Source organism: Varroa jacobsoni, unplaced genomic scaffold (assembly GCF_002532875.2).
Source record: "Varroa jacobsoni isolate VJ856 unplaced genomic scaffold, vjacob_1.0 contig00046, whole genome shotgun sequence".
In the NCBI taxonomy this organism is placed as follows: domain Eukaryota; kingdom Metazoa; phylum Arthropoda; class Arachnida; order Mesostigmata; family Varroidae; genus Varroa; species Varroa jacobsoni.
Window position 1 is genome coordinate 5,506 of NW_019214400.1, and position 103,821 is coordinate 109,326.

Genomic DNA, 103,821 nt, shown 5'->3' on the forward strand with positions numbered 1-103,821 from the left:
CTTGTATATTTGTTCATACCGTACTGTTGCTCGGTTATAAATCGTATTACTGCATATCGTGCCCATACACAAGTTGGCCTATTTGGTGCGCGATGTGTCCCGCCTGGTCTTTGTCTATTTTTCAGCTTGCCTGCCTAGCCGTCCTTTCCTCTCAATGGAAGTGTTGGTGCTGATGTTGCTGCTAGCGATGGCAGTTGTAGTTTTTGGGCTTTCGCTCCGCCCTCCCCCGACCTCCACCGGGTTCTCTTTCTCTATGTTTACGTTGAGTTCGTTGCCCACCCCCACACTGCTCGTGATGCTAGTTCTGCCGCTGCAACTCCTCAGCTATTGCTGCTGTGTACCCACTCTGATACGGTTTCCTCTTCTCCTTCCATGTAGCGTTCTCTCTCGCCTTCTCTGCCAATACGTTGCTGTCTATATGTTAATTCGAAGCGGTTTCAAGAGAGAGAAGAAGTGTGGATGAAGGGGTAATGCCGAGGGGTTAGGGGGTTATGGAGTTGTGTTTGGCTCAGCGGGAAATGCATTGGAGGAAAGCGAGCTCTTCGAGGAGAAGGGAGCATACCAACGGCAGGGTGGCTGCAGCCAGCAGCCTCTCTGTTCAGCGAGTTTCCACTGAGGTTCTGCTCCTGCCGCCCCTGCCGCTATTCCTACTGCTACCAGTGGTGCTTGCCACTCCGCTGTCGTCGGCGGTATTCAGCGCTTTGTCTGATGTGTTGTTACGCCCGTGGCCGCGCCACTCGCTGATGTCTCCTCGACTGGTCCCTCTGTTGAGGGGTTGTAGATAGTGCAATGGGGCTACACGGATGCCAAACGCTGTCCCGCCCGTTAGATGTTTGCTGTTAGAATTCATATATACCCACACACGTACGAATATGCGAAGGTTAGTGTGAGTTTTAGGACGAAATCTTTTCAGCGCGTACTACTACAGTTTTAGGTTCTGCAGTTGTTATGGAGAACTAAGAAGACCTACAAATACAGTCCATGAATGCAGAACGACGATTGCCAATATTTAATAGACTGTCTTTTCCTGGAGAAAGAACCCGAGTTAATAAAGGCGAAGAACGAGGTAAGCTTCAGCCTATAGGAACAATTGAGGTTACTGATGTGCTGCGCGTAGGGATGCTGAATTGAACGTGTGACAGCACCAACAATGAGACGCCTACGTTGTAGCGGCGAGAGACGAAATCAGTGACAAGTGCCTATAGTTTTAAATGCTTGCGGTTGACGTGATAGTCATTTATTTGATGGAACTGACGCATTACACGAAGTCGAAATGACTCTAGAAACTAAAACCGAACCCTATGGTGCTATAAAGTGTCTATATGTTTCGATATATCTCTGTACGTGCGTAGTCGTCCTCTCGTTCGCAATGCTTTAGGCTCGTTTGTGATACCCGTCGATGTGTGGGCGTGTGCGTATCGGTGACTCTATGATTGAAAAAAAGACGATACAGTATTAATCAAAATAATAACAAGACGTGAAAAGAAATATGCTTCGAAGCAAGACTATATTTGTTACATACGCACAAATGGGTTATGGGTAATAGCAATAGAATATGATGTCATGGTCAATTATTTATAGTCGGACCAAGTATAAAATTCGCAAGAACTAACCGTTATAGCAGACAAAACTCTGATTGATTTTTATCGTAGAACAGTACGAGATTGAGCATTAGTTTATCTTTAGCGTGACTAATTCACTTTTTTCTTTCAGATTTCGAACACAAACATCCTGTAGACATACTTCTGCAAGGCTTGTCAGCAGCGGTTCATTAGAAGTCCTTAGACTGCATCACACAGCTTGAATAAAATATACGTTGTTTTTAAAATAAATGTAATTAAACCAACCAGCTTAGGGGTTATTGTTAACATAGCATATTTGTCCCTGCAATGGTCCTTGCATGATTTTCGCGTATATTTGCTTGTGCTGGTGAGAGGCTGTATCGACCTGAAATACTAATTAGATGAGCTACCCACAACAATCATTTGACGTAAGCGTTGCTTTTGTCTTTCCAGCTGCTGCGGAGTTTATGTTATTCACAGAAGGAATTCTTAATGGGTTGCACGGAACTCCTTTTGAAGAAGCTCTCGAGCAGGAGACCAGTGGACAAAGCACGCAGCGTAGAGTAACCCATAAAAACATTAAATACCTCCTCGATGGCAATCATGTCTGTTGTTTGTGTGGTTATAAATCGGTAAACTCATCAAATGTCGTGTATCACGTCAGGTACGATATTGCTTGAACTGTAAATCTCACAGTATGTTTTCTATGATCGTTTTTTGATGTCAATGAGTATATAATGTCCGGTAGATTTTCTTCTACGTATTGCTTGAGATAAAAAAACGGATGCGTTTTATGTGAAACACTAGTTTCAAGGATTATATCAATAGAAATAAGTTCCAACTTTTTTACTTTGTCCTAACAGTTAGGAAAGTGAAAATCTATGTTCATCGTTATAGTCCCCGTTGCCCTCATTTTGACTGTCTAAATTTAAAATTAGTTCATATTTTATTACCATCGTTACTATTTCAGGTCTAGGCATACAGGCCATCGTCCTTACGGCTGTCCCCGTTGCGACTTTCGCAGTTTTAGGCGCGGACGCGTCAAGGAGCACATGGTTCGCTTGCATGGGCTAGAAGAGAGTCTCTGCAACAGCAGCGTTCGCGTTTACCCTGATCCCTAGCCAATCCAACACACACCTCACAACGCCTCATCTGCGGCTTGAAATGAGGCGTAATTATAAAACAACCGATCGCCGACGCCCCGCCACCTGGACAGAGCCTGTTTCGACGAGTGCGCAATGGTATCCACAAGGCAAACAAGGCATAAGCCGAACTCCTTCGAAATGACTTTAAATTAACGTGTTAGCAACGAGAACGTGGTTCAATGGTCCAGTGTAACTCGCTGTTTTTTTATCAGCACAATTGCTAATTTAGTAAGCAATGAGAGGAGTCTGCATAGAGATATTTGTACGTATTGAGGACTTTTCTGCCACTGATTAGAAATTAAAGGTGAAGCTTTGGCAAGTGATGCACTTGTAATGGTAATGATGACACAGTTCGGCATTTTAATGCTCGGCCGGCAGCGAACCCAACTTAAATCTACCCTAATGTACAGATAACGCGCAACAATGTACATACAGAATAGTTTTTATTCATTTTTATTCTTCTCTAGATATGACCCGCCAGTATTTGTCCGCGTCTGACCACGAGAGTCTGATCTGTGCGAGTGTTGCTGTGTCGTTTTGAGCACATCCGTGCTACCTCACAGACATCGTTGCGTTTTGTCCATTTGTCTTATGTATACAAAAAAAAACTTAATGCGATCTACTTACAAATTACAAGTTTGCCGACATTTCTCTTTCTGTATATACTATTTGAATCCAACTCATATCATTTATAGCAACACACGCATTTAAGTTTAACGCTTAATACGCTCAAATTATAATGTTTTTTATAATTCACTTCATTGAAGACTCAATCCTAAATACGACATACGGATAAACATCAGTAGGACCATTAGACTGAATCAAAACAAGCATTTCAGCAGCCAAAAGTCGTAGATGTTACACACAAAGTCACAATTGGGGTAAAAGGAAGACCATGTATTTTTACCAGCTTTACTCAAAATCGCTTCATACCTTTGACTTAGTGGCAGCACCCAAATAACGGTATGTTCCCAAATAACTGGTCCATATTTTTGGTGGCTTCCTTTATCCCCTTTGTTCTCATTCGAATTCAGTATCATTAAACAATGTATCTACAAATACCTATCGATACCAATACATGAGCATGTCGAATATATAGACAGAGTAAACGATCCTATTAATTAGTCTTTTCCCATAGACTGCACGCCTTATGAACGCTCCCATGAGAATGCCTTGAGCCATCGACTGATGCACCAGAACGGGTTTTCAGCACCAGGCGATTCGTCGATGAGATCACTGTGCGAGATCAAGTGAAGTGCGATGTTACACAGCAGAACGAGGCAAATGTGATGTGTGTGTACATGTATCGTATCGAATTAAGAGTTTTTTGATAAAGCGATATGCTATGTCGCTCTGGTTTGTGGTTTATTATGAGATTTATTTACACGTCTGCGTACGATAGTGAATCTCACACGACGGCGATGATGATAAGGGTGGCAAAAGCGCGGGGGAACGAATTCTCGTTGGATATTTTTGCTAGTCACTCACACTCTTTCCGTCTGTATGATTTGTATGCTGTTGTACATAATATGAAACACATAGGAATTATAAACAATATTATATACGAAGAGAGACGGAGAACGATGAATAAAGAGGGGGTTTGGAGATGTACGAAAAACATATGAACACACACAAGTATTCATAATAAGATAAATATATAAGAACGGCGATAGAAAAAGAGTCATATACATAGGCGTATTAAATATGATAAATATTGCTATTATTCTTATTATTATTATCCCTCTAAAAGTCCCCAGTTGGTGTACTACGAAAAAAAGATGTGGTCACAAAAATGTAATGAAATAAATCGGGGAGAATTTATACTTCTCACCGATCATTGTAGTCGAATCAAATTATTGACAATGAAGCAAAAATACTGATGAAATGAAATGCTAGAAAGATTAATTTAAATACAAGAACAACAGCCCCAAAAGGCCTCTGTTGTAGAGAACAAATGCGCTTAACAATCAGAAATCGGTGTTTGCCGATCACCGTAATTTATGTAATATTATTTCACAAGTTATCATTCAAATATCGCATAATGTGAGAATTGTTAACAATGAGTACGTACATAAAACAAACACATAAATAAGTTTTATCCCGATTAACTGCAATATAAGCGGTATAGGCTAATAAAACGTATTGTGCGGCATAAAGGCGAACATGAATAGCTTCACCGCAATACGCATCTACGTTATTACAGCGATGTCTACAAATTTCTATCAGAAAAACGAATAAATCTCCTTCAGATCTGCTGGTCGGAACAACTGAGGAGAAGGCTCAAGTTGTCGAACAGCAACGACCGGTATTGATATACGATTAAGTTTCTTAGCAAAATACTGAATCATTTACCGTTTTGATTTTCTCCAGTATAAAATCAAGTATTGTAACATCCCTTAACAGTGTTAAGTGGAAACCAACTGACATGAATAGAACATTTGGACTGACTGCGTACTTCGGTGGGTTTTTTTTTGTCAATAATTAAACTATGCCACCGATAACGCCGAGCCGGGCGTCTACTATACCGAGACATAAAGAAGTTAGACCGGTGCCATAGCGAGTATGTGCAATCCCGTCTTGTTATTATAATGTGACGCGTTGACAGTATCCGTTATGACGATCAATAAAAGAACGAAAATGGATATGAGATTCGTAATAAAGGATAAGAAGAAAAAGGGATAGTACTAAATAGATAAATGTGTGCTATTTTCTTATTTTTAATTATTATGTCTGTATAAATATAGAAACGTTAGCAGTGTCAGTGGTGTGGTCGGTTAATGTGGTAACGTAGTGGGGTATTCTGGGTCACGGTTTCCTTCTATGTATATTACAGAGATATCTTAATAATAAAATAATTTCGATTCATTGTAACTTTCGTGAGCAAAATATGTTTGCTAGTACAAATACATCTGCATGAAAATATCGCATTTATTTTTTTCAATCTTTAACAAACTTTTAAGAACTTTAACAAACATTTTTCTTTATATATATTTATATCTATATTTACAGTAACTGTAAAAATGCTTCAACTTTTATTAGTAGTAGTTCAGAATTTATTTGATATTTAATTTCAATTAGCTTTTGTCAACAATCTGAGAATATGCATTATTTGATACTTTGAATAGCTGATTTGTGTTTCTATAAAAGAAAACCTCTTTTAAGATCTAAAAAATATGCCGACTCCATGTTATTGAATCTCCAAGAACTACCTTGTTTGGTATTCAAAAATGCATGTCTCAGAGCTAGATTAGTCTGTTCCGTAAGATAGTGTCCTTGCTAACGCATATTTTTTTTCTATTAGAGGCAGAAAAATTGCTCCCTAGGCAACAATATTACAACAATGTAATTCACACTCCATCAACACATATGAGTGTTGCATGACAGGAGCAAGCAGGCACACCTCACGGTTCCCGTAGCAGAGCCCAGAAATATTCAGGTTATGTAGTACTCCGACCCAGTATTTGGCTACAAAAAATATATATAAACGCTGCTTATTTTTCCACAAAAGCTCTTCCATTATTTAAAACAGGGGGTTCCTCGTTTCATATTTGGCGCGTAAAACGCCACCTGGTGAGCACCACATGAACTAAATACATTATCACCACAACGGTTATACAAACAATATTTACAACACTGGATTCATTGGAAGAGGTGCTATAGCTCGTTTCGGTGTGCGACATTCGACTATTATTTGCATTTAGCTACCTTTTTGTGTAAAAAAAGGGCGTGATTTAAAATTTTTTTTGCTTAACAGGCACCGAATTCGTCGGCCAAGATGTATGAGCCTGAGGAAGGTTAGTTAGCACGTTATCAATGTGTTTTCACAGTGTTTTGAGGATATCGTCGATTAGATACGGTGATGTCGCTGGCGCTTTCTATAACGTTCTGTCGGTATGAGAGCGTTAAGAAAGTACAGAGCTGAATAAATGTGACCATATTGAAATTCGACTTGATTTTGAAAATGTCGCGGCTCATACCTGACATTATTTGAAAAGTGTGCACACAAGAAGGTTAACTTCATAAGTTTTTCATAGAAGAAGAACACATCGACTAAAAAAAAACACATCCTAAATATGATGTTTACGTTGTTAGTTTTAGTTAAATGAAAAATATTGTATCGAAAACATTCAGTTGTGTGTTAACTAAGGTATAGGAAATTTTATTCTATAAATTCACAACTACATGTGAATTGCTTTTCCGTTTACCGTGCAGTATTTGTTTCTTTGCCAGGTTATTATGAGCTCACACACAACTAGAATTTTGCAGAGAATACCTTAGTTCAAATAGATATTAAAGAAATCTTTATAGTACTTTGTATGAAATGCGCAATACCAGTGGATACAAAGAAACGCTTAGGCTGGGAATTTGCTCATCATTTGTGGAACAATTGTAGTTCTATAAAGTCAAAAAAGTTCGAAATAAAGTTAAAGTCAGAATTATAACCTAATGGTCAACTTACCACTTCTGCCTATTTTGTTTAAGTCTTGTTTCACTGAAAACAAAAAATGTCATATGATTTATCAGAAACGTGTGTTGACCAACCCGTAGCAAGCCTTACTAATATCGCATATATAATCAAATGAATATTTCAACCCGCACTATGGTTGCTGGCTAGAAAATAATATGAAGCTCTCTTAGACTAGGATCTATATAGTCTCATTGTAGTCACATTGGAACGTACCCTGTGTCGTGAAAAAGAGCGCTGACATGTAGACGACAGTTTAGTTGCTAGTACTGGTGCTTTATGATGCAGACTGTGTTGTTGACAGTTTCATCTGTTATTATGTGATTGTCTCTATTCAAATAGAAATGGAGGAGGAGGATCCTGATGAAATAACCGCAGATCTCTGGCAGGAAGCTTGCTGGATTGTTATTTCCGCTTACTTTGATGAAAAGGGTTTGGTTCGACAGCAACTGGACTCGTTTGACGAGTTCATCCAGATGAGCGTGCAGAAGATCGTCGAAGACACTCCACCCATTGACCTACAAGCAGAAGCTACTCACTCATCAGGTGAAATCGAAACTCCAGTACGTATGCGGAACGATCCCGACAATCTTTTCAAAATTGAACAGCTTGAGAAAACAAAAAATGACAATTGTGATGGATTCAGCAGAAACTTATTGTTTAATATGATACTTGTATAAATTACTGAAGCTCGTGGTAATTTTTTCTTGTGTAGCCCCGTTACCTGGTCAAATTCGAACAGATTTATCTGTCAAAGCCGACTCACTGGGAAAAAGATGGTGCGCCAACGCCTATGATGCCTAACGAGGCGCGACTCAGGAACCTTACGTAAGTTTACTTATCTTTAAATTTGATAATTTAAACATAGGCAACATAAACTGTATTGTATAGAATTGTATGCAAAGGCCTTACACAGATTGGAAACGTAGATATTAACAGGCACCGCTTAGCGACAAATTTCAATAAATAATAAGCAACGAGTGAGCTATGATATAGCGATTTGCCCAAACAGACATTAAGTTTCAATTTCGAGAATTACCCTTTAGCACGTAATAATTTGTCCAAAAACGTGCGGTGGGATACTTTTGAGTGGAGGTTACTATATATTATTTGCGCATTTTATTCAAATATGTGTACGAACTCAAAATAATTAAACACTTTAGTGGAGCGCATAAGATCTTATTTAGCCTATCAAGTCTCACGTGCAATAGCTCGACTGTACAAGTGGCGTAATAAGACGAAAGCCGCTCACAGAGATAAACATTTCCATCATTATCATAATAATGATTCACCTCCTTGTTCTTCTTGGTCAGTTCAGGGTTACTGTTATTGTTTATATCATTATCATTGCGGACGACAGGAATAAAGAACGGCAGTCGCCTCTTACCCTTTCTATGTGGCACCTTTGTGGTACGAGAGTGGTTGGCGCCAAAAGGCGCCTTTTAACGCGATCGCCAGATCGCTTGCGCGCCATAAGCGGCTGCAGATTGACGTGGGCCATTTAAGTTTTGCGGACTTTTAATAGTCCGGTCCAAATTAAACCAAAACCGCAGCTGAGGCTTTGCGTTTTGCATAATAAATCATTAAACAGTTACTGCTGAGTGTAAAAATGTCTGGTTTTGACAATGCCGGTGTATTCTACTCCGACAATTTTGGCTCAGAGAGTACGCCCAATGAACAGCAGGTCAACTACCAGGCCATCAAAGGGCGATTTCGTGAGTTTCTTCGCCAGTTTCACGAAGACAATTTTAACTACCGTTATCGTGATCAGCTAAAGCAACACTATAATTTGGGTCAGTTCTGGATCGAAGTGCAGATTGAGGATATTGCAAGCTTCGATGAAGTTCTTGCCGACAAGTTGGCCAAGCAGCCGGCCGATCATATTGCTTTGTTTGAGGAGGCGGCGACCGAGGTCGCCGATGAATTGACCCGGCCACGACCAGAGGGCGAAGAAGAGGTTCGTGACGTGCAGGTGATGGTTGTAAGCGGAGCCAACCCGGTACAGATGCGCGACCTCAAATCCGACGAGGTGGCTACTCTGGTCAAGATTCCGGGTATAGTCGTCGCGGCCAGTGGCGTGCGCGCTAAAGCAACTAAAGTGACGCTTCGATGCCGAAGTTGTCAACAGACCGTGCCAAACATTCCTCTCAAGGCTGGACTGGACGGTCTCCAACTGCCCAGACGGTGTTCATCTGCTGAGCAGGCTGCTGCCACCGGCGCGCAGCGTTGCCCCCTTGATCCCTACTATATCGTACCTGACAAATGCAAGTGCGTCGACTTCCAACTGATCAAGCTGCAAGAGGCACCAGAGCAGGTGCCCTATGGAGAGATGCCTCGTCACCTGCAACTGTATGCGGACCGGTCCTTGTGCGAACGTGTAGTACCCGGAAATCGCATCACAGCTATTGGCATCTACAGTTTGCGAAGTGGTTCGGGCGCTAAGCGAGAGGGAGGCAACGAGAAGAATGTTGGCCTTCGTTTTCCCTATCTGCGTGTCGTCGGTTTGCTCATTGACTCGGAGGAAATGAGTGGCGCTCAGTCGCGCACCTACACACCTGCGGAAGAAGAGAAGTTCCGAAACATGGCGGCTTCAGACAATATCTACGACCGTTTGGCCAAAAGTATTGCGCCTTCGATCTTTGGAAGCGACGATGTCAAAAAGGCTATTGCATGTTTGCTTTTTGGAGGCAGTCGTAAAAGGCTTCCTGACGGTCTGACCCGCAGGGGAGACATTAACGTGCTGCTTCTCGGTGATCCTGGAACGGCAAAGTCGCAACTGCTTAAATTTGCTGAGAGAGTAGCCCCAGTTGCGGTGTACACGTCCGGTAAGGGTTCATCAGCCGCTGGCCTCACTGCATCGGTAATTCGCGACCCTCAAACAAGGAACTTTGTCATGGAAGGTGGAGCTATGGTACTTGCTGATGGAGGTGTTGTCTGTATTGACGAGTTTGACAAAATGCGCGAAGACGACCGTGTCGCTATACACGAGGCAATGGAGCAGCAGACTATATCTATTGCGAAGGCTGGTATTACGACGACGTTGAATACACGCTGTGCGGTACTGGCAGCAGCTAATTCGGTGTTTGGCCGTTGGGATGACCTAAAGGCCGACGAAAATATTAACTTCATGCCCACGATTCTGTCGCGTTTCGATACTATTTTCATTGTTAAGGATTTACACGACTCGGCTAAGGATAAGACTTTGGCTCGACACGTTATGGATATCCATTTGAACTCGACGTCAGCGCAACCCACTAAGCCCAAAGACGGAGAACTGGACCTTCATACACTCAAGCGTTATATCGCATATTGCCGTGAAAAATGTGGACCCCGGCTAAGTGCCGAGGCGGCGGAAAAACTTAAACACCGTTACGTAATCATGCGCAATGGGGCCAAAGAACACGAACGCGAAACGGAAAAGAGGTCATCTATTCCGATCACAGTTCGGCAGCTTGAAGCCATTATTCGAATTAGCGAGGCGTTGGCGAAGATGCAGCTATTGCCATTTGCTACCGAACGTCAGGTCGATGAAGCACTACGGCTCTTCCAGGTGTCCACCCTCGATGCTGCTAATTCTGGTGAGCTTCAGGGCGCTGAGGGCTTTACAACTGACGAAGAATACCAGATACTTAGTCGTATCGAGCAGCAGATCAAGAAGCGATTTGCTATTGGAAGTCAGGTGTCGGAGCAGACCATTATTCAGGATTTCACGCGACAAAAGTTCCCAGAACGGTCAATCTACAAGGTGCTGGCATTAATGATCCGACGAGGGGAAGTTCAGCACCGCATGCAAAGAAAGATGTTGTACCGGCTGAAGTAGAAGGATTATAAGATAACATTTATGTTATTATTATTGTTATTATCATTTTGGCCAATCATGTATTAGGTAGCCGGTCAAAAATCACCTCCAAGCTTAGGGGTGATATCGGCTAATATGTAGAGTAAGGTGGACTATTATTTTATTTCGGCCATGAAGTGCTGTGCTATATTATATATGTAAATGTGTGCTGTATAAATAAATGTGATATCATGTATTGAAATTCATTGGCGCGGTCTTTTGGACGATTAAATCTTGTGTTGAAAGAGGCTAAAGATCTCTGCTCTAAGTCCCGCCGATGACAAAACTTGCATGAACGGAAAAAAAAGTTATTTTACATTAGAATTTCTTACGTTTTGAACATATAGAAATTTGTTTTTGAGGAGTAAACTCTGATTAACACTAAAAGGCCATTAAAAAACTGATACTTTTGTTTGTGTTTAGCATGGCTTGTATCCTCCTTCGTGACATTCGCCTTGGTGGAATGAAAATGATATTGAACAGTAATGTGCTCTCATTATCAATGAGATATTCGTAATGGCAATATAGATATTAAACGTTCAGATCTAACAGGCTGTGCATTATGGAATAAGATGCCCACGTTGAAACGTTTAGACCGAAAACGTTTGAAAGTAAACGTTTTATCCCGTCTTGTTTAGACTATATAGCGACAAGAATAGTTTAACAATAAATACCAGGTGGAATATAGCGTTACTTTCGTTGTATGGGTTACGGTGAGATGTTACAGTTTAGATATTGAACCATCTAGGATTGTAGAGCATTATAAATGCGTAATTTTCGAAGAAGTCAATCAGAGTAGATTCGCTGAGGTCGAACAAAACGACATTGTCGTTATATCGACCCACGTTTCATACAATGTATTTTATGCGATGTTTAATAAAGTTACTAGAATCGGGCACAGACTACAACAACTATAGTTGTTCATTGTGGGTGTTTTCCATAAAAATTTTCTACCACAATGCAACAAGGTTAGGTTATTTACGATGCTATGGAAGTATGTATGTGGATCAACTATGCTTGCTTATTGTGTATCTCACACAACTATGTGCAAAATGGTAAAATTCTTATAGTTTCGGTTGAAATTACATTTTATAGTCTTTATGCTAGAAGGGCAGCTTGACACGAGTTACATTGCCTCTTAGTAAACAGTGCTTCGACGATAACAAAGCTACATAAGCTGAGATGTCGCCGTTAAGTACTGCACTAAAATTATATATCCTTTTTGTATACTGTCATGACTTTCCTACCTATTTTCGCGTATATTCTATTATCAACCATGTAACATGTTTTTACTCTTACATCCTGATTCACAGTTACTCAGCTCCCCTGTACGTGGACATAACAAAGACTGTAATCCGCGAACGTGAGGATCCCATCGAAACGCAACACCAGAAGACGTTCATTGGCAAAATTCCTATCATGCTTCGATCGACGTATTGTCTTTTGTACTCGTTAACTGATCGAGATCTGTCCGAGCTGAACGAGTGCCCTCTGGATCCCGGCGGGTACTTCATTATCAACGGCTCAGAAAAAGTACGCTATTATGGCTGTTGCTAATTCTGCAAAGGGGTCGTTTACCACTTATGTGCCTATACGCGATAAGAGGTGATGTGTTGATTAAAGAATAGGCAGATTTACTTTTCATTTGATTTACACTTTAGTCGAAGTTTTTTTTATTAACTGAACAGGGTGCTTCGCCTTTTACCACATTACCGACCAGATGAAGACAATATATGAACGCGTCTTGTTGCTTAATAAGGCTAATTATAAATTTTGTTATTTGTTAATGATCATCAGGTATTGATAGCCCAGGAGAAGATGGCCACGAATACAGTCTATGTGTTCCAGATGAAGGACGGCAAATACGCCTTCAAAGCAGAGTGTCGATCGTGTATTGAGCACTCGTCTAGGCCGACGTCCACATTATGGGTTAATATGATGGCTAGAGGAGGGTCAGGTGTTAAGAAAGCTGCCATCGGCCAGCGTATCATTGCTATTCTGCCTTACATCAAGCAGGAAATCCCAATAATGATCGTTTTCCGAGCTCTTGGCTTCGTTGCTGATAGAGATATTCTCGAACATATCATCTATGACTTTGAGGACCCTGAAATGATGGAAATGGTTAAGCCGTCACTGGACGAAGCATTCGTCATTCAAGAGCAGAACGTGGCTTTAAATTTCATTGGTGCCCGAGGTGCTCGTCCAGGCGTTACAAAAGAGAAACGTATCAAGTATGCAAGGGAAATTCTACAAAAGGAAATGTTACCCCATGTGGGAGTCTCGGATTTCTGTGAGACGAAGAAAGCTTACTATTTGGGCTACATGGTACACAGATTGCTGTTAGCGGCTTTGGGTCGACGAGAACTGGATGACCGTGATCACTATGGTAACAAACGGCTGGATTTGGCTGGCCCTTTAATGGCGTTTCTCTTCCGAGGTTTGTTTAAAAATCTAACGAAGGAAGTGAGAATGTTTGCACAAAAGTTTATTGACAAGGGCAAAGATTTCAACCTAGAGCTGGCTATCAAAACAAGGATTATTAGCGATGGTTTAAAGTACTCGCTGGCTACTGGCAACTGGGGTGATCAGAAGAAGGCTCACCAGGCCCGTCCTGGTGTGTCGCAAGTGTTGAATCGGCTAACGTACGCCTCAACGTTGTCCCATCTTCGACGTGTCAATTCACCTATCGGTCGTGATGGAAAATTGGCGAAACCGCGCCAGTTACATAATACCCTATGGGGAATGATTTGTCCAGCCGAGACGCCTGAAGGACATGCTGTAGGTCTCGTAAAAAATTTGGCCCTGATGTCTTACATTTCTGTAGGATCGCAACCGTCGCCAATCCTAGAGTTCTTGGAGGAATGGAGTATGGAAAATCTCGAGGAGATTGCTCCATCGGCAATCGCCGAAGCAACCAAAATCTTCGTCAATGGTTGCTGGGTGGGCATTCATCGTGATCCTGAGCAACTGATGTTGACACTGCAGAAACTACGAAGACAGATGGACATTATCGTATCTGAGGTGTCAATGGTTCGGGATATCCGCGATCGTGAGATCCGGATATATACGGATGCAGGCCGTATCTGTAGACCTTTGCTCATTGTGGAGAACCAGAAACTTCTTCTAAAACGGAAGCATATCGATCAGCTGAAGGAACGGGAGTACACGAATTATTCATGGCAAGATCTTGTCGCATCAGGTGTCGTAGAGTACATCGATACACTTGAGGAGGAAACAGTCATGCTTGCCATGACACCCGATGATCTGCATCAAGATAAAGGACTTGCTTATTGTAGTACCTACACACATTGTGAGATTCATCCGTCAATGATTCTTGGTAAGTGGATAATAACTGCAACTTGTTTTTTGGATGGTACTGTGGCCTACCATATTCAATTAATAACAAATTTTACGCTGTTCACTACAAGTCCAGAAGTCAAGTGCAAGAAGAAGAAAAGAGAGAGTTGGTCAGTAACAACCGATATGTTTTATACTGACTCTTATCTTTATTTTTGAATCAACCACAGGTGTATGTGCGTCTATCATTCCGTTCCCCGATCACAATCAATCACCTCGTAACACTTACCAGTCCGCTATGGGCAAGCAAGCTATGGGCGTATATATCACCAACTTCCATGTGCGAATGGATACACTCGCACACGTACTTTATTATCCTCATAAGCCTTTAACGACAACGCGTTCTATGGAGTACCTGCGTTTTCGAGAGCTACCCGCTGGTATCAATGCGATCGTGGCTATTATGTCGTATACAGGCTACAACCAAGAAGATTCTGTTATCCTGAACGCTAGCGCTGTTGATCGTGGCTTTTTTCGATCCGTCTTCTATCGCTCGTATAAGGACTCGGAGAGCAAACGTATGGGCGATCAGGAAGAGACGTTCGAGAAGCCTCATCGCGACAGTTGCCAGGGTATGCGAAACGCCATTTATGACAAGCTCGACGATGACGGAATCATCGCTCCGGGTACTCGTGTATCTGGCGATGACGTTATCATTGGTAAAACAATTACTTTGCCAGAGAATGATGATGACCTGGAATCGACAAACAAGCGATACTCAAAAAGAGACGCGTCAACATTCCTGAGAAACTCGGAAACAGGTATTGTCGATCAGGTGATGCTGACTATCAATAGTGATGGCTATAAGTTCTGCAAGATCCGAGTCCGGTCAGTGAGAGTTCCACAAATTGGTGATAAATTCGCTTCACGCCATGGGCAGAAAGGAACATGTGGAGTTACCTACAGACAAGAGGTATTGTTTTTTCTTAAATTGCAAAGTTTCATCCATTTAATGAGTAAAAACTATATTGCTATGTATGTGTGTGTCGAATATCCAAAGATCGCTTCGAATTTTATACGCACACGGGTCCGGTCAGTCAATCTGTAGTCCAGCCTATTATCCAGTTTTACTGTTAATAGAATATTTTTGTGTTACATTCGTGATTAGAGAAAAGAAGCAGTACTTGCAGTTTTAATGTTAACGCTAATATAATATAGCGCATAAAAACAGTTAAGCAGCTGCCTGCGCAGACACATTATCTAGATAAAATTTACTTAAATATCGTCTTCAAATCGCCTATTAAAATTTATTCCAATTTTTACTGCGATTCCCTTGGCCCTTCCAGGACATGCCCTTCACTGTAGAAGGTCTTACTCCAGATATCATCATCAATCCGCACGCCATTCCATCGCGTATGACAATCGGTCATCTTATTGAGTGCCTTCAAGGCAAGGTAGCTTCGAACAAAGGCGAAATCGGCGATGCAACACCATTTAATGATGCAGTCAACGTACAAAAGATCTCTAACATTCTTATGGAGTACGGGTATCACTTGCGAGGCAATGAAGTCATGTACAATGGACATACGGGTCGGAAGGTTAACGCCCAAATTTTTCTCGGGCCAACCTATTATCAGCGACTGAAGCATATGGTGGACGATAAAATCCACTCGAGGTATGATATCATTGCTGGGGCCATACAACAACCTGTTCGTAGTTCTATTAATGTGGTTGCGCTTCCGCTTATTGATCTCTGTTAATTATTACCACCTTTGTTACGTACATATATTTATTTATGTAGCCCGTCTTCAGTAGTCTTGAGTTTGTTGTGTCCTTGGATAGCTCTTGTTGTCTATTGATGTGACGTTGTTTGACATATGCGCTTTGCAGAGCCCGTGGCCCAGTTCAGATTTTGGTTCGCCAACCTATGGAGGGCCGTGCACGTGACGGAGGTCTGCGTTTCGGCGAAATGGAGCGTGATTGTCAGATATCTCACGGCGCTGCGCAGTTTTTACGAGAAAGGCTGTTCTTTGCCTCCGATCCATACCGCACGCACATCTGCAACATTTGTGGGCTAATCGCTATTGCCAACCTTCGTAACAATATCTTCGAGTGTAAGGGCTGTCGAAACAAGACGCAAATCTCACAAATCACATTGCCGTATGCTTGTAAATTACTCTTCCAAGAACTTATGTCAATGAATATTGCTCCTCGAATGATGGTACTACCAACGAAGAAATGATTTGAACCAAACTGATATTAAATATTTTGAATATAAAAATTTAACCGAGTCGTAGGTGAGGTTGGGAATAAGCGAAAGGTATATTTGAAGAAAGATGACATCATTGACGAAATTCGATATAGAGTGAGTGGAGCGCTTATTGTGATTTTTGGTGACCTTGGTAGAGCATGGATAGGAAGAACTCTACGATCATTTCTTATCGACGAGGCGCATGGAACGTTGTGTGGACCTTAATCCGCGAAGAGCTGACAAACCTTAATACGAATTTCATAATTATTATTTAGGCAAACTCATGCACAGAAAACTAATTTAGAGTATGGAATTTACCTGAAATTTAATAATAGTGATAGAGGTGTGAATATCTTCGTTCAACCGTTTTTGGTAATGATGTGTGTGTATATAGCTACATTTTGTTTTTTAACGTTACCTAATGCTGGTAGAATCACAACTTTCCGAAAAGAGTTATCACATTCTTTACACATCATTATCACATGAATATTACTGTAATATTTAATATTTTATATGTTATTATATATAATAATAATAAATAAACAAGTAAATAAAATATCGCATGTGATTATATTTTTTAGATATATATTATATAGAATTTTCGAGTATATAAATGAAGATATTAGGATGATGCAACTAAGCAGAAGTGGCTGTCCTTATGACAACAACGATGCCGTTATGCATATCGATTACGATAACTTCCTAACTTAAATAGCTAAATAACGATAACGCTAGCTGAGTTGTTATTTATGTCCGTGCATAGGCGAGTCTAGGTCATTCATTTTTATAGGTTCCTCAACCCTGACTATCTAACAGATTTCTTTATTTCAAATAAGAGTTCATATTCCAGCCCTACACGGGCGCAAGGTAAGCTTTTCTCAATAAATGATGTAACAAAAATTAGTGTATTTATCTGGAATACACGAAAGTATGGGTGTGTCGTTCTTTCTTGCAAGCTATGTGCACGGCCCTTCTGTTCGACATACGCTTCTGTCACGTTGCTTCCTTAATTCGGACAGGTTCTGCAATATCCTCGCACAATAACATTTGTTCTAACAGTCAATAATTTGGCATATACATGGTGGATTCCGCTGTCTTTAAGAAAATTTCATCTTTCAATTAACTTTTATGACCCTAGAGTCGTTTTAAAAGCTCTTATGAACACCAACAATCAGAAAATGCATTTAATTTAACGAAACAATTAATCCGTTTGCGGTATGGGAGACAAACTGCATGAATGTATAGATTACATTAGATATGTTTTGTTATTTAATGACTTTCTACTAAAGCAGGTTATTTAATTTCTAATGTACTTTGTGGTAAAAACTTAAGCGTACAATTACAGGTCTGTTACATTACGTATCGCTTTGTTGTTATGATGAGTTAATGGGTGCTATTTATTGTACATATGCTGTGGTTGCAGTACAATCGAGGCGTAAGCTATACACGAGGCTCTGATAGTAGTTTTCTTCAAACAATTTTTGACCCCAGTTTTAGTGCGAGAGGTATCCAAGACGCAAAAGTGGGTTTATTGCTGCTTTAAAATTAGTTGTGTCGACTTAAATGATATTACACCGGCAGATCCTCGGCTGCTCTCGCGATCGCCTTCAGTGGCATTTCTTCCTTTACATTCACTAAAAACTTTTGTTGCCCCTTCCTTAACAGCCGCGGAGCAGAAAGTGCTATACTTAAAGCTCCTATAGGTGCAGTAATTATGATGGCCAGGATACTAACTGTGAGCACCTGCAAATAAAGGTAAGTAAAGCCTATTGATGTTGAAGTCGCAGTATTATTATCTGTCGCTATAAAGTATTATTATTTACAGTCTGCCTAAACGGTTTAATCGTATGAGTATCGAAAAAACAAACGAAGAGTTTGTGCCTCCCCTGATCAGATAATTCTTCGATATGTTAAGCTGGTGAAGAATATAGTGATTTGTTTGCCATGAATATATGGTTTAATCAAATAGGTATTTCTCTGGTTATATTTTTTTAAATCTAGGTTTATTTATCTGTTGTATATTATTTTAAAACCCTTTTTAAGTTTTAATTAATAAAGTAAAGACATTCACATAAACATACATCATATTGCGATAGTAATCTAAGTGATTCATGAATTTTTCTTTACTATTGAATGATTACTTACGGTTTCACCGTAAACAAGTGCACTTTCCTCAACAGGCTGTCCTTCATTTTTTAGGGAGCGTACCATATCCAAGGCAGTTGGCGCCAGAGCAGCTTGAACAGTCGCTTTGGGCAACCATGCTATACTCACGAATAGTCTTTCTTTTGGGGTGAGTGAGCTGCAACTGACGGCCAGGTACGTCACTCCGATACGGACCGATAGGCATATAATCAATGTGAGGCAACCAAGTAATATCACGTTTGGATCCAACGATGAAACGCGAAATTCAAGGCCAATCATTGCAAACAGTACCGGCTGAAAATTACGATCAACACAATTAACAACGAAATGTATAAAATTAGTTGTTTATTTCTTGTAAAGTGTGGTATCTCAAATTTTATTTATTCATTTTTTACTGGGGGTAGTCAAAAACTTTATATATACGGGTCAACAACATACTTCCAATATCACAGATAGCTGAAAGAACTATATGAAATTGTTTAAAACATGCGTCATACGGTTTACGCGAGTCATGGTGAATTCGTAAAACTAATTTAATATATGTACCAAATATATTAAAATATCATATATAGAAAAAGTATTATATATATAAAGATTTGACACAACTTCCCCCTTATCTGGAGCACCTACATGCGTCGTCGGGCTTATGGAAACCTGGTTTCCCTCAGAATCTGTAATCGATCAATGTACGGCGAAGCAAGTGACAATATGTGTGTTAACTCGGCTTTTGTCTTTCAATTCGTTGTTCCGCATCGCATCTGGTATAAGGAAATCCCCACCAATGTCTGCGATTTTTTGCTCCCATTGCTTAAGGTTGATCTTAAAGGTTTCCGTTCGTGGGGGCTTAAAGCGATAGCATAGGTCCTTGAGCGAGTTAACTAGAAGACGTGCGAAGCGCTTTTGGGTCAGAATATTTAGCCCTAATGCTCTTTTTAACAAGGAGGCTTTGACGAAATTTAAATAACATCCTTTGCTGTAAGATATTTCCAAATGACGGGGATCTTATACGTTGCAACCAGAACTTGTCGCACGTATTCAATTCGTATCATTACATCGACTGCATACAGACTGACTTCGACTGATTTCCTTGGCTTTCTTGTTAGATCAATTATAGCGAGAAGGTTGAGCACATTTACAGGGATACCCGCCTAGGCCAGCGTGGGCATAAGCCTGTTCCTAGGCACCGAGTCCAAGGCTACTTTGAAATCGAAGAATATCGCGTGAAGTGGATTGCGCGGCGTAGCTGATGCTTTCTTGATGTTGACCATCAGGATGATACATGCACTTCCTGTGGAAAGTTTCCTCTAGAACTTATGCTACTCCGTTAGGATGATGATATGTAACTGTCTACTTGCTCAGTCACTAAATCCGAAATAAGTCCCTAGTTATAGCAAATACGTTTCATTGTTATTTCGCTTCGCGATAACGCGGTTGGGTCCCTCTTTGTTTTAGAAATTACTAATACGGTAGTATATATCCTTCGGACATGAAACATATTAGTATGTAAACATTTTACTAAATGGTGCTGTTCAGCACACAATATTGTTGTTTATGTCATGTATATGTTTTTCGACAGATCGTCTTAAAAACGGAAACTAAAGGACAAAGTTCAGGTTTTACTAGACTGTAAATCTGAAGGCCATTTAAGCTCTCCGTGTAAGGCTTCAGGTATAATATAACCACGGCCTATGCTTCCGGGGTGACTGTAAACCAGTGAATTTCAACCCGATGTTGTTTATAAGTTTTGGCATTAATTACGCTGAGTACAGAAGAAACACTGCGACGTCTAAGCGTCGCGACAGAGCTTGACGTTCGGCAGTCTGCACAGATGCGACTTCGACAGTGAGTTTTATGGCCATGTGCACCATCTGAGAGAAAAGAATTTTCACACTGAAACTTTATTCTATCTCTAATTACGTTCGTTACAAATATAGGTAAACTAACTTCCTGCGTATTCTAGAAAAATCGGTGTCGAGGTGGGATTAAGTACCCAGCAATCAAAATCCGCGAGCTTGTGCGGAAGGGCCATAGTGCGGCTGCAGCAGATTAATGAGCTTTTCCACCAATAAGTGCGTTGATTCCAAATCAATCGACCGAATAGGGGCTACTATGAGACTTAGTCGCTGGACTTCAGGCAGTGGCGTTATTCTTTAGTAGGTACAGCATGAGGTCGCTTATCTTATGATTGTAGTACAGGGGTATGCCTCTACAAGGGCGGTCTAGTCCGCTGCTCTTCATTGCAGGAAAATGAACGAGGTAAAAACCCGGTAAGTTAAAAGGGCTAGTTATCTAGGTCTGCGTTAGTACGAGGATGTGCATTCACAGCTCCTAAAGAAGAGAGCCCGAATTGCAACTCCTTCAGAATTCCATGTGTAATTTTTAGCGTTTTCTCAAGGTTTGCCCTTACTGCATACTCCGTGATCATTTTCGCGAGCGGCTGTGCTGATTCGAGGTGTTGCATGCTGAAGGCGGCCTTCCGGTCATCGACTTTGCCAGAACGTGCTTCACGAAGTCCTTGACTATTAAAGAGGGTACGAACAGTAGACTTTAGTCCAACTGTTCGGCTTTGTGTTCCCTATCCTATTGTCGATTTTTTAACCGTGGTCTCGCTTAGCTGGGATTAATGTTCTCGAAGGTGACTCGGCTGTTGGAACGTTCAGGCTTAGGGAGTCCTGTTGAACCGGCTGGACTTGCTGTCCAAGCCTCTTGCGCTGATGTCACCAGTAGCGCTTGGATATCCATCTTCTGACTTTAGAACATGTAGACTATGGTATATAACAATATTTACAATTATTTTCCCTTATTAGTCACTATGTAAAGTAATGAAGTTAAATTAAGTTTAATGGCATTTATTTTTTTTATTAAAGCTAAGTTCTGACGGCTTCCGTTTGGGGGTCAATTCAATTGGGTCGGAGTTAACAAATGGCACTTCTATTTGCCAAGGTAGGGTTAACATATATTTAGTTATGCTTTACTAAACGAAACACGCAGGGAATCGTTTTATTATTTGTGAGAAAAGGCTAAACTGATTTGTAGTAAACAAGGTTTTTCTTGTTCTTCAAGAGCATCAGCAGTAAATTTTTTACTAAGTATAAGTACTTACCTCAGACATGATCCAGAGGTACTTTAAGACGAGTGAACAAGACACGATCTGCACCACATCATTGGCGTCGCATAAAATACTCGCTTGTCTCTTCCATATGACCGCTGCTGTGGCTGAGGACGCGATGGCTACTAGAGGTCCTACACCTCCAAGACCAAAACGATTACTGATCAAGATACCAGCTATACCGCTGAGTACGATGTACAAAGCACATAAAAGGTCGAACTGAAATGCATAATCATCAGCTACATTAAATATTCAATTAAGTCTTTACTATATGCATCAACGCACTGCCGTAAGCGAAACCACGCTTAGTATTTGACTTATAGTTAGCATTCGATGTTTGTTAGTGCCTGGGGTTAATAAATGTTTAAAGTTTTATGGCCTCTGCTACTGCCATAGTTCAGCATTGCTTAAGACGGCTGGCCTTTTTCAGCATGAAACACACTGTAGCCACAGCCGGTTTCGAACCTAGACCATTTGACATGATCTTTGGTTTAATAGATAATCACGCTAACACTTCACTTTTACGAAGTCTAATGTTTGGAGTTCATTGAGTTCTCGAAGAGATTTCCCAGGTTCTAACTACATATGGCTATAAATAATCTTACAGATCACATCGAGTTAGCAGAATGTGTGGAAATAGTGTTTTCGATTTGATTCGACATAAGCATGCAACAGACTATAGGTAACGCTAAATATGTCGATTTTTGATGCTGACCATTTTACTCTCAATATTTCTGTTTGCCGGAAGGCCGTATGCGATAACGAAGCCCAAGAGTACACCGCAGATGAGCCCTAATATTGCTTCGGAAGGCACGGATAGCAGGGTCCACAAGACGGAGTCTTCAACCATCGCCTGAAAGAGCATTCCAGAAACAACTCCGAATCCGGTGATCGCCGCCACGTCGTCAAACGATGCTGCCGCCATGATTAAAGTTGGAATGCCCTTGTCTGTGCCTAATCGCTGTTGATTGAGTTCGATCATGGCCGGAACAATTACTGCTGGCGATACGGCTGCGAGCACAAAACTATCACCAATCAAGAATAGGACAAACGACCAAAAAGCATTTCGATAATCGGTAACAAAATCGTTACAATTTTTAAACTAAATTTTTGCTTTATAAATGTGGATTTAAGATTAAAAAGATTTTTCAGATACATATCACATTTACAAGCAGCTCGATAGTAGTAATTCTAGCATAGAGCGTATATCTAAAAATGTCAAGAAGTAATAATAATGCTGGGATTCTAGCATTCATTGTTAACTCCAACTCACCCAAGCAGCAGAGCCCAGAGAAATGGAAGGTCGAGAAGATAGTGGCCGACGAACATAACCATAAAGGCCTCGGCAAAGCAGGGAATGAATGTCAATCGTATGCAAGCCATACTTAGCTTCTGGAGTATTGTCAGATCTAATCCTATCCCAGCTGTAAATGTATACAATAGTTAGTGCATGTATGTGTGTGTTTATAGGAAAAGAAGTAATTTGCAATGAACCGGCTGCTTGTGCTGCAAGGCATAATCATTTTGCCCGGCTCTTTAACATACTGGGACTAATTCATTCATTTAAAACCCATTACGCTCGTTATATTACTTTTACCTTACGGACCTCTCAACAGAATGATGGCAAGTGCCACTGAACGAAGTTTTCCGGGTATTTCAGACGGGATGGCAACTAAGTCGAAATTTGCGAGCACAGCTCCTGCTCCCATCATTCCCAGTAGTGGCGGTACACGTGGCAATAACGCGGTAGCACAGCCAGCAATGTATGCGATCGTCACGGTGACAACAAGTTGGACAGAGAGTAAAAATTGTGCGCTTGGCAGAGCACCCCAAAGGGCTCCGAGCAGTGGCAGTGTGATAAAAATCCACCGCAAACGTTCCAAATAATTCGGACGCGCTGAAATGAACGAGCGTTGAGGTAGTACTATAAAATTTGGATGTTAACCGTCTAATTATTAGATTCCGAGGTCAGGCAGACTGCAGCATTTTACTTAGCAACGCAAGAAGAATTCCTTGCAAAGACATCAGGTACAAGCAGGGTATGCTTTGCCTTCACCTAAAAAAATTCTTAACCTTCAACGTCACCCAAAACCGTTTTAAATTCGATACCCCAGATCTCAGTCTGACCTTACTAGGATTGAGAGTTATCTGAAGCAATACTTGTGGTAATACAGTACTCTACGTAAAATCCGTGACAAAGGAAAAAGGTTGACTCGTCATAAATGTAGTAGTCATCCGTTAATGTTAATTGTCACGTCTCATTCACAAAGCTTCATATTAGAATTGCTTGAAAACGGTTATTCTTATTGTCGCTACAAAACTTCATTTCAGGATATTACAAATCCGCTTACTCCATATATCATCCTAGGACTAACGGTTCCAGAACTTGTTTTCCTTAAAAAAGTCGGAGAAACCAAGAGGTGCACTGAAGGGTGTGTTTGGACATGGGTTAGTTTGATCCGTTGCATATCAAATAATATTAAATTCAGTTTCGATTTAGCAAAGAGCGGTCGCGGTCAACCTAGGTTCCCGAAAGTCGATGGAGTTTGAGCTGTTAGTATCTCTTGATCTCAGTGCCAAAAAATGGTAACTTAATGATGCAGTGGGGACAGAGGGCAAAGCTATCATTTTTTGTTAGTATTTTCTGTGTTTGCCGCTGCGGTAGGCAGGTAAACGGACAGTCTGAACTAGGTAATAATCCTAACGCGAGATACGGTCGGACAAATCTACATTTTGCTATATACCAGCACTGCACAGAAGGATCAAGGCAATCAAAGGTATCATTCTCATATAATCTTCTCTTTATCCTGTAGTATCGCAGCCTAGAGGCCTTTAATAAGCGGCTCCTATTTTAAATCGTAACGGTCTGCCAAACTAATTACGTGGTGTGCCAGGCCACAGTGAATAATTTCGACAGCGGCGAACGTACGAGCTTGGGCGCACACTTTGTAGTACAAATGACCCTACTACCTATACCGCTATTCGTCACTAATGGTCCTGTTGGACAGGTTAACGCCTGAAAAGAATGTTTTCCCGAGTCTCGCGACACCCGGATGGAAAGGGGGTACAGCCGGGGATCCGAACCCTGTCGAGCATAGAACGAATATGGATGTCTCTGTAAAAGAGGAGGTAAAGAGAGAAGCCGGTCATCTAGAACGTACGATCATCAAAATGTGGGTCAAGATTTCGTGCGTAAAAAGAAGAGGGCTGTCCCCACATTGTTGAGGTCGGTCACAGGAATGGTCAAATTAGCTGAGAAACTCGATGTTTATTTAAGCGAAAAAGACAAAGGTGGTTCTTGGCTACACAAACACATACACGGCAAAATGAAAAAAAATGGCGTACAAAATAGGAAAGATGGGCCGGGACAACGAACTTTTTGACAAGGTGACGTTGGAAAAACCGATAAAGTAACGTGTATACTCGAAAAAATGCAAATTTGGGTGTCTAATGTCATCAGGGTCCTGAGAGACACAGGTAGGTTTGGGATGAGGGATTGCAGCTCTGATGAGAAGCATTAGCTTTTGCTAGATTGAAAGCGGCCTAAACAAGGCTACAGGGCTCCGAAGTTATCGTAACGTGATACGCATAATCTGGTCTGGGTAAACATGACCACCCAGTTCAATGGGCTGAAGGGACACTCGGTCGGACTCACCTTTAGTTTGTACCATACAGGAAGTGGATAAGGTTGAGATTATCATATCTAGGACGGCAGTAGCTCCAATCCGCCTAGGACAAAAAAGACTACATACCATCTCAGTGAAATCACCGTTTTGAGTTTTACATCGGGCATCGATGTTACGCATCCCATCAGACGACTGGCTCCCAGTACGAAACGAAGTATGTTTATGCCCGGATTCAAAACTAGACTACAAGACTATAAGGTTTTTTGCGAAATCCTTAGCTTAGCAGACTGCCTAGCTAAACGTATACCCGAAAATCTGTTACTATGCGTTATGAGTTAAAGTACGGGAAACCACGGGCTTCTCAGGAGAATTGCAGTTGGTGCGACTTACAAAATGCATCTGCACCAGACGATCACAAATAACAACAATAAAGGGACACCTAACACTGTTTCGAGTTTTATGATACCGAGAAATGTTAACGAGGACACACCCTTTGCAAACGTCTTGAAGCTTCAGCGGGATGTGGATCTACTGAAACACAAGATTAAGCTTACAGGAACTAAAATTCTAGAATAAATAGAATGAATGTAAAGGAAGGGTGTGTGGCAGTATCTCAAGCTTTTATTAAAAAAAGAAGATTATTAAAAAAAAAAGATCGATCGTCGTTAGCCAACCTTTACCTTCCACGAGCGCCTATTAATAAGAGCCTTGCAAAGGGAACCTCTGCTGAAGCAGTTTCTAGGCCCATCGTCGACAGACACTGGGGTCTACAATGACCATCTCTTTGTCAGTAAACCAATGAAGGGCACTACGAGCTGTTGGTAGACCATAATTTGGTTTACAAATTCTGCAGTAGAAAGCAGAATAATAGCACAAGGCAAATTGTGTATAAGATAGACTACGTGACCGAACGAGTTACGGCGCCGTATTGTCCATGGTGTTAAAGAATGCTAAATCACTTACTAGTAAAATCTCGGCATCGACGAATAACAAGTTTGAGTTGTCTGCAATGTCTGTTTCCTCAAGACAAGCTGCGAAAAGCGATACCTTCGATACAGCAATGAACTCCAAATACCAAAAACAGCAGTGGAAACGGCACAATAGCTTTTTCTCAGCGAGAATAGCGAAAGAAAAAGGCAAATGGACAATGATTGGAATCGTCCAGGTAAACTGAAACAGAAGTGTAGCTTGTCACAGTCTGGGGGGTTACTTTTGCGAGCCTGACACTGGTTTAAGAACCAATCGGCAAATGACATGCAGTTCCGATGGCACAACGTGCATGAAAGTTAGAGTAAGATCGCAGCAAGTAATGAAACAAGGGAAGGGTCCTTCTAAGTACAGAACGTAAGTCTAGATCGCATTGACTCTTGTTATTCAAATTTTAATAAGACTGTAGAAAAATTCGAACCAAATTTTCACGGCGTATTGAAGTCGATTACTTAAGTTGCTCTAGCAGCTATTGTTGAATACTGACGCGACGACTGAGGTATAAGGAGCTTGTAGGTCAGATAAGAGATCTCGGCAGATGCTGGATCCAGAAGTGACCACGCAAGACCTAGCAAGACTACGGCGTGCCGACTTTTCGAAGCGACGCGGGTTCCTAGTTTGTAGATCTTGCGGGATGTGAAGTGGATCAGGTGACCCATCTTCATGTCTAGAAGGTGCTCAAAAGATGGAAGTACTGCGGTATTGAGTTTTCTGTGCATCTAAGGCGAACAAGCGGCGGTCCTTCTGAGGGAACGTCGCTGGTGGACCTAAGAAAAGAAAGAAAAAGGGAAGCTATAAAACGGTAGGTGCAGAAATATGAAGACTCGTAGAGTAAGATAGATCCACGATGACTCTGGGTGGAAATCTGCAGAGTAGGAGGATATTGTAAGATGAGTGAAAAATGGTGTTCTACGAGTGGCGAGAGCTGACCAGCACGTAACCGACACAAAAGGGAGTTTGAAGAAGTTGGACTTGGCAACAATCTGGACGCAGTCCAAGAGGCTATTAAGGACTGTAGGAAGAAAAAAAACAACGGAACTTAAAATAAACGTCAAGGATAGCAAAAAAGACTAGTGGAGAAGCTTTCTAGTAGACTAGTAGAGAAAATTTCTCCAGTTATTCGGTTGCAGACACAAAAAGATTTGTAGCGTCGCTTTTATAAATTCGTATGAGAGGAAGCGAGTACCGTGAAGAAGAGTATTTAACCAAAATAAGAGAACTAAGATTCCACCCGCTACGAGCGCAAAAAGAATGTATCACAACTTGCGTATTAAAAGGGGTAATGCGCCGGGCACCAATAGAATACCGGCCGTGGTTACAAGGACTCTTTAAAAGGACTTCCCTAACATGATCGCTGTAGTTGCCACGTAGATTCTCAGCTCCAGAAGAGAATCAAAAAAAGTAAAGTCGTACTTATCCTCAAAGGTTAGAGTTTCTACAGGACACTGGCGAAAGTTATCGAGGAGGTTAGTAGGACAAAAGAGCATAGTCGAAGAAGGAGAACTTCTGTCAGACAATCTGTATAACTATCAGAAACATAGATCAGTGTTGACAGCAACTGATAGGATAAAGCGAGGAAAAGCTCAAATAAAGCAGGAAGATTTTTTCTTGCGATCCTTCTTTGAAATGCATTTAATAACCTGTCATAGCAAACAGCGCTCACATGTTTGAAGAAAGAACTTCTCCAGTGCCTAGTTCCTTTGATCACATATTACCTATAGAACAGTTTGCTGGTTAATGACGAAATAATTTTTTATATGGCTGCCGCAATTCTTCAAGGCTCTACCCTGGGCCCTCTCCAGCGAATCCTGGCATATGATGAAATGTTAAGATTAAGCAATCTTTCTTTTAGTTGGAAATAATTGCTTATGCAAATGGCTTGACTGCTACAGCTAAAGCCCGGAGGAGTACCAAAGAAAACATTAAAATAGATCTTAATATGTATAGGAAAGCACAGGCTATTTCAAGCCGGTCCTAAGTCAGTAACTACTGTATTAATCGGCAAGAAAAAAGTACCAGCTTCTCACACTCGCTTTGGATACAAGTGAATAATTTCCGGAAAAATGGTGGAATACGTGGGCATACAAATGAATTATAAAATGAAAAAAGTGTACCACATTAAGCAAGCTGTCACAAAAGCAACTTAACCCTTTATGGAAATTGTCAGAACACTGCTAAACATGTATAGACCATGGGAAAAGAAGAAAGGGCTTCTTACAGCAGTAGCAGAGTCGATTGCACTTTTCAGCGTATTTATCTAGACATTGTCCGAACTTATGGAGGTTAAGGTCAAGAATCGATTGAAAAGTGTTCAACTTACCCTTACACTCACTAAAGGTTATCCGAGCCTACTACAAGTTTAGGACAAACACGACTTGGCAAATATTATTCCCTGAGATATGGGAGTTCTAGAAAGGCACATGCTTTAGTACGATACGATAGATGTTGCGGAAGGCAAAGTCTTGAAAATGTGGCAAGAACGGTAAGAGGCAATTCATAATTTTGCTTCGGAAACAGCATTAAGGGACACCATTTTTAACTTACAGGCCTGGCTTGTATGTCCCGGTTGAGAACTTAGTTACTATTTTACACAGATTCCATTAGGCCACCGAGTGTTTCGAAGTAATCCTCATCAAATAAGTTGAGCCCAATTAGGTCTTTGTATCCTGTGCACTGCTGGCATGGAAAATACGGCATACCACATGCTGGCGACGTGTACGGCGCTCGTTTACATTAGAGAAAAGCACATGGCAGGAGAAATGGGATTATCTGTAGGAAACAACATTAAGATCTTCGTAGTCTTCATCATTCAACCACTAGAGTGTTTTGGGGCGGGTGAAATTCCGGAAAAAAATTTGAAAAAAACGTCTTGCGGTGTTATGGCTAAGCAACACGGCGGACGATGCTTTGTCAGGTTCATAGCCCAGGGGGGGCTAATTCGACTAGTAAGTTGGAGCGCGTAGCAGGAATGACCTCGACCTAATGACCCGGTAGTGCTAGCTACTTTCTCCTAACAGCTGGGTTGATTGGGAGTGAACCTCGATAGAGAAATTGAGAATCAGTGAGCAATAGTCTTGACGGGAGTAAACCCAACTGGCAAAGGTAAGCCTCACATTCATCCCACATACGATGGTGCTGGTCTACCATAAGCTATAAAAAATAAAGTAATACCAGGATTTGCTGCTCAAACTAAAGGGCATCCTTCATGAGGCTTTGACGACTGTTCTATAATAACCTCATTGGCAGTCTTTATAAGCATTTAGAAATCTGTTTATTGAATAATCTCCTATACAGAATTACGAGTTTGGAGAGATGGGATACTTGAACGTTAGCTGTGAATAACACATCGGCTTTATATCATAGTCCGAACTCTGTTCAAATACAAAACCATTCCGTTCGTTTTACTGGAAATCCTTCGACCATCGAAACCGCTGGATTTACCATTGTAAAACAGATACGGCCCTCAGCTTATATGTTTTTAGTTATTATAGGCAAATTTATCTGTAAAGGCTGCAACAAAGACTTTCTCGATGTAGGGGAGATTCCGGAAAGAGGCGGCTGGTGTCATAGTAGACGGACGACCGAAAAGAGAATACTGGTGACTTTAAAAATGAAGTTGGAATTGACTCACTGAGCCGAGCAGACATTTATATCATCTGAACTGGAGTCTTTGTCACACCTATGTTCTACGTAAAAATTTTTATATTAAGATTCAAAGTAAGAGTTCGATTGTTTAGTAAATAAATCACTCGGCTTAATTATTTACTACAAAAAACAGTTGCGTTATTTAAGAACTGAAAAGGATCCGATCATTAGACTAGCGTAATTGACAAAAAGACGATAAAGTCGTATTAGTTCTACTGTCCGACATTTTTTTTTTGTACAAGCAGCGTCTTTTCCGTTATTTGTATTCAAAGTATGAAGAGTTCAACTCGGCGAACTTTGATAATACTAATCACTATAATAAGAGGAGATCTTCGAGGTTTCAACTAACTAGAGACAACATATATACGTGACAAATGAGAATAGCAACACCGTAATGGAATAAACAAATAACAAACAGTTTTAACAGAGTTCTGAACAGAGTTCTGAGTTCTTTTTCATACCTTCAGAAAAAGCCTTCGGTAAACGTCGGGGAGATTTTCGAACAAAATCTGCTTTTTGTTTCACAGTTGAGTCTTCGGCAAGCAATCCTCCAATCTCTGCAGGAGAAATCAGCGTAATTGATTCTGTCTCCAATTTTGTTGTAGTGCTAAATCTTGACGAAACTGATTCCTCCACTTGTCCTTTCTGTTGAGACTCCGTCGGAACAGTTGCTGTGGCCGACGAAGAAGTCTCAGACGATGCGTCCAACCATGTTGTTGACGGGCTGACCTGTTTAGCCGCATTATCGCGTGACAGTATAATCTTCGGTGGGGCTTCTTCTGTAACATTTAACTTAGGAGCAAACTTCGTCCGTACAATAAATGGGGCTGTGATTGCTGACTTTAGAAAGACGCTCTTCATCGTGCGCGCAACATGTCGACCCACTAACTGAAAGCACAACATGACAAGCCCACGATAGGGAATATTTTGGCAATATTGCTAATTGCCCAGGCTACTGCTTTCATTCTGATCGGGTTGAAAAGCGGAGAATATCGACCGCAAAAGGGCTACAAATGTCATGAATGCTAGTTGAGGATGAGATGATGCTCCACGACCAATTTGGTACTTCCCCACCATCAAAACAAGATCTGACGTTTTGAATAATATTGCTTCTATAGTAACAGGTTAACTTCCGTGGAGCAATTATGGAAATTAGTTGATAAGCTTAGTTAGCACACGTACATTTATTATCCACGAACGAATCTACAAAAAAGCTCCCACCATTGTTGACAGAACCGAAGTCAACAATAGAACTGTAGCACGATACCTTTTCATACGAAAAACTTTCGTTTGTTTATTACACCTCTTTCAAATGCGTAGAAGAGCAAATGATGCCTTTTTGGTATAAAGATGACTTCTGGCGGTTAATGAATAATTCACGGGTCGTAGGCATTACTAATGTCATCACCTACGGAATGAATCTACCGTTACTTAAGGTAGTACAAAGAACTTTAAAACTCGTGTGCCAGCATGTGGAAAGGATGCTCATTTTCCATTTGAGATTTTAGAAATACGATAAAATCGAACACATTCGACAAGCGGCAAAACAGAGGAACACACAAAGATATGAGTTTTTCACTAACGTGGCATCGTTCATCAAAATTATGGTTCTGTTAAAACTTTTAGACAAAATTAAACAGCTAAATATAATAGAAGCCACCTTTTGATTACACATATGTGTAGCCAAGACACGAATACTTATCACAAACACATGCTTCGACAATTATGGCGTTAAGACGTAAAGTTAGTTCTAATAACAATATCGGCATTGTAATGGTAATAACAATATTGATCAATTTGAAAGCGATCAACGAGGAATAACGAAGCACACAATGACATTGATGCTATTAACAGTACGAAGAGCCTGTAACTGTTGCACCTTTCAGGTTTAAAGGGGCTGTAAATAATAGGTTAATAAACCGTTAGGATTGTTTAGGTTTAAAACTCCTTAAGCACCGTTGTTTATCGCTGTGGTCAAAAGCCAAGCGAGCGCACAACGGATGCGTACAATTCTGTTAAAGAAATATATCGCCCACATTGGACCTTTGTCTTGCCTCAGAACAGGTAGTCGCAACAGAACGTCTTTGAAGCGTATCGAGCGTCATTATGTTTACATAATAGCATTGTGGCCTAGCATAATGTATGCCCTGAAATCAAAAGCAATGAGTAGCAATGTTTAGTTATCACTCTTAAAACAGCGTGTTTTATTATGTGGACGTGTCAAAAAACATCTCACTTGTCTTAGAGTCCGCTTATCTCTGTCAGCTATTTTTGTCGGACACTCGTCGCCTGTAACCATAAGTGGTGTTTTTCGCTTAATACATCTAGCTATCAATGATCCAATAACGAAAAGTATATTTTAGATAAAAGAAAAACCCTCATTTTATTATTTGGTAATTACATATGGAGATCACATGAGAGGACGGATAAGTATAAATTTGATGCTTAAAAAAATCAGCTATAAGAACAGTCAACGAAACAAGAAAAACTTTTTCCCTCAATTCCTTATCTTTTTTCGGAATTTCTAAAAAGTCGGAGCTCATCTGTCGATCATCTGAAAATCGGATTCCACATAGTTTTCATTACACTTTATTCGTAACAAAGTAATCGATCTCTTGATTATAGTATCTTGTAGTAAACCACATCTTTTATACAATTTATATATGGACGGCGAAAGCAAACTGATAATTGAACGTGATATTTCACCTAACGTTTCAAAAATACTATAGTGGTATAACACACTAATGCTCGTAAGATGATTATATCTTTCCCGGCATCATTCTGCAGTTATTCTGTCTGGAAACGTTTTGATGGAATTAACCATGAGCGACAAGCCGGTGATAAATCAGGGCAATTCTACCAAGTGTACAATAAATTAAAACGTATCCTATAAATATATCTTTTTTTGGTGCAAGTATAATCATTTGATTAACGCCTTCTTTTTAAATTTACTGCGTTTTTTGAACAGCTCTTTAAATATATGAATTACTTGACTATTACTGGGTTCTATAAGTAAAACCAGTTCTATATAGTTCACGCGATCAACACTACGATCAATAATTTTTGCTTATAAATCTACAATAATTAGATATAGCGCGATGGGGCTCAAAAGACTCACATATATCAGCTTTATGCATTTGGAAGGTGTTAAAGAAATCGCGCGGAGTTGTACGTGGGTCATTATTCTGTAGTATCTGTAATAGTCAACGGAATAGTTATGTTGTGCACCCAGAACTGCAACGCAGTAAGATATATTAGAGAGAAATTAAGATTCGTGCGCAAAAAAGGGAACCTGCGCTGGAAAATCAATAAAGCTTGATATAATTAAGCAACTAATACGTTATCAGTCCGTTCGAAACCCTAAAAAAGTAGTAATGAATCAAAAATGAAAAGTTTACGGCTCTATTGAATGGGTCAAAATAACTAAACATCAAAAGCTCGTAGATTTCCTGAACAGTATCTAGCGGTCAATATCTATTTCCATTTATCAGTTGTAAGGACTTTGCGTTAAAATCGCGTTTGGCGAAACTGCAGGGCGGAAGAGCTACGGTCACCGGCAGAACTGTCGCCATTTCGTGTTAATAAATGTAAAGCTGACTGAAGTATGACGCCAATCACAAAACGCGAATCATGTTAAATCTTGGACGCCACACAGTTATGCCCGCAAAAGCACGGTCGCTAGATTCACGTACCTCGCTCGATGCTAGACAACTAGACAGACTATTTTTTTAGAAACCCGTTATTTTACTTTTTTTTAGCTGCGACCGCTGTACCTTAACTAAGCCACTCACAATTTATTGAAAATATTCCCATGATGTGAATCCAGTCTATTTTTTTTCGGAATATGAAAGAAGCTGATATTTAGTGGTTCAGTAAAAGACTGATGCCAATTAATTTGATCCGTATCTAAACTTTATACTGTACTACTCTTACGACTGCAAAATAATTATATTGTTTATATGTATAAGCATTACAGGATGTACATTTATATAATCTTTGTTTATTATTATATGCTCCCCGCATATTCTACGACATAAAGGGTCTTCGATTCCACAAATTTCGCTTGTTTTTTTAGAGAAAATCTCCACAGCTTCGAATGAAACAGGTAAGATACTATCACACATTCAATATTTTCAATGGTCGACAGACATGCGATGTATGAAACACATATTAATACAGCGTATAGGTAATGAGGATTACAGTTATATACGAAAAGAAAAGCAATGCGGATGTCGCCTAACTATGCAGAGCGTTTAACGAACTATTCGATTTACTGTTTAATTTTCATAACGCGCTGAAGTTGAGACTCTAGCTAGAAAATTGAGTAAATTTTTGTTTCCTAATAAATTCTCAACGCTAAAATTAGTTAAATGTTTTACAAGAATACTCCATGTTGCTCTAAGGGTTTATATTAATAACCATTTCATATAGGTTTGCGTATTCATTAGTTAGTTTCAACAGAGTTTAGCTTGAAGCAATTTCAGTTAAGAAACTTCGATCAACCCAAACATAAGGCAGACAGAAAATTTTCTAAACCACAGAGAAACACAAATGAAATTGTGTCAGGCAGATCGACCTGTACTGTTATCTCACGTAAGTCCACGTGCGCAAAAAGAAGCCGAGGTAAAGAATATGACGGAGCGCATCAAAAATGAACGCCTCTTGAAGATTCACTCAATCGATTACATCGATCCTAACATCTGCTAGCTACCCGTTCACGTGACACAGCACACGTAAATCTATCTAGCCATGAAAGTTAGCATATCTCGATAATCAAAAGAAATTCTGTGATTTAATTTATATAGCCAAACTTAACTTACCAGCGGCGTCATTTGGTTCTGAAATTGATTCCTCCATTTTGTAGTGAACTACGAAAACGACATGATAAAAGTGTCTTCAAAAACCTGATAAATCATTGTAGCATTAGCAAGCATGATCCGTGGAACAGTTTAAAATTCTGGATGCTCTCTGAGCCTCTGCATCTTTGAGCGGTTAGGCGGGTATCGCTATCTTTAATCCAGTGTAGGTGCGCACGAAGCCAAGCATATGGTTCACTCTAATGCTAGCGTACTCGCTCAGACGATTTACACAAACAACGATAAGGCGTGCGACGATATTTTTCGTGTCATAGCGCGTCTGATGCAGCCTTTTTAATAAGAGAGAGTTAGTGTCAGGCACTGAATGTTCCTGTAGTCATTCACTTATCTGTAATCAGCAGCAAATATACGATGAGGCAATAAAGCAGTTTTAAGGTCTGTCTACCCAAACATTTCTTGGTCATCTTTTGACGCATAAGTTTCATAACACCCATGCTACACTACCTGCTTCCAAATATTAGACAGATTAGTATAACCATAACTACACCAATATGTACTTTTACATGCTACGGTCCATCAGTCGACTAATGTGGCTATAGTATAGTTACTTCGCTCTGAGTGTACGAAAAAAATCACATACTCATTAGAGCAGATACGAAATATATAGTAGATTCAGCTCCTTATGTGACCGGACGCAAAAACAGAAATCAGCTGATCGGGAAGCGAAAGGGAGGAACAAGGAAGGGTTCGGGCTGCAAGACGATTGTTAATCATCGCTCGTTTCCGATTGTCAGTAAGCTACTATCGGAAACAGAATACAAATCTGCGCCATATGAAAGTGCCATGTTTTAAATTGCTTGCCTTTATTGTGTATCATAAGCGGTAATTCAGCGACGCGTCGGTACAAATGGTTCGAAATATTAACTATGGTCTTTCATTCAGCTGTGATTTGAAGCTTCAACTGACCGCTTTCTGACTGTTCGATAAAAGTACATCTATTTAAGAAATTATCAACGGTAGCTATTATATTGATAACAATCAGAGGCCTCCAACGTAATTAGTAATATGAATTTTTAATTCACATTGAAATATATCGTCCGAAAAAGCTTGTCCTAAGCTAAAAATATTTCTTATAAAAAAATAGCGACCTGAGATGCAATAGCCCGCTAATATAAGTAATCCTTATGAGCGCGATCGTCCAAGCCGGCAAATGTACATTTTCGGCGTATATAGACATTTTATATTTAAAATTATTGTCAAGTCTTTGGCATGAATATCTCAATCCATTTACCTGAGAATTGTAAATCTTAGCAATTATTGCTAAATTAGAACTATCTAAATCGATAATACATCTTCTACTGGCAGAAGGTTGCTGGAACGAAAGAAATATTACTGTTACTCTTAGAGGTTAAACCTGGACTCACTTTAAATATCTAGTACAGTCGGTCATTGCACAGGGTAGTAGCAAAAACATAAGCTCATTTCTAAGCAGAATAAAGATTAATCTCTTTTTTATATTTACCAAGAGATACCAAATGCGAAATCTGTATTCTGATGTATTCTGAATCATTTTGATAACTTGATGGTTAGATATCTAAATATCATAGTCAATGCCAAGATTATTACTTGCGCAGTCAAAGCAATAAGTAATATTCGTTAAATACAAACAATTCCACTTAATCCATTTAGAGCGAGTGTGGCTTACCCTGTAATAGACGAGGACATATTCATTTGGCTTAGTTGTCTTTCATTTCTAGACATTTCAGTCTAGTCGGGGGTCACCGATTTTAATTTCGTGCGCAATTTGGCAAAAAATCATTATCATTTATGGACACTTATCGAATCCACGCCTGTCTATGGATGCTATAATTAGTAATAACTCTAAAAGTTTGTCGCCTTAGTTCGTGAAATAGGATGGGTTGGAGCATCCGTGTATTTCCACTCGACGTCCAACATAAAAGAGCTGCTATACCGCTTTCGATCTCTGTAGAAAGGCGAGGTGAGAAACGACCATGTTGTCAGAACGTGACAACTTAACTAGCCAGATTAACTAGAGTATAGAATGTGCACATAGGGCGCAAATCTTGCCGTATACTAATTAAAAAAAACGCATTCGTGTCTTGGAATATAGTGAACGAGCTGCTTTCGAACACGACATGCTCTGCGATAGCATTAAGTGTATGGTATAGTTGTAATACAATGAAATGAAAATCATGAAAATCTTTGTAATGAAGCTAGTAGTGAAGTGTCGAGTCGCTTCTCTGTGATGATATTTTAGATGATAGTAATATTACTATTTCAAGTCAAGTAAAATAGCGGGACGTATTTGGGCAGCCGACAAGACGTGAAATGTACGATGACACTTAAACTGTGCTAACCCTATTATCATACTTCTAATACAGAAAATACAGACAATGTGTGAGAAAAAGGTAAAAGTAAGTTAGACTCGACCGCCTCCACTTTCGCATTCTTCTATTTTACAAATGAGATGGTCGCTTATTGTAACCTATTCCCTCAATTTGGATACTTCCAGCGTTTTTATACATACGACGAGCTTCTATGTAATTTTTCGAGTTCGACTCTTAATTTGTCATTTTATCTATTGTTCTATAACTTTGTATGTCCAACATTGTTTTGTTGATTGATTAGAATTTATATATGCAACTTAGTTTTTCCAATAAGGACGGATTCTTGTCAATTTATTTTGCTCCATGTTTGGAACAAATTGAACACAGGCAACATGATGATATTATGAAACATTTTCACGGAATTTCCGCGTTGCGATGAACTCTGACGGAATCAAACATTTTTAAGAGTGTAGGCATTCTCAGCTGTACCAAGTTGTGTAGGTCCTTACAGAAAAATCCTGTTAACACTTAAGCTTGCGGGAAGTCAGTTACAAATAAATGGTTAACATGAACCATTCATACTCCTATAGTCTACTTCTATAACCCTATCGACCCCAAACGCTCTTAGTGTTAGAGCAAAAAGGTATAAGCACCAATAAAGACGCTAAGCAAAGTTGCTCCCTAGATGTCGCAAGTGCTTATTTTTTTTTAAGGATTTTTTGAATACGGCCATCGACGAAAACGGAAGCAACAAAAACGCAACAACGATACTCACGGCCATGGAGGTGCACTTGCATTAGAAAGCGCCTCGATATTACATATGTACATTTATAAAGCTGTTATAAACTTGTTTACGTCTAGCTACGCCAAGGCAGCCTTTATACGATGTGTTGACGTGATACAAAGCTAATCACCTCTTTTTAACCCACCATGTCAGCAAAGCAGGGCCAAATCCAGTCAGTTCTTTAAAAATACCTGCATATACGTTCGAGCTCCGCTGTGGATCATGCGCATCGAGCTTAGTTTATAATGGGAACATTGCTCACAACAGTTAATCATCATATATATGGATGGCTAATAAGTTACGGCAAACAGCGCTGTCGACGACCGAAATTGAAAAAATGCAACGAAACACTCTCCGGACGGGTAAAACCCAAAAAATACCTCTACAAATGTCTATGTTCGGAGTGTCTGATCACCGCCACTCAGAATCTACAGATATCGGTTAATCAAGCTGCTAATGGCCAATCAGATCGACGTAAACGTTTGTTTCTGTGTCTCAATAGTGATAGTTCATCCGACTTGACAGTCTGTGAACATAATCAGCAGTTCCGTACCGTGTGCTAATAGCATTGATCACACACGTGAGTCTTGATCTCGATCATTTGTAAAGCTCTATTTGCAGTTCTTTTTCGCCCTCTAAAAGAGCCCTTTACAGAAATAATTTCATGTCCGCCATCTTTTGTAACTGCTGCCCAATTAATTCTATTATTTGGATAGGCACCTTGTAACACCCAGCTACCATATCATTATGGCGTACAGCCGTAATGGTGCAGTGGTTACATGTTTACCCACTAAACTTAGAGACATTTAAGGTGATCTGGCTTTTTAAAAGCCAGATCACCTTAAATGGGACGTAAGCGCATTTTGTTCCGTACTAAAAGAACCCAGCTGCCTGAAGTAGTGCTCAACTAAGGTAGTATCGGACGTAAGACTCGAAACATTTATTCGTCCCAGGTCAGCCTCAGGATTCGCAGATAGTGATTTCTGGCTAGTTTTCCCACTGCGGTTATACTATGGTGTGTCTCCACTGATAGCTTAAGATAAATGAATGGAGAGTGGCATATTCTTTTCACCGTTCCTCGGAGCACTAAGAAATCGGAGGTACGGGAATAATATATTTGGACGGAGTTGTATATAGAGGCAATTTGATATTAACTTCAGCTTCAATAATATATCACACCGCCATGGGAAACTTTCATTACTGTTTATTCTCATTACTTGCTGTGATAACAGCAAAAAGCGGGAAAATGTGCCAAACACGGGGCTGTGTATGTGTGTCACAACTGATTCCGGACTCTGCTGCTGTAGCCTACAATCGTCATGTTTTATGAAGAGTACAACTATTTATCGCGTCGAGACAAAACTCACCACTGTATGCATCAACAATTAACCATAACTAGAGAGACCGTGCATTGTTAGAGTCAGCTCATTTTATTGAAATCTCCAACCATTTATAAATTTTGGATTTATGCGGTTGGTGACTGCTACAAGTATATACGCCATGTATATTATTACATTACAATCACCTTCTAGTTTCTTCGCACACCACATATTTCTACTAAGTCGAATTTTTGTTGATTTTGACTATGGTTGATGTCATATCTTTTCTGGAACCTGTTGTCTTTTACTGCAATATAGACGTCGCGAATTTGTCTCAAAAGGGACGTTGTCTCTTAGCGGCACTATCTTAGACGGTGAAACCACGTCTTACCTGATACTCAATACAAGGGCCCTGTGCTCGAAAAACGTTCTGCAGTTCCAGTGACAGTTCTAGAAAAACACTATTCGCGCAGTGAAGGAAGTGAATTTTTCAGGAAAAGGAAAGGAAAAGACAACCAAGATGACATTAATTAGAAACCAATAAGAGCTCTTCAAGTCAGAGGTATTGAAGGACGAAACAAATTGTACGCTAGTACACAATCGCCGAAGTTTAACGTTTGTAGATCGTCCTTCGTTTACCCTTGCACGCCTGCTATACCTGTTGTTGTATGTGCTACGTCTCCTAACTGTTGCCAACTGGCTTTGCTATGGCGTTGACATTGTTCCGATTGCGAGAACAGCTAATATCTATCACTTATACATATCGTACGCCTTCAACACACTGGCGGTACAAAATGTAAAGAAATTCCTTTACATACAATTAATTCCTAACCGAACTTCTCGGCAAGCATTAGATTCAATCGGTTCTGGATTGCATTTGTATTGGTGGACACCATATTCCATGCTTTAAGCTTTTACGGGTACATGTTTTGTGATCAGTCGGTATGGAACGATGGCCTCTATAAAATAGCCGAACCATAAGCTACGCAGTACTCAGCATTCTCGTAGCATCGTCCATTGTGAACTGAGCCTTAATTTTTATATGGTACTAATCGTTTATTTTCGCGCCGGCCAATGGGGCCGAGCAAACTCTGGAGCTTGCATTGCCCGAATGCAACTTGTCTAGTAGCCGATCTCAGCACCAATTTTAAAGAACTTCAGGCAACTTACCAGACTGACGTTTCTCTATAGATAGTAATACTTTTACGTCACTTTTTGAGTGCTTTTTGTGTCACGACCCTTCTTGACCTATGATATAGCGAAATACCATTATCATTGATTACTTGTCAATAGCTATGTTTACTGCTGTCAATGTTTTGATCGCATAAACTGTTAATCGTTATTTTACTCGTGCAGCTAGGCTTCGTTAACTGATCCGATCCGTTAGCATGAGGGAGCCTTGAGTTGAAGTCCACAACACATTGACAACTTCAATAGCAGTATTAGATTCGTTTCCGATCGGCCAAAGTCCGCAAAGTCTGCGAAGTACCTTCTATAGTTAAGAAGAATTAACCCTCAGGAGATCCTAGGCCAGTCAATAAGTTTTTAGGATTTGCCATGTTTTCGCGTGCACGGAAAATTCATATTTGGCCTGAGATCCATTATGTGGTGCACAATGTGTTTACTGCAATGATATTGTTGGTGAGACAAGATAAAAGGCTTGTTAATGCTAATACTAGGCTATCGTTAAAAAATCAAATCAATGCATCGAAACAGTCTTTTATTAAAATTGATTGGCATATGATAATTCAAGGGTCAGCAATGTATTTAGCTGCAACGTTACCAGCTGCCTTTTTCCACCACTTTCTTTTTTACCATCTACCAGATGAATGCCTTTTTCAGATAATTAACCTGAAAAAAATTAGTATAAGCATGGCATTAAGCTTGTACATTTTATAGTACTTATGTGATTACTTAGTGACTATGAAATCTTCTGTAAACTTCTAGGAGAAACAAACTTTTGCTCCGTATGCATTAACAAAAAAATGGAAATAATTCGATTTATTTCATTTGTATTCGAGACTAAAGCTACGCATCGCATCCCAGTCGTTAGCTAAAACAGAGAAAACCAGTTTGACGGCAAGTTTCCCTGAAATCGGTTGTGCTGCACTAGTTAGACAGAAAACGGCTAGCAAAAAGTGTTGAGCCAAAGGATACGCTACCTAGAATATGGCCTGTATTCACACGTCATCCGAATAGGTATTATAGAAAACAGCCATTTTTTCGTAGGACAATGCAAATCCAAAATACCGACGACACTACATATCGAAGCAGGTCAGTCCGTTCGAATATTTTTTTGTGATGACGATATGAACATTAGACCTTTATTAGCCCTTATGGACTATCTGATAACTGGAAACCAATGCTAAATGAACTGCTGCTTGTGTCAGCTTACTTAGAAGATATAACACTCAGTTTCTTTATGTATTCTCCAGCGTTTTTATACAATAGATTCATTAATTTTGATAACTGTGTAATCATTTACAAACCCTGAGTTAAATTATTGTGACAAATATGGTGATCCATTTGAGTCTAAATCTATAAGCAAACATCTTTCATTAAATGTAACTTTTGCTATGACTAGAAAATAGTTCGAATTGCCTTGTACTTTTCGTTTACTTTACCTGTTAATATTCTCTTTGGCTAATTACTAATTCTTTTATTATTAATGCATGTTACATTTTTTAACGCTTGCATACGAATCCGAACAACCAGATTCACTAGTCAGGGTACACTTCAGGGTATGAACCGTTTGCGCGAATCAGTCTTGTGTATCATCAGATTTCTACTGCTACGCAAAGGTGCACTCCATCGACGTCGACAACGGAACATTTAGCTGGCCATGCGATCACGGGGCATGCCTCGGCACTTACGTATGTTTCTCCTGAACACTATTAGCGCTCAAAACCTGTGTGATTCAAGAGGGGTCAATAACAACGATTTTCATACTTTAGCATCGATAGTAAATGTATCTACATAATCAAGTATGAATTTTAATTTATTTGTTGTTTGTGTGCTATGTCCCGTAGTAAAGTCTTTACACAATACTTTGGACGGCTGACTTCCAGCACGAAGTAAAGTGAATCTATGCCCGGACTCGAATCTAAACCACTACATCTTCCTAAGTATAGAAGGCAAACGCGTTACTCACTGCTGTATCACATAAACATGGATTTCGATTCATCGAGACATATGTTGATCATCATAACAAAAATTAAATGAAAATTTACAAACAAGGACTATAGTTTATTAATGGTTATGTTACTTAGTCGTTACTTACATTGTAGACATCAGATCCCTTGGCAACACGTCATCACCGTTGATGATAGAGAGCGGCTCAGAGTTGTGAGCGCCTTTGTGAGCATTCGTGCTTGCATCACTAATTTGTCATATTTGTCGCCCACTGTTTTTGTTGATATCATATTCTAAATAGCACTAAAATCAACGCGATGACGCCTTACAATGGTAACTGCACTTTTGCTGCGATCGGTAGCGCTGTTCATTACTTGTGAGGATAACCCCAACGGCCCAGAAATGAGAAGCGCACCGTAAAGGATGTATGGATCGAGTAGTTTCTTGAAATACTATTTTAAGGCCAATCGTAAAACTTTGTTTGCCCGTTCAGTCTCTGCTAAAAATATCGAAGAATGAGAGGCGAGTCACTTTCACACGCAAAACCTGTCAGAAGATTGCCTTTATTTAGATACTTTTTGAAAAAGTAAAATCAAACCAATAAACTGATCTGAGAAGATCACATGGGTCTTTGAAAGATACAGAAAAAGTAAACATATGGTGTTAATGTTGTAATAAAGGTAACTCCCAATTTATACTAATACAACTAAAATAATAGGTAATGGAAATAAAATAAGTATATATTACGTATAACGCTTCCATTTTACAATTGGCACGGTTTTTATTTGCAGATTTGAGTAGCATTTAGTTAAATGGTCACGTCTTTTGTTCAGGCCTACTCTTCATATCTATGGGTTGATCATTCTGATGAATGAAAGTTCCAAAAAAGAAAAAGCTTTGACGTTGTTCATTGTTCAATTTCATCAAAGCATCACCTATATTTTTTAATCAGAATCGACTATAACTGGCTTCACAATTAGTTCGTGTAATTTAACCCTTCAGTTACTTAAAAACACCACTTTGCAATTACTCGAACCATGCACTACAGTTTATGTACTGCATATGTATAAGAGTCACGAATACCTAGTTCTAAATGTCAAAGAGGATTGCGACAATGACTAAATAATCGTTGCACATATTTGCAATTCAGCCAAGATTTATACATTCATTTTTTTCAACATATAAAATCTTAATTTATACGATAATTATACATTTTATTAACTTAGATATATAAGTCAATGACGGTTAATAACTTTGCAGGCACTGCGACCTCTCGTTTGCAAATTAGTTGTTCTCGGTTGGTCTTTGTCACTCATTATCTCTGGAGGCACTTGGCTTTCTTACATAGACTTGTATTTCATGACTATCGTAGTTGTTTCCAACGGATGAAACCGCGACGGACTGCTTAATAATCTCAAGTTTTTTTCATTCTCAAATTTCTTAATTGTAAAATGACTACAAATCAAAAGTACTTATATTTAGTTAACACGTGAGAGTTTTATTCCATTTAAAAATCGCGGTTTTTGATACAAATTAACTTGTTGATGTTAGAATCTCTTCACTTAATTGTGTTTTTTTATTCAACATTTATGCCAAATCTAGCTATAACTACAATTCCTTCTCCTTTTCAAGTTCATCGAGTTTCTTTTGTAATTTTTTTTTTCTCTCTGAATCAAACTTTTTAATGAATTGCTGTAACTCTAACCCTCCAGTGAGATGGGCTGGTGGATACAATTCTCGCTTCTTTTCGATCACCCATTTTTCGAAGTATTGCGGCTGGTTAAAGTAATAGAAGAGTACCACCGGGAACGCCATATAGATTGACATCCTAAATGCCTCGATACGCCAACTGCCCATATTATACACAGTTGGTAAAATTAGGTGACTGAACACTAGTTTCGTCGGAGAACAGATGTGATGTCCTGAGTTCGTCAGTAGCCGACTGACTCCGTAAGTGAACTTAAACCCACACGGCTTTGCAGCAGAACAGGTTTAGGCGAACTGTACCCAACTGCAATGCGAACATTAACGGTCATCAAATGGAATACTTATTGTTTTTGGTACAATGCGCGAATCTATAGGAGGTCAAGGAACTGCAGAATTATCCACCACAGCGATTCGAACGTGTTGAACAAAAGCCGTGCCTATGAAAATGACTAGGCATAATTTCGAACTGACAGGGCCTTGTGAGCGCAGAAGTTCGAACTTTGTCCCGGACCTATGTTCAGATGTTGACATTTCACGCTGGGCCTAGATGGCGCGTTTTCAAACTAGAATAAACAAAAGTAAGAATCTATTTGTCACAGAGTTTTTTTTACCGGTTAGGTAGGGTACCTTAATTGATATTATACTGGACAGAATGTTGCTAAAAAAATCTTTTTTATTCACAATACGGCAAATATATGGATTAGGTAATTTGCGTGATTGATCAATTGTGGTCTAAGTTACTTTCAGAACCCATGCATTTAAACGGTGAGAACTTATTCGTTACTGGAGTTTTCATACCGTTTCATAGATCAAGTGGAGAAACTCTAAATTAGAGTCTATCGAGATTCCAGTTAAATTCCCATCCTTGATATTAGTCTGGGGACTTCTTTTTACAGAAAAAAAGTACTACACGTTTATTATTATTATTATTTAAATACATAAACATAACTTTACTACTTACCAGAAATTCTGCTGTCAGAAATATTGGAGGGCCACACAGGTCAGCGGATGAAGAACGGACGCAAACTTTAAGCTTTTGTTACTCCACAATAAGGTAATATTGATCTATATAAGTGCATGAACAACTTATATCGACTATATCAATAATAATATATCGAACTATTATAGAAATTAGTGGAAAATTTCTGAACTTATAAAAGAAGGGCACCTCTAGAAGGAAACTCTATTTATACTATTTTAATCATTATTAATTTCATTAATATTTCACTTTGGCGCGCTACGGGTATCTTTTCGAAAATAATTGAAACATGTCTTATAACCTATGTTACTAGCAGCATAACATAAGATTGGTCGACAGCATTGCTATTCTGAACAGCAATTCAAAATGCAGCAATGCAAAAATACCCTGTATCTTCATAATGACTGATGACATAATAATGATTTACTGAGATAACTTGTTCAGCTCGGTCCACCGATAATATGAATCACCGTTTTGGCGTCTTTGTTTTATATACAACTAATTACGATCTTTTAATGGTATGTGTCTACAGATGCGTATTTTGTTGTGCCGTCTCTGCAGTAATAACATCACTAAGTTTTGAAATTTGTCTTCAAAATCGCGTTTTTATTCTTTGTAATATTTGCACCACTGTGTTTCATACTGTAAATATATCTAGTGTAGAAGTACAACTTTACGTAAAATTGATAATATATAAGGCGCATGAGGACTGAATGTATAAAAAGGGAAAAATACGTCAAACTCTTCAGGTAGGGCACAACTGGCAGTATGTACATGATAAATACAGACTGTATATATGCTTTGACGCACGCATCAGTATGATTGTGTACATATACAGTTAGTGACAAACGTGTTTAGGTGTTCTGCAGGTGTTATTCTTGCATAGGTTATTTTTTCTGTGGCACGCGCAAATCTAACCTGTCACACATCATTGGAGCGTCAGATATTCTATGTAGTACTAGTAGTAATGATATACCAATGCATGAACAATACGTACGTGACACCTACACGTTTCCACCTGCCACTGTATATATAGATTACATTTCTTTGATATATGTATTTTCCAAATGCTAGTTTTGAACAGCATCGTTTTCGCGCAACATTACGTTATACTACGTTTATTGCCAACGATTCTTTGCTGGCATGCATTATATTATATTGTCACCTATTAAAAATTACCTAATTACGAATAGTCGTACCCATATGCTCATCATTTTGTCTAATATGGTCGTGTGAAAGACCTGGCGTCTAAATCGTTATTGAAGTTATGGTAACCTTATATTTAGTTAATGCTGATTGACTGCGTTCTCTAGTAGATTATTTTAATTAACAGTTAAGGATCTGTTTTATTTTTGTTTCCAAAGGTACATTTTTTTGTGTTTATAGCTAAAATCATTTGCTTCCTAGAAATATGCTTTCTAAATCTATTTTCCCTTTATTCGGTAAACATAGAGCAGTCATAAAAATAAGTCATCATACATCTCTGTCTAAAATTGATAACACCAGGTGACTCCAGTAGCTGCTTGCCCTAGAGGTTTCTGAGCGCCTCGGTCATTTTCGAAATCCATTTTTGTGCCAGTTACGACTGCACAATCCATTAAGTTATTTTGCATGCACATACCGTGCCATTGAATCAGATGTGGAGTGCTAGCTATTCAAATCACGATACGATGTAAATACACACCTTCTTTCAAATATGTGTGCGGAGGCTTTTCCCACGATACAATTTTCTTTTGTTACGGCACCGTATTCCTATTGAATTCCGTTTGATTAGTCTGTTACGACGGGCTCAAGTCGGCACATGCGTAGAACCCTACAATTGTATGAATTGTGCTACATTACAAAATAATGATAAATCGACGGCGTTCCAGAAATGTGGGCAAATTATATAGAGATTACCGAATGGCCACTTTCATACGTTCCGATAAATGGTGTACTAGTGTTTGGTATCTCTGCATTCGTGCCGATTTCTCCGGTCCATCAAGGCCGTACTGTCTCAAAACGTCCCGTCGAATGCGTTTAACGCTACAAAGATGTTTTGGTGTCCTTCTAAACACTTAGTAAACAGGTGCTCGGATGCCTTGTTCCATGGTATTGGGTGACTGTCCTGTAGCTGCTGCCGTCATCTCTTCACGTGAGGCTTTTCGCCCGAATCCGATAACGGCGTGAATCACTCCAGCCAGCAGAATCAGGCCTGAACTTAATACCAAGGCAAATTGTACCGCAATCAAGAGGGGAATGAGTCCTAATCTGAAATACGAAATGTCCACTTATCATTGTTGTACGGGTGACAACCGGAGAAACGTAAGTAATTTTTAAGGAGTGTAACATTAAAAAGCACGTAAAAACATCTGAAGAGTCGTTGTACATCGTTTGTATACCAGTTTTTATCTATCTATTACAGGATAAACATAAGCAAATTGCTTTAGCTATTTACAGTACGTTCGAAATAAACAAAATTGATGACGTTTTGTTTATAAGCTGCATAAAAATGAAAATCGAGATTCGAATAAAATTACTTAAAGCTTTTTTATTTGTTAATTTAAAATAAGTACCATTTATTTCAGTCACGGTCTAAATTAAAAGCCTAAGCCGTTCTTAAGTCGTTTGCCAAATGCCCTTCTGCAGATTCCCTATTTACTAATAATTGTGGGTAAAGCGATTTTAGCACAACCCGACTTGCTGAGGTTTTGCACAGCAGCCGAAAGAGCAAAAAAATCTGGCTGAGTTGAATTTTGAGCTGATAGTAGACTAATCTAGATGGTTACGGGATCATCGAAAATAGCCTTTTACTCCAACTTGATTAATGCTAGAGTTTATTCCATTCAGTCTCTATTGCGGAGCGTTCGCTTTGCCCCATAGAGGTTTTTCTTAGATTCTCAAGGTTGCTTGTTAACGGGCAACAATGTGTCCTTCGGTTTCGGGCCACATAAAAAGTTTATAATTCTCGTAGAGATCCATATGACACCAAAACACTGGACAGTAACTAAGTGCTCCGAACAGGGGCCTGCTACATCTGTCTCATGATAACTTTGTCAGTTGCTGTAAAAAATTTGGCTTTTTTTGTAGTAAAAAGTACCTGTCAAAACAAGCAGCTTCTCAAAGAGAGTTCTCAATTTATCCGAAACATTGTATAAATCGATAAGCACTCGCAATGAGAAATCCGCGCTTGTTGCGCATAATGTGCAAATATACTTTTGCTATGGCTCACTTAGGTGGGGAAGAAGTGAGCTGACGTTGGTGCTGCACACCTATCAGTCGGTGAGTTACTATAACATCTTACGATACATACACAATATAGAGAATCGCCTTGAAGAACGGTGACTTGTTCTTCTCGAGAAGTTGTCCAGGTCGCTGGGCAAACGACAGAAAGCTGCAGAGAAAAGGAGCCTCGACCAGCGTGACGAATACGCCGATCACTGCCGCCACTATTCCACTGGCCAGGCTCGAACCCGACAAAGTTACTGCCCCTAAAGGCACGGCAAGAGCACCTAACAATATCGACACTAAGGGCGAACAATTATTAAACAGATAAATGTAATCGTTTGTCATTGAGTGGATAGAATTTGAAAGCTCGACGAGTTCCGTTCAATTTTAATAGTGAGATAGATAAGACACAGAAGAAAAAGCTTTGAAATACAACTTTGGAACTAAGAAGGCAGCAAGTTTACCCGATCTGTACATCGTAGTGAGTAAAGCCGGCAACAGCATTCTTTCATTACTGAACAATAAACTATAGAACTGAGCCTGTACGTTTAAATTGCTATCGAGCGAAACACTCACGTAGACCACCGAGAGTCGCGAGCACACGGGCCCCGTAGCGAAGGTACCAAGGCACACTGTCCTCAGCGTTGATTTCCTGTGCATTCGGAAGCGCCTCCCGAGGCAAGTTCTTCATAAAGCCCCCTTGACTCATCTTGTAATATTCACGAAACTGACGAGAAAATGACAACAAATAAAGCTTTAAATGAATTAGCGAAAAGTTAAGCATATATGCAGACATCTATAAAGAAACATTCGAATACATTTTTTTCTCCTCAGTAATACTCTATATCAAGAGAAATAATTAATGACGAGCGTGTTTCCGATTACAACTGGACTCAGCAGGGGCACCAGATCTAATGGTGGCTCCTACTGGATTTTCTAACGGGCCATAGAATAATAAAAGCCACAAAAACAATTGGTGTTTTATAAGGTTGAGTCTGTTCAATGAAGTCAACATCCGAAATATTGCAGAATATTTTGTTAGCTCAAATTTACACATTTTGATGAATAATAATATTTTCGTACGGTGACGTATCGTTGCACACCTTTGGTGCACACACGGCACGCCGACTGACTTAGCACTTTTACTTCAAGGAATAACGAGTGTCTCTCGAATTAGAACCACATTAGGGCTTTGTACAACATTGAAAATCACAAGTCAAACATGCCCTTACATCTACTTGGGGTTAAGAATAGGCAAATCAAGTAGATTGATATTAACGATGGGCAACTACTCAAATAATTCTTTCTCAGAAAAATGTTCCCGTAATAATGCAGTGTTTAATGTGGTTGATATCTAGGTTAAAAGAAAAACAAGCGGTACTTCGGGTTTGGGTGCAGACGTACTTTGTTTGGTGCTGGGACCTTGTTGTCCGAAGGAATACCTGACAGCTTAAGTACTGGATGTTAAAAACACGAAGACTCAGTCCAATTACGACTTATCGGTCCGCGAAAATTATCTATTACTGAGTATGACTAACCAAACAACGATGCAATGTTTCAATTAAATAACTACTAATCACATACTATAAAAGCTTCAGATACTGCCATGATTAAGTCATTTGTGCATACAGAGATAATTTTATACTGAGCATAGCAGAATGAGCTGGTATTTGTGATAATCTAGTCGGAGCAAGGATTTTCGAATCACCGAAAAGTATATTATGTAAGCTCACTAAACAGGTACGTATAGATTATTCTAAGAAATCTTCAGCATTAGCATAGTATCTAGTGCTTGTCTAAGAATGCTTAGAAAAAACATGTTAAAGGATGTCCCCATGAATCAAATATGACTTCAATCATAATATTTGAAGGATTTCACTTATGTACGTTTAGTTAGCTGGGGACTACACAGGGTATATAACGTAACACAAAGCAAAAAGTGACTTGACCATACATTTTCTAGAATCATCAAGGTAGTTTTATTGAATAACGAGAATGTATTTCGGATAAAAAGAAACATCTTCTGTTGATGGCACCGTAGCGCAAGTGAAAATTAGTCAAACAGTAAAACTTCGTTCGTTATACGGTATTACAGTCGTAAAATACAAAATCAATCAAAATATTGTTCGCAAAATATTTCTTTTTTGTTTTCGCAAAATAGTTTAAGGTGCATGGCAGAGAGGGTCTAAAAATGAAGAGTTACTAATTACTCTTTTGCATACACGCCAAATATACGCGTACAATTATCACTAAAAACGTTTGAATCTAGGTCGTTGGTTCTTCCTTGTTGTTACTATCTAGATAAAACATACAAACGATTTGATTTCTACTAGTGTTTTTTTGCTATCCTGCAAATGAATATTCGTTTGGATATTTTCTCGCTTTCACTAATTCACACTGTGTCATTCAGTTAGGAGCAGTAGCAACGATTCACATCAACTATGCTATATCCCTATTAGACTTGGTCTACTCACGGGTTGCTTAAGATTGACTCGAACTTGGTGTAGTACAAACGATGATCAATCAACACGCCCCCCCCTTTTACAACTCTGCTGGGTCATGAAGCCCACTTAGAGCTTACTGTGTGCTCGATCCGATACAGGATCACGCTCCCATTGCAAAACTACCAAATTTCCCTGGCCAACAGATAGACAAACGTTCCATAGGCCTAGTACTTGAACACACTGTCGTTGAAGGAAAACCATGTTTGCATATGTACTAGCTAGATAGGTTAACTACACTCAATGTAATTTTGTAGCCGGACATAGCGACGAAGTATTCGGTAGCTGAATATATATTCTAGGTACAATGATACACTTCTACGCACACGCGGGTGGACGTGAAAGGTCTGTTCAGCTTTATGCTGGGAAGGCGTATAAGCAAAGGCTATGTAAGCATCGATTCAGTTGCCTATGTCTATCACAGTGACGGCTGTTACGATACGCCGATACAATCACGCCGTCGGCGTGGATGCAGCAGCAGCAGCAGCAGCAGCGTCAACTAGTTCAAAGGACTACCGCTGTGTTCGCGCGACGAAAACGTAACTCAGCCGCTATGACAGCATCATTGTCAACGAGAAAGTTTTCTCTGACACACACCCTTTCCAAGACACTCATCCGATCGACTACAAATCAGAATGGCATTTCTAGTGTATATCAGCCTCCTCTAAAGTAGACTGTCATTATACAACATCGAGCTAACTAAAATCCCACAGCATCGAGACCGAGCGGAAAAAGAGGCTAAAGCGGAGAACAAGGCTAATCTATTATGTTAGGTATAATGCGACGGCAATGTGGCCGTCGTAATCTGGCCGCAGTGGTCGGGTCCTTTCCCATTTATACTGCATTCTTGGATTCCGTAAAGCTGACTGGAGCTTTCTTAGCCGCTGATCCGTCATTGGATACAAAACGGGTGCGAGAACAGGTCGGTGCTATAGTTCAGAATCAACGCTTCAGCAGACATGCTGACCAACTCCCAGAGCGCAGCAATACAGGCAATACGTCAACACAGGTTAAAGAGTTAACGCGTCGATATGTGACGCAAGACCTATGAAACTCACCCTGTATGGAGACATTCGACATCAAAGAAACAGAAAACTTCAAAGAAGCACATCCGGCTCATAGATTATGAAAGCAGTTAGGCGAACAGTCATTTTCAAGATAATGTCTCGGAACTCTTTTTCGAAGTGCAGTCGAAAAAATTGTGCTTAATGGAACGATCGTGAACACAGAGAGTAAGCGAGCGACAATCAAGACGACCAAACTTGGTGCTAAGTCGGTTACCCAAAGGATATTCAGATTTATTTCATTTTCAGAAGGAAATTATTTATAAGCGTTTTTCTAACATAGAGACAACTGTTGATTGTCATTGATACAACAGAGTGAGAAAGGTCAAACTTGGAATGATGCCGTACGTAAATGGCATTTGCAGATACTGATAAAAAAAGAATGACTTTCCTGCTATATTTCTATATGTTGTATTCGTAAACCAATGCTGATTGGAGATCTTGATTCTACTGTGGTTCAAATTCTCTCACATTAGGCTGGGTAGGGAGAAGGTAACTTGGGGCGGCGTTTTAATAATGCCTGCACACTGGGCTTCAATAGTCGAGCGAAGGTGAACGCGGTAGAGACAAGGCAGCTCGGAGGGGTCTAGTGTCATAAGCCATGGCTTAACGGTAGACTTTATTGAAACTGCGAACATAATAATTGTCAAAGCTCGAATCCAATATCTGCACTGCGGTTACGGTAACGTCTCTCCCATTTGTCAGGTGTATGTGCAAGTAAATCGAGTATAATCGCTATATTATACGTTTGAAATATGCTAAACACTTAAAATTAGGCCAATTGGGTATTTGCTTAAGATTGTGAAGCGTGCATAATCTATAGGTCTGCATTTAATCAGTCTTTTCTCAGCTTCCCATCTACAAGATGGCTGTATCAGATATACAATTAGGTAAAAAAAAACAAATAAAAATGTGATTCTTATCAGTCACTATCGAACTACTGTATTCTAAAAACGAGATACAGTACCGTTGTTAATGGTAATCGAAACCTTTCATATACGGAAGGTAGATAACTGCCCAAAAGTTGACCTGCATGTGTATCAGTCAGACAGGTCTGTAGTAGCTGAATCTTGTTCCCTAGTCGAACCAGCTTCAACTGCCCTGCGCAAAGGTGCGCAAAAAGGAGCATGCGCATTGAAGAACTTTAAGCATTTTTGATACGAAAACATAGCCTGCACACGCAGTCGAGTAAAGAGGCAAATATCGATTCGCGCCCATTTGAATAGTTGTGTGTGGTCTAGATGGCAGTCTGACCAAGCTAATATATAGGCCGCAAGCTCCACAGTGCATGCACCTACCACAATAGCATTCATGTACGCTTTTTAATGTCGTAACGCTGCGTAATCTCGTGGTCAATGACTCAAGAGATATTGTTATCGACTCGGGTTATATAGACCAAGCTGTATTGTATATATTTATTTCATAGGCAAATTGAGTATGAAAACATATGAAATCGCTTTCGGTGGATGTAATCTAAACAGACAAGTCTTGATAAAATATGCAGTAAGAGTGATTTGCTACAGCCAATCGGATCATTATTATTAGTAAATTATAGAGACGCTTGGGAAGTTTTAGCAAGCAGTGTTTAATAGTTGCTGGTTAATTAATCTAATTAAATGGCTAATTTTTGTGTTGTAATGTGTGAATTTGAAAAGTCATTAACCAGTAATTTTCTGGAAGTGCCTCATCTCATATAACTTTAAATGTCACGAGCATTCGACGTACAATAGAGTTACAATATATAACGAAATTTGATGCATGAAGAGCATTTGCTCTACCATAGGTTCGTAGTTCGAACAAGTTTAATTTGAGTGTCTAGTCTGATTGATTTATTACCGAATAAAACTTAGTAAAAATCAGTAAACTGAATATAATGGGACGATGTTTTAAGGTCAGTTGCTACAAATTAGCTTCATATCCTATCGGTCGCTTGTTCTATCTTTTTCACTTATTTAGGGTCAATCATTTATTTATGTAGATTAGAGCATTATTCTCTCGAGATTAATACACCTACTATGAAATTTAAGCCGGGACGATTTTAAGCAACTCTGACGGTCCCGTAGATTTCTACATGTTTGACTGTTACTAATGTAACAGTCATACGCATGATATACGATACTATATTAATATAATAATACGATTCAAAACTTAAGCATATCCATCAATTCTGATGAGCAAATTAACTTTTTCTATAAAACAAGACCTGCAACGATGGCGTTACTTCGGTCCCCAAATAATAAAAGTTACAATTTCACAAATCTCTATATTGTTTTTTTGCAATGTAACTCTTGCGGTGCGTAAAAGACATCTTTACTTTTCAAAAGGTTTAAAGGATAGCGTTAAAATTAGTGCGCATTTTATTGAATCCATGACTGGCAAAAAGGAATAACTGAGAGAAGCTTTCAAATCAATGAAGAAAAGCACGGACCAAAATTAAAACTGTTGGATTCAACCTAAATATGTATTGTGCTCCGCAAACGATCTCCCGGTCATAATTCACACTTTTTTTAACAATGGAGACGTCATTTGAAGGTTCAGAATAATGAAATTAATGCTACCGAAAACTTATGCTTTGTTCTTCTTAACCGTTATCTATTCAAATTCAGGGAATTGCTATATATAATGAAAAGGGCAACCGCTTTGAAGAGAAATTTTATCTTTGAACGAGTTCATCAATCTGTTTATGGCACTATATCTTGAATTGATTCTACCAACCTTGTCAAAACCGACGAGCACCAGTGTATCAGAGAATTTCCCTAGAATAAAGGATTAGCTTGGTAAAAGAAGAATTTTCCTTTTATCAACGTTCATTAAAGACATACAATGTTTGACCTTAGCGTATTTTGCCTGTTTTGTTGATCGCACAATTATTCCGCGTTGTGTATCGAGGGCCGCCTTCTGACAACGTCGCACCACCTGCATGCTGCGTAATCGGCGTTGTGGTGTTCTCTAGACAGCAAATCGAAGCAGCATCGCAGCTGACAATCATCTCTAACGTCAGCCCGAAAGCTTGATATTCTACCGTTGAACTACCACTTTTACCATTATATCCTTGGCGGCCAACCACTTCACTAATTTGAGCTTATCTCGTGTTTAATTGCCTATCGACTGCTAAGTCGCAAATCATCTTCACTAAGATTACCAGCCATACGAATATTACCTTGCAGAGTGGGTTAGCCAGGTGTCACACTATATAGTTCGCGAACTATATTTTTGAGGCAGTTCGAGTGCTCTAAAAGGACACTGGTGGGCAGTAACTTTCGCACGCCGATTAGTCCGTTTGCTGGGTGTTCGGTTAAAGCCGCATCACATAGGATGCCTGTTATGCCTACCTGTGGGCTTCAAAAAATTGTTGGCTGATCCTATTTCTCAACACAGTATACGAATAGCGGCAACTTTCCCGACGTTTAGCGGTGGCGTTCATCAACAAAGTAACAAGTTCCCATGGTGATGATGATGTTGCTACCTTGACGGGGAAAGGTAAGAGATTAAGCAATTTTTTATCACACTTATGTGCGGAACTCGTTATAGGATAGGCACCCCCGATGCAACAGGTGAGTGTTTGCTGAGGCGCGCTCCAAATGGATACGCAAAGGGTTTGAAGGTTGCCGCCAGTAAGGGTTAAGACTCGAGTTCATAGCGCACTTATTGGTTAGAAATCACTGGTAATCAGAAACCATATCATCATCACGGTTTTGGTAGGTGTGGAGCGGAATAGAGCCTTCGAGAACGTTATGTTGCAGCTTGTATAGTATGTTAAGTAGACTGGAACAATCACCAGTATAGTTCATAAATGTATATGCACACAGCATATCGGCAATATATCCTACTGATTCAAAAATGCAATATACGATACGCTACTGGATTTAAAATTGGCCCTCAGTCGCTTTTTACTCAAACAAAGTGATGCGTTCCGTCGTTTAGAATGTAGAATCTCTAGAACTGATCGGGTTCGTCCGTGTTTTAAGTTCATCCCGCCTTTTCCGCGGCGCCATCTTACCGTGGGTGGCACGTGGCGTTTTCCTGAAAAAAACTGGTGAAAATTACAATTTTCTCATCAGATTGGAGGTGCTAACCAGTGCAGGATGGTTAAGGGCAAGGCTGTCGTTGCCACGAAGTTGGCTTCTGGCGTGAAGCCCAGCGCAGATACCATTAAAAAGGATAAAGACAAGAACCCGATGAGGGACATCAAGATCCGAAAGCTCTGCTTAAACATTTGCGTTGGTGAGTCCGGCGATCGTTTAACTCGCGCTGCCAAGGTGTTAGAACAACTCACGGGCCAAACTCCAGTGTTCTCCAAGGCCCGTTACACAGTGCGATCCTTTGGTATCCGTCGTAATGAGAAGATTGCTGTCCACTGCACCGTTCGTGGTGTCAAGGCCGAGGAGATCCTCGAAAAAGGACTGAAGGTCCGCGAGTACGAGCTGCGCAAGGATATGTTTTCTGATACCGGTAGGTTTTGTGGGCACATCTTCTGTAACTGACAACAACCAGAAGTGTGCTATATTGTCTCAAGAAAACACACCATAAGTTCAAGGAGTGAGCAAGATTACAGCATAGATCATGAAGAGTGTGTTGTGGTAAAGCCGAAGTTGCTTTCTTCAAAACATTACGAAACGCAGGGGCCGGCGTGATTTTCTTTGAGTTCTTATGGTCATTGTTCTAGGAATGTATGCGTCCTAGTGTTCCAGTTGGTAAACAGATCTCAATGGAGTCGTGTTTGCGGTGATCACCTCAACGAAAAATAGTATTTGTAGATATTGTGTTGCCGTTGCAAAACGAGATCAACGTCACTCGTAGTACTTGTTGTTAGATCTATATTATCAACGCGATAGGACACACGGTCATGAAAAAAGAGTGTCTTATGAATCTCGGGAACATGTTCTTTTTACATGAGAAAGGAATCGTACTTGCTTCAAAAGCTGTGGGATCATAATTTGCATAAATAGTTTGCTTCTATTTGCGATCATTATAGGATTAATCATATATGTTTTGTTAATCGTGGTTGCAGAAGCAAGAAGACTACTGTGGAAACCAGTGCATCAGCTTGCATTGGGTGCTTTTCGTACCCAATGCAAGCTGATGATTTCGTAAGTTGAACGGCTTAAAGGCCTTCAACTTCTTGTCGCTAATGTCAATTCCGTTTGACCAAAGTGCAATAAATTATTTCATCTCATTAACTTATATTTTCTTGTATCTTGTACGTTTCCGCTTGCTATAATGCCGTTCGGTCTGTATTATACTACGTAAGCTGCATGTGCGTTAGGGTAAGCTCTAGAACACAGTAGAACAGCAAGTTTGGAAAGCTACGTAATTTCAAGCTTGGTTGTAGCCAAATTTATAAAATCTTCATCAAAAACACTGAAATTACCACAACTCACAATCCGAATATTCGCAGACGAATACGCAACGAATATAATGGATGACCATTCTTGCACATCAGTGTACCAAAAGCGATTATTCGATGTGGGTCTGTCTATACAAACACTACCTACGTGCTGACTTGTACATGATTTTTGTTGGATTTCAATGTTGGCTGTCCATAGGTAATTTTGGCTTCGGCATCCAGGAGCACATCGATCTGGGAATTAAGTACGATCCGTCAATTGGTATCTACGGTCTTGATTTCTTCGTTGTTTTGGGTCGCGCCGGTTACAACGTGCCCCACCGTCGGAGGAAGACCGGCACAGTCGGAATCCAACACCGTCTAACGAAGGAGGAATCAATCAAATGGTTCCAACAGAAGTACGATGGTATCATTTTGCCCCCGAAGAAGAAGTAAACGGGTGAAAACCAACCCAGGTCCACATACAGCAGACGACCCGTTTACGCGGAAGACCGTTGTGGACTTTTTTTCGATAAAGAAATAAGGGATGGTTGATAATGAAAAAAAGATGTATGGTGTTTTTCTTTCAATCTATCGCATTATTTTGGGTATTTAGTGGAGGTATCATGCTAGACGTATGTATACGCTTTAAACTGGGCTTGCTGAACAGAGACGCAATTGGACATTGGGGGAATTACTGTCGACGACGTAAATACCTACGGATGAAACAGCAACTCTTAAAGGGTATGTTGTAATTGTCCATCGTTTATTTAGAAAATGTGCACCCTGTGCGTGGACTATTTTATAGCTGTTCTGGTAAGCTAGTTACCAATTAAGTGCAATACTATGGTTATACATGGTATATATTTGGCTGGCAAAACCGCACATTTATGATTAAGTAAAATTTTTTTATAGCTGTCACTATCTCGATAAGTGACTAAAAACGAAAGCATTTTTATTTAAAATTGATTATAGTATTGTAATAACATTAGCACAAAAAGTATTGCTCATAGGTTGGAAAGTAGTAATGTTAACAATGGGAATAACATATCCATGCAATGCTACACTGCTTATAAAAGATGGTCGCTAGGAAACTGTTTTGTTCCACGAAACGTTCGACATCAAATGTGTCAAGTGACGGGGCGTAGGCATAAGGCGTAATGTTGATATATAGAGGTATGTCAACACACGCATTGACTCGAGGTCGACATCGATTTTAGACAAACTCCAACCCATTAGTGATATTGGATTTAGATCAAATGAAACGTGTATTATTATTACGTTATTTTTCAAAGGGTTGTATATATATAACACCTTTGCTGGGTTTGCGTAAGTTTTAGGCCGGATGGTTAGGATAGTTACATTCAACCCTTCTTGTTTCGGTTTATGCCGCAACTTGGTCCACAGTTTGAGGGCCAAGTACGATTAAATCAACGATATTGATTTTTTACAAAACCAACAACGCTCATTAGTGTGCTTCTACTATTCCTTGTGTAGTTTGCGGTCTTTGTGATATTTTGCGCACTCATAATTTAGTAGCATATCCCTCAATGTAATTGTTGACGAAATAGTTGAAAAAGCCATCGCCTTCCGTCACCGCCGTCAGCTGAAATGAAATTAACGAACATAAGTGTGATTCCACACAAGTTATGCCAATGCATACATAAAGAGCCAATTAATCTAAAGACGTATGACTGATCATTAGATCTATCTAAGATATACAGTAGGGGCAAAACAGTCTGAAAGGGAACATGAACAAAATCAACCCCACAATACGATACACAAATAACAGGTACTGCCGATATTAAAGGTCTAAACCTTAAAATAGTCTGCGTTTTTGTATTTAGCGGTTCAGTGGACTGTACACACGGCTAATGTTCAACTTAAAACCTAGTCTATGAAAATCCTTGTATTTATTTTTATTATCATATCTAATATAAACATTTTTAAATAACCCTGACAGCCTAACAAACTGCTAAGTTCGCATTAGGTCTCTCCTACATATATTATAATTTTATAGTTAGTTTTTAGTTCTATTACAAACCTGAAATCCGAAGCGCAATAAAGCTGCTTTGGTATTGCGATTTATATTGCAACCGTCGTAATAAATTCGCCAGAATGGATTAAGAACGATTTGAAAGATATAACGTTTGCTGTAAGCGGTGTCAGCTACATGTTCAAAAAAGTAGAAACGCCCACCCTGTAATTTAATTTCGAATTAGTATTGAAACAGTTTACATGTGAAGTCCTACATACATAAATGCTGATATTGAGAGGACTCATAATTTGAATAGGTTTCATAATATCGTATCAAGCTTAGTATGACTATGTAGAATAGACGCAGCAGATGACGAGACCTTGACGAGAACTCGTTGAACCTCCTGGAGTGTTTTGTCAAGGTGGCGCACTGAGCAAAGAACCAGCGTACTGACAACAGCATCGATTGACTCGTTGTCAATGCTTGAGAGGTCTTCAGCACCTCCCAAAATTATGCGTTTCAGATTATGGTATTTTTTTTGTTTCTTCAGAAGTAATTCTACGAAGTATGGATTAGGTTCCACTGCTACAACGTAGCTATCTGTAAGCAAATAACGACAGATGTAATAATTATCCTTACTCCAACCACTCAGTGCACCCCTGTAGTACATATTAAATGATATTAGCAAAATGAACAAGTTTGTGGTAAAAGAGACATTCACGGATCCAAGCACATGCCTTTTAATTGGAGTAGCTGCTGCTGATATGATTAAATGATCAGCGATCAATAGCTTGCACTCAAATAGTGTGGTTGTGCCTATTAAGCCACAACCAAACCGGAAGACATGCCATAGCTCTTTCTTCATCTGACTATCTTTTTAGTCGATAATAAATCCAAGAGCGAGAACAAAAAACATGATGTTCAAGCTTCTATCTAAAGCTACTGGCGGTAAGTCCTACGATTTTCCTTGACTTATTTGTGACGAATTCGGATATATGAGATTCGTAGAAACATACATTTTCAACGTACCTTCCGAAAAAAAATCAAGGCTGGATCCAGGTCCCATGCCTATTTCTAGAATACGAAGCTCGCCATCCTCGCTACCTTGCCGACTTCTGACGTTCTGTTTGATCATGAGATCTTTCATTGACTCCCGGAAGTTCAGAAGCGCATGGTCGATGGCTATAAGGACAACCTATTATTTGCAATACTAAATTTATGTTTAGCTGTTATAATAGTAATGATAATAATAATAATAAGAATTTTAGATATTAAATACATGTGCTCGATATCAACATTGGTGACTTACCGACTAACTAGTGCTAAACTAAATTATTTATATCCAATTATGTACATTCCATAGTACTACTATATGGAAATATTATAATTTGATTGATTCAGTACATAGGCTCTAGTTAAGGAAAGCGCTGTTTACTTAGCTGTTTGGAAAAAATGTAGCATATTTGGATGATAATCAAATGTCCTTTCTGAAGAGAAGTAGAAATTAAATATACTTGTAAAACAATAACCGATCACCGTATACATTCAGCAAAAGCATACCTTCAAGGTAAGTCTCGGTGTATAAAAAGAAAAAATGGCGATCAAGTCGATCTTTGATATAGCCGCGAAGAACATAGTAGCTCATAAGACCAGCGATGGAAATGACGACATAGCGTCGACTTTGAACCATAGATGAACGAAGTTTCGGTATATAAGCTAGTAGCTGAGAAAGTGCTTCTCTGGTTGACGACATTCCGTATGCCATCTGCAATTACCCAAAGATCGTCTCATTACTGATTGAAGAGAAACGTACCCTTGCAACGTTTTGGGTAATGATTGCTTATACAGCCCGCAGTATGCTGAATAGAAAAGCATGCATGCTTTACCTTTTAAATTACAACGCTAGCATGTTTCATGCATATTCAAACAAGAATTAAACTATATTACGTTGCATTTGGCCTGCACTAAATCTAGTGAAAACATCAACGGTACGATATAATAGAGAGGATAATAATAATAATAGGATTCAGTATATTATTCTTATTTTTTAACGCATGATAAATAGTACAGTATACATACGGTCATTCGGTCTTTGTTTTAGCAATGCCTCAAAAACAGCTTACATCTATTACCTTGAAGGTCATACGTCTTCGTTCAAGAGTAAAAAATAAACGAAACATAAATACACATGAACATATTGATCAAACCACAAAATGTGAGTCAGAGAAAAAAAAATGTGCAATCGGCGTAAAGACGCGCAACATTTAGTTAAATTCTAAAGCAGTCGATGTCGTTTAAGGTGGTTGAAAAATGAATCTCCTCTTCTTCTTTGATTTGTATTCCATTCTGTTTTGCGCGGGAATTTCGAAAAAGAAAATGATATGGATAAGAAAGGATACTATATTTGAAATTAGTAAAACATTACTTGAGACCGCCATCCCCTTCCAGCACAAAGCGAAGTTCTTCTACGCCCGGCTTTGAACCTCGACATCATATGCTTAACTTTTGTACGCAATCACGTCATTTTTGGGCACCACGTATCTAGAATAGAACACTATAGGATATTACCTTATCACGAAAAAGCGACAAACTAGCAAGGAGTTACACTAGAAGCAGAGAAATCATACGAACGCAGGACTAGGATTACGAATCGTATATATACATATATATATATATAGCAAGAGCTTTTCACTCATCTTTTTATAAACGTAAGGTGAAATCTATGTTAAATGGTAAATGAAATAATCTACAGACATTTATATTCCATATGACGTTATTACCTTAATATCTGCTACAAGCGCGTCCTTATAAAAACCATCTTCTTTCAAGGCCATTCGCCTGATTTAGATGTACACTTTGCATAACCCTGTCATGTACAATAGAAGCTAGGGTCAGTTCGAAAGAAACTACAATGGAGGAAACGCCCCTCTAGACAGTTCTGCTATTATACGCCATCGACAGGTAAATGCTCATAATTATGTCCATAATAATTTATCGACTAAATGGAAACAATTAGGTTGCAATATTGAGTGCCGTAATCGAGACTGGACAGACGTAAACTTGGAAGACAACTTTTAGCCAGCGAAGCGTGTCGAACTAGTCTGCCCGTGGTTCTATTAAAAATACGAGGCACTCAGGTCACAGTTTCAGTATATGACTCTCGTTAATAACTAGCAACAGGTACAATGGAATTTAATAGAAACAAGTGAATTGGGATAAAAATGCGAACACACTATATTACTTCATCGGAAAGCGAATTGGCTCCGAATCGGTAATATCTCGACAGTAGCAGCATGAACGGCGCCTTATCGATGGTCTCTTAATCCACTGATGTCTCGACTAAAGATATCTCGACAGTTGCATTATAAAGCTACAAATGCATCCCATAGGTGACGAAATTTACAATAAGTCAAGAGACCCATGGTAGAAGCACAGTAGTCGGCCGGCCTACTGAATTGAAGGTCCTGCTAAAAGGGCTTCCGATCGTTTAGTGAGACTTTTTACCTCAGATGGACTTAGTAGTCCCACCCGCGGGTTGTACGCTTTCCTGTAAGTCTCGGCGAGTTTCTTTTCAACCCATTGAATTAAAATACATACCTATACAAAGGATGCATAACGTCTCTGGTCCACTACATTATACAGGTACTTTTCTGCGCCGCCTGAATGAAATGTTAGGTAGAACAAAAACACTAAACTAATACTACCTGAGCATCAAATAAGTAGTTTTGCCAAATGTTTGGCTTTTATTAGAGATTTACAGAGATGCTGAAGTGCACACGTATACACGCACCGGATGGCTGTAACTAGCGGTGTCAAGAAATTTCCAAGTCCTAGAACTATCAACGGTATACCGTGCCAGTGTATTCATTCCCTGTCTATACAAACTTTGCTCTCCGACTACTTTTATTAGCGTGATTTGTAGTCTGTCTCCTAGATTGGCAAGTATGATACCACGAAAAGGTATCTGCTTGGCGTCGTGCACCTAAGTGTTTTATGACCTTGGCTACTGGTGCGAATTTGATGACATGGTTTTATAGTAACCGTGACAGAAATAACAATGTCGTGAAAGCATAGGTATTTAACTTAGGTATACAAATCTACATATAGTAGATATAAAAATAAAAATATAATCTACACGCTCTTATTTTTAACAAAACATAAGGAACGATCCTCCACAGTAAAAGAATACACAGTTATGGATCTACCAAAAACCGTGCCCTGACGGTGTGAAGATAACGATTGAAGGCATCAACAAAAGTTCAAAAGTTTTTAACTGAAGCACAAACATGAGTATTGATCAAATAACTAACGCCGGGAGTAAGGTTTCTGAAGTCCTAAAAAGGAGGATACTTCAAAAAATACAATTATTGTATTAAAGAAACTAGGCAATATCGAAATAAGCACATCTACTCCTGTCGTAAGGCCGTTTTAAGGTTATCCCAAATTTCTTGCAGAGAAAAGAGCAAAAAACTTTTTTTGTAGGATTGAAAATGACACACGATATTTCTAGTAGATAATAATGTAGAAAATCTTTATTCTAAAAAGTGTCACTGGTATATTGTATAGCTTTATAGCCAGGGTTTCCAATATGCTTAACTGACTAGTAAAATTCGTATTGCGAATTTTTCTTTGCTTTGAAAAATTTTTTGTCAAAAATAAAAATTTCTCTTCCACGTTTTGTTGAATACTGCCTCGTGGAGATTAACCGTCTCAAATGGAAGAGTCTCTAAAACTATGACTGATCACGTAAAAAATTCTTCTTCGGCTCTTTAGCGTAATATTGGGTGGACGATACAACGAATAGTGTTAATAGTTGTGCTACATATACCTATCGCCACTGTATTCCAGCGTTAAAAAAAAGAATAAAAGATATATTGGTTACTTTTTATTTTATTTGATTTATATAACATACTCGAAACTCCTTATGAACAGCAAAAGTTAGAGAAAAAATAATAAGCGAAAAATCATGACTGTACAATTTCTTCTTATATTTTTCGAGCAGGTGCCACTTAGGTTCTCTCTCATACTTCTATGCTCCTTCCTAAAGAATTGCTACTTTGGTGTCTGCTCCCCCGATTCTCTCAGATTGGTTTGACACTAACGGTAGAGGGGAAAGAGGACCGTTCTACCAAGCGACTAATTTCTGGCAAAATTCACCGGTTATGATAATACTTCGTCGGACTCTTTTTGTCCTTTTCTTTTTTTTTTTTTTTTTTATCACCAATCGGCTTTCTTTTAGAGGATTAAGGAGAAAAAGTGGCCTAGCCTTTTTTATTTCTCATTCGTTTCATCTAGATGGAATCGTAAAGCTTTGCCTAAACTTCTAATTTATATATAAACACGACAGCTAGCGAGCTATGTAGCTGATATATTTCTTTAACTTAACTGAAAGAAAATCAATATTATAAAATACTGCGCGATTTTGTAAAAAAAGTTTAACATTTATTGTAAATCGTTCGTTTTTTTTTGATCGGGGATATATTACAGGGCCACGGTGTTCGCTAGCAATAAGATAATGTCTTCTGGTGTGTCTTTAATAACATACCATCACAACAAATATAGCATATTAAACGTTTCTAAATCACCTAGTTTTATGTTGTTGTATTTTAAGTGAGTCATTTTCAGCATTTGGTTACATACCCTCTAATATGAGAGCTAGTTAGGTAGGTGAAGAAATCTACGTCGTGCTGGACATTCGTAAGCTAAAAGGAAAATATAAAAACTCGTTAATATGACGACATTTGTGTGAAGTTGAGTGATAACGCTCACGCACGATGCACACATGTTCTGCTGGTGTCGGCCAGTTTAAATATTATGGATTTTCTGCTTATCAATGGAACAATGTAAAATTGATTATAAATACAAACAAACTGTGTGAGACGTTAATCTCCTTGCCAACATCTGCCCCAATCAACTTGAACTGGAGACCTTTCTAGAAGCAGCGGAAATAGAATTCACTCTTGTACTTAAAGGAAAAAATAAATCGCTTTGGAGTGCCAATAGCTGCAAGATTTGCTAAATAAAACGTAAATCTATTCCAGAGATAAAATGCAACTGAGTCTCACTTTATATGTCAAAGTGTTCAATCCGTCCGAATTTAAGAATCAATCACGAACTCAAATTATTCTCAAGACGGAGTCCTTTTTAGAGACGTTGTCGCTTTGTTTGAAATTGTCTATGCAGTAAGCAAACTGGACTTTTTTGCAAAAAAATATGATAAGAAAAATCAGGCTTTTATTCTACCTGGAATTCATGACGGAGAAGGGATGTCTTGACGTCGCGAGAGATCTCACAGCCGTCAAAAAGAAAGCGCCAAAAGGGATTCAAAAGACGCTGTGCTAAACGGCGCTTGAAGTCGAAGCTGTCGAGCACATGTTCGAATAGGTACAATCGTCCGCCCTGTAATTAATTAAATTCACGTAGTTAGGTAAGCTTTTTAGTCGACTTTCGATTCGACTAGTATCATTTCAACTTAAGGTAATGTTAAGGCTACTATAATCTAAACAAGTAAAACAATTTGCGTGCACTAGGCTTAATAAGTTACAGTTTGCACTCAAATCGAACAGAGAAACTTCCCGCGGACAACTGATAGACGAGCCTGGGTATTATAGGATTAGTCCCGCCGCATTATTTTGTCACTCAAACTATTTCCATTGTGTCGCTCAAAAATCAGCAGAACGAATTTATCATTGGCACTTAATCTACCAATCATAGACGTCAAGTAAGCTCCACACTAAAATTATAGTGTGGAGTTACGATTTTTTATACTTCAACTTAAATTAAAGTTGAGGTATAAAAAATCGTAAGCTGTACGTTGCCTAAACATGCGAGATCGAAACACACGCCAACTACCTTAACAAGGACTCGTTTCGCTTCTTGGACAGCCTTATCCACGTCACGCACAGAACAAAGAACAAGAGTGCTGACTACAGCATCGATAGATTCGTCTTGTATATCCGCGAGATCTTCGGCATAACCTCGGATTACTCTTACAAGTTCAGGGTGACTTTTCTGTTTTTCCAATAAGGTGTCGATGAGGTAGGGGTTTGGTTCAATGCCTACCACGCGGCTACCTGAAATGTATGGAAAATTGGGACATTATACAAACAAAAGAAAGGTAATGAACATTTATCTGATTCTGGACCACTTTGCACCTGATGACTACTTTGGTGTTTATGTTAACTGCCTTTTTCAAAAGTGTTAATGATGTTAATTCTCAAAGAAGCCACAAGCCGGAGAGCTGAATCGAAGACAAGCAGGAGAAAAGATTTACTTTTGGGGTAGCAGTCCAGGTTGAAGCCAGATCCCATACCAATCTCTAGAATTCGCAACCTTGTATCATTGTGTGGCTGGGGATCTTGGCAGTGTTGTCTTGACAGATGATCCTTTAACTCTTGACGAAAGCCGCCGAGTGTTTTTCTAAATACTGCACCGGAAAAAGCAGAAATATGTCACACACAATCATTATGACCATATGTAAAAACGACTGAAATCTTTCTGTATATTCACCTATACTTTTGTTTATCTATTCCATCACAAACATTGTTTAGTTGAGGTCAATCGTATGTCGAAAATCGAAAATATACGACTTCGAATCGTAGGTAAAAAGTGTATTAGGCTTACTTTCGACACAGTAGTTTGCGTAATACCACGAATAAAAACGATCACATCCATCCCTGATTGGATCCCGTAGTAGAACATAACCAAGGACTGCAGCAGCCGGAACAACTATAAATCTGCGATTTTCAATTAGCGTGGTGCGAATCTCCGACAGATGAGTGACTAATTGATTTAGCTTGATTTCGGCTGCCATGACGGCGGCCCTTTAAGTCCGTTAAACATGGCCGTGTTAGTTAAGACATATTTTCTCTCACAGCCCGATGCGGATTTGAGATGAAAGAGTAACAATAAAGTTTACGTGTACTCAATAATTTTCTTTATAATATTTTCAAAATAATGATGATTCTACTGCGGTGCCTAAGAAGAGTATAGGGATTGGCATACACTGCATGATATGCACTGATTTATATTATAAAGAGTAAATAAATATATATATATATATATACTTTCTTTTTTGTTGTTCTCACGTACCACATCCATTAAACCTCTTCTGAATCATACATGTTTATATTAAGTACATGTATATACTTAATATTTTTAGTGCTGCTGACCATATTAATAAAACAGTGGAGTGCGGCAATATAACAAACGGAGATATAAGACTGTAGCTACAATAAAACATCATCCATAGCCATGGCAATACCAGAACTCGTCTCGGATACGAAGCTGATTTTCTGACGTGTAAACAGACAAAGATATTATTGCAAATATATTACATGTCATGTTAATAAATGTATAATGACAGTCGCTTATGCTCGTTTTAGGCTTGAAAGGAATTATGCAGTTCCACTAACCAATACAGTATAGCAAGAAAAACCGAAAAGGGCATAGCCGCTTCTGACAAATAAATGCCTATAATTTTATTGTTGATTATTGTGACATAACGTGTCAAAGCGAATGACGATTCATAACAAGCATAATGTGTTGATATGAGCAATGTTTTGTCCAATAGTCAGAAGTTTTTTTGACATTCATAACATGAGTCAGAATTTGAACATGAACAACTCCTATAAAACTTACATACCCGAAAGAGCCTGTTAGTAGAAGTTCTATTTTCCTGGTCTTCTCGAATGCTTTTACAAGCGATAAACGGTCATTTGTTACATTTAACATAGTGAAGACCACAGTGTGCACGCATAGATATCTCGCTTATATCAATGGCGTTACAAGTATCATGAACAGTTATGCCGCAGAAGCAGCACTTCAGCATAAGTACTCTAGTTTCTGTCTACGTATCACATTTAAGTTAACAGACTTTTAAAAATAACAGAGAGATACATGCTATCCTTGTTGATTGGAACTAAAGCTAGACAGTCCGACAGCGAGAACGGACCTTCTATGACGAGCGAGATTTATCCAGGGTAGCCAGTTCATCTTTATGTTTAGCCAGTATTGTCGATCCGAGCTGTGAACACGCAACGTTCATCGGTTCGATTGACAAACGATTGATCACGTTTTTATATGCACTCGGTACAGAAGGAATGGATAGTGAGTATAGCCGGCGGTCCATTTATTCAAGTAGATGTTCAAAAATCGTCCGGCACGAATTGCTTCATTTCGAAAAGACTGAAGTTATGAAGAATTATTCAGATATATTATTTACCATGTCGTATCCGTATGGTATGTTATTATATTGTAAATGAACTTGAAATTAATTTATTTTATGTATTACACTAAGCACAACTGCCGGTGTTCAATAGCGAAACTCAATAGAAAAAATGGGGTTAGCTAGTGCATCAAAGATAGGTAAGGGAAATATGATTTAGAAAAAATAATGAATTCTGAAGTGGGCAATTTAGCCATGGCCTGGTAAATCTGCCGCGGCTGGGGTACCAACACCCACACCTTGCCCGCTACTCAGGTGATTGTGGCTTTCAAATTTTTCGCCCTTAAGCTAAATTGATTTCTATTTAGCTCATAACGGATACGCGGAAAAGATCAAAGTGGAATTGTCCTCATTTGACGCTTCAAGTGGATATGCTTTAGTTAATAGCTATCGCAGTTCGTATGAGACAGTCTACATTGTATCCTAAGCATGAAAACGAAGTATTATGGCCAGCTTCTAGACGAACGTTTGCGCAGGCAAATATTTCTAAAATATATGACGAACAGTATACGATGCGAATGTGCAAACCTTGACCATTTCTGTTTATATAATCTAGATCTAACTAAAACTCCTTATGATTGAATTTACATAGTACTATATATATTTGGCTCTTTTCCCATCGAAATTCACCTTGAACTATCAAACTGTAGTACGTACACTTGTGCTTTCCAAGGAACAAAGAAAGGAAAACATAATTTTTTACATTTCGAGCACAGACGACTCCATAGCCTGCATTTGTGTGCGCTTTACCAATGTTACATAGAGCCTTTTTTATTGTACTACACTTTGTCGCCATTTCTCGCCGCACATTTACCTTTATAATAGCTTCATATACTGGATAATTCGTCAAGCGTTTCACAAGATACGTAAAACTTGTACTTTTGTCCTCTGACTTGTAACTATTGAGTACAAATTTTCACGAATGTATCCTTCAGCATATTCCTGTCGACGCATTTTACAAATGGTTATTTCACTTGTTATTTTTTCTTCCTTATTAAGATCACGGGAGGTCGAGACGCGGATAATGGATGTTGTTATGACTTGAGCGCACGGTATTTTAAAGTTCGCTGCTAGTCAAGAAATGACTGGGACATGACCGAAGCAACTATATCCAACTACGGCCCTTCAAACATACAGCGTCAAAAAATGCAACAACAGTATTGAACGACAGCCAAAGGAGGTCATTGATATTTTATGCACGAATCTATGACTAAGGAAAAACTAAATCATAATCGTCTTTAAATTATCAAGTTACAATATTAATAAAATGCGCTTGAGGCGCTGAATCATTTATGATTAATATTCGTCATAAAGTGAAGAATCTTTAATTATGATATTATCTACCAAAATCAGTGTGCCATAGAATAAACAGCGCCAAGAACCTTGTTAGTTTAATTAGCTCAGTCATAACAGCTGACTGTGAGGATCGAATACCGGGTAAGGGTACATTGCAGAAGGTACTGATATATAATAAACAACGAAAAGAACTTGAAAATTAAATATCAATCGGGATTCAATTTGTTTCCACTGGTCTACGAGATTTTAAGAGCACTGACGGAAATTAAGCGTATGTTGAGATCGTCGAGAAGCTACGAATCGAGTGCAAGAATAAACAGGCAGAATTTTTTCGAACTTTATCGAATTGCCTTCACTACGATAATACTTTATATATGATGAGATTAGCAGATCAAATGCTGGACAGATTAGAGAATTAAGCAATGGACAAAATATTTTTTGTTGAAAAATACAGGACATGATCGTTATAATATTTTTTTGTACGAATATATATTTTGTATGCAACACAAATGTACGTAAATTCCATAGGCTGAGATATATTTTTTAATTGAAGTACGAGTAACGATACGATACGAGAAACTAAAGGGCGAAGACTACATTCACGTGGCGACTTTTTAGGCTCTAAATTTGCTTGTGAATGGTGCAATGGTGAACAAAAAATTGCACACTTTTGACAGCAAAAGCTATTTTAATATGGATTGCCGCAAAATTCGTAAGTTAATCTCTCTATTGATTTTATAAAATTGCGCACAGAGTTTACCTTTTATAATTATACATGAACATACTAAAACTCAGCATCTTCAAATTTCAACGAAAATTTATTAAATCGATTTGGAAACTCACTCAAACATTGTCATAAATTAATTATTATCGTCGTTAAAAAATATTAAATAATGGATTTGAATAACATAACCCTTTGTCAAATCATTCCTTGTGTTAATGTCACCCAACAGAAAGAAACGACACCCTTTTCAGTTTATTTTACTCTATAATTACTTTATATATTTCGCTTCCTTAACGTCTAGCCTATATTCTGGTCGAAAAGCTTATTTTTTCTATGGTGCCTTAATACGTATAAACGCTCAACATTTAAAAAATATGTGTCGTAACTCTCCGAGAAAATATAGTTTACATCATATTGGGTGGAATAAAGTTAATTGAAAAGATGTGCAACAATCTACTAAAAATAAATATCTGTTACAAAATTAATCGATTTATGAATAGTAATTCCAATCGATTATCTTTTGGTGCATACACGCAATTCGTAACTACCTAGTAGAAGGGCTTTCATGCATGCTGACGCCGACACAAAAAAGAGAATTTTAAGGTTCGGTCTGATCCAGCTGCCCCCCAAAGTTGAGCTCATTTCTTCTCTTGTTAATTACAATCCGTCACCCGGTCAACTATAAAGCTTGTAGCCCCCTACAGACTGGCTCTCTCTCTCTCTCTATTGTTCCTAACGTGATCTACAGCAAGCCTTCTGTTCATTCCGGCGAACGGCTCATTATTCTTTCGAGAATTTTCTTCTTAATTCATTATTTTACTTAGCTTCCTGGGCGCTTACATTTCCTAGCGTATAGCTTATAGCCTCAACCGAAATGGAAATTAGTGAAAATAATCTAACATTTTTTCTTATTTCTAGCCAAAAAAATCCGCGCCCCTTGCCACGTGACCTTTGCTAGAGCAGCGGTTCCTCGAGAAGTTTCGACATTCGCGCAGAGCAAAGCGTTGTCGTTCATTCAAGCAGCGTGGCGGCAGAGTCAGTCCACCCACAGACTTCCGTAAAGTTGAAATTTGTCGTCTCTCTCATCGTAAGCGCGTGTAAGTATTATCTGCTAACCGTATTAGAATGTTCTAAAGGTGCTTCAAACGTTATGATAAATAAGATGTCCAAGACGTTTTATCTCTTGATGCCGGTTACACGTGGTGGTGCCTGGTGCATTAGTTAATGCCAATGTAGACAAAACTACATTAAAAAATGAAGTTTCTAAGATACAAAGTACCGGCGTAGTTAATTCCTTATGTAAGATAATCAATATTTTATAGGGAGTTTACCTGCTATCGATTTGTAGATTCTTTTATGAAGACACCCGATCAAATGAGCGGTAGGTGCGCGGATATACGCGTAAGTCTTCTCGATGGTAGTGCAACGGCAATGTGTTTGCCTAATAAGGTGAGACATAGTGGGGTACTCTGTTTGAAACCTGACGTAAATAGATATTTAGTGCTAAAGGCGGCTAAACGTTGGAAGCAATGACCCGGTACAAAATTCTTAAGTCTATTGCGGTACGAGGCTATTTTATTCAACTGACTGTACTTTGCTCATTTGACTTCTCATGACTTGATGTCCCGCTATCTCATCTAATTTTTGTTCGTTTTTGTGCCACTTGCTGTCTCTAGAATAAGGAAATATGAACAGGCTTTTGCGTCCAGCTTGCCGGCAGGCTATGGCCGTCGTCTATTCCCAAGCCCATCTGCGTATGGGAATGCGTGCATTGGCGACAAGTTCCCAGCTATTTAATGCGAAAGACATAAAATTTGGTGGGGATGTGCGCGCCCTTATGCTTCAAGGAGTCGATGTTCTGGCCGATGCTGTAGCAGTTACAATGGGCCCTAAAGGACGCAACGTTATTCTTGAGCAGTCTTGGGGAGGACCTAAAATCACAAAGGACGGCGTCACTGTCGCCAAAGGTTAGTATTTTGTTCTCATATATATATGTATATAGGTTTGAAAACAATCCGAAAACGAAATAGTATCTGAGATCACACGAAGAGTAAATCATCGCATTTCCTAATGCATTGAAGAATATATCAGAAGAGCAGTTAATGTATGCCTGCGTCCTGGTGCTCATATTCCTTGCTGTGCTTAACGGAAATTAGGCCTGCACGAGGATTTTTACTTAATTTTTATATGACAGTGGAAAGACAAACTTAAGAAAACAGTAAAATAATAGCCTATCTGAGGCTAGCCGAGAAAATTTTAGTTAATTGCAAACGTTTCATAGCCATAGATTACGAACAATAAAAAAATTCGTAGTAGCAAATATCTTATTCACATATTATGTCTCTAACCGATTGCAGGAATCGAGCTTAAGGATAAGTTCCAAAACATCGGTGCTAAGCTTGTCCAGGATGTCGCTAACAACACGAATGAGGCGGCTGGCGATGGTACAACCACGGCGACAGTACTTGCGCGGGCCATCGCTCGAGAGGGCTTCAACCAGATCTCGAAGGGCGCCAACCCTATTGAGATTCGTCGCGGTGTAATGCAAGCCGTTGATGTATGCATTGATGAGCTAAAGAAACTTAGCAAGCAGGTAACAACTCCCGAGGAGATTGCTCAAGTTGCTACGATTTCGGCAAATGGCGACAATCAGATTGGCACTCTGATATCTGACGCTATGAAAAGGGTCGGCCGAGATGGAGTAATCACCGTCAAAGATGGCAAAACATTGACCGACGAACTGGAGGTAATCGAAGGCATGAAGTTCGATCGAGGATATATCTCGCCATACTTCATCAATACACCAAAGGGTGCTAAAGTACAATTTGAAGATGCTTTGGTGCTGTTTTCTGAGAAGAAGATTTCAAACGGCCAACAGCTGATTCCGGCCCTCGAGATGGCGAATCAGGCTCGTCGACCTCTGCTCATTGTGGCTGAGGACGTCGATGGAGAGGCTCTGTCGATGCTTGTCTTAAACAGGCTTAAGGTCGGGCTGCAGGTCGTTGCTGTGAAGGCCCCCGGTTTCGGTGATAACCGTAAGAACACCCTGCATGACATGGCTATCGCTTCAGGTGGTATAGTCTTCGGCGACGAGGCTAACCTCGTCAAAATGGAGGATATCCAGATGAGCGACTTTGGCCAAATTGGAGAAGTGACCGTTACAAAGGACGATACGCTCTGCCTTAAGGGCAAGGGCCAAAAGGCTGACATTGACCGCCGTATCAACCAGATCAAAGACGAGATTGAAATGTCAACATCGGAGTATGAGAAGGAAAAGCTCTCAGAGCGTTTGGCCCGTCTCTCAAGTGGTGTTGCCCTGCTCAAAGTTGGCGGTAGTTCAGAGGTCGAGGTGAATGAGAAGAAGGACCGCGTAAACGACGCTCTGTGCGCCACCCGTGCTGCTGTCGAAGAGGGGATCGTGCCCGGCGGTGGAACGGCCCTGCTTCGTTGTCTCCCAGCTCTCGAGGCACTAAAGTGCGACACTCCCGATCAGCAGATGGGTGTAGAGATCGTCAAGAAGGCATTACGAACGCCTGCTACCCAAATCGCTGCTAATGGCGGACTAGAATCGTCAGTGATTGTCAACAAGATCATCGAGTCGAAGGAGCGCGATTTTGGTTACGATGCGGCCAACGATAAGTTCGTCGACATGATCAAAGCTGGTATCATTGATCCGACTAAAGTCGTACGAACGGCGCTGACCGACGCGTCAGGGGTCGCTTCACTGCTAACGACGGCCGAAGCGGTGATCGTCGAGCTTCCTAAAGAGGACAAGGAGATGGGTGGTGGCATGGGCGGTATGGGCGGAATGGGTGGCATGGGTGGTATGGGTGGAATGATGTAAGAATAATGGGTACACCTCCATTACTGGCTAGTATTGCATATGCATCCGAGAGAGGGACATCGCATTTCTTGTAATATTTTCCTTGATTTTTCTCATCATCTATCGTTTTACTTTACGTAAGCAGGGCATAGCATAATTCTTGAGCCAGTAACAACGAACCTGCTTTTTAAAACCGTTTGTGGGCAGTAACATCTCCTGCACAAAATGTGGTAAAATTCTATTCGATTTAGCGTAGAAATCAACTTCTATTTAGCATAGAAATCAACGCAACCCGGTTTATATATATACAAGACGCTTATATTTTATGAGCACTTCATAGGCGTATAAGTTTATTCAGCGGCTGTTAGTATTGCCACTAATAATGTTGTCATTAGCAAATCATGAGTGCGTGTTATATGATATGATGGCTATTCAAGTTTAACATAAAAAGGTAAAAAGAGCGAGAGAACTAATTTCGGGAAAAGTCCAGCAAAACAACGCGGAAGACTCCGGCTGCGAACGACTATTGTAAGAACAAAAAAGCTATCGGAAACAACAGCTGCTTTGGGTGATACGGGAAATAAAACACCGAAGAGATGCGTGTGGCACGAAGTCGTCAATCGGTCGGTCGGCCATCTGAACATGTTGAAATTATTGAATTAGTTTTTATATAGGTGAACATACCATTACATAGTACGTATATATATAGACGGCCGATTTCCGCTAATGTACAAATGCTGAACCATACTGGTGTTAATAAAACTCCTTTATACATACTTTTTACTCGAGTTGTCTATAACATTTTCAGTGGTAGCGCAAAACGACAAATGTGCATAGCAATAAGAAACTTTTCAAACATTTTCAGTGGCAGCGCAAAACGACAAACGTGCATAGCAATAAGAAACTTTTCAATCACACATAGACAAAATATTAGATGGGAACACTCCAAATGCAATGCATAGCAATAAGAAACTTTTCAATCACACATAGACGAAAAATTCCATAGGAACAATCCAAATCCAAACATAGGTGGTATTTGCGCTTTCTGGCCGATCTCAATTGATCAAATTTTCTGAAATGATTGCCATGTGGTACCGTATGCATTCTTTACAGTTGTGTACTTGCGCTAGCTGGGCGAGTTAATAATTTAAAGAATGGCGTTAGGAGAATGGATTCCTATAGATCAAAGTGCAATGGATTCCTATAGATCAAAGTGCACTTGCACTTAACGAATAGAATTAATAGAATTAGAGCAAGCTATATGGGAATTTCCAGCTTTTTTTTACACCTCATACGAACCATGTTATGGGAATTTACAGCTTTTTTTTACACCTTACACGAACCATGTTGGTTAGTGGGTTATAGAGTGCAAACTCAAGTAGAATATCTCAGTCGCTTAGATCATCCCAAGAGAAAATAGAATACTCTATCCCAGTCGTTTAGATTATTCCAAGGGAAAAAGGATTATTTCATTTTGTTGACGCAATCGTTCGTATAATTATTACAATCTAATAACAGTCGACGTTATCTGCAGCATGTATATTCTCCCAAACAGGTCTACGCTGCAATCTGCTTTAGAATTTCTACGCATGAAGAATATGCCGTTACGGTAGCTTTAAAACAGCTGCCGAAGCCGAGATAACACAGTGAAAAGGACAGAAATGGACAAACCCGTCGTCCCAAACAGATGATTAGAAAAGACCTGTGCACCCCTTCACCGTTACAAGTCTTGTTCCTCATATGTTCATATGTATAGAATGAATTAAATGAAAGAGCACATCTTGATTGGCTTCCAGCACGTGCTCAACACATGAATGACGTGATTCTCTTGTCAAAATATCGAATGTCAAACAGATATTGCAGCAGGGGAGTTAAGAAGTTAAGCTACTTTCTTTGTTTTTCACTGGAATAGATTGTTTCAGCCTATAGAGAATACACTGTCGTCTAACACGCTGATTATGTGTTGTAATTATACCCGCCAGCACAACAACAGCGACATACATAAAGCTGAATGTATGTTATAGGTATAACAAAATTTCTGTATCAACAGTCGTAGTAATAGATGGTCACGATGTTTTTGTCTTTTGGATGTTTTCGCTTATGTAATACTTCTGCTGGAAAATGCGATTTCCTTTTATTAAATGTCCATGAAATAGATCTCAGAATTCATGCAATAATGGCCGGTGAACGCTAGCCGAAACTGCATGAACAGAGACGGGTTGTGTTGAGTATTAAGGACACCATTGCGCGTGCACTGTGTAATATTACGAAATATATTCAATCTGTTAGGCTGGTGATATTTTGCCAGTATTAGGACCATGTTGTGGTCTAGACCCCAACCCGGATACAGATACACTTCGTTTTGTGCTAGAAGCCGTCTGATAAAATGCTTATTGGCGATACCAGACACAACGCTCGAAAGACAGAGGTCGGTGATATTTGACAACGAAACTAGAAAGTGGATATTTGGCGTTAAATTACGTAAATAATTTAGAAGAGAAGTAAAAATAGCACCCTATGGCAATAATTCGACTTGGACTTGAATTCGACTATTGTTGTTTTCGTTAGTTCAGGATATGGGCATACAAACAGTATAGAGCAAGTATTTAAAATTGACATCGATCGTAGACTTTACTCACAAACCGCTGGATCAAGCGAATCTGCCGATTCGCTTAACATTGTTACAGTCTTTTACCGAAAATGACGATATTTATAGAATTGGCTAAAATATTCGCAATACAGGTGCTTCAATCAATTAATTAATTAAGAAAAATCATAGGTCTAATTCTATTAGTTTTAAAATACATATTCTTTTAGTGGTTCCTGGATAACGTCTTGAGTAATATGCCTGCTCCATAATAAATAAAGAGTACAGTAATTAATATATAACTAAATAGACAAAGGTTTAAATTCTGATAAATTTTTGTAATTATCACTGAACTAGTTTCTGAGTTTTTGCAGTAGAGATATGCACGCATATGTGTTCGATAGAATGTGGACTGACACCACAAAAACTGCTTTGTATACTTCCGGAAAAAAATTAGTTAATCCCAACACTAAAAAGTAGTAACGGAGGCTGCTGATTATAGACACGACGTATTTAATAGATCAATTTGTCGGTTATGATCTGCTCAGCTTCAAAGGACACTATTGTTTGTAATAGCTTACCCCTTTTTTGTTTAACGTAACCATCTTTAATAAACGATGATGTCAGGGGCGTTCGCTCACTGCGGTGATCCGGTGAGCTTATCGAAACGAAAAAAGTAAACCTATAGTAAAACTAGCGATAATTAGATCTGTTTGAGCAGTGCATATTAAGATTATGAAACTGTACTTTTCCAACTTCGAATAGTGTTCATTTGCGTTTTCCGACGCCCGGAATAGGGACACACAAACAAAGTAGCCCCCTGTAGCTTCTATATGACACTACCATCGATTCTATATTGCGCAGCACCTCGCGCTTATTTCAAATCACCGTACTACCAGTAACCCGTACCCGATCCCATACAACTAAAAGAGCAGAGCACCGCGCTACTATTAGCCCATACCATATTTTATGCTATTAGTAAGAAAATACCTGAACAAATTTATCTACACTTTGCTGTAACGATCCTAAACACACTAAAACACTTGATGCTTAAGTTTCATATATAAAACCACGATTTATTCACGTACAGGATATATATAGTACATATGAGTGATCCATACACACACAGTAAAACACGGTAAACACCCCGTTGCCTAGCAGCACGCCGATTACAGGGTGGGGTAAAAAAATTCCCTTACTATGAAAAATTTGCAATAATTAGAGAACATTGGCTGCTATCTTCGCCTGTATAATGCTTCCATTCATTATTGTGTTTCGTTCCCATCATTAACATTTAATTTTACATATGGATCTGTGTGTATGCCTGGGGTGTTCTTCATTTCTACAGAATTCATTTCTATCGAGAACGACTCTAATCCTGCCATTTCGCGAGAATATCGGACTCTTTAAAAATAAACAGCTCCTTCTTATCGACCTCGATTTTTTGGCCTCCATACTCTGGCAGGAGTACGCGATCTCCAGCCTTTACCTATAATTACCAGAGGGAGAACAGAATTTGGACTTGTTAGGACAAAATACTAACATATAGATGGAATCTGGCTGTAAAGCCACTCTGTAATTTTATATAAAAGGAACTACAGTCTTCATTGTGAAGCGAGCTTGACAATCTTATGTGAAGGGAACTACGTGTTTCCTCTGAAACGAGCTAGACGATCGATAAAAGCTATCTGACTGGAAACCGTGTATATGATAGCAAATCTAACCGTGACTTCTACGCATAAACAATAGTATGTCCATTTCTACATATAAGTTTATATTTATGGCCAATCTGCAATTCGCATTTTTTTACATTTGCTGCACATTATTTAGTAATAGATTTTTATTAAGCACACTTACTGAACAAGGAATCCTTTCCCCGTTTTTGGTTAGGGCACCAGCTCCGACCTCGATGACTGTAGCAACCTGAACCTTGCTTTGGCTTTGCTCAGGAAGCAGAATGCCACCTTTGGATTTCACTTCTGGGGCAAACCGTTCGACGAGGATTCGGTCTAGCAGGGGTATGAGACGTCGTCCAGCAGCGGCCATTTTCTCACTTCTCTGGTATTGAGGATAACTGTCATTAGGAGAATACAAAAGCATGTAGAAAGGTGAATGAATGTATCTAATTATTTCAAGAAGAAAACTCTTCTTGTAACAAAAGTGCAAAAGTGGAAATGTTAGTATTCAGCTTTCTGATAATAGTTTAAGTAGGCGTCGCTAGTTCATTTAGGCTGGGTGTCTAAGCAAACTTACGAAAAAATGAACTGAATGAGCGTATACAGTACGTAACGAATATTATAACTACGAGATATAAATACGACTTTACAGTTCCACGTAGGCAGCAACACGGCTAACTGAACAGCGTTTGGTTTTATGGCTAATACGTAACTAACCGGTAGGTACACGCAACGTGGTTGGATCGTTTCAAACCGGTAAAGAAAATCATTAGCCATTCTTTGAAGTGATAGTTTCTTAGCTTAAAAGCATCCTTGATTATCTACAGAAGTCGCAAAGCGGTAGATATTTCTATTATGTTGATAAAGTTCATAAACTCTTCAATTACGTTAAGTGGGCCTTTCTATATTCTAGAAAATTCGCGTAGTGATATCCGATACACGAAAAATCTTATAAGTTTATGTCGAGTTGTAACCTTTTTTTGTAACAGGGCAACGACGAATTTCAAGGGTATGACATTTATTAATAGCGAGCGGAAATTGCATTGGGCAACACTTACATGAGTCGAGCAGCAGGACTTAGATCCGTGAACAACGACACGCCACGGACAAAGGCAACGTGCGCGAGGGACAGTGGCAGCGTGCGCGAGTCACAGGCCGGCTACCTTCTTTGCTTACCCCACCCAAGAATACAGCGTTTATAGAAGCTTCGCGCCGGTGAGAGCCAACGGCGGGTAAATTTAAATGGAGAGAACGCCGGCTATAGAATGGTCGCTGAGATCTGCAGGCATAAGTCGGGCTGCGCCGTAGGCATATGATATTGAACAAGGAAGAAAAAGCAAGAGAGAGGAAATGAAAGGCTAAAATTTTCCGGAAAAAGTGTTAAAATGTGGTAAAATGCTTCAAAAATTTGCCCTTTGTCCAAAAAAATTTTTCGCGCAATTGTTTTTACGCGCGTACAGCTATTATTATATATCACTGTACGAATGTTCTAGAACTAATTTATTTTGAAATGCTGAGGTTTTCTGTAATTGGGAACCTAGGAACGTAATGTGAGCGCGGTTTCGCTAGTAGAATAGCCAAGTTTTTATTTCAACAATTTGAAAAAGCAGACAAGAGTCTTACCTTATGGCGTACCAAGATGTGTTCTAGCGCTACCCTTACACACTGTATAACATGAAACAAAAATATTGTGTGTTTCGATATTAGCATCGAAAGCATTCCTCTTCGGATTCTGCCCGCATTTCTGGCAGAACTATATAGTATAAGGTTACTGTATTAAATTACTTTTGTTTTCTTCTTTTTTGTGTATTTTTTTTTTCGTAATTTTAACGTGTATGGTAAAAGATGATGTACGGATGCCATAACTCTATGAGGCCTAGGAAACATAACAAAGTGTAAAAAGTTATCGAAATTCTTTCAGACATTCAGGCTATTCTTGTCGTTAACTGGGATCTCTTTTTTAAGAACTTAGGTTTTTCATACAGTGTGCCAAAGATTTTTTACTCGATTACTCCCTGTTTCGTGCTTTTCCTGTTGTAGAGACTTTTTTTTAACTATCTTATGGTTTCAATAATCTCTATTTTATGCTTTCGAGAGCTAAATCAATATAAAAAACAGATAAAGCAGAAAAAAAATTAGCAGTTATGAATGCCTGCCTGCCAATGGAGTAATTTGTCTATATATTAGCCATCAAGTAGTGCTACCAATATAGTGCGAGTATCTGTCGCTGTTTCTTGCTTTTATCTGAATACTCCTGGCATTTATGTAAATAATCTTAACAGTGTATAATCGGGACACCAGCATTTCTAGTAGCGGCTATGTTTTCTAATGGGACATTTATCATAAAAAAATGGTTTTATTTTTGCTCTAGTATTGAAAAATTTATGTCTTCTATACTTCTTTATAAATCGAAATATAGAAAGGTACTAAAAACTTAGACGAGAACATCACGAACTCCGATTTCCTTACAGGCCTCGCGCAGAGTTGGATCCAGGGAAACGCCAAAGTTTAGTCTGAATTACATAATCAGCTGGCCTGATAAGTGCCAAATACTGATATTCGTGTTAACAATAAAACAAGGTTTAAATAAGAAAGATTCTGTAAAATATGTATTTATTATACTTGTAATTCAAAAGTACCGCTTCTGTCCGCTTCTTGTATGATTCAATACCAACTACCTCGAGATTATATTTAATTTTCTGTTTAATTCGTTGCTCTTACGGGAAAGTAGATAACCACTGTTCGTGCAACAAAAATTATTTATAATATTCAAGTTAATGACGAATGAGAATGAATATCTCAATGAATTCGTTTTGTCTCTGGCTTAATGTTATTACAAGTAATTTTTATCTCTAATATAATTCATGCGAGCACTTTCTAGGTTATGTTCTATATTGAAAATCATTGAATAAACATGGGCTACCAAAAAATAATTCGACTCGTACAAGAGGAACCAAAAAATAGTCTCTTGCTTTAAAAAATGGAGTAGACAAGATCTAACATCATTTGAAGTAGGATTTGCTAAAATAGCGTAATCAATAAAAAAAAAGAGGAGAAACTATTAGGTTTAGTCCTTATTCTTATAAACGATAAAAATATCAAGCTTAATTAGCGGCAATTTAATCTGAGAAGTTGAACGGAATACTATGAAGACTATTTCAAGATTTTCAGAATACGCTTTTTCCGAAACTTTATACTCGTATGGAAACCCGATGTGTATGGAACAAGCATATTGGGTTTGAAAGCGTTTTTTATATATTAAGGGTTCAGAAGACTTTCAGATAACTCGTCCAATGGTTGTCGATGCCTATATCGTATACAACTAGATGCATTTTTCGAAATGCAAAAAGATAACTTTTTGGGGTTCAGCATCGTTACACCGGTTGGGTAATAAAGTGTGGGGCTCATTTTCCATCACTGTTCTCATGTATATTTTTTAAAATATATTATTTAATTTTTTATTGTGCTTTCTCTAACGGACTTTAATCTCGACCTGAATGTTCCGTTAGTATGTTTTTAAACACATTAGCAGACTATCTTTTTTTTATGAGAAGAAGTAGTCGGAATCAGCTTTTCGATATAGCATTAAGGATTTGCCCGACCAGTACAGTTAGCCAAGGTAGGGTTTTCTGGACCTATCTGGGTTTTTCTAACAGTTTTATGAAACGGAACGGCCACTATATAAGCAGTTATTTGCTTAACTTTTGTTAGTCTTTTGTATTAATTTTTCCTGATAATAATTTTTTAAGAGTACTGAGACTGGAACAAGTATGGCTTTGTTGCTTTTATTCTTTATGGTTGTCAAGGCAATGTACTCAAACAGGTAAGCATTGGCTACCTGTTTGCTAAACGACGCCGCTCCACTATCAAGGATTTTGCTGGAAGTAAACACAGATTCATTTGAGAATTCTAGAAAATCCTGACTTGAAGAAATCATTGTTATACAAAAGCGTTTACGAGCATTTACCTGTACACATAGTAACATAAAAGCAAATCGCATAGGCCTTGTTAGGACAATTTCTTTGGTATGAGTAGTTTTCTAGTTGAACTAAACTTAGAGCTGGTGACGTAGTTCAGAAATGAGATTCGGCTGTCGTATGCAGACACAACTAGTACGCGTGCTGGAATAAAGCCACATATACAATAGTTACATTATAATTTTCTCTATCATTGGATGCCCAGTGTAGTGCTATTTATTTTAGCTTATGCATTAAAAGCTAATGCGTGGGTCGCACGCGCTTGACTGAATATAACAATAAAAATCGATACTGCCCGAGAGCCTATGTCAAATTGTAAAGGTCGTCCGAAACCTTAACAGGACCTAGACGCACTTTATTCTATTCTGGAAGGTTTACTTACATTAACATATTTGTATGAATCATACACGGTCGTATACATGCTCGAACATTGGTTTCTTTGACCTCCTTATGGTTCTTTTGACCAGTACGGGATTGTGTTTTTGCATAAGGTTGGCAAATTTATATGATAAGCATTATTGGTTAACAATTAGGACTCACATGCAGTTTGCGCAAATAGTGCGCATGACTATGCGTACCGGTGAAAACCACTAAATTGATACGAATATTTTGCCTTTTAGTCATGGCTGCAACGATTTCTTCAGTTTTGTTTGGCAAAAAGCTCAGCAGGTCACGGTTCACTGAACAGGCTAAAAGATGCCAAATCTACCGGAATTAGGACCACAGCAGGTACTTGAAACACACATCTCTATCATTCTCTGAGTTTCTGGTTGGCATATAATTTTAAAGTAACCATATTCTATTGCAGATGAAGTACTATGCATAAATATTAGATAGTAAGTATTAAGCTTCTTCTAAGTGTGACATAATCACAGTGATCGATTACTCGGATAGCCAACTTAGAATGGCTTTTCAAGTTTACGTCAGCGGTGTTGTTTTCTAAGAACTTTAAGAAGCTTTTTTAATTCAGATTTTCTTGAGCCAGATTTTTGAAACAGTGTGGTACGCATTTTGGCTTTCATTTGAATACGTCAAGCAGTTCGCATATTTTGTTGTTGTAAAAACATTATAAATTTTCCGCACTCTAAAATTTAGAACTTGAAAGAACTTGTTGTGGTATTCATCAGTTTTGTTGAAATGAGAGTCGGTCAAATTTTTTATATCGAAGTTGCTAGACAAGATCGATGGAAATTTAATCCAAATGCTTTTTAACGCGAAATTATAGGCACCAACCAGTTGCTTCAAAGCTCTTTTGTTTTATTAGCTTGTTCTAGGGTTCAATTCTAAGTCGGTTGTGCCCTAAACGCCTTTTTGATAAACTATCTTTGGTTGGCGGGAAAATTTTCAGTTAGTTTTAGTTTGTCGCTTGCTGATAGCCAAGTCTCATATACTTTTGGCAAGTGCTCTCTTTGTCCTACCTAACTGGCTGTTGTCACATTCTTTAGATTGGAAGGCCTTTTAAGGCTAGCTTTTTTTTTAATAATACAACCACTTCGAGATACTACAAAATAAAGGCCATATTTAAGATTAACTTACTTGGACCAATATTGAATAAGAAGTCGAAACGGGTCATAAAAATAAAAACAAGTTGACTCAAAATACAACAAAAAACTTATCGAGACCCTTTTTGAACTTTAACCTTAAAAGATAACGAATATAGTGTCAATTTATTTCAAACCCAAAACTCGGAAAAAGTTTCGATTATAAACAAAGATGGTAAGAACTTCAATACGTCTGATCAATCAAGCGAACTTTACTGAAGTGTTGTGAAAAGCCGCGATGTAAAAAATAAATCTCTTTTTCTAGAGAAATTGTGTCAATGAATTATATACAAAGGAAGAAAAACACAGACCGGTTTAGAGGTGGAAGTTGTTTTTAAAGCAGATACCTGAACGACCGCAGGTACGTGGTTAGAATTAGTTTATTTGGCAATTTGAATAATTTTGGTCTTTTGCTCAGCATCGATTTGCATGTAGCTTTTTACTTACCTATTTTCGGCCTACTTTTTTTACAGCACAACTTGAATGATTAATTTTCAGAAAGGGACGGTGATTTACGTTTCAAGGAGGGAGGACGCCGAATTCAATGTTCGCTTTACGATACCGCCGGTATGGTAAATGTTTGCTAAAATCATTTTCTTTCTAAACTCGTTTCGCAGTTTTCCAAGTTCGAAAAAATAACTTCTTTAATACATAGTTAGAATCGATACGTTACCAGTACTAGTTCTCCAAAACAAGTCAAGTGACTTTTGATTGTGGCAATAAGATATTTGTAATCCAGCGTCATTCAAGTGTACCTAATATCGTTACCTTAATTATTTTTAAGGCCATTTCCTCGTCTACTGGTACATATACGAATAAACGAGAAAAATCGCATTTTTCCTTCCTCACAATCCTTCCTCACACATTTTTCGGTTTGTCTCGAAATCATTCTAGTTACAAAGAAAACCTGCCGCCTCTTTTTATATCAAGCTTCTTGATTTGTACAACAGTAATAGCGAATGAGAAGTATATTGCATATTACAGAATAAATAAAAATGTAGAATAAGAATTTTCGTCGCAGGATTTTATGTGTTAGGTCATGTTTTCATGTTGTACGTCCGGCTCTTAGCCATCAGGCATTAGTTTAGATGGCCGGCTTCCAGTGCGAAACGAAGTGTGTCTGCGCCCAAATACGAACTTAAACCCCCTTGTATTCACAGATTTAGCAGTCAAACATGCTACCCACTGCGCTATCACGATGATTTTCTATATTCTTTGCTAAGTTATCCTCCTCCCTCTGTATCTTCCTACAATACAAGGAGGAGAGATCTAACAAAACGGGACAACATTTGTATACAAGAAAACAGGCCTCTCATACCTGTTGATTGACGCATCCGTATTCTAAACTTGAAATTCTTAGTTATTAGTATTATTATGGCTCCTAGATTATAGAAGACACCTGAACGTTCAAATTAGTTTAATCATTAGCCAGCTATGTTATGCAGGTTAGCTTCATAATGCTTCCATAGTATTTCAAAAGCTGTTTGTATTACAGCATGGCTACTACTTTAACGTGAACTGGGACGAGAATGGGCGATTTCTCAAAAATGGGACCGGTATTATGTACCATGTATTTAGTGTCTTTGTGACCTACATGAGGCTTAAGTGAGTGTGTTTGCATGCATTGTACTCGTACTTCGAAATGTATACAAAAAATTTTTCATGCAAATTAAATCCACTCATCAATTTTTCACTGAGTGAATAAATTCACTTGATCAGATTTTACCTATTCACTTCATACGAGGCTATGAATTCCAATTGTCAAACTCACACCTAATAACTTTTTTGCTAATGTTGCGTTGACCACGCAGTTACAGCATTCAGATACCTCACGAGCACACGACAGGTACATATGTGTCGTCGACTGGCCAGTGGACAGGTTCCTTAAGTTCGTTGCAAGTTAAGGTAAGTGAATTTTGCCATTTGCGGTGCTCGCTGATTGCAGTTACACAGCAGGACTAGACAATCAAATACTTTAATTAGATCAACATCCCTTATGCATAAAGCCTCACGTGAATATTTCGGCTGACAGTGTGCTAAGCAAGAAAAATGTTTGCAGTTCTTACTCAATAAGCCTACTTCGGCCCCTACTACTTTCTCATAGACACTTATATACCGAGGAAAATCGGCCAAGAAAAGGACCAAAACCAAAACGCGCCATATATTTATATTGACACCATGAACGGTTATTAGTATAGCAGAAGAGTGCTTAGTCTAAGCACAATCACATATGACAAATAGCATAATGGGATGCTTTGGGCAGATTCTGAGTGCGAAGGTCAAAACACAATCTTACTGGATGCATAACGGGAACCTTGGATTAAAGGATATGAATTTTAGCCAATGTTAGACAAGCGAAATTACTCGTCGAATTCAAATTTTCCCCCGTCTAAGACTGGGACTATAAAACTGGTAAAATGACAAGCAATTGACTTGAATAAATGGATATTTTTTTAGGAGGTGGATGTAGCGATTGGACCATTTATTCCAACTGAGGAGAGAATTAAGGATTTTCAGATAACAACACCATTCATCTGGGACGCCTCGCGCATAGCAGCAGGTTTGAAAAATCTACGTGTACGACAGATGTCTCTCTATACGATGAACAAGTTCACCTTGATACTAATACTAATAACAATGATAAACTATATAAAAACACTATACAGATTAGGTGAAGCGGCTACACAAAATAAAAATGCGCTATTGCAATACCACTGAGAAAAAGAATGTAGACCTACAACAGGGAATGGACACACTGCTATCAACAGCTGAGCATAGCAAATAGTTTAGCGTGCGAATTTAGGTACTATGTTTTTTTTCAAATGTTCAGTTAACCATCTACGGCTGAACCTGTGACAAAAACATCTCGACGCCTTTACTGAATTTAATCTTCTTATGTCTTTGTTAAAACCTAGCATACGCTCAAAAATAGAATGAAAATTCTGTCGAATGCTTTCTCCAGGTCAAAGTTTCACCGTGTCGGTAAACATGTTTGGCTACGTCCGGATCTTCACCTGGCAAACGTGGGCGTTGATATGTTGCTCTGCCATTTTCATGGCTTTGCTAAGTACGTCATTTGAAAAGATGTTACGACCATACTTCGCAGACCATCCGACCTTGTTTCGCAGAAAAGTGAACAAAACATTTGGAAATCTTTTTGGAAGATATCTATTCAATTACTGTGCTAACATCGTCATGATGGGTGAGCCTGTTTTATTTAGATGAAATATTTGAAACACCAAATAAGCTGGATTGCTGGTTCAAGCTAAGCCAAACAGGCATGGTTAAACAAAAAAAAAAAATTGTTTTCAGCAATTTATTAACTCTACACGCTGCCATAACTAGAGTCGCCGGTTAAGGGTGTACGTTTATTTATCCAACGGGGTTCAGGCAAAGAAGTAGTTTGTTATCTGGAGAATGAGAACTAGATTTCAAGGAAAATATCTAAACTATAGATCTTTGTCATACATTTACAATATACATTATTATAATAACTTAAGTTATAATAATTTATATAAAGTATCTAGATCGGTTACCAAGCTAATGGTTGCACAGAAGTTGTAAAGATACGCCGCTATGTATTTTACAAACGAGTTCTTTTCACTTCTATTTTGTATTCAGGTACCGATGAGAAGTGGCTCCCCGGCACTTATAGTCTTCGGATACTTCTGACTGTCTGGCTTATAGCTATTCTCATCATTTTGCAAGTGTTTAATGCAAAAATTCGTGCTACGCTTTTGATCAAAACGGAACCCCCACGCGTGGAGAACGCTGCTACAGTAATTGCAAGACAACTGGTTCCTTTCATGTGGCGAGGAAGCGCGTATCCTTTTATTTTTAGGGTGACAATTATATTACACATATTTGCAAAAAGACAGATGCATGCCGAAAAAATTACGATATTTTTGCACGAATACGACACAGGGAACTTGGGAACTTTTGTTTGTCCCTCAACAATCACTTACGCTGACACGAGGTGCACGAAAGGGGATGAAATAATAAGTACATTGAGAAAGCTTCTGGAAAGAGAGTAAGGTCTAAGCGAAGTTATGGTCATAACCACGACCTAATGTTTTTTTTATTTTATTTTTTTGGTAATTAGAGCTCAAAGGATCCATATCTGATGGAAATTGAACGGCTTTCCGTCTTGTTGAAGTCGCAGTATTTCGATTCTGAGCTTTTTCTGCCTCCTCGACTCATCGACGTGCTTGCAGGTCGAGCGGTTATAATTGCGGATACAGTCACCCTCACAAGTGGTTAGTGAGTTCAGCTATCCTAACAAAGGTACATCTGAGGTGCGATGAAACAGTGTACCTAAATCGACATCTCAGATACCAAAGAGTGGCTATTTGTATTACACTCATGTCCTCGGTTCTTTGAAAAATGGTTCATGTTTAAATATGTTTATAACAAGTTCTTTGTTGCCATCGCGTTGCCTTCGCAACAGTGTTAACTCATCTTGCTTTAAATGTACAAAGGCTAGCGCTGAAACGTCAATAAGCTCCCAAGACGCTACGCTGTTACAGTTAACAAACGCACTATTTCGCACACGGGTCTGATGCCATGAAAAAACATAAATACTTTTTTTTTTTGTGAGCTCAATAACTTTTCTGTTGCGTTTTGGCTCGTTCTGCAGGTATAATCCAAAACTGTATGGACGTTCCACCAGCTCAGCGTACCGGTTTTTACTATATAGGCCGAGAGCCATGCAGTCATCATTATTTAGGGTTGATGATGCAGCAAGATATACATCCAAGGCTTCGGAAAGCTATTAACTACAAGTACGATTTTTGTATTGGATGGCTATGTATTAAAGTTTCCTACTTTCTCGTGTTAGCGGGGAGCAATTTTAGTTGTACGGTATAGGTGAGTGATCATCTTGGAAGAGGCCACAATAGCCAAGGCTTCAGCTTTTCCTTTCGTTTGCAGATCTCCATGGAGCTTCTGTTACCTTTTCATTCGTTTATTCCAAGGTACCTAGTGTAATTGATGCTCCTCTGAGCATAGCTTTCTAGGGAAAACTGCAATTTTGATATGTCGTACAGCAGAACTTCTAGTCGTGCTCATTCACATAGGATTCGTCAGATGCTTGATTCCGGCTTGGTGTATATGTGGAGGGAACGCTCACTGCAGTCGCTAGATACCTGTAGCCGTCGCGATGAAAGTCAGGATAATAATGCTCGTCCACTCGATCTACAGGACGTTCAGGTTGGTTCCCTGCTCTTTTTGTACGTAATTTTTATCCATCAAACAGACATCTTCTCGGGATAACTAACTTAGAAGAACATATGATCAGGACAAAATGAAATAGATAGCACGAATACGACCAATGAGAGTAGCATGCTTTGTTGCTTCAGATACTTCTATAGAAGACGAATTTTACCTTCGTACTTCAATCCAGTATAGTCGAAAACTAAAGACATCGCTGACGAAAACTAGTTTGACCGAAAACGGTAATTATAGTGGAGTAAGCTCGTTATGCTCGCCCGAAGGGTAACTTCTTAAACTAATAAGAAAATAATAAAACGATAGTATTTATGCTATTGACAGATTAACTTACATTCAAATGTTATTTGCAGGGTCTGTTTTACATGCTGATTCTACTCCTAAGCTTTGATTTGCTGCTTCTGTTAGCGGAGTTGGCAGTGAGCTTATTGTGTTTCTGCATACGAAAGAAGGCCATAGCAGTCCCCTGCCTCGAAAATGTTTTGCCCGACTTCATTTTCAAAACGAAAAACAATAACGATAGATTTCATAAGATTGTGTTCGTAAAAAGACATTATACATGAATAGAGGATCTGTCATTTAAGGTGTGATAGTGAGAGATAAACGCGTAAATGTGTAATAAAGAACATGTAAAAAGAAGTGATGTGTAAATTCAGTGTTATCCCTTGAAGATAAAGCTACTGTCAAACGCTATAACTTATTGCACATTTCAACTAGGTATTTCAGTAAATGTCTGCTAGATGAAGATAGCGGTTTACTTCTTATTTTCTAAAAAAAAAAAAATTACCTTTGTTGGAATCCTAGCGTATTATTAGGTGAAGACGGTTTATATTGTAATTCTAGTGCTTAAAATTAACGTGACTGATAAATATCCCGAGTTAGTTTTCTTTTATCGATATATGATTGAACTGTTTGGAGGGTTCTTGTTTTAACTGTGGCGGTTTATGGAAATTATCATAATAGCATAGGGTAGTAAAAAGATATAACGTTTTAGGCACGCAATCACCAACAATGAGAATTAATTATATTTCCATGTAACTAATTCCCACTAGTAATAGTTTCGACCAACAGTCTATTGCCTGATAGGGGACAAAAGCTTGTATCGACATAGGTACACAATTACTCATAACATTGAAGATTCTATCATGGCGTCCATAGCTTAACTACACCTGGATTGCTGTTTGGAACATTCAATAAGACAGGCAATTATGACCAATAGACTATCTAAACGTAACATTGTGGCCAAACGGCCTGTCCCAAGGCCGACTTCCCCTAACCCTTTTTTTCGTCATTTCCCATTTACAAAAGCACTACCAACGTTCGGCAACGAGATAAGTGCATCCACCCCCCTTAGACGAAACGATTGCGAGAAATTAAACTCACAAGTATATAAAATATGCTAATTTAAATCATACAGGTTTAACCAGCAGTTAATCAGAAGCCAATTAGAAGTATCCTGAAAATTAAACGTATTATTATTACTTTACCCGCTTCATGTGACAGTGTTATTTCGCAGAATAGAGTTAGAACATATCCAGATACGATTTTCTTAAATTGCAGTACAAAACAAAATACTCTCTTGAAAAACTATTAGCAGTAACAATTGAGTGCTTATTTAAACGAATTTCACGTTTGGTACTGCCGTACTTTTACCTACTGCCAGTACCTATCACACACCTTTTCAACCTGTCTCGACTTCTAGAGGAGCAACGTTTCGTACCCGCGGGAAGCGTTATGACTAAATTAGAAACATGCACAATGACGCCTTACAATTAAATATTGTCCGTACATCGTCACAGGTAGTAGTCTGGTGAGAGTCTGATTTTCGGACTAAGAAACAAGTCCGAAAACCTAACAATATGTCTCTACATCTACGTACTGCTACCCGATAGTCCACAAACTGTACTACCGACTGCCCAATAATAGGTGCATGACTATTGCGAACCAGTAGGATGGCACTGGGCTAAGCGTAAGTCAACAAATATCACGATCGAGTCATCGATTATGCGCTGCCGAGATGAGTAACCGTCTGTTGCTAGAGCCAAAACGTGCCCTGTCGTTTGGAGTAGATATACGTTTATAGTGTGATACAAACATGTTCTTCACGACTGATGATTTCGTGTGCTTCACTGACTTGTGAAGTTCGAATAGTAGTAAAGCACTATTCTCTCGTTTCGTTTGTGTCTTTTCTAGCGGAACGTCGATCCGTTTTGTCGGGCGACGTTAATTTTCAGTAGACGAGGAGTCACGCTGGTCGAGTTGGTTACGATACATGCGTTACAGCAAGTGATAATGCTAGATAGATCTCTTTATATATCGACAAGCACATAATTAAATTTTGACAATTTACTTTGGCAATTGTATAGTTTTAGATTTTCAGTCCCAGAAATCATCTTACTCGTTTCTCGGGTGGTGGGCCTCCCATCGAATGTCTAAAGTTCCTCATCACATGGGATTACAGGGTACGAGAGCTGTCACTAAATAGAGGGGCGTTTCTATTTAGTCAGTAAAATTCAAACCCATAATACCGGGAACATAGTAGAACAATGATTTCGTGCATTGTTCATTTGAACTTCACTTAATTCGAAGCGACAGTGCCGGAAGCGTGTAGGCAATATACGTTTTGACTGGACTCGATGCGGAGTTGTAGGTAAGCCTTTAGCTTGTGCTTGCTACCGGAAATATGCACGCACAACGTCAACTGAAGTTTTTACACGTCAGTCTCAAGCGGACGTACCATGCCTAATTGACTGTCATAAATCACCGTTACTGCTCCGATCTCCTACTTTTGCAGAGCGGATTATATACCACTCAAAGCTGAAGCAGGTTCCGTAGCATCCGTTGTTTCGCTTCGTGTCACGGTGATCCAGTGAAAACAGCTTTATTCGCGGTCAACACCTTGTCGTCCACTGTTCTTGGCTTATTTAAATGTAGGACTCGTTCGGTGTATCAAAAGAAATAATTCAGGCCTTTGCCTTTGGTGCCGGTAAATTCATTATCATCACGTACATGCCAACAAGTGCACCTAAAACAAGTAGCTTTAATAGTACAATACATGAATCTCTCTCTCGTTTTGCGTATTGCTATTAAATGCAATATAAAACTGACCGCAGTTTTACGTGGATGACTTGCGAAGATCATGCACTGTCAATAGCAATTCCGCCGTTTGTCGTTATCTAGTAATAATACTCATACTATTAGAGCTTTGCCTTAGCTTCCTTTTATATTGTATATTCGTTCGTTCACCACCGACATAGAGAGCTGTACTTCGTGTGACTGTACAGTTAAGACGCTAGATGACATAGAGGGTGGCGATAGACGCACTATTTCTTTGGTCGAATCGAACAAAAAGTCTATGGAAGGGCCACGGCCTGAAGGATCGATGTTATTGTAGATCGTAGTTTATGCCACGGTACCAAGCACTAATGAATGGACAAACCGCATTCCTGGTCATTATTTTTACTGCGAATTTTACATGAAGCCTCGAGATCACAAATTTGAGCAGCATGGACAGTTATTGAGAGCTGATTAATATACGAAATGTATCAACTTGAAGTCAGTGGCAGCTTAATTTTCTAAGCGTATCTTAAAAAAAAAATAAAATTGTTATTGGACGTAGTACACAAGCGCCATAGCTAGCTCTTTGGACAGGATAATGCCGTGCGAATTAAAGCGAAAATAAAGGCCCGTTAACTTATCTAAAGAAATGTTATTCACAGTAGCTTAATGTGTCTAGTACACTGTAACGTAAGACCTTGATGCGGATAACTTCGGGTAACTTAACCTTCGGGCAAAAGCCACAATATTTAAATGAACCATAAGATTGTAACGAACAACATCATTGCCATTTTAGTCTTCTTCAGTACTTCAGAAGACTTGGCCCATTCCGAATTCTGCCAGACGAGAGCCCTAATTGATGAAGCGATGAAAGCGATGATTTGACCTAGTAAGCATGAACTAATAAGAAAGCAGTTGACACCTTCGAATATCGTCTATGCAGAACACAGGGGTTTCATAAACGTGATGAAGATTTTATAGGTAATCTCGTGTACATCTATGATGTTTTTCGTTGTTTAAAAGTTTAGTTGCTAGCCAGCCTAGCCAGGGGGTTAACAAGGTGCAATTATTGGTAGGCCCAAAGCAATTAACTTTGGGCCAACCGTTGCGAATATCGTCTCATGACCTTCCCGCGAAGCCCGTCTTATAAAGTCTTGTGTGCAGTGTACTATAACGTATGAAGTTTATTACGCCATGTTGTTATAAATGTCGTATTTCAAGTGTCTTTATGATACCTAAAAAAGGTGACCCAGTGATCTCGATTGACTTATTAGTTGTTAACATATCATCATTCTACTGCTAGGCGCTACCGGAAAGCCTTAGCATTGAAAAGATGTCTCTGAATCTAAAAGTAGATTTGTCCGCCGACAAACAATTGACAAAAATATTCGTGATGTATTTACCAGGTTCGTACCACATAATAAATGAAGATACGAAGCCCTACCCTACGGCGCAGCCACGCCGGCCCATCGAAGTTCAGTGAGGAATTTTGAGCCAAGGCCATGGACGACCTAAATACTTCTTTAACCACGTTCTAGTAAATGAAGTTTTCATATTAGCGTAATCAATGGCTTAGTTATGAAGCCTGGTAAAAAAAAATTCAACGAATAAATTTTACTGCCGCATATTTCACACAGTGCCGACCGTCTAACCATGCAGTAGCTCATAAATGCACAAGAAGGTCGTATGACGTCCCTCACAGAAATGGGCTTCCGACAAACAAATTATTTAGTACAAAACTGCGTCAGATCCGACAGAACGACTGCTAAATTTTATATTAGTGCCATTAAACTTTGATCCTAACGTTTTCTCTATCAAAGCAATTTATAAGTAACAATTACACCACTTATGTGCATAAGGAAGCCCTTTCATGTGTCGAATTTATTATGTCGAAGAATAAAATGCAAATTTGTATATACCAGGATATTGTTTTGGCGGAATTCCAAAAGCAGTTGCAGATAATACCTTAAATTGTCTCGCGGCCGTCAGTGAAGAGCTCAAGGCTGCAGCTTTTTAGCGTAGTTTGATGATAATGATTATGCAGCATCGATAGCTATCTAACAGCTGAAAGAAAGGTTAAACTAGCCACCAAAAATCTCACCTTTTTGCGCTTTGTTAGGACACAAAATCGGAGAGAGGTTTAAGGAAACCTTAATAGAGCAGATCTCCATAAAGCTTTGTTTTTCTGAACACAAATTCGAAGAGACATATGAGAAGCTACGTCCAGCATCGCTCATTATGCGGACGGCTTTAATGATCCTTCAATGAGGAAGCGATGAAGGGGAGATGGCAACTGATGCTGTACAAAAGTAAAAGGCTGTAGATGACTTACTGGAAAGTCTTGTTGACTCTGCAATACTGGTTTTTAGGATCTTGACCTTTATAGCGCTGAAAAAGACAGACAAAGTAAAAGACTCCTGTGTAGAAACATCCGCGTGGAAATTAAAATGCTGGCCTGAAACATCGGAGGTAAAACTAGAAATCGCAGACTGGTAGTGAAAGAGATTTATTAGGCTTAATAACGGAACAAAGGAACAACTCGACTGTAGCAGACAGAGTAAACTAGAGGAACTCGCAATAGAACTGGTACACTGAGAGCCTGGAGTTAAATAAACAAAAGCTATTGTCGTTAACCATGTGTTGCGACTCACCGGACAAGCTAAGAACTTTGCTGCAAATGAGTTAGATCCTAGAGATCTACTAAAATACACCATGATTCTATACATGATCTTCATAGGGTGAGAGGAAGACCCAGCAAACTAGGAAAACTGGAGTATTACCGCGTCACAGTTTAACGGCTTGAATTTGCTCCCAAAACGGTCCCTAAAGCTACGGCCAAAGCCATTCAAGTTTTTTGGAAAAGATGAAAACCCCGGCAGAAGAATTCGGGCGGCTGTCCGTTTGCCCCAGAAGCGCAACGTACGCCGGACGGAGGACCTTGACTGGGTGGGTAGAGCTTGGCATGGCTGAAGGACATGGCAGTAGGCTCGTTTCCTTACCACGTCATGAGTAGCGTTAGATGAGAATAACTGTGGAGATCTTAGCTAGAAAAACTGGAACCTTTGCTAATGTTATGACGAAGACGAAACCGAAAAGGGCAGGAAGGCAAAAAGCGTGAGGGCAGACGGAGGAACAAGATGGTCCTTTGCAAGTATGACAGCACAGCGCCTCTGCGTCGCGAAAATGCTTAACAGGATGCAGTACCGCGTCGACCCAAGTTAGAACAACGTTGCTATAACGGGCAGTAGGACGCTCAAAAGCGTTCGTACGAACCTAATGCTAAGGCAGCATAGAAAGATGCTGCACCAAGCTTCCTCGATATTCTGAAGATTTAGAAACAAGCCACGTCTAAGAAAACGTTACCCCAGTTTGTGTACGACATTGTGGCATAAATATCATCTATTGTGCGTAGCATGCGCATATTTTCACAGTTGTACCACCATTATGAATGGCATTTGTTCCACTCAGGCTTCTTATTGTGGAAGATTGGACGGACACGTATAGTGTTCCCCTAAGGGCATTTCGTTCGTTCGCTAAATGGAATCACCTTCAGTGCTAACAGCTGTTAGTCGTCGTCGTATAAACTCACTCATGGCGTGGCAGAATGGACGCCAGATAAGCATGACAGAGCAAAAGGCAGTCCTTTTTTGTTAGAGAAAGACTTGCTTTTCGCCGCTAGCGATTTTCCACATCGATACCAGTTAAACACACTGCTAGAATATAGCGCAAAATTGGATTAATGTATAACATCACTCTCATTATGGTTATGAAAGCCAGCGCCATTTCTATTTATTGTTTGCGTGAAGTTTTCCAAAGTGAAGTACGCCAAAGATTGTAGAACTAAAATATCACCACGAGTACTTCAAATATAAACACGTAGCACAGACAATGGCCTGTAGATAAGGGAAAATATTTGGAGCATCGAAATGGGCGAAAAAAGAGATAGTCGTATCAAAAGCAGTTTGCTGTTCGACTGAAGACGGCCCATGTATATCGGTAAATAGCTTATTTCAAGTTGTAAGGCAAGTATTATAATTAAGTACTACTTTAGATGGCTGGCTCGAGCAGCAAGGGAAACGTGCTTTCATAGTGATAATGTACTTACCTGTTAAATGAAAGAACACGTAAAGCCTGAGAAGCAACTTGACGGTTGTTCTGTACAATTCGTATGGTTTCAATAGGTCCTTCCAGGTATCATGAGGTAAGAGCACCGTGGAGCTTCCGTGTGCTCGTGCTTACTTGCTCTAGATGAATCTGCCTCCGGCACTAAAATCCATTTCAACGTATTTAATTAAATATTCATTCGAATGGTAACTGGTTAAAACAAATTACTGTTCGAAAAGTTGGATTTCACGTGTGTTGCTCGTATACAAATACATACACGCGTCTATAACATACATTGTTGTAAAGTCTTTGAACTGTTACTTTTCTCGGTGTTTTCATCAGCGGACAAATTTTTACCCTTTTGATGAAGTCTTTAATCGCTTTTTATAACCCTATGTTGAACTATAAGGAACTATAAGGTAAAATATATTTTTTGAGGAATCATCTCTGTTTAAATTGGAAAGCCGTTTCGCTGCCAGTGATATATATATGTATATATATCTTCAATACTTGAAAAAATTTACTTTGGTACGTTTTGGCAATTCTTAGCCAATTGTTTACACAACCTCAGCGAAATGCGTGTTTTATTAAATTATTTAAGGGAAAGTACAAAAATTGCGTTTGCCCAATAAGATAGTCGAGCTATAATCATAAATATTGACCACCAACTCATTTAGAAATTAGATGAAAATTATTTTCGAGGTTATTTTTGATTGAAAAGAAAAAATTGCTTGTTACTTATGCAGAGACACAGCCCTTAGCCATGAGTAGTTCTTTGTGGAATCGAACTAAGGGTTGACCGAGCTCTAACGATTCTGATCTGCGTTCAAAAAAGTCGTCAAAGATCCGTCTTTCATCGTCATAGTTACTTCCTTTTTATGATGTACAAGCAATAAAAAACTATATTCATATTTTGAAATACTTGCTAGGGCATGCAAGCGATTGATTAACAGTCATCTGGGTCTCCTAGCTGTGCAAAGAGCTCTGAAGTCAGCCACGCCGCAATTTGCCTATGAAGTGCATCCATCTTTTTGTTGTTTGCTTTTCTTGGCAATCGGAGTCTGGTCCATTTGTTATCAAAATTCCGAGTTCCGGTTCCGAAGCGATTAAACCAGAACTGGCGAGCAGTAGCGCCCCTCGACCTTGCCATCAATCTTTCTTGTCTAGGCAGCACTCTTTCCAGCATAAAAATGGCTACGACTGAACGCACCGAGTCATCTCTTCTGACGATAACAGGTAACTGGAAACAAAGGGCACACGCTTGTCACACCTAAAACAAATGAAGTTCCCGCTAGACACGATCAGCCAATCTGACGCTAGCGCCATCCGTCAACTCTAACAGAGCTCTCCTCCCAGCCCTAATGATGTACCGGTGAGTAATTAAAATCAAATCGACCGCCTCAAGGGAACTTTATTTCAAAACTATAAACAGAGAGTGATTTGATATTGCAAAGATGACTCAGCTGCAATTCAGCTATATCCGCTTTTGTTTGACCTACGCCTCGAAACTACAAGCTTTCGTTACTGAAGCCAGATAGCTTATACGTGCTAAAAAAAGATGAGACGCAACGTGCTTACGCATTATATTTGTCTTGTACAACAAATGTTTGTAGTGTAAAAAAAAGAATTAGACTTTGTTTCTGAAAGGCTTCCTCTTCAATGAAATTTCATCCTTCTCATGCGTAGAAAATATCTTAGCAATCAATTATGGCATACGAGAAAAAAACAGGAAACGCGGTTTAATTCATCTTCCCATAGTAGTTCCTATTTGAAATACAAGTTCTGCCTGGTGGCTTAAACACACTGCGTATAGGCAAAAAAACAATTCGTTTGGGCAGACATTTGACATCCAGGTACGCTCATAGTAAACTTGATTCAGCTATTATATACGCTGTAGCTAAATGCAGACAGCGTAAAGATCTTACAACTTTTCGGCTTAACTTTAATTAATTGCAACTTTACCAGGTCGCATTATTAAAGTGCTAGTCACTTCAATTTATGCGAAATGTTCGGAGAACATTGATATTGTGAGAATTTATGTAGAATCATAATAAAGTAAGGTAAAGTGCTATACTATTGAAACTGATATAATAGATTTACCTTTTCAAAGTTAAAACCAATCATGGCAATGACAAATTACAAAAAAACTCAATGAAAACCATTCTAACATTGAAAATAGTCTAAATACATATATGGTCCAGTTATTGAAGTCCTTATGAACGGCAAGGTCCTACTGTGCCTTGTCTGCATGCACTGTATCTATCATCAATGCCTTTGACAGGATGATACAGATTTAAGCGGTTAGTATTGAAGGGTTTATTTCACAAATTTGATACCATTGTCACTCCTAGAATCAAAGCGAACACCAACTTAAGTCAATTTTTTTTTTAAAACAAATTGCTATTTAGTTTCGTGTAGATTTTTCGTTCTAAATTAAGACGTAAAACTTCCGAATCGAACACAAACTGAAGTAAGAGCAGGATTTATTCTATGAGGCACTTTGATCGGCGGTTTTATTCTTCCCGGATGAGTCTGCTGCTTTTCTACAAGCTCTTGTTACGCGAGTACGTAGCTGAACTACTCCTAACATACCCGCACAGGACCATCAGATGCATTCTATCTTTTTCAAAAAAATTTAGAGTGCGTTAGCTTGTTTTTGAAAAGCGCCGAAGTTCGTTTAAAACAAACGTTTGATTTTTTTTTAAAACGTCGTGTGAGCTACACCAGAGTTCGGATCATAGATAGAATAAGCCAGGTGCCTCGATCGAGTACGCGCTAAACGTGTGCGATTGCGACGAAATCGTCTCCCGTAAAATGGGGTAATCCGAATAGACGCCTATCATTGTTAACTGAACGAGTGACGTATACTTTGAGGGGTCGGCAGACCCTTTGGATGTACCCTAGGGGTGGAAGGCTTACAGTACACTGCAACGTCTTTGCGTGCGGACGGTGAATTAATCGGGAAATTTATTAAAACGAGAGAAATTTTTAATAAACAAAGAAAACCCAAACACCGTCGGAGTAGAGAAAAACTGCGCTATTGGAAAAATAAAATTGGTACGTTCGTCAAGGACATCGAAATCTTGTTAACCCAACACATCGCGGAAACGACAAATTACTATAATGCGTTCATCCCATATGTCTTCACAATGTGAAGTGAGGCAGACAGAAATGGGATTATATAGGACAGTAGTGAAAGATTCTTCCATTCGTTTAACAAATCCAGAAAAAATGCCTGCTTTTGGTTAAAGATGGTGATGGCGAAGCGTTTTGGCGCACTCACCAAAAATGCTTTCTGGTGAGTAGCAGCTCACGCAAAAAGGAATTTCCATTAATCGTATACCTGTTTGAAAAAGTCCCGTATGGGTCTCAAAAACGTTTGTAATAGACAAACAGTGGTAAATGAAGCTTGAGTGTCTATCATCACAAGTTTTTCTGAGTTAGGGAGGATTCCTATGATTTAGGTATACAAGCTCCCGAAAGCCGATAACCTTGTGGAACCTTGAGGTGTATATCAGTAACGTTGACAAGAGAGAACACTTCGTGGGGATGATGGAATCTCCGGAGATAAATCAGTGCAGTCTGTAGCGCCATTTATCCAGAACCCGGTTTATCAACTGCTGGCACAGCATTGCCCGCTTGAATAAAGATGGAGCGTCTGGGGTTAAAAAAAACAATTCTCCCCTTGTCACCTCGTGCCACGAAAATATGCTAATAACCACTTGTCGGCCCCAAAATGGAGCCTGCCGTGAACGTACTCGACCTCCGGTAATTTACGTAAAATCGGATCAAGCCTTTTTTTTTCCACCATAACGACCGGAAAAGAAACCCACGGACTAGACAAGATTTTGATGACGTTATCATTTAATGTACATTACACTTCTTTTGAGATGTGAACCCGTATCGAACCGACTCGCCTTTGGTGGGCGTACAGGGAACAGATATCATGGTGGGTACGGTATAACTGACGAGGTACGTCGTAAACGTTTCTATCGACTCCTTGAATAAACGTCCGAATTCTAGTCAGGCCTGCTCGCATGAAACGGTGTTTTGATCGTCAGGGGGCGTACCAAAGGCTTCTAATGCAATGAGCGGCACACGCACTTAAGTTCGGCCTAACCTAATATTATTTTTCTCATAGACCTGAGGAGTTCTTATCAACGTACCTCGAGCTTGACAAGTTTGTCTGACTAATAACAAACATGTATGACTGTTCAAGTCAGTTAAGTAAAATGGTTGGAGCAATAAGTACAATGAACAGCACAATGAGCAACCTATTTATTGCATAGAAAGAACTTAGAAGCACAATTGACAACAGTTGCGGTAATGAATCCATAGTGTTTCATGTTGAAAACGCCTAGGTTACGGCACGGGTAAATGAGCTGGAAAACTTACTCAAATCTCACCGCAGTTATTATTTGTGATGATTAGAATTTGGTAGAACGTCGCCGTACCCACGCGAAGTAATTTTCTCAGATGAAGAACTTGTTGTGCTAACCAGTAAACCTTGCGTATTTCCGATGCAATAAAATTAATCAGTTGATGACCGGCATGGATGTTGAACTCATATGTTAAGTAGAACTTACCGACATTACGCATTCTCACTAAAGTGAACTTCCCGTCAGTGATTGTGGCCAGATCAAGAACTTCGCTTTTTCGTGCCATGAAACACGATGACATTTACTCGAATTGTTGTAGACTTCAGAAGGTGATTTATATAGTTGGGTGTCGAGCTTGTAAATTCTTCGGTCGTTCAGCTCCGCCTATCATAATGCCGCCTTTATGCCCTGCATCAGACATCGAGTACAGTCACTCTCACAATCTGCCTCCGGTTTCGCGCATCGGCTTTCAGTAAAAAGGCTTTCACCGATTTCTTCCTTAGTACATAACAAAAGCTATGCCACGGACGATCGATATCACCTGAATTCAACTTTTCGGGTGACTCCTGTCGCGACGGTACCCGAAAACGTGACACATCAACAGTCAGCTCTTTGGGCCCACTGCAGCGCTACTCGACTAATTAGACGTGACGCTGTTGATTGTTGTTTTTAACTCTTGTTTCTTTCTGGCAAGTTGGGATCCACATGTTTGTCAAAACACTCAATACGTTCAAAGGTGCAGTAACTTGCTAGCCACGTCACGCATAGGACCATTAGTATGTTTTTCGTGTTAATTTTCGAAATCCTTTAGTCTCTCTAGTCGACAACGCCGAACGACCGTGTTGATAGGGTTGAAGTTGGCCTTAAGATCTCCAGCAACTATGGCAGTTAGTCACGCACCGCAACTTTCTTAAGACGTTCCAAGGTATCGAAACATAGCTTTGATCATTGATCGAGTTTAACAGAGGAATGGCCAAATAGGAACACGTTGTTTGGTATAAGCAGATGATTAGCGATGAAACAAATTCCGATGTGTTGATTTTCAAAAATCTCATCGATGGTGAATTCTACGATATTAAAAAAGATTGCCTCCTGCCAAAAATACCTAAAAAACCTCTTTGCATTAATTCTGAAGCTTGTATATTGTATGTATTTTTGTGCGGGTCTATTTTCAACAATAATAGTCTGCTACTAAAAAGTAATTATACGCATAAGTTCCGTCGAAGCACCTGTAGTAAATGCTAAACGATATAGCGCATGCGTACACATATCACCGCGACGTCGCTCACAAATACAAAATATATTGTAAATACGGAATTAAAACTGTAAGAATAGTTTTGATCATTTTTGGTGGGTTTGATTTACATCCGCAGAAATTTTATAATAATACGCTACATGCTGAAACGTTTCCCGTCGTTTGACTTCTTACCATAAGCACTGGCAGAAAAAAATTTGTTTGAGATGAAAAAAATTAGCTGCATATTCGCGCTGTAGTCTTCACTCGAAAGGATCCTGTCGAAGTACATTCTACATAGACCCTAACAAATAGGCCAAGCGTGCCATGTTAAGCATTAGTGCCGAGTTCGTTCTCTAAAGCTGGATAATGGTCCCTCACATCGAATCTCCCCATTTAGAGACAAAACTTTAGCCTGTTTTCGCGGTGAGCCAGGTGTGCAGATGCCTTTTTTTTTCTATACAGCCTATACACGCACACCAAACACGCATATCCGATCAGAATCAGGGAAAGTACTTTTCACATTTGTGTAGCACAGTACTTTGACCGAACGCAGGGGAAATATAAGTTTTGCCGCAATAGTTGCTTGCGTATTTATGCGTACATATATAAGATATTAGTTGCTCTTGTAGCGTTTACTCTGGTTCGTAGCAGCACGTAAGGCTTCTACATAGAACAATTATTCGTGTAGATAGACGTTATAGTCAATTGCTACAAATTGGTAAATCCAAAAATCATGTTCGACTTTCGATAGCAGTAAGCATTCTTCAGGTGAAGACCCAACGATTACTGTTAGAATGACCAACGTATTGGCTATAAATACCATCTATTTCCAAGTGTCGGGCCGCAGGAGGTTTGCAAAACAAGAGCTTTACCCGCTTCGGCCGTCGATTCGCTTTGAGACAAATAACTATCTCTCAGTGTATATCAGCAACTAATTATGTTCGCGCGAGAAAAGACTGCTCCACAAGATTTCTCGCTATTCGTTATATCTTGAAGGCGCATAGGTTTAGTCAAAGAAGGATTGGGGAGTCTCGCAGACACGCTTAGGACGTTATGAAGGCATTATGAAGTTACGATGCTTGTTGGTACTCAAGTGATGCTGTTAACAGTCTCATTTCTTCACCGTTCTATAAAAGACTGCTATTACGTGCGTGAGGTACGTTCACAAGTGTATACAATGTTCGCAGCGTCTTTCTGCGCACGTAAGTTGACTCAATTTAATTAGCCACTGAATGCAGCCACTTAGCCTGTTGTCATAGGAATACAAAGGCAACTGGCGTAGTAATCGACAACTGTTCGACCTCAGCGATGTATAGCAATGAGTCACGAGATACAAGAACGCTGAACGTCTGCTGCGATCGACACACCGGGAAAAACTTCTCCCGTGATTGAAAGCATTATTTCCAACCTAAGTTCTCGTTTTTGTGGGCCGCGTTCGTTTCTCTGCATAATAACTAAATGCATCTAGCCTACGGAACTATAAAGCCAATAGCACACAAGAACTGCTTGCACGTCACGCTACGTAAGGGAACTTTTTCCACTTGGTATTACCGGTTTAGAGGCTGATCCTATGGCGTAACTGGCGCGAACTCATTTCCATCACTCGACATATAGCCACAACGTTCCCAGCCCGTGAAAATGGCATGTGTACGCTCATCGCACCGTCTAGATCAGAAAATTGTGCCTTATTTGGCTTAGTTTTACAGACTTCAATGCTACCACCAATGCTATCGCGA

At 39.3% G+C, this 103,821-nt stretch overlaps 11 protein-coding genes and 3 long non-coding RNA genes across 30 annotated transcripts; 7 read left to right on the forward strand and 7 right to left on the reverse strand.

The window, feature by feature from the left end:
- Positions 1-363: 363 nt before the first annotated feature.
- LOC147752100 (uncharacterized) lies at positions 364-5,404 on the forward strand. Its single transcript, XR_015315023.1, has 2 exons — positions 364-2,226; positions 2,533-5,404. It is a non-coding gene; the product is annotated as an uncharacterized LOC147752100 (long non-coding RNA).
- LOC111270664 (uncharacterized) lies at positions 3,132-7,524 on the reverse strand. Of its 2 annotated transcripts, none has more exons than XR_002686396.2 (3): positions 7,389-7,524; positions 7,167-7,199; positions 3,132-3,943 (listed from the first exon to the last, which is right to left on the reverse strand). It is a non-coding gene; the product is annotated as an uncharacterized LOC111270664 (long non-coding RNA). The 2 variants fall into 2 exon arrangements; XR_002686395.2 differs by having other exon boundaries at positions 3,132-6,172.
- Polr2B (RNA polymerase II subunit RpII140) lies at positions 6,197-17,116 on the forward strand. The gene is made up of 8 exons (XM_022851005.2): positions 6,197-6,501; positions 7,515-7,735; positions 7,888-8,000; positions 12,324-12,543; positions 12,808-14,347; positions 14,538-15,280; positions 15,654-15,982; positions 16,198-17,116. Exons 1-8 carry the CDS (start codon positions 6,483-6,485, stop codon positions 16,547-16,549), a joined length of 3,537 nt encoding a protein of 1,178 aa, XP_022706740.1. The 5' UTR covers positions 6,197-6,482; the 3' UTR covers positions 16,550-17,116.
- Mcm5 (Minichromosome maintenance 5) lies at positions 8,634-11,216 on the forward strand. The gene has a single exon (XM_022851006.1). It carries the CDS (start codon positions 8,782-8,784, stop codon positions 10,990-10,992), a length of 2,211 nt encoding a protein of 736 aa, XP_022706741.1. The 5' UTR covers positions 8,634-8,781; the 3' UTR covers positions 10,993-11,216.
- On the reverse strand, positions 17,110-36,765 carry LOC111270658 (sodium/hydrogen exchanger 9B2). 5 transcript variants are annotated; one of them, XM_086972570.1, is made up of 10 exons: positions 36,593-36,765; positions 34,891-35,275; positions 30,532-30,958; positions 23,419-23,709; positions 23,086-23,236; positions 22,528-22,837; positions 21,807-22,031; positions 18,704-18,997; positions 18,134-18,301; positions 17,110-17,580 (listed from the first exon to the last, which is right to left on the reverse strand). In XM_086972570.1, the coding sequence occupies exons 2-10, from the start codon at positions 34,900-34,902 to the stop codon at positions 17,515-17,517; spliced, it is 1,944 nt and encodes a 647-aa protein (XP_086828696.1). In that variant the 5' UTR covers positions 34,903-35,275; positions 36,593-36,765; the 3' UTR covers positions 17,110-17,514. The 5 variants fall into 5 exon arrangements, 4 of the variants coding, with proteins under 4 accessions (XP_086828696.1, XP_086828694.1, XP_086828695.1 ...); XM_086972568.1 differs by lacking the exon at positions 36,593-36,765 and adding an exon at positions 35,528-35,620; XM_086972569.1 differs by lacking the exon at positions 36,593-36,765 and adding an exon at positions 35,445-35,517.
- Positions 36,766-43,939: 7,174 nt separating this feature from the next.
- Positions 43,940-45,237, reverse strand: LOC147752101 (protein PET100 homolog, mitochondrial). Its single transcript, XM_086972585.1, has 2 exons — positions 45,139-45,237; positions 43,940-44,740 (listed from the first exon to the last, which is right to left on the reverse strand). Exon 2 carries the CDS (start codon positions 44,325-44,327, stop codon positions 44,079-44,081), a length of 249 nt encoding a protein of 82 aa, XP_086828711.1. The 5' UTR covers positions 44,328-44,740; positions 45,139-45,237; the 3' UTR covers positions 43,940-44,078.
- Positions 45,238-45,733: 496 nt separating this feature from the next.
- LOC111270660 (calcium channel flower) lies at positions 45,734-55,408 on the reverse strand. Of its 6 annotated transcripts, none has more exons than XM_086972582.1 (5): positions 55,261-55,408; positions 54,644-54,684; positions 48,940-49,090; positions 48,449-48,662; positions 45,734-47,406 (listed from the first exon to the last, which is right to left on the reverse strand). In XM_086972582.1, the coding sequence occupies exons 3-5, from the start codon at positions 49,070-49,072 to the stop codon at positions 47,214-47,216; spliced, it is 540 nt and encodes a 179-aa protein (XP_086828708.1). In that variant the 5' UTR covers positions 49,073-49,090; positions 54,644-54,684; positions 55,261-55,408; the 3' UTR covers positions 45,734-47,213. The 6 variants fall into 6 exon arrangements, with proteins under 6 accessions (XP_086828708.1, XP_086828707.1, XP_022706747.1 ...); XM_086972581.1 differs by having other exon boundaries at positions 55,089-55,408; XM_022851012.1 differs by having other exon boundaries at positions 54,794-55,408.
- Positions 55,409-55,891: 483 nt separating this feature from the next.
- RpL11 (ribosomal protein L11) lies at positions 55,892-57,823 on the forward strand. Its single transcript, XM_022851014.2, has 2 exons — positions 55,892-56,380; positions 57,475-57,823. Exons 1-2 carry the CDS (start codon positions 56,014-56,016, stop codon positions 57,708-57,710), a joined length of 603 nt encoding a protein of 200 aa, XP_022706749.1. The 5' UTR covers positions 55,892-56,013; the 3' UTR covers positions 57,711-57,823.
- Positions 57,824-57,991: 168 nt separating this feature from the next.
- Positions 57,992-61,738, reverse strand: LOC147752102 (thiol S-methyltransferase TMT1A-like). Of its 5 annotated transcripts, none has more exons than XM_086972575.1 (6): positions 61,658-61,738; positions 60,793-60,997; positions 60,262-60,414; positions 59,612-59,832; positions 59,299-59,454; positions 57,992-58,860 (listed from the first exon to the last, which is right to left on the reverse strand). In XM_086972575.1, the coding sequence occupies exons 1-6, from the start codon at positions 61,724-61,726 to the stop codon at positions 58,780-58,782; spliced, it is 885 nt and encodes a 294-aa protein (XP_086828701.1). In that variant the 5' UTR covers positions 61,727-61,738; the 3' UTR covers positions 57,992-58,779. The 5 variants fall into 5 exon arrangements, with proteins under 5 accessions (XP_086828701.1, XP_086828705.1, XP_086828703.1 ...); XM_086972579.1 differs by lacking the exon at positions 61,658-61,738 and adding an exon at positions 61,356-61,561 and having other exon boundaries at positions 60,262-60,427; XM_086972577.1 differs by lacking the exon at positions 61,658-61,738 and adding an exon at positions 61,365-61,560.
- A 2,914-nt stretch (positions 61,739-64,652) lies between these two features.
- Positions 64,653-68,139, reverse strand: LOC111270679 (thiol S-methyltransferase TMT1A). Of its 3 annotated transcripts, none has more exons than XM_086972574.1 (6): positions 67,877-68,139; positions 66,856-66,968; positions 66,506-66,658; positions 66,085-66,305; positions 65,476-65,631; positions 64,653-64,934 (listed from the first exon to the last, which is right to left on the reverse strand). In XM_086972574.1, exons 1-6 carry the CDS (start codon positions 67,963-67,965, stop codon positions 64,854-64,856), a joined length of 813 nt encoding a protein of 270 aa, XP_086828700.1. In that variant the 5' UTR covers positions 67,966-68,139; the 3' UTR covers positions 64,653-64,853. The 3 variants fall into 3 exon arrangements, with proteins under 3 accessions (XP_086828700.1, XP_086828698.1, XP_086828699.1); XM_086972572.1 differs by having other exon boundaries at positions 66,856-67,055; XM_086972573.1 differs by lacking the exon at positions 67,877-68,139 and adding an exon at positions 67,324-67,343 and having other exon boundaries at positions 66,856-67,055.
- Positions 68,140-71,442: 3,303 nt separating this feature from the next.
- LOC111270665 (heat shock protein 60A) lies at positions 71,443-75,081 on the forward strand. The gene is made up of 3 exons (XM_022851015.2): positions 71,443-71,575; positions 72,155-72,445; positions 72,836-75,081. The coding sequence occupies exons 2-3, from the start codon at positions 72,166-72,168 to the stop codon at positions 74,320-74,322; spliced, it is 1,767 nt and encodes a 588-aa protein (XP_022706750.1). The 5' UTR covers positions 71,443-71,575; positions 72,155-72,165; the 3' UTR covers positions 74,323-75,081.
- A 2,857-nt stretch (positions 75,082-77,938) lies between these two features.
- Positions 77,939-79,771, reverse strand: LOC111270667 (10 kDa heat shock protein, mitochondrial). The gene is made up of 3 exons (XM_022851017.2): positions 79,623-79,771; positions 78,746-78,962; positions 77,939-78,377 (listed from the first exon to the last, which is right to left on the reverse strand). Exons 2-3 carry the CDS (start codon positions 78,932-78,934, stop codon positions 78,261-78,263), a joined length of 306 nt encoding a protein of 101 aa, XP_022706752.1. The 5' UTR covers positions 78,935-78,962; positions 79,623-79,771; the 3' UTR covers positions 77,939-78,260.
- Positions 79,772-79,819: 48 nt separating this feature from the next.
- LOC111270669 (uncharacterized) lies at positions 79,820-81,160 on the forward strand. Its single transcript, XR_002686397.2, has 2 exons — positions 79,820-79,954; positions 81,036-81,160. It is a non-coding gene; the product is annotated as an uncharacterized LOC111270669 (long non-coding RNA).
- A 4,450-nt stretch (positions 81,161-85,610) lies between these two features.
- Positions 85,611-89,993, forward strand: LOC111270666 (uncharacterized). The gene is made up of 9 exons (XM_022851016.2): positions 85,611-85,687; positions 85,894-85,987; positions 86,540-86,642; positions 87,045-87,284; positions 87,704-87,924; positions 88,185-88,338; positions 88,719-88,863; positions 89,158-89,290; positions 89,662-89,993. Exons 1-9 carry the CDS (start codon positions 85,644-85,646, stop codon positions 89,869-89,871), a joined length of 1,344 nt encoding a protein of 447 aa, XP_022706751.2. The 5' UTR covers positions 85,611-85,643; the 3' UTR covers positions 89,872-89,993.
- Positions 89,994-103,821: the final 13,828 nt, after the last annotated feature.

What these genes read in the sequence shown, in the direction of transcription:
- Polr2B (XM_022851005.2), top strand. An exon ending in GCGCGACTCAGGAACCTTAC is followed by an intron (nt 8,001 to 12,323) that starts GTAAGTTTACTT and finishes CCTGATTCACAG; the next exon opens with TTACTCAGCTCCCCTGTACG. An exon ending in GAGTTACCTACAGACAAGAG is followed by an intron (nt 15,281 to 15,653) that starts GTATTGTTTTTT and finishes TGGCCCTTCCAG; the next exon opens with GACATGCCCTTCACTGTAGA.
- Mcm5 (XM_022851006.1), top strand. Translation starts at nt 8,782, where the DNA reads ATGTCTGGTTTTGACAATGCCGGTGTATTCTACTCCGACAATTTTGGC.
- LOC111270658 (XM_086972570.1), bottom strand. An exon ending in ACCGAAGGCTTTTTCTGAAG is followed by an intron (nt 23,710 to 30,531) that starts GTATGAAAAAGA and finishes CGTTCATTTCAG; the next exon opens with CGCGTCCGAATTATTTGGAA. An exon ending in CTCTGGGCTCTGCTGCTTGG is followed by an intron (nt 22,838 to 23,085) that starts GTGAGTTGGAGT and finishes GATTGGTGATAG; the next exon opens with TTTTGTGCTCGCAGCCGTAT.
- LOC147752101 (XM_086972585.1), bottom strand. Translation starts at nt 44,327, where the DNA reads ATGGGCAGTTGGCGTATCGAGGCATTTAGGATGTCAATCTATATGGCG.
- LOC111270660 (XM_022851012.1), bottom strand. Translation starts at nt 54,917, where the DNA reads ATGATTGTCAGCTGCGATGCTGCTTCGATTTGCTGTCTAGAGAACACC. An exon ending in ATACACAACGCGGAATAATT is followed by an intron (nt 54,685 to 54,793) that starts GTGCGATCAACA and finishes CCTTTATTCTAG; the next exon opens with GGAAATTCTCTGATACACTG. An exon ending in AAGGCGATTCTCTATATTGT is followed by an intron (nt 47,407 to 48,448) that starts GTATGTATCGTA and finishes TTCGTATTTCAG; the next exon opens with ATTAGGACTCATTCCCCTCT.
- RpL11 (XM_022851014.2), top strand. Translation starts at nt 56,014, where the DNA reads ATGGTTAAGGGCAAGGCTGTCGTTGCCACGAAGTTGGCTTCTGGCGTG. An exon ending in GGATATGTTTTCTGATACCG is followed by an intron (nt 56,381 to 57,474) that starts GTAGGTTTTGTG and finishes GGCTGTCCATAG; the next exon opens with GTAATTTTGGCTTCGGCATC.
- LOC147752102 (XM_086972575.1), bottom strand. Translation starts at nt 61,726, where the DNA reads ATGATGTCGAGGTTCAAAGCCGGGCGTAGAAGAACTTCGCTTTGTGCT. An exon ending in CACCGAGACTTACCTTGAAG is followed by an intron (nt 60,415 to 60,792) that starts GTATGCTTTTGC and finishes TTGTCCTTATAG; the next exon opens with CCATCGACCATGCGCTTCTG. An exon ending in TTCAACGAGTTCTCGTCAAG is followed by an intron (nt 59,455 to 59,611) that starts GTCTCGTCATCT and finishes ATTAAATTACAG; the next exon opens with GGTGGGCGTTTCTACTTTTT.
- LOC111270679 (XM_086972572.1), bottom strand. Translation starts at nt 67,965, where the DNA reads ATGTTAAATGTAACAAATGACCGTTTATCGCTTGTAAAAGCATTCGAG. An exon ending in CTACTAACAGGCTCTTTCGG is followed by an intron (nt 67,056 to 67,876) that starts GTATGTAAGTTT and finishes ACGGACTTAAAG; the next exon opens with GGCCGCCGTCATGGCAGCCG. An exon ending in CGAAACGAGTCCTTGTTAAG is followed by an intron (nt 65,632 to 66,084) that starts GTAGTTGGCGTG and finishes AATTAATTACAG; the next exon opens with GGCGGACGATTGTACCTATT.
- LOC111270665 (XM_022851015.2), top strand. Translation starts at nt 72,166, where the DNA reads ATGAACAGGCTTTTGCGTCCAGCTTGCCGGCAGGCTATGGCCGTCGTC. An exon ending in CGGCGTCACTGTCGCCAAAG is followed by an intron (nt 72,446 to 72,835) that starts GTTAGTATTTTG and finishes AACCGATTGCAG; the next exon opens with GAATCGAGCTTAAGGATAAG.
- LOC111270667 (XM_022851017.2), bottom strand. Translation starts at nt 78,934, where the DNA reads ATGGCCGCTGCTGGACGACGTCTCATACCCCTGCTAGACCGAATCCTC. An exon ending in GGGAAAGGATTCCTTGTTCA is followed by an intron (nt 78,378 to 78,745) that starts GTAAGTGTGCTT and finishes TGGTAATTATAG; the next exon opens with GTAAAGGCTGGAGATCGCGT.
- LOC111270666 (XM_022851016.2), top strand. Translation starts at nt 85,644, where the DNA reads ATGTACCATGTATTTAGTGTCTTTGTGACCTACATGAGGCTTAA. An exon ending in TAAGTTCGTTGCAAGTTAAG is followed by an intron (nt 85,988 to 86,539) that starts GTAAGTGAATTT and finishes ATATTTTTTTAG; the next exon opens with GAGGTGGATGTAGCGATTGG. An exon ending in TACAGTCACCCTCACAAGTG is followed by an intron (nt 88,339 to 88,718) that starts GTTAGTGAGTTC and finishes CTCGTTCTGCAG; the next exon opens with GTATAATCCAAAACTGTATG.